Below are 144,179 nucleotides of genomic sequence, written 5' to 3'. Positions count from 1 at the left end.
GGCACTGAATTCAAACCCCAATACCCCCGAAAAACAAGGAGAGGAGGGGAGAGGAGAGGCAGGGTGGAGAGACAAGGGGAAAGGATTGCTGTGTTGTTCTTGACTTCCTGGCTAAATGTGATCTTCTGAAATATAAATCCCTTGGCTTAATCCCATTTCTTACTAGTGCAACTCAGAAGGCATGTTTTTACACAAGCGGTCCAACCCTTTCCCCTTCTGCAACCCCACTGTCTCACTGCATAAACACTCACGTGGAGAGTTACACCAAATCCAGATACTGAGCTGCTGTAAGGTGTGAACCTAATTTTTCAATTAGGCCAACATTGTTCCGCTACCAGAGAACTCATTCTCTGTCAAGTTTCCCAAGGCAAACTGAGCCGCCCTCATTGAAGCTGTGCTTATTTATTTTAAACCCAAGACCAAGTACCCAGCTCCCAAGCACAAACACATTGTCCCTACTTGCCTATATCTTTGCTCTTTCTCTTTATTAACAACCTTTGTTCCCTTCTTTCCACTGGGTATGCAGAGGCCACTGGAAGTGGGAGAAAGATAAGAGCTATTCAATAGCTCCTAATGTCAACCCCCAAGGCCTGACTCTGATACACACACACACACACACACACACACACATGCACACACGCACGCACGCACGTGCGCACACACACACACACACACACTCATACATTTTTACAATCTCTCTTTTTCCCAGAGATATGCTTAGAATGTTGATAGATGACATCACAGTTTATTCTTATTTTTAATCCGGTATGTATCTATTGTCTTGTTGACCTATTGCATTATGAACCCGATGTGGGAAGCATGGGACCAACCCTTTCTGTTGAGAAGTAATCTGATTTCCTCTACAGAAACCTGAATGAATGTAAGATAATAATACCCAAGGAAATAGAAGCCAGACCTCTCTACGCACTGACAAACAGAGCAAAAACTAAATAAACGAAAAGGTGAGCCTTCTATTTTAGCAAACAGACCCAATCTCGTAGGAAGCGTTTTAAATAGCCCTGTTTATTTTAAGATCCAAATCAGCCATTCCATTACCCCTCTCCCCATTTCACAATGCTCCGGTGTCATTAGTTTTGTTTCTTGTGTTCTATTTTTGAGGCCGTGATGAGAGCGCTTTCACATCTCTAAGAGGTGATAGTGCAGAAATAACGGGATCTCTGCACTCCAGATCATTTCAAATAGAGAGCGATGGGGAGAGGCCATCTGTGCTGGCTTACTCTCCCCAGCACCAGCAAGCTTCCCCTATCTGGAAAAGCACTGGGGGTAAAATTGCTTTCTGCTGGAACTGAGCTCTAGTTTGCTTCTACAAGGAAATCACTAGACAGGATGAATCCACTGGATGTTGATGAATCCTTAGACCTCCCAGGTGAAGGCTTTAGATGAAGTATGCTGGCTTTCTGAGAAAGGAACCTTTAGCTTATTTGAAAAATCTTCCCCGAGTGAGAGAGACGTGTAAGGGTAACTGTCCCCAGTGGCTTCCGAGGGCTTCAGGACCCTGGCATCTGTTCCAGAATTCTTGTCAGCCATCATTACCAATGTTACAGCCAACACGTCCACAGAAGAGAGGGAAAATGACCTGCCAACCTCCACGATGTTTCTGCTCTGTGGAAGAACAATTCAACACCCATTCAGGATAAAGTCGCCATCCAGGCAAGCATGGAGCCACAGACAGACAAACAGGCAACAAGTCATCTTTACCGTTTTTCTCCTTGGCAATAATCCTTCTTGGCCCTCCTTGGCTCCAGGCTGCCTTTCCAAAGCCTGATGTCTCTTGCCGGCCCAGGCATCTGAATCTCCATTCAGCCCCATTCTCCCTTCCTTGCAGATGCTCCAACCCTAACTTCTCACATTTATGTACAACTCCCACATCATATATCCTCTATTAAAATACATTTTCTTTTTAAAAAATCCATATTTGTCCCCCTAAGAATATTCTAAGCTCTCCACTTGCTAATATTCCTTAGAAGTGGGGTTCCTCTATTACCCAGTCATGGAGGAAAGTGTCTGAGAATTGCTGCTCAGGCGATCTAAGCTTAATAAATGCACAAATATTCCTAAATTAAAGAAAATCTCTAACGGCCCCGTGCCTTGGGGAGACTAGCAGATTTCTCGCATCATCCAGTGATGAGGCCTTGAAGCAACGTGGTGGGGTGTGAAATAAATGATTTAACATGTAGCATGGAATATTGATCTATGGCTCGGTATGGGAAAGGGAAAGAAAGTGCTGCCCATAGTGCTTTGAATAGCAAGGGACTGCACATCTGACCGCTGGGCTAAATAATTAAACCTGACACTCATCAGGCCCAGAGTAGGTCTTGTCACACACATCCGAATATTTGCATGAGACACGTAAATGGGCCACTTAAGCTTGCTCCAATAGGAGTGGGCTCTCTCCCTGTTGTGTGAATGCGTTCTCTTTCTGTGGCAGAAAGCATCTCTTTGCCCACTGGTTCAGCGCCTCAGTGAGAGCTGAGAGCTTATAGGCAGGTAGCACAGCGCTAGACAGCAGGATGAAAAGGGAAGAATTGGTGATGGCGGGTGCAGGAGACTTTATTCCACAGACATAGCACAGGAAAGGTAGTCCTGAGACTCGGAGAAGAAAGGTAGATGTGATAACCCTCACATGTGCTTTCCTTCTGTGAACTCAGCAAGTATTGGCTGGCGAGAACCCAAAATAATTCTTCCATGAGCACAGGGGACCCCAGTGGTAGTCAGTGACCTTCAAAGACTCGACTCCATCTCCAGCAAGCCCACACTGGTCCATGATAAACTGTATACGCTCACAGACACAGGGCAAAGCTAATCTCTCCTTGATGATGAAAGCAAGTAGGAAAGGAGAAATTCCATATCCTGCAGGCTCGGACTTTAGATCAGCACCACAGCATTCCTTCATGGCAGGGTTGGTGTTCGGAGTTCCTCTTGGATCTCCTTCCTTTGTTTGACCAGTTCCTTTTCCGCAAAGGACAGGCTAACATCCAACTTTAGTTTTCCGGTCAACCTACGCCCAGAGAAAATGGGAAGCTGAGCTAGTGCTAAATTGGCTCAAGCGTGAGCCCAAACTAAACATAGCAGTCGTCCTTCTTGAAAATTTAATTGCTAAGATAACAGATTGCCGGGCAAGAATTCTCTTGCTCGAAAGTGGATTCCCTCGTGTGGTGCTCATGTTTGGCTTCCAATTATTTGCTCAGGAAACCCTTGATTTGTAGAGAATCATAATGGAGGTCAGATCTTTCACAGAACCTCATATTTACCTGAAGATATATTACATATATGGAGTTTTTTTCCCCTATAAGGACCAAGACATATTGCTATGCATACTCTCTAGGCATAGAAATAGAGATAGAGCAAGATAATGTTCATGTAGATAAAGACGTTTTTAAAGAAAATCCCAGCACACTATAATGATTCTGGTGGATAATTTACATTGTTTTCAGATGGGCCAATACTTTTTGTCTGGCTAAGGAAAGAATGCCTGCTCTTCAAAAGAGACAGATATTTTTTATGATAGTAAATATTAGAGTAATCATTGATGGAAACACAACAATGACTGTGTTTTATTGAACATCCATTGGACGGGGTAGGAGAACAGTAGATATGGAGGGAGAAGGAATTCTGCCCGCTGGTGTTAAGGGAAGATTCATCATCTTATTACAATAAAGTTCTTTATTTATTCCTATTCCTGTTCTTCATCTAAAAATGCCCACTGCTGAGCCTAAAAAAATAGCATGTCAATGGGCAAGTTTAGAACTTATCAAAGAGATAGCATAGTCAAAAGAATTTGTGATGGCTATTCTTTTTCTTCCTGACAAGGAATCCTGGTAGGATGTCCTTTTTTAAAAATTTTTTTCTTAAGGGATCATGAATGATTAAAACCTTAGTAAGACAAAAGAAATCAATTATAAAACACGAAAAGGAATGTTAGCTGATCATTGCATTGTAATTCCTATCATAAAATACAAGCTATTTACTTGAGTCTTCTCAGCTTCTCAGGGAGATTTCTCTGAATGTATCACAGAGGGTGTTAGAGCACCTGGATAAATGCAGGCTTGTAGGAAGTTTCTTGTTACTTCTTTTTAAATGTATTATCCTTGAGTAGTTGTACAAAGGAAGTGTCATTTAGCAAAGCAGTTTATTAAACGATGCATCTTAATCAGTGTCGATTCCTTCTCCACTCTCCTCCACTTCGACCCACCCCTTCCCTTACTTTTCTTAATTTTGTGCTGCTTACCGTGAATTCTGGACTGCATTATCCCCCCCTCTTCATTTCCTGGTGCTTCAGTTTGTTGGATTTTGACTTTGTCTTTCTACAAAATTACACTAGTTGCACGCTCCATAGACTCTACTGTACCTCAGTTAATTCATTTGCAAATACAGAGGCAAAGGGAAGTTGTCCAGTGACAAAAAGCAGAACAGATCCTGGCCAGGACATAGTTGTGATGTTTTGGTCCCCACCCATGTATTATTGTCTACACATTCTTTCAGTTCAGTTCTGTCTCTAAACAGAACTTAGTGATTTACCAAGAGAATTATGTTTAATTTCCCTTGCGTTTTCTTATCAACAAAATATGATTGTAGATAACTAACTCCCTGGCCTCTGAGGCATATCTAATTATAAAATTGCAAAAAAACAAGAGGAGGGAAAACCTAGTTAAGGATTGTTCATTATGCATGTTGAACGAGAGACTTTGCAGTTTGGAAATAAACTTGACAGCAACAAAGAAATCTGAGATCTGTCATACTAGACAGTGAATATTTTTTCCCTTTTGCTTTTTCCCTTTTTGCTTTTTTCCCAGTTGCTTTTGAGAAATGTCTTATCCACATATGTGAAAGCAAAGCTTATGGCCAAGGAAGCAAATCTTTAAGTAAACTCCAGTTCAGTAATTCTCACAGTATATTCAATTTACTTTAAGGATAGTTTGTGTGTGTGTGTGTGTGTGTGTGTGTGTGTGTGTGTGTGTGTGTGTGTGTGTGTGTGTGTGTGTGTGTTTTGTTTTATGGTAGTTGTTTTTGTTTTCATTTTCCTTTACCCCTCTTGGGATAAAATTAGCTGCAGTGTTTGTGTGTGTGTGTGTGTGTGTGTGTGTGTGTGTGTGTGTGTGTGTGTGTGTGTGTGTGTGTGTGTGTGTGTGTGTGTGTGTGGCTTGAAGTTTCATCTTTATTCTTTGTACTTAATGTGGTGATGGTAGTTCTATTCTCGATATTTTTTCCCAAGAGGGGATATAAGGAACAAGTGAACCAAGTAAGCTTGGAAATAAAGTAGACATCAGAGAGGAAAGTCAGAGTTTTCGAGCATACAGAATCGTCTCTTCATTAGCAGAATATGTTTCCAGCCAAGTGTGAGGCCAAATAAGGCCCTAGATTAAAACCATTGATGGTTTCCATTGTGTAGTCTTTTAAGCAAATACAAGGTCAGCTACCTAGGGGAGGGAGGGGCAGTTATTTACAAAATTCCCAGATGCACAAGAAACTCACAGTTTTGTCATGTCTTGCTTGCAGTTTACACATGATCATGAAAATGTTAACCACCATTTGGGGACAAAAACATAAAGTGTTTGGGAGGGAAGCATTTGCAGAGACATTTACAAGGTCCACATTTTGTTGCATTTTGTCCCATGAAATAATGAATGAAGTCTCTGTAGCACAAGTGATATTTCTCTTCCAAACATTTCTTGTTCCTCTTCCATCTGGGCGATCAATCTGTGGCAACTTGCTATTTATGACGTGATAGCTCTGTCTGCTGGAACGCTGAAGGAAGACCCTTGTTATCCGTGTTTCTTTATGGAGTTTTACTGTGTTTTCAGTCTAATCTTGCTATGAGTGAGGGAAAAGTAAAAAAACCTTTAACACGCTTCTTACCTAGGAGTGCGACGCCTCCAATTGGTCTCTTTCCTTCACAAGAAGTGTGGACTTTTTGTTCTGCATGGTTCCAATTACTGTATCCAATTACCTCAAGTGATCACAAATAGAGCCCAAACATTCATGGAGATCATATGGATTGGAGTGGGTACAAGTGTGTCAACGATGATTTTCTGCTCCAAAGAGCATTTGGCCTGAATCTTGTCCAGACATATCTGTCAGAAAGACAATGTGGAAGCGATTTCATGTATCCCGTCCCAGATTCCATTAGGAAAGCAGCCTGCCATCCATCCTCTACTTCTTTGGGAGGGTTTCGCAGTGCAAAGGTTGCTTCCTGCCCACATAGAGTGGACATTCACATACGTTCTAGACACTTGTTCTGAGGACAGAGAAGGAAGAAAGAAAAGAACTAAAATTCTAGCAGTCCATATATACATATGGCACAGTTGGCTTCTGAGATTCTTCATCAAAATAGGTAGAGCTTTCTCTCCATCCAGAGCAAGTACCACCTAGGCACCTTCCAGCTCAGCTCCCATCAGTTCCTAGGGGTGGAGGATTCAGTCTCCAGGACAGACCTCATTCCAAACACCCTCTCAATGCAGATTTCTGGAGTTATTGATCGATTGGCTACAAATTAAACTTCCCATGAGCCCCTCTTAGAGTTCAATCTCTTTACTAGAATGATTATAGAACTCAGGAGAATACAGGAAGAAATGTTCTACATACATTTACTATCTTTTTAAAAAAGATTCGTGTGTGTGTGTGTGTGTGTGTGTGTGTGTGTGCGCGCGCGCGTGCGTGCGTGCGTGCGTGCGTGCTGGTCCTGGGGCTTGAACTCAGGGCCTGGTCACTGTCCCTGAAATTTTTTTTTTCTTAAGGCTAGTGCTCTACCTCCTCTTCTAGCTTTTTGCTGGTTAATGGGCGGTCAGAATCTCTCCAAGTTGTTTGTCTTCTCAAGCTGGCTTTGAACTGTGATTCTCAGATCTCAGCCTCTTGAGTAGTTAAGAGTACAGACATTGGGTCATAGGTGCCTAGCTATAAAGGATATTTTTGAAAATGTAAATAAGCAGCCAAATGAAGGCCTGGTCAGTGCGAGGTCTGAAACAATCCTGAGAGTAGAACATCCATTTCCGTGGACTTGAGTTAAGCCCTATGGTAGCACATGGATGCGTTCTTACCAATCATCTATACATATATATATATATATATATATATATATATATGTATGTATACATATATATATATGGATGCGTTCTTACCAATCATCTATATATATATATATATACATATATATGTTCATATATATATTATTGTAAAGGTGATGAACAGAGAGGTTACAGCTACATAATACTAATCTTTCTCTAAGATTCTATATGTTCTGTCATCCAGAAGCCCCCCAAACACTGTCTTTTGATCTTTTATGAAAACTCATTATGTAGACACAATCAAAACACAGCCAACCAGATAGAAATGTGACCAGACACAGAGGCAGTGATTTAATGTTGGTAGACAAAGTGGGACATGCCAAGTCCTGATTGTTCAGATTCCTGGAGGCCTTTCTGTGGAAGATTCCCTTCTCTTGAGCATGTAGCAGTACCCTCCTGAAGGGCAGGGTTCATATCAACTGAGAGGCAAGGTACGGCAGAGACACTTTCTTTACAGCAAGCTTTAACTGGTAGAAGTGTACCCCAGCTTCCTCACACCTTCAGAGAAAGCTGCCCAGGGTTTCTCATTGATGCCTGGAGTTTCCTGGTAGATGTAAGAGGTCCACTAGCTTCATGTAGACCATGCTTGACAAGACATTTCTCATGGGCTTTTGTTCCTTTTGCTTTTCTGTGTCTAGCTCTTCTGAGGTTGTGAAGAATCACGTTCCAGATAAAGTGATTTAAATGTAAATCTGGATCTTGGGAGCTGCTTCTGGGGTGACTCAAGCTACCAGCATCTCTCTTGGCAAACCAGAGTGGCTCTTAATGAGAACAAAAATGAGGTCAAGAAGGTAACCTTGTTGTCAAGCCCTGTGTGTCCTTGTGACAAAGCCTGTCATTTTATTTTGGAGCTAGATGATACCCACTGTGTGAAACAGAAAGCTGAAAGATAAGGCCATCACGTCATTTGTTCATGTGTGTGCGTGTGTGTGTGTGATTGGATAAGCCATGGTTCTCCACTATGTCATCAACGTCTATTGCTTCTTCTCTGTCTCACGGTAGCTTCTGGGACTGAGGGTTTCTAGCAATCATTCCCTGAAATGGAGTTCTGATGGATCGCATGCGAATTATGTACCGTGAACCTAGTATTTTCCGGAGTTTCATGGTAGCCTGGCTGGGAAACAGATCTCAAGCTTTCGGGAGCCAGGCCTTTTGCAAAACTCACATCTTAGCAACCAGCAGAGTTCCTTCCTCATCCCAGTGTGTGTTTGCCAAGGGTATGAACAGATCTCTCCTCTCCTCCAAGGGTGATAATTCCTTTGCTTAAGAACCCTGGTTAGCTGTCTTCGCTTTCCATTTTCATTCCAATCAGTCTTCTCTATCTCCATCAGCTCTTACTAGGAATATATTGAAAGGCTGCTTTGCCAGGCAAATGACTTATATTTTCCAAGCGATGAAGTGGTATCCTGAGACAGCTCTGCTTTGCTCACACACAAGCAGAAGAGAGATAGGAGACGCCGGAAAGCATGGGTACCTCTCTCCTCTGCACAGAAACTCTCTTCTCACTGGCTTATGTGCCCAAAGGCTATCTGGCGACACTCGGTTGAGAGATACCGGCTGACGATTTATATGCACTATTTTATTCTTTTTATGTAATCTCTCACAAGAAGCATTCATGGAGAGATGGCAGAATTGAGGAAGATCAAGAAATGAGATTATTTACTCCAGATTGTCCCCTAAAAGAGTGATAGCAGTATAATAATAACCTGTCCAATTTCCTCAGGCTCACGGCTCACAGCAAATACCACCAAAAAAAAAAAAATGCACTGAAGAATAGCGTTTCTTCTTTAAAGAAATGTTGAAGAAATGATGGTATCTACCAAGGGTATTTTTATAAGGGAAGCATAAACATACTGTAGCCTTGGAGGAAACTCGTTTCTTATCCCCATGGACCTATCTCTTCCCCTCCAATCAAATGTTAGAAATTATTTTTTAGTGTGAATTTAAAATTTTTCCTTTAATATTTTTAAAATTAGCAGCCATTAGTGGTACAAGCAGAGGCACCACGTTTTCATACAATACCCCATCAACCTTACCCCTTCCATCACTCTTCCTTATAGGCTTTCCCCCGTCTTAGAACTTTTTTTTGGTCGGTTGTGGGGCTTGAACTCAGGGCCTGCGTGCTGTCCCTGAGCCTCTTTGCGCTCAAGGCTAGCACTCTATCAATGGAGCCACAGCATCACTTCAGGTTGCTTATTGTGTTGTTGTTGTTGTTATTATTGTTGTTGTTTTGAGTGGCTAATTGGAGATAAGAGTCTCACGAGGACTTTTCTGCCCGGGCCAGCTTTGAGCCATAATCCTCAGATCTCAGCCTCCTGTGTAGCTAGGATTATAGGCATAAGCCACCAGCGCCCAGCTCTTAAAACAATTTTAACAGGTGTCATTGTTCTGTTTTCATATGTGCATCTAAAATTCTCAGGCCATCTTCATCCCCATTTCCTCTGTGTATTCCCTGATACCTTGTAAGTCATATTAAGCATACTGCCTGGCAAAAGTAAAACTCCCTATGTGTTAGCTTTAATTAATTAGGCTACCATTTTACAAGGGAGCTAATAGATCTCAACAGTGATGGACAGCCAACACGAATGTGAAGCGGGCTTCTCAGCCCCTGAGAACATGGTTGTCATGGTGTCCAGAGATCATATGCTTCGGGAGCCCAGCTGAGTGCTGGCGATCCTTGTAGCACTTTGACAGATGTGGCAGACAGCTGTCCTTACCATAGCAAAATATCACAGACAGATGTGATGGACAGCTATTGTTACCACAGCCAACTATCACAGACTGGTAGCTTAAAGAATGGGACATTATTCTCTCACAGTTCCAGGGACTTAAAAGAGCCAGATCCAACTGTTGGCATGGTCAGATTCTGCTGAGGGCCTCCTTCCTGTCTTGCATATGACTGTCCTTTAGCTGTGTCATGTTGTAGGGACAGTTTGATCTCTGGCTTCTCTAGGGGTGTGTGTGTGTGTGTGCACGTGTGTGTGCACGTGTGTGTGCGTGTGTGTGCGCGCGCTAAATCTCAGGATCTAGATTCTTTCTCCGAGCTTCTTTGCTCTACCACTTGATCCGCACCTCTACTTCTGTCATTTTGCTGGTCCATTGGAGATAAGAATCTCATGAACTTTATGCCCCAGTTCACTCTGAACAGCAGTCCTCAGCTCTGAGCCTCCTGAGTACCTGGGATTACAGGTGTGAACCACCAGTGCCCAAGTCTTACCAGGATCTCAGCCCCTTTATGAACACCTTACATTCTGGCTCCATCCAAATGACTTCCCAATGGCTTGTCTCCAAATACAATCATATTGGGTCAGGACTTCCCCATATCATTTTTTTTTTGCTGGAGGGGTAAGTAAATATTTAATCCATAGCAACAGATGAACAGATTTGCAACTTCCCATTAAAAATTGAGACTTTAGACAGAAGGTATAAAGTCTCTTTCCGTGGATTTTTCTGGCAACTGTGGGCCAGGATGTAGGAATATGGACTGGGAATGGAGAATGGATAAATACCAGGGTCCCTTAATACCTCTGGATCAGCTCACCTGGGAGCTACCTGAATCTCAGCTTCTCTGCCTGTGAATCTGAAGGAAGACCAGAGACTTCCTAAAATCCTGACTCTCCTAAAATTCTCTTTCAGTGCATATGTCATGTTATTTCTAAATTGACTTCAAAGAACCAATGTTTTATACTCAGTGCAGAATTTTAGTAATAAGAAAATTATGAAACCTAATTAACGCTCTGGAATACATATTTAGGACAAGATTAGACTATGCTATTATTTATCCTAAATTATAAAAGATCTATTCCAACGCTCCTCGCAGCTCTGCTGATCGTTTTCGTTAGAAACCCACTCATTAGAATGGTTCGGTGCTGTCTAATTTCAGAAAATAAAATAATTAGCTGCAAATGACATCAAGAGCACTCTTGCAAGTTGGATAATTTAAGCAATTTATATTATCCTTAATAATTGTGCCAATTTGCTTTATTCTGAAAATAAAACTATTAAAATATTGTATTTGCTGCCGACTATCTCAGAATGAAAGAAAGGCACAAAGAATGACAGGTAAGGAAGTGAAACTTGAGCAGGAATCTAACCCGTGCTCTTTTTCTCCTGGATTACCATGGTAAAATTGGCTTCCTGGTGAGCCAGGCGCCATGATAAATATTGGTGTAGATCTTTTGTAATTGCCATCTTGGTGGTATTCTCTGAAGATGAAAAATAACAGTTAGAAGGATAAGACTCTGAACATGACCTTGGATTTTTTTTAAAGCAGCCAAGAAACAAAAGGAATTAGTTGTGTAATTACCAGTTTCAGAGGTTTTTATTTCCTGTAACAATACTTCTCAGATATACTGGCATTACGCTGGCAAATTAACAGAAGAGGATGAGAATAGTGAATGTTTCCCTCCAGTTTTTGCTCCATGTAGTCTCTGACTACTGAAGTTGTCTAAAAGTAGCTGTTCAAGCAAGCATGGCTGTGGGAATGCAAAAGTAAAATGGTAAATAAAACACACACACGCATCAAGTCACAGAATTCATTTGAATGATTTATTTGAAAGATCTTCTTGAAGAAAAGAAGGAATAATTTTTTGGAACACAGAATTCATCCCTGAAATTCTTTGGGGAGATACGAATTTCCTTTTCTCACATATTCTGGGCAATAAAAGTATGGCATAATCACAGAAACGTTTTGTAAAATAATGCCTCAGATGCGAGTAATGAGAATCACTAGGCAATGTCTACATATCCATATTGTTTGCATATTTTGACCAGGCTACTTCTAGAAATCTTTCATGGAAACACTAGAATGTATGCACGGAGAAAACAATCATCCTGCAAGTTATTAAGTGGTGACTATGCTTTTCATTTTATATCTATGGTATGGATGAATACTCATTTCCACTCAGTTTTCTACCTATTCCTAGCGGCTCCAGTGACAGGAAAGAGGGACTGACTTTGATGACTAGAAAGTAATGATACCACTGGCACAGAAAAGAAAGATCACAGGAAAAATATAGTAAGCTAAGACTTGATAGGGCACATCAAAAATGATATCAAACATACAAAAATTCAACTCTGATTCCATTTTTAAAGATATGACAATTTCCTTCTCTCAGAGGAAAACATGACAGTAGTAGAGGATAAAATGAGATCAGGGGCAAAAAAAAATCTAGAAAAGTTCAATTGCTCTGATCTTTAAGGCAGCATGACATTTCCCTCGAGCATCTCATTTGGAATCTGAGCAAACAGCAGGAGGGGGAAATAAATAATTTTGCATTGTTTTTGGAGAGTAGAACCAGCTTTGCCAATGGCCTGTCTTAGCATAATCCACAAAGTGAGTCCTGGAGAAAATGAAGGGGAAATGTCCCCAGACAAACAGGAGAGTAAACAACATAAAACAACAACAACGACAACAACAACAAAAAAACTAGGCTATGGCTGACCTAGTCTGGAAGAAAGCCAAAGTTCCATGTAAACTGGCCAGAGAGACAAGACCAATATGAACGTATGAGTACCGACAGGAACCCAGGAACCACAAAACAGAGTTGACCTTCATTCCTAAAGGAAGATGGCCTCTGCTGGAAAGGAGGGTTTAATTTCAGCAGCTCACTGTGGACACAAGGAACCGTTTGCTTGCAAATCTCTTAATAGAATTGCTTATGGGTTCATGTTTGGAGAAAACAGACTGAATGTATTCATTCACGTTTTGGTCATTTCCAATGCACCAATCAGTAGGAACAAAGTAGAAAGAACTGTCTTCCTCAAATTACAACAAGCACTGGGGGATGAAAAGCACTTAAAGCCTGGTGGGTCACACCTGTAATCCTAGCTAATCAAGAGACTGTGAGCTGAGGATCATTGTTCAAAGCCAACCCAGGTAGACAGATTCAATCATCTTTGATCTCCAATTAACCAGCAAAAAGCCAGAAGTGGAGCTGTGCCTCAAGTGGCAGAGAGCTAGCCTTGAATAGAAAAAGCCAAGCAAGAAGGAAAATCCTTGAGTTCAAGTCCAAGTACGGGCACACAAACACATTAAAAAAATCCCTTAGCCACCTATGTAAATGGACTATTCTATCACTTTGGGTAAATCATGTTATCATAAATATACTTTTAAAATAAAAATCAAATCATTGGAGGTGTTTGTAAAAGTATTTGCCTTACAAAGGACATGGACTTTGGCTCCTTCATGCACTATATAATCAGTCTATACCACTTGTATTTTTAAAAAATTGTTACTGTTATTATAAAGGTGATGTACAGAAGGGTTATAGTTACATATGACAATATCACCCCTTCCCTCACTCTCTCTTAGTTTTTCCTTCTGATCCCATCCACAAGTTATATAACTCATTACTACTTTCTTTTCTTTTCTTTTTTGTGGTCATGGTGCTTGAACTCTGGGCCTGGACACTGTCCCTCAGCTCTTCAGCCCAAAGCAAGCGCTCTACCAGTTAAGCCACAGCACCACTTCTGGTTTTCTGGTGGTTTATTGAAGATAAGAGTCTCACGGATTTTCCTGCCTGGGCTGGCTTTGAACCGTGATCCTCAGATCTCAGCCTCCTGTGTTGCTAGGATTACAGGCCTGAGTCACTGACACCTGGCACTAGTTACATTTTTGTGTGTGTGTGGTCAGTCATGGGCCTGAACTCTGGGCCTGGACGCTGTCCCTCAGCTCTTCAGCTCAAGGCTAGCGCTCTACCACTGGAGCCACAGTGCTACTTCCACCTTTTACTGCTTATGTGGTGCTGAGGAATCGAATCCAGGGCCTCATGCATGCAAGGCAAGCACTCTACCACTGAGCCACCTTCCCAGCCCAACTACTTACATTTTTAGAAATAGATTTTCACCATGTGTAAAATGGAGATGATGTCCTCTCCCCAAATCTGGAATTTTGTGATGGCTAAGTGTTCTAGATTTTGTTTTATTTTATTGTACAGTGACATGAGTAAGGCAATGAGTACATTTCTGGTTGAACATTGTTACCCCCTCCCTTATTGTTCTTCCACTATCCTTTCCCTCCCACCTCCCTCCCTCCCTCCTCCCCACCTCGGTCCTCACCCCCCCCAAGTTGTAAAGTTCATTTCTAATGTAGTTTCTTGTGGGCATCATTGTTGCAATGGGTCATCCTGTGTCCTTGTTTCAGCATTTTGTTATTCCCCTTCCCCTCCCCAAATTAGACAAATGTATATACAAGATGGAGGGTACCAAAATCAAGTACAGTGACAATAGAGGATATACCATGGGGGGAAGAACATACAAAGGAAATAAAAAATCATATAGTACATTAAAAACAACAACAACAAAGAAAGACCTCTTGTGTCCATATCTTGGGGTTTGTTTCATTTAGCATCATCTCATATGGTCATCATAGCTTTTGAGCTTTTCTGCTCATCTGTAAAATTATCCTAGACATATACTAATTATTGTAAGTGAGGGAGAAACATGGATTTCCCTTAGTTCTATGTTTTTGAAATGTATGTTCCGTATCCTGAGCAGAGGAGCTAGCTTCCCACTGAGAGTACTTAGTACATTATTTATCTTTTATTTTCTCCCTACTATTGTTTTCTGCCATCCTTTGGTGGAAGGTAGCATGTGATGAGTTTAGAGATTGAACTCTAGAGAGGAAAAATTAATGAGGTTCAGTAGTGCTGGAAGGTGCAGGAAGATTACAATGGCACAGTTCTGGGCAGTGGACCCCAGATACATTCTAGGAAGAGTAGATTCATGCATTGCCCAGGAAGAGGGTAGACGCTGAAGTAGTTCTTCCGGGTCACATGTGAGGCCTACTGGGGCAGTGGTGGGAATGTTCCAGGTGTCCACCATGCTCTTGTTTTGTATACCTGGCCCTCTCCCCGTCATTCAACCCTGGCAGCAGTCCAGGGACTAGGAACTTTCCATTTGCTTGGATGAATAAAGCTGTAGGAAATTTGAAGAAGAGTATATGCCTAGCTAGAGTCATGTGACACATCTCTCATGGGAGAATCTATGTTCTGGTTACTTGAATTTATCCTGATGTTGAGCTGATATCACTACTTTGTATGGAAAAAGTTAAGGAATGTCATTTCTTGCTTTGCTTTTTGATTTAAAAAAAAATCAAGTTGAACCTCTATACATACACATCATTATGTGTTTGCAACCCCAGTTTAAACATAACAGTAAACTCAAAATGGTTGCAAATACAGGTGAAGACTTTAGAGGAGTGTTTAAGAAGAATACCACCAGACATTTAAAGAAAAAATAATTTCTGAGGATAAAAAGTCTGCATACAAAATGTTGTTATTGATTCCTTTCTTTCTTTTTCATGGGATAAAGCAAGTTTGGATGTCATAACTTAATGCTGTAGACACTTTATCGTGTGGGCATGATGATTTAGGGGGAATTTTAATGTTTTAATTCTTAAATTTGTGTTCAGAAATCCTCCTCAGAGTCCTTTGGGTGATCACAATGCATACTACAGAAGCAGGAGAAAAAAAAGAGCAGAGCTATTAGTGTTCAGAGTTGCCACTCATTTAATTCTGTCACACATCAGTGGAAGGATAGATTTCTTTGTACTAGAAAGCACAAGATTACTTGCATATTATAGATTTGTGATTAAATTAGAACTTCAAATTTCACGGAAAACTTGTATAATTAACAGATCTTGCCCATGTATAAACCTCATGCATTAAGTAAAACTTGGTTTGTCCCCCCCACCCCCCGCCCCGTCCACCCAGCCCCTCACCCTTTGTAATGGCCCTATTCTAGAACATTACGAGGTATTGAGTTTTCAAATGGCAGTAAAGGAACAAGTACCTCCAAAATCAATTCCATTGATTTCCATTCATGCAGATGCATTAACTTTTGCACGGGCGATGTTCCTTCCTTCCAAGTGGATTAGAGTCAGACTGAGGACCAACTTTCTAGACACTGTGTCCATTCTTCCTGCCCACCACATTTCCCAGCCTGGGAGAATATAACATAACAATAATTGGTTTGGCTCACAGTGATAGGTGTTACTGTGCCAAAATGAATTATATTAATGAGAGGTGACAAATACTCAGAAGAACATATTATAATAATAAACCACCTATGAACCAAGGGAAGATCAAACGAGATACATGCATTGAATGTAGTTACTTACATTTAAACATGTAATAGTAATTACGTGACTATAGTTACTTACATCACTGTTGTGAAGAGATATGCCAATTTCATATTCATTGAGAATAAGATATAGGAGCGATACATTTTCAATGCATGATATTATTTCTTCACGTTCCCACACAGGTAAGCTTCACTTCTTTTATCTAGAACGGTATTCTCATCAGGAGACCCAACACTTCATGTTATACATGATTTGAGACTTGTTATTAACAAGTCGATTCACATCTTACAGCTGCTGGTGTGTGTGTGTGGGGGGGCTACCATAGTCACTTTTATGTCAACAGTTATATGTAACTGTTGTTGGTCAGCTGGGCTGACCTTGATTTCTACCCTTTTTTCTTTTTAGAGAAATATGAATTCTGTTCCTTTCACTTTGGTGTTTAAAAAATACTTTCATTATCTTTCATTGTACAAAGGCGTTTCCATTCAACAGTGCTTCTACTGCTTAGTTAGTGGCATTAACACCCACCTCTTCATGGGATCTCAGCCCTGTACCTCACCTTTTCACCCCATTCCCTTCCCTGCTCACCTTCTATGTCTGATTAAAACGCAAGACCATGCATTTTGACTTTCCAGGCTTGCTCTCCCTTTTCCATTTGCAGGCAAGCTGCATGATTTGGCTTTGTATCTGCGTCACTTCTTAATCTGGGTTATGTAGGTGAATTTCCAAGCGAGCTCCCTCTTTCTCGATCCAGATTCCCCGTGATTTTTCTTCGTACAGTTGCCGCCATCATCTTGAAGAATGAAAATTTAATCAGGTCCCTTCTACCCATCCTTGGTAAGGAGACCTAGACCAGGTTCTTCTAGATTTTAGAGGGGCAAGGAGGGGGGAACTCAAGATAAAACAAATTCCCACACTATTCAAACACAAGGAAAGATTAATGTTTTCCAACCCTACAAGCTGGTAGGATTTCATGCAATTAACTCTTAAGAACTACCCACTCTCACTAAATTCTGCCCTCATTGGTGAAGTTGCTGGGCCTCTTGCTCCTGGCCCTTGCATTGTGGGCATCTCCTAGATTTTCAGCTTATCATAAAGAAAACAGCCAGTACACAGGTGTTTGAGTCCTAGGATAATATTGCGAAATTGACAGTTCCCCCAAGGATACTCTAGACCCCGGATGCCCGGTCTCAAAGCTGAGTGGGGCCAGAAGCATTCGTGAAGATTTTATAGAGGACCTTCAGCCGTGAGGGGCCCTTCACAAGGCCCTCTTACTCTGTTTTCTTGCCCCGCCATAACAACTCAAATGTGGCAATAAGTGATTAGCATTAGAAAAGAGATGCGAAGAAGGGCTGTGATGCTCGTCCTCTGAAAAATGTTTGTCTCTTGACATTTTGTAGTTTCTTGGCATTTCAGATCGTATATAATAACACCATTAAGTCAGGCAAGGTCCTGGGCCCGTTCCAATATGTGTATCCGTGTGACTCAAATGGACTGAACTCTGCTTTCACAGCACACAGAAGATAGGAATCCGCACCTCAGGCTATTATTGCAAGTTATGAGGATCCGATATGTGGGTCAGAGTTTCTCAGCACGGGCACTACTGAGTTTTAGGACAGCCTGGGTCTTTGCCATGGGGAGGAGAAATGGATACATTATGGGAGGTTTGGCTGCATTCGTTTCTTCTACCTGCTAGGTTCCAGTAGCACCTTCTCCCTAGTTAGGACGACCCAAAATGTCACCAAGTATGGCCAAGTGGGAGAGGGGCACAATTATCTCCTAGCATTACTGACGATGTGGCGTGGAAGACAAGATTGTATGTCTAAGTGTGTGTACAGGTGATTTCCATCACCAAAACTACATACCTGAGGCCATGCAATTTGTAAAGGACTTTTGGCTTGCTCAGTTCTGTTTGGGAGACAGAAAAGTTCAAAGTGCATAGTGCCAGCCCTGATGAGGGCTCACTGGACCACAGCACATCCTGGTAGGTGACATCATGGCGGAGGTGGGGGGGGTAGGGAGAAGGGTTACGTGGAAAAAGCAGAGATCACACTGGGGAGATAGGTAAAAATCCATGAGACTCATCTCCACGGAAGGCAGCCCAATGCTGACCTGCACCTGTCATCGCAGCAGTAACACGAAGCCTGAAAGAGGGGGATCGAGGTCCATGCTTACAACCAGACAGGTAGGGAAACTGTCTCACAAATCACCATTGCAAAACAGGTCTGGAGGCATGGCTTGGTGGCAGGGCACCTGCCTAGCAAATGCAAAGCCCTGAAGTTGAGCCTTGATGTTGCTAACACAAAATAGTCATGTGAGAAATAATAAAACAAGAAACGCTCCCTGAGGCAAAGAGGGCTGGGAAACCCTTGTTGACTGAGAGAACGTCAACTCGCTGGCTGTAGGCTTGGTTTACGTGGGACAAAGATGGCTGTGGTGGCTGAGCCCTGCCCTGTGTTCCTCTTACTTACTCCTTTGTTTAACAAATGGCTTGTCTTGGTTCATACAGCGGCTTAAATGTGACAGGAAAGGCAGACACAAAAACAAAAGGTCAAATTCGCTCTTTCAGAAAGTCAGTATCTGAACTTTTGTCTTAAAAGATTCTAGGGACCATGATATGATTCATGCCATGAGTACTACTAATCTACACAACCTTTCCCTTGAGTAGCCTTTCTGTGGCAAAGACTTAATACCTTACCTTGAGGCCACAACCACAAGCTCGATTCAATAAATAATTAATTGTAAAAACAAAACTTATTTTTCTGATACCCTTTAGAGCATTAATATCAAACTTTTAATACATGGTATTTGTTGAATTTTTATATAGTCATTAAACACCTAATTAACATTTAAGGGTTACCAGAAAACCCAAATCATGCTCAGTAATACTGAGTAACTAGTAATACATTTCAAATAAACCTAAGTCCATTTTTTAGAATTCTCCACTATTTTTTGCTTTTATTATAAAGAAAAAAATGACAAAAAAATTTTATGAATTCTATGTTACAGAAATGTGTTAGTGTTCTAACATTTGGGATTTTAGTCTTTATGAAGGTAAAGACTTCATTTTCTAATTTCAAAAAAAGTAAATCAAACTCGCACCATACTCAGTGGGAGAGTTAACATTAAATGGAACATGGAACAAAAATGGCTTCCGCCAGTCAAAGCGTTTCAAGAAGGGAGAGCAAAGCATTTGCGGGAAAGGACACATTGTTAAAAAGACAGGAAAGACAGATGGAGATGAAAGCTAGACTAGCTTACTGTTCTGCTTGTGAGTGGATGTTTTTAAAAGCTATGTAGAAGCCCAGATTGGAATGCCCAAGTTATTTTAGTTAGCATTTAATCCTGTCCTTTCTTTTGGAAAGTTTAACATTTGACATATATGGAGATAAGAGTGACAGCAATTCAGTCAGCATTTCTTTTGTACTTCTGATGATGGGCTTTTCTTTTCAGTGTATTCCATTAGTCTGCTAGACAGAATTCACATATATATATATACATATGTATATATATATATATATGTGTGTATATATATATATATATATGTATATATATATGAACCATGCTGGGCCTTTTAGGAAAAGTAGGTAAGACTATTGTTTGTTGCTGTTCACAATGGTTGTTGGTTTTTTTTTTTAATAGGAGAGTATATACTGGTTCCTCTGTTTACAGAGTGGAACAAGATAAACAGCTTTAGTGCATAATTGATTTCTCTGGACAATAAACATCCTGTAGGCACATGGTTGGTTTCTTGTGATTTGTTGTTGTTGTTGTTATACTTGAGATCATTAAGCAATTTACTCACAATATTCCCTGGGTGATAGACTATAGTGTGAGCATCATGGTTCAGCATATGTGGTCATGTGAAACATAGAATTACCTCATTAAAAGGGGCCAATTCAAGAGCCATGTTGAAACGCTGCTAAGTGTGGCATCATTGGAGAGAGATATGCATTGGCTTCATTGCTGCCTTCTCACTGGGAAAACATTTTTTAATTGAGAATTCCGTGATCCTTTGTGACTTGCAAGCACATATGGTTGTAGGGATTTTCGAATCCCATTTAAAAAATAACCGTTGCACTCTTCTGAGTTTCTGCTGTGTTAGGTCTTATGCTATGAGTAGAGTTCCTGATCTTAAAGGATGAGTTGTTTTAAAAAATATGTAAACTTCAATTTGTATGTCTGTCTTTCATTATAATCACTCATAGATTGAAAAAATTGCTATACTAACAATATTTTTAAAAGTGGGGCAGGTACCAGCAGTTGATGGTTATAATCCTACATAGTTGGGAGATAAAGATTAGGAGAGTTGTAGTCTTACGCCAGATAGGGCAAGAAAAAAAAGTTTGTGAGCCATCACTGTAAAAGTTGGGCATGGTTGTATACACTTGTCATCACAGCTATGGGAGGAGTTATAAATAGGAGGATCATGATGCCAGCAAAGAGCAAGACGTTATTTCAAAAAAGAACCTGAACAAAAATTGTTGAAGTCATAATTCAAGTTGTAGAGAGCTTGCCTATAGAGCAAGAAACCCCGAGTTCATACCCCAGGAAAAACACAGTAAAAGAAAGAAAGAAGTAATCTCGATAGAAGGATTTCTTTCTTCTTTTTTTTTTCCAATCTTGGGTTCATGACTTCCTAGATACAATGAAACCATGAAAGAGAAATGTGGAGTGTTTGCTTTGTACACACTAAAAAATATATTACAAAGAAACTTACATTACATGTGCAAAAACTATAACTTAGAACAACAAGTGGTTTCTTACCTTCCAACACTAAAGTCATTAAAATTTAAAAACCAGTAGAAAGCTGGGTAATGGCTATAATTTACGCTTTAAAAAGTAGAACTGAAATGCTAACGTGGTGCTTAATGTAGATCATCAACTTGATTGGACTGAGCTTTGGATAGATAATTTGGTAAAGGTGTCTGTGAGGGAATTTCCAGAGACAACTGTGCCAGGTGGGCTTTGACCTAGTACATAGATTTGTCCCTTGGTAGACTTGCATGGTATTATTATATTGTATCAATATATTATTATTACATTATTATGGAGGAGGAGGTGGGCCTAGTTAGAAGTAGGTCAGTAGGGCAGTGTCCTTGAGGACTATGTCTTGTCTTGGCCATTTCCTTTCTACCCTTTGCTTTGATTTGAAGAGTTCCATCCTACCATGCCCTTGCCACCATGATGGGTGGAAAGTTCTGGAACAGTGAGATAAATTTTTAAGTTGGTGATGCCAGGCACCCTGCCACAACAGGTTGGAAGCTAACGAAGTCAATAAAACCATGCAATGCGGGGTCCCGGAGGAGGAAGTCCGTGGGACGTGTGTTCATGCTCCGTCACCTGACACGCACACACAGTGCCATCTGTCATCACTGGTGTCACGCATCTCAGATCTGCCCTTCCCAGTTCATCAGCTGTCACTATGAAAAGCGTGTATCTACGTGGAAGAGTTCTCTCACTTGTTCATAGATCCTAAAAAACCTTGATCTTGTTTTGACCGAGCAGACTAAACTCTCAAAGGGAGAGAAAACTGGGTGTCAGGGTCCATTTTCTTCTCCAAGGATGTTCAGTGTTATGTATTCCTCTCTGGAACCTGCATCTGACAAAAGGGAGCTACACAGTGATACGGTATTTTAATAATTCAGAGGATTCTTCTCTGCCCTTTCTATCCATAACTGAATTTTTCTGGTTTTGAAGACTTCATTGTAAAGAAGACACATATCACCAATTGTTTAAAGTTATCAGTGCTGAGCTACTTTGGACACTGACTTCCATTTAGCTTTTTAAAGATACTTGTATATTTTCTATCCAGCAGCAATCTTTGCAACTACTTGTCTTTATGGGCATCGGACAACTCTTACAGTTTCAAACACTGTCACGGTATTTTGAAGTACTTCTACATTTCTTCTTCTTTTTTTTTTGCTGTGAAAAACACAGTTCTACTTATCACCGTTTGGGGTCATACAATTTGAAGACGTATTCACTATATTATGATCATTTCAGCCAGAGGGAGCAAAGCCTTCTGTCAATTTATCTGCTACCTAAATGTTCAAAGTTGTAATTAATTAGGAGGAAAGAATGTAGAGAAAATACATTTCAAAGATAAATCTAGTCATTGAGCAGTTCATCAGCCCTTATAATTTTCCCATTTCCATAGCAACTGCCAAGTTCGTGTCTGCCTACAAATTTGGAAACAGAAGAAATCATGGAAGGCGATGAAAAAATAAATCTGGAAGTAAGATAGAAAGAATCTCTGACACTTGCAGATTTGTTGTGACATATATATATATATATATATATGAGAGAGAGAGAGAGAGAGAGAGGGAGGGAGAAAGAGGGAGAGGGAGAGAAAGAAAGAGAGAATAAACTTCTACAATAGTATTTTGGCTCAGGGTTTGGAAAGGAACTGGACTTCGAAATCCTTTCCTGAGTGGTTTAGGCCAAAAAAGGGACCATCTTGCCCTTAGCTCCTTAGAGGTCATGAGTTTGAAACCAGCCTTTGCATCATGGGATTCTGTGTCTGGGAAGGCCAGGCATAAGTGACTGCACTCTTATTTTTTATTTAACATAGCCATCACATCCTCCAGTGTGAAGGAAGACCCGCCAGAGATCAGTTTCCTGAATAAGTGAAATGCTTTCTAATTACTTTCATTCCAAATTGCCTATTTCAAGGCACCCCACATCTCACTTCAATTATTAACACAATCAGTTCACTGGACTCACCATTGTCATTCTGTCTTCCCAGACAAGTCATCTGTAAAGATGTCTAAGCCAGGTACGTACCTATAACCCAGCACGCAGGAGCCTGAGGGCGGAGAATTACCATTGCAAGGCCAGCCGCATAGCAAGACCCTGTCCTGAATATAAAATAAACACAAATAAAATTTAGAATATCTTTTCTTTTTAGAAAAAAAACTAAGTGGAATCAACACACCTCCATGTTTAAAACAATCCAATGACTTTGCTTACCTCCTGGTGGTCCCTGACAGCTTAACTAGATTCCCTGTCTCTCCTTTATTCGTTATGTTCTAGTCACTGGGACTTCCTTAACAAGCCCAGTTTCCTCCCAACTTAGCGCTTTCTTTTCCTTCTTCCTAACACAAATTTGTGCGCCCAACTTACTTTTTCCATAGAAGTCTCAGCTCAGATTTGCCTCCTTCTAAATTGCCTTTTGTCCCTTTCCCAATCAAATAGTCTTTCCTCCTCCCTCACCTGTCCCCGGATCTCCCTTGCTGTTCCATGCTCTACATTGCTCTTATCTCTGGGAAAGGGCCATGTTTATTGAACTATTCTTTACTGCTTTCCTTGGTACTGTACTCCATGAGAGAACATCCCTCCTCCTCACACTGCCTTCAGCACACCTGTATCCTGAGCCTGGGGTCTACAAGGCCTTCAAGAAATAGCAATAATAGAAAATGTAACCTTAATTTCACAGATGTGAAATCATAGACCCACAGGTTTTCCATAAATTGACTGAAGCTTCATGCATAGTAAATAAACTTAGGAAGGAAATTTGGATTTCCAGAGTCGTTTTCCGATGCTCTGTGATCCATTCGACTGCTTTGCTTCTCCCTTTCCCTCCCGTTCTTCCTTTCTTCCTCTCACCCTCCCCTCCCCTCTTCTTTCCTCTCCCCCAAATGAAAGAACAAATACAGAGTCAGAGCTCAGTGATAGACAGGAAGATGAGGACACACTCACAGGGTCTGAATTTCAGGATCCCATGTTAACAACGCCAAAATCTCTGCATCTTCAACCAGCTATGCCAATAAGAAATTCCCTCACCCTTCAAACCTATGGTTTGTTTGCTATCTGTTGTTTTCCATCAAAGGAACTTGATTGCGAATGTGTTATTTGTAAATAGGATAGCATTATACATTTTAAAAAGAAGTATGATGGAGCAGCTTATAAACATTAAAATGAGTATTATCTCAGTGATAATGATTTTTTTATTGATGTGACAAATCTCTTGTCCTTCGGTTTATTTGCTGATGTTTATATTCAGTGCAATGCCTTGAGTATTTTATCTAAGATACATCTTTACTCCAGAAATTCCTAGGTCATAATCATCTCAAATAAATTAGATCACATCCTTTTGCTTTTACAGGAACATATATTCTATCAATAGGAAATATGAAAAAAAGGAATTATAGTAAATATGCAGGGTTCCTTCTATAGTCTTCAGGATTGTATTGTCATGATTATAAGATCCAGGAAAGGTTATTTTTCTTTTTAATTTTCACAGACAAAGCTCAATTTCATTAGGAAAAAAAAATTGCAAATCCCAATGATAAATCTTTCAAAGGAGTTTGCCGGTTCAATAGTTTGAGACAACTGGTGTTCTGCCCTCAATTTTGTTTTTACTGTTTTTGAATGATTAATATACAGACAGTGACTAATAATTTCTTTTGCAGAATAGGATTGCAGTGTTATTGATGGATTTAGAAATGGTACTTGAAGATATATTATAATAACTATGGAGTTTAAAGTATTAAGCCAATGATGCCGAAGAGTAGGTAGAGGGAAACATGTGAGCAAATCTGAGACTCAACCTCCAGATGAAAATTGTGCAAGACTGTTTTGACAACAGATGACAAATTATTATTGGTCGCGGTGCTCAGGTATTTATACAAGTCTCATCCAACTGGAAAAGGAGAAGAAATATACAGACTACTACCAGATCCTCTCTTCCGATCTCTCTGATTTCCAGACAAATTAGATAGGAGGCAACTGATGGTGGTCATGTTGCTTCTAATGAAAGATTTATATTTTGTGGTACAATTCCATAGGAGCTTGAAAGACTGTATTCTATTGAGATTTGAAGGAGACACGAGAATTTTGAACTCCAAAGATTAGGAATAAAGATCATATCAGATGACTTTTGATCACATTCTATTTGGGAAAGTTGATTAAGATTTTATATGGAGGGTACAGAGGCTACAGACTTCCATTAAGAGAGGTAACAGCATCAGGCAATATCATATAAAGAGGGAAAACAATGTAATTAATAACAATAGCATTAAGACTGTCACAATTGTGTCACCTGTGCCCCTTTGTCCTATAGTGTCAAGGACACACGTTATTTAAAATATGGACTAGAAAGAATTTCTTTTACCACTGCCATAAATTCAGCCCCGTGCATCTTGTTAAATCTTCAGTTGTAATAAAGTGGAAGGTTTTTAACAAGGTCATTTCCTACTGAAAATACCTGATCCAGAATTTTAGTTCTTATTCCTCCATAACTAACTTGCTAGTGTTATTTCTCATATCAACTTTTTCCTTCTGTAAAAATAAGAAGTTAATAAAATGATCTTTAATATCTTTTTATGTTCTAAAGATGGTCAAAGCTGTCTGTAGAGCTACTGTGGGATCCTGGAATACACAGAGTCAAACTAGCAAGCAAATAAGCCTAACACACTAACAAGCAAATAAAAATAATCTAGCAGAGATATGATTTAATACTTTTTACTTTAGTTGCACAAGTTTATAGAGAAGATGAAACTTTTAATTACCCAGTTTTAATTACCACATTATATGTATATATACATATGTGTGTGTGTGTATATATATATATATATGTATATATATATATATATATATATAGAGAGAGAGAGAGAGAGAGAGAGAGAGAGAGAGAGAACCATTTAAAACTAAAGGAACCTGGATATTCTTTCTTCAGATTTACATTATGGAATGGGGATGCTTTCCTCCTATTTGTGTGTATATGTGTGTGTATGTGTATATATGTGCATGTGCAGATCCTGGGACTTGAACCCTGAGCCTAGGCATTATCCTGAGCTTTTATGCTTAAGGCTAACAGTCTATCCCATTGAGTGACACCTCCATTCCTGGCTTTTTGGTAGTTAATTGAAGATAAGAGTATCACAGGTTTTCCTGCCCCTTTCGGCTTTGAACCTTGACTCAGCCTCCTGAGTAGCTAGGATTACAGGTGTGAGCCACTGGTGCCTGGCTTGTGCCTATTTTTTTTTAAAGTCTTACTTGTCTTACCTGTCTGAAGAGTGAAAATATAATCATATTATAAATTCTTGACTTGTCAAAATTGCTAAGCGAATTGGAAGATGGCTTACATTGACATGCAACACCACCCGATAGTGTCATAAATGTATTGTGCAGGTTAATATAAGCTTAGTAGTTTTGAGTGTTGTGTTAGCTTTGGCTAAACAAACTTTCCTCTTCAATGATCATATACTCCATTGATCCAGTGCGCTTACACCCTACATTCATTATCTATGTATTTACAAATAAACGTCTAGAAAATCTTCTCAAAGAAGGCTAGAAGTCTGATGAAGAATTATAATTTTTCCTCAAACTCTTATGCTTAATTATGGAAAGGAAAACAGCCATGTGGTGGAAATGCTGGACAAATACCAACTTGGTTAACCAGATGGTCAAAGTTAACTGTACCAACAAGGAAAACAAATTGACATTATTCCCTCTCACACAATCCACTGAGAAAAACATAGTCTCCCTTTTGTGATGTCCGTGTTCGCAATGCATAACAGGAATCCAGTCTGGAGGAAACATTCCAAATAACTGGCCTGCATACATCCCAGATGGAGAGGCCACGGAAACACAAAGGACGGTTGGGACAATGTACAGGGTAAAGAAGGGGAAACGGCCATGACAAGTGAATGGAAAGCCTGAGCCTGAATTAGAAACTAGCACTAGAGAAGATCTTCTTACTTTTTGGAGGTCTGGAAATTTGGTTATAGACTGAGGAGTAAATAATGACATCACATCAATATTCTTTTGCTTAATACATTCTGCTTATTGGACAGTATGCATGTGTTTAGGACATCAAAATATTTACAAATAAGATGGTACCGCATCTGCGATCTAGTGTCTCTGTCACTGGTGGCCAAATGATGTGGAGAGAACGTGTGAGAGAAAGGCAGGGAGAGAGGATACAGAGGGAGAAATAAGAGAATGATAAATAAAGCAAAGGGAACTTAGATCCTTAGATCCTTAGCGGTGGGTGAAGGTACCCACCGCTATATGGATGTTATGATCTGTGAGTTTCATAAGAGTGTCTGTTGTTACCTGTAGAATGAATGACACATTATTCAATGGAGAGGAGCTGCCTATTTCTTTTTACTTTTAAGCTTTAGCATCCCAAGGAAAGGGGGAACCATAGCTATGATAATGCTGTGCATTTTACATTATTCCAGTGCATTCATTTAACATTTATTAAACCAAGTGCAGACACTCCAGCCTGTAAGACCAGGTCTTTGATTAAATAAAAGGTGCAATACATAGTCAGTGTTTTCAATTCTTTGCAAGGCTTTTAAGCCCTCTAAGTGTATCCGACCACAGCACACTAATTTTAAATGATCAACTCATATAGAATAATTGGACTACAGTCTTAACTCATTGAATATTACTTACATCATTCAGCCTGTATGTGAAACTAAGCATACAGACTTTTATGAAGCCATTTTGTAGATACTTGAGAGTTTTCTTTTTAATACCTCAATATAATTATAATTAGTTCAGAAGGCCCAGTAACACTTTGAGATAATTGTGCATAAATTAATTGCTAAAGGGCACAATTAACTTTTTATTAACGCTTGTGATAATAAACATTCAACTTGGGTTTCTAATATTTCATAAATTATATTCCATATTTTAATTGTTCCTATATTAGGTTTTATTACTTAATGTCCTTGAATATTTGCCTCGGGGACCAAAGCAAACACTATAATATGCTTTATTCCGGAGGAAAACCTGCATTTCATTAAACAATAGGAGACAAGATTTTAGCACTGGATAGAACTTTCACCTGCTGTCTGAAACTAGGAAAAAGAAAACAAATCTTTGACAACCGTTGTATGTCCATAAAACTGTGCAGATTACCTCTTTAAGAAAACCCTGATGCTTTACCTGTCGAAAGAAAGCACAATGCAGGAGTCTCCTTTTCATTCAATTATGTTCAGTCCTGAATTAAGCAGCAAGGCATCAAAAGGCTCAGGGTCATTTGCACATGTACACAATCATGTGAACTAAAGTGTGGTATCTACAGGGGAGAATCCCAGTGGTGTAACACCTAACTTACAGGTTAACAAAATGAATACCAAGAAGCTGGAATGTGTGCTGGGGTGGAAGTCAGAGCAAGGGTTGGTTGGGGGTTGGGGGGAGGAGGTGCAGAGGTCATGGAGGTCAAGATGAGGAAGGTAGATGAATGGAGAGAAGAAGACACATGAGTAAAAAATGAAGTAAGGTAAATTGAGGGATCAGGTGGGGTTGGGAGAGAAGAGGGAGAATGAGGGAAGGAATGGCACTAACCGAGGTACATTCTACTTACAGAGTGACATGTTGAATCGAAACCACTTGGCAGAGGTACTTAAAGATAAGAAGAAAGATGAATTTTCCCCCTATAAAATTCAGTAAAGCGATTACAACTTAGAAGTAATAAAAAATAACTTTTCATTCAAGTTTTGAAGTCTATTGTTCAGGTTAAACAATCGAGAGACTGAGCCACATGTTATGTGGTACATGGGTAGAGTCACGCAGATTGGAAGATGCATTTCTCTATAGCATAAATGATTACAATGTGCATCTATTTCTAGAATGGAATATTAATACACATCTTCACTAAGCTGTTGTGTATCTGAGTGTCTGGAGTCTATTCTAAGTCTTTACACCGATACAAATGTACGTGAAGCAGATCCCTAACGTCCCAAAGTGATCTCACAAAGCTCACAGGAATAGATCTAGTTTCTTATCAAGTTCTAAGCCACCTTGATACCCCATCACTAAGAGCACTACTTTCAATCTCTCCTAACATCAGGGGTTCATGCACTACCTATGCAGAATACTCATTCAGATGAATAAATGTTGAAGAAGGAAACAAATCACAATGCCTGGTCTTTATGAATAGCATAGATAGATGAGTTGCAAAACAAACAAACAAACACTATAATTGGTGGGAGAGGTGTGAGGCCAATTGCAGGGTCATTTGTGACAGTAGTCCTGGAGCAGTGGAAAGAGAATCTGACCGTCCTGGTAAGAGATGGAATGATGGAATGAGGACGTGAGCAGAACCTGGGTCAGGAGCAATCAGGAAAGCTGATGGCACAGAATGGAGGAAGGACTTTCTCACTTCCTGGCCACACGGTCAATCCCATTGTGGAGAAAAGAGGAACTCCTAGCTGTCCCACGCCGAATGGTGAACAAGAACAAATGCTACTTTCATTTGTTTTCACCATCTGTGGATTTAGCTACTGGCAGAAAAAAGTCACTGGAACGAAGAAACATATTCCCGTGGAGACTCTTTTAGTAGATGCCCAGAGCAGTCCGGTCTGCCCATTTTCTAACCGGCAGCCACTGTCTTCTTCAAAAGAAAGTAATCCTTTCTTCTGTAACAGCAGTGCAAAACTAAAGGAGAACAAAAGCAAAGCAGAGACCCGGTCCTCATGTCAACTTGACTTTACTCCCTTTGTTCCAAACCCCAAATCCTGTGGTTATTCTGCAAGAAACTGTGAGAAAGAAGAATTCCATTTCTCCATAGACTCCTGGATTGCAAGAGGTCAGGGGCTGTGACAGTGCCTTCATATATATAGCATATACATGCACATACATGTATACACGTATACATGCATTACATATATGTATCCATATATATACATATGACATAGATAAGATATATATATATATATATATATATATATATATACTAGAGCCTAATTCTCTTTGTGTTTTCTTAACTACCTTTTAATCATATATACCATATATGACACATATAGAATATCTATAAACATGTATGCATAATGTTCATGTAAAATGTATGTTGCTATCTTATAAGTGTACACATATGTATACATAGCTGATATGTATACATACAGAGTACATATATAATGTGGATATAAGATCACAGAATGATCCTCTCATACATATACACATATACACGTGAGCACAGTCAAGAAGAGTGAAGCAAGCTTCCATCTTTGCACGCAGAGCTGAAAGCATTTCTGTTTGTTTTTCCCTTTCTCTTTTGTTTTTGGAGGCGAGGGAAAGATGCTACAGTTCTTACACATCAAAACCCCTCCTTTCAAGTGACTTTAGCAACATTAGTTCTTGTTCATAGGCAAGAAACCTTTGATCTCCCCAAAAGAGGCGACCTTATTTGAGAACCTGATAAAGGCTCACAGAAAGTACAGCACAACAACTTTGAAGATGCATCGTGTTGTTGTGGTGTGGTGCAGTTCGTCAATATTTCTCTTTGGGTTTTCACAAAAGTCTCCGCTGAGACACGTGCTCTTCATTTTCTGACAGAAACTATGAAAATGACCGTGTCACAAAATGATTTTACCTGGTAGGCTGGTACCTTGTTTCCTCCTCATTCCCTATCATTATCTATCTATCTCTCTATCTCTCTATCTCTCTATCTCTCTATCTCTCTATCTCTCTATCTCTCTATCTATCTATCTATCTATCTATCTATCTATCTAATCTATCTATATCATGTCTACCATCTATCAATCATCTGTTATCTATCTCTGTGTATTTTCTATCTTCATATCTATTTCTCTTTCTTCTGTATAGTGACCTAGCATTCTGCTAAATTAAGACAAGAAGTAATAGATAGTGAGTAATAGATTCAGGGACCTGGACCTTCTGCTCAGGATGGCTGTGTTGACAGTTTTGCAGTTGCATAAAGTTCGGTTAGGAGTTCCCTCTCTTTACCAGAAAACTGTGCTAGATTGATACTTTCTATTCACATGTGTTTTTGATAGTGTAGGTGGTATATCAGATCATGTTAAAAGAAAGTTTAGGAGACTTTAGAGAAATAACCTATTCAAAGAAAATAATTGTGTGTGTGTATGTGTGTGTGTAAGAGAGAGACTATGTACAGTGGAGGAGCTGGCTCTGTGAAATAGTTTTCAAGTAATATGTCATGAAAAATAAACTTTTCTTGAATGAAAGTAGATGTACAGGCAATAAATGAATGAAGTGACAAGATGAAGAAAGCTTACCACGTGTCATACATTCATGTCCATGCCACACACAGCTCATCTCTGAGTCTAAGGCCATTTCACCGAAGAGTCAGCATTTCCCAATCGTTTGCCATGAAATTCTCCAGGAGATAGTTACAGTGTCTGGGCATTACCTTGGCTCTTGCTTTGTGCAAACCTAGAAAAATGGATGACCTTTGTTTTGTTATGTTTTTAGAAGTCCTTCATGTAATCAATCAACCTGTGAAGGTAGGACACATGATTATCTGCAAGTCACTCAGTTAAACAGCAACACTATGGCCTGTGGTTGACCATTTCCTTCCTGAACGGGAGAGTCTGTCAGGAAAGTGGGACCGGTGTGGACCTGTGTGGATTGTGACTCTGCTTGTTCAAATCATGTTTCCTTCAGGCCTTAGATTTTTTAGGAACTACAAAAATGCCACTCAAAGATTTGGATTAACAACTTCATTAGAACTAGGAAAAAATAAGAAAACATTTTAATTACCCATCAATGTTAGCCACCCACATATGTAATTATATACAATTATTCATCATATATAATTACAGACATGAAATTATATATTTGCCAATAATAAGACATAGAATTCCTAACCAGCCTCTCAGTTGATATATGGGGATCAATTACACAGACAAGTGTCAAAGCTATGTGAGCCCATCCTCTCAGTTTTCTGCATGTGGCTGGCGTGCTGGACAGAAATCCTAACATTTTCTTCTTTCTGTGAAGTGCTTAAGGCCAGTTTCTTTGGTCTATTAACTGACTTGTAAAAAGGAAGAGTAAATTGTCCTTGACTGTACAAACATCCCTGACTTTTTTTTCCCCATGAATACAAATGGAAGATTTTTAAAGCTTGGCAGTTTGCAAAGACATGACTCCCAAGATAAATGAAAGATCACGAAAACTTTTTTTTTTTAACTTAACACTTGGGTTTGGGGGGAGGAGGTAGCCCAGGTTGTAATTATGATTCTGACACAGCGTGGCAATTGTAGACAAGCCATATAATCTCCATGGACACACTTTTTTTTATTGTTTTGTTGTTTTAAAAAAATGTGTGAATTTGAAATGAGAAAGGTAAACTGGATGACCTCAAATACTTACCAAATTTCAACGATGGATGGTTTCACAATTTAGTATGCATGGCCTTCATGTTCTTCTTTCTTCCTGGACTTTTAACAGCGTGTCTACCATCTGCTGCCTTTCTCCCCCTTCCCTGGCCCCCTGCTCCCTGAGTTCTGTACAGTCATCCATCAACACAGTTATCTGATTGTATTGGGATTTACCTTTGTATATTTGTCATCCAGGACCTTGTTAACATAGAGCCATGCTCCAAGACTGCTCTGTTTGCTTGTTTCTTTATTTTTTTATGTCCACATTCCAAGTTTCAAATGCGTAGCTTATTCAGTGATCCTTCTATATTTAGTAATCCTAAATATAAAAACCATCGGATGAACAGAAATAAAGGACAGTTGCATAATATTAAGCAATTGACGTTTAGTGCCTTATGGGTCTTCATTTGTGTTTGAGGGGGGAAAAAACAACAAATCTGTATCATGATTGGCTTTACCCAAAGACTTCTCCCTGGGTATCCTAGGAGGAGTATGTTAGGGGGGTTCTCGGACCACAGAGTGGCCCTGCCTTAGTATAGTGTCCATGGAGTCCCACCTTAGTATACAAACCCGTGGACCCTAGAATTCCCTCAGCACGTTAGTCTAGATGTTAATTAAGTGTGTTTGGTCTTCAAGGACAACTCAAAAGAATGCAAATGCCTCAGTAGGACAGCATCGATGGCATTTATTAGGAAGTGTTGAAAGTAAAGCTAAAGGTGATGACCCCTCAGAGAGAAGAGAGTTTGGGCAGGGACAAGGAAGAGAACTGTAGGCCTCCTTTCCTCCTGGCACGTCTACTACCTGCCATGCTCACACTGGAGGCTGGTCCTCAGAACCTTGGGGGGGGGGTCCATGGGGAAAGGACATTATAAAGAGATTCTACTGGAGGATGCTGGGAGCTGGGCAAGGGGAAGAAACATCTTGGGGAGGGTGGGGAAAGCTTCCAGAAACAGCGACACCTCTACCGGCATTGGAAACCCCCAGTCAAAGTTAATGACCCAGGGAGATGAGGAGAACGTGGTCCATGTAGAGCTGGAAGATGGCTGCGTCCAGGAGGCAGCGTTACTATTATGAGACCCACATTGCAAGGGGGAGGGGTTGTGGAGAAGGGAGGACCGCAGAAATGAGTGCTGGTGTCAGCCAGGGCTGATTCCTGTAGGTTCTTGTGAGCTTCACAGACTCTGTAGATCCCCTGGAAGAACTTCTCAGGCACAGAGAGGTCCCCACCGACTGTCAGGACAAGGAACCACAGACACAGATCTGGTGGGAACTAATGAGGAAGTTTGTGGATCTGATGCAAAACAAGCTCTGTTGGTTGCAAGGCAGGAGTGGGGACATAGGTACAGGAGGGAGAGAGGGAATGAAGGTGAGTATAGATGAAGACGGGACAATGAAACCCGTGAAACTGTTTTAAGAAGGGAGAGAGGGAGGAGATGAAGGAGAGCACTCCACGTGAGTGGAAATGTCATTATGAAACCCTCCTCTACCACTAACTTACGCTAGTTAAGAAACTTAAGTACTTAAAAAAGCAATATCTTGAGGGGAAAAGAAAATGATTGGAAGATACAGCGCTCTAGAAGATTTTGGTCATTTATTTTGATGTTTCTCTGTGGGTTTGTACCATGAGGCAACGGTTTCGATTGGGTTTGGCACTGTTGGCAAGATGATACAAGGAACTGTACATCTCACTAACTGAATCATAAAGATACAGATTCCTCCTGTACATACTCACTGGGATTCCTTGGTTCAGCTGAGTTTCTTCACAGTAAAAGCTACTAATTTCACGTTAGCAATTAGTAAAACATTTTCAGAAGCACAAGTCGAGATTACACCAGGAACGTACCTCTCTTTAGACTTTCACCCACTCGTTTTAGCAACTTTAAATCTCGCCTGTAACATAGAGATCATCGCTAATAATAATGACTACCACAGGGTTTACAACTTTTCTCTGAAGTTTAAAAAAAATATATATATATATATCAAAATTTCTAGGACAAATAAGGATCCTTATCTATGCAACATGGCTGCCAGAACACTAACAAAAATATCACTGTTACCTGTATGAGTGGAAAGCAGCCACTGTGGAGATCAACAATTGTTTGCAAATGCTGGAGACCCTTTGCTGAGAGCAGGGATGACAGATGCCGAGACAATGCAGGTGACACCGCCGCCTTCCAGGTGTCCTGAGAGACCCAGCAAGCTGCCAAGGCTGAGGGGACTCCGGGCTGGCTTTGGCAAAGGCCATTTAAATGTAAATGCATGCCTCTCCTCTTCACTAGTTATTACCTTGTCTGTGTAACACTGGGAATCTGTGTCTCCACTTTGCCTCCTATAAGGCAGGTGTGTGCTGAATGTGCCAAAGACAGAGGAGAGGAAAAGGAAGGGTTGAAATATTTGAAGATGTGGCGGAAAGGCTGTGCTACCCCAGCTTGAACCCAAATTCACCGAGCAAAGACTATGCCCCGACATCTCCTTTCCACAGCACTGGACACCATAATCAGGATGGTGACTTCACTTGCAGCCTAAATCATTCCGTTGCTTTTGGGGACAGACTTTTGGAGAACTTGTCAATATGGGTCCAGACCTCTTAAAAATTATCTGATGAACTGTGTTGTAAGCAAATTTTAACTTCTACAAGCCAGAGAAAAAAAGAGAGAGATGAGGAAAAGAGAGAAAAACAAGAAGATGCTTCAAAGAGAAAGGAAAGTTACCATGTTTTGAGTGAGAATAAGTGTATGATAACATAGATAAACCCCAGCTAATAAAAATGGAATTTCTCTTTGTTTTCTAATTTATTTTAATTCTACAAATTGAAACCACTCATTACAAACAAAGGGACTATAGTATCTCTTAAAGTGTTTATCAATTCCAAAACACATTTGTGGAAATCTGTATTAACTCTTTTCAGGCATTGGTGAGATCTGGTTTAAGCTCTTTTCTAAGAGATGACAATTCTCCATATCCTTAATAGTTTAACAGAAGGCTTCATATGGTAGAAATGGAGGAGGTCACAGGTCATAAATTATTCTATTTTATTTTAAGTGAAGAGAAACGGCTGGCCCTTTATGCTGAACACCATAGTATGTCACAATCCTTGCTCTTTATAAGAATCTCATTATGCTTTCCAGGCTGCAGAAATGAGATCCTTTTCTTTGGGATAGAGGCCAGAAAGAAAACTAGATCAAGTCTGTCTGTGGGATTTAGCAAATAAAACAGATTCTCTGGTTTGGGGAAGTCAGAAAGGGGTCTATGTATTTGGTAATCTTTATTTCTTCCTTCTAGACTTCTAGACCTGAAGTTCCCACACGCTCTCTCTATGAGTGTCTATAATATGTACTGTATTATAATTTCAGGGGACGAAATGGTTATAGGAATTAGCTTGGGAAAGCTGTGTAAACATAAAAGTACCAACTTAACATTTATGTAGTTGTCAGTTTTGTAGCTTTTTTAAAAAATGGAGACAATAAAAAGAATGGAGAAAAGTGAAGACTTATTACTGAGAATTTGATGGAAATTGGGAAGAGGGGCAGAGCTCATTTCATGATGAGATTTCAGCATCAAATCTACCCATTTTCTGCCCATCTTAAGCTACCCATTGCCTAAAAGTACAATGGGAAACTGATGGTTTTGGATCTTCAAGAGAAGCCAAGAAGCATGACCTCTTCTATAAAATTCACTGTGAAGAATTCGTACTAACTCTGGGGAACCCACACCTGACAAGACTGTGTTCTTTCCTGAAGCTGGTAGCGATCATCTTGTCATTTTCCACATCCTCCTCCCCTGCCCTACATCTCCTAAGTAGACACTGAGACTCAACCAATCAAAAGGAATTAGAAGATCAAAAAGAAAACCAGCCTTTTCTAAGCCTGGTTTCTAAAAAGAATCTGCTGAAACGGCGATGACTTCGAAATCTATTTCCAGAGACGCCTGCTGCTTAGCTTAACTGTTGCTTATGCATCTCCACTGATAGTGTTATTAATCATTTTAAATTGTCGTGGTGTTCAAGTCATGAATGTCGATGGATCATACCCAGTTTGGGCATACAAGATTGCTCTTCAAAGGCCTTGAAATTAGGGGGGAATAAGAGGCAAAGTAGTAGTGATTACTCTCAGAATAGCATTTTTGAATTTACAAACCATTTGCTCAGGCATTTCGTGTCAAGGGACCTTGATTAAAAGAAGATAATATAGAGCTCGTGGCATAGATGTCTAAATGGCCAAGTCGGAACTGGAGCAACAGTTTAAGATCCAAGGACCAGCCATTTTCTAGGGCACTAGAAAATCATTTTCATTGCGCGAGCACCGTAATGTTTCACAATTTCTGCAATAGTTTTTTGCTTTGTTTTCTTTTTGTTTTCCTATTGGTGTAATTTTCCAGGAACAAATAGATGAAGTACTTTATGGTTCACTCATTCTTTCTGAACTGTGCTGGGAAGGTTGAGTTTTAATCATTTGTGCAGGGGATTTGTGGGATTTGAACAACTAATAGAAAAGGAGCCTTAGAAATTGAAGTGTTATCAACTTTAATATCCTTCCACAGGTTCACTCCTGTCCCAAAGACCTGCAGCCCTGAAATACACTTAACACTGTTAGAAAACAGAGCCATGACAGGGGTAAGGCAAAGAAAGAGCAGAAACGCAATACCAATGGAGAGCTGAAGTGGGGCACCATGGTGACAAGAGGAAAGCCAGGAGAGGAGACAGAAGGCATGGTGTATTGGTGCCTGAGCTGCGCTGGGCCTAAATAGGGTCAAGGTCACGGGACAAGGTCATGGGAAACTCAGGAGTGTTGCAAATTCAAGACACAGGACTGACAGGTCCAGGAACCTGTCATCGAAGTCTCCACCCCTGCCTCTAGGAATTCAGACATGCCCATCCCCTGGGAAGTGGAACTTCTCTATCTCTACCATGAAGACAAGACAGTGCCAGTTAAACTCAATTCCCTACATGGCCACCATGTGGCCAAAACTCAGTTTCCTTATTTCATACAGAGAAGGCTTTTGATCTTGTGAATATGTGTAGATGTTCTTTATAGACCAAATATTCCTGGATACTGAACAAAAAAGGTGATGCAGTGTGGTACAGAAAAGTTATTGCCTTAAAATTGTGATTAATTTTGTAGAGATTGGATTTCCCAGTTGTATTTACCTTCAACATCTCAGATGGGTGTGATTTTCTGTGCTTGTTTTGAGTGGGAATAGGGCAGATACAATCATACGTGTTACATCATTATATTCAAGATAGAGTAATAATTAACATATACAGAAGTATCTTAAATTCTTTGATGAAATTTGCAATCCATTGGCCCTCATTGCTAAGGGTGACAATAAGTAGCTAACAGTTAGGTCCTATTTATCTCAACCAAACTAGTAGAAAGGATATTGAGTATTTTCATGAGGTGAAAATATTATGTGATAAATGATCCAGTGATCATTTATGATTGTTTAATATGGCTTGCATATTATACAGTGTACTCATTTTTTGAAATACCACACAGTGCCCAATATTGCAAACACTTGTTAATGTTTTATCTGTCAGTTAAAAAGGAAAATTTAATTAAAAAATAAATTTGAATCTGGAATAGTTAGTATTGAATAGATCATACTATCACTTGACTAATAGTGATCTTTTTAATGAACTGTCAGATTGAAAAAAATAATTAACCCTATACTCTTTGTCTTTGCTCTTCTTTTCTTTTTTGTGCCAGTAGTGGGGCTCGAACTCAGGGGCCTTAAGTTCTCACTGGAAATTTTTGTCCCCATTTGGCACTTTACCACTTATGCCATTCATCCAGTTCCAGCTTTTTGCTGCTAAAGTGATGATAAGAGTGTTGGATTTGTCTTCCCAGGCTAGGTAGCTTCAAACTAGGATCCTGAAATCTCAGCCTCCTGAGTAGCGAGGAATATAATCATGAGCCACCAGCACCCTGCTGACTCGCAACTCTTATCTCTCCATCTACCCACTTCTCTCTCTCTGTATATGTATGAATATATTTATTATGTATGTATTTTTATATATTCATCATATAAAATGAACGATAAATAATAGCTACCAAAATAGCATATAATATGAGACATGGAAATAGTTTGCACGTGTAAGTCTAAAGGTAAAGCTTTCAATGTTATTATGTAGTTAGAAAGTAGTATTTCATTATTTACACTTTTTTCTAGAACCCTTCATTAAAGAAATCTTGCATTTTGTTAAAGGATACATGTGTCCGGATGCCATAGGTTTCTCATCGACACACAAAGACCTATTGAAATCAAATTCAGAGATAATTTTCATCCATGGTTCAGCCTCTGTTGAGTATTTTTAAATATTTTAAAATTCATGGGAATAATCAACACCCAGAAGAATTACATCTTTGGCAATGAAAAATACCTTGAGAGATTTTTAAAGCCTTTGCAAACTGCTACTCCAGCTTGTTATTTATGAACTCTTTGCTCCTTAAAATTGAGAATAAAGCAATTAACGACAATTTCACACCTTCAGGAAGACTAAGAACACAGGCTGCTATCTATTGTAAATTCCAAAGTGTATTCTTTTCACTGAAATTTATGGTTCCATTGTGTGCAAATGTTTTTTCTTATTCAAAAGAAAAATCAGAAAAAAAGAATCTCATTTGGTTCGCTGAAAGTAGACAAAGTATCCTAGACTTTTTTTTCTTTGTCTTTTTATGCTGGTATTGGGGCTGGAATTTAGGGCCTGACTTTTTGTGCTCAAGGCTAGTATTCTACAACATAAGCCACAGCTCCACTTGTGTGTGTGTGTGTGTGTGTGTGTGTGTGTGTGTGTGTGTGTGTGTGTGTGTGTGTGTGTGTGTGTGTATGTGTGCGTGCACGCACACATGCATGCTTACTTACTTGGAGATTAGAGCCCTATGGACTTCCCTGCCCAAGTTGGCTTCAAACCTTGATCCTCAGATCTCAACCTCATCAGTAGCTAGGCTTACAGATTTGAGTCACTAGTGGCTGGCTACTTTTGTTCTTAAAACAACCAGTTCAATAGGTCCCATTGTAAACATAGTGCAATTCTGATGCTAAAGAACATGCTACATACAAGCAGACCACATGAAGTGGGATGATAGGCTCCTGTACAGGTTGTCACTGAATGGGAGGCGCACAGTTTAGGACAGGTGCATGTTGACCGTCACTTTCCTATGGTAGTTAGATTCACAAACAGTGCATCAGATAGCTAGCTAGCTAGATACATACATACATACATACATACATACATATCTACCTACCTACCTACATACATATATACATACACATACACACATACATACATACATAAGATATCTAAACTGAACTATTCTACTCTCCAATCCTCTGGCACTACAGAAAGGAACTAATTAACCCCAAATTTCGCAAGTGGTGAGAGCATGGGTTTGAATGTGGGTAGTCTGATCCAAACTGGAGTTCTTTTCCATCCCCTCTGTACAAATGCAAGTTAGAAACCCAACTGTGAAAAGCTAAGCAAGGTTAATGGCTTTGAGCCACGGACATTTGACACCTTTTCCACCAGAAGAAAAGGTGATGTTCCTTGCTGAGATCAACAGGAAATCACTGGCTTGCTTTTCACACTTGAGAGCCACTCAAAGACCAGGTTCAAATTTAACCTCTTTCCCTTTGTGCTTTCCGGCTCCGTCTTGTCATGCCTTTCTTCCTGTTCCCCTCCCCTTCCTCCTCAGCTATCAATGTCTCCCATTCTCCTTAACCAAACACCATCAAATGTTTCAAAGACCGCTTCCTTCATTACTAGGGAACTGTCCAGGACAACCTTAGCTAACTCACAGGAGTGCATGGAACTTCACAGATTTTGGTCTAAGTCAGTTAGGAAGTATGCAATTAGCTCAGCCATTTTTAGCTCTCCTATCAATGAGAACAGAATATCATGGTTGGGGAGAAAGTGTACGCACTCCATCCTGACTTGATTTCTGCATTTGTTTTATTCTTTTGTGGTAGTGGTTGTTGTTTTTCAAATCTCCCCCTTATGTTCTTTGTCATGTCTTGGCCACTCCATTTTTTTCCTATTCCAAAAGCTCTGAGATCTCTCTTCCTGTCCACACTTGTGTCATCATGGGACAGTTTGAGAAGCAATTGGTTTATCATCAGACCCTAAAACTGTGTTGCTCACTAAATATCCCCCCTCTAAAAATCTCCTGTTACATCATTGCTCTCTATAATTTTTCTTTTAACAAATACCTCCTGTTTCACTGCCTTTATCTTTGTATCTTGTTTTTTGTATTTTTGGTCTGTGTTTCCAACATCAAGTGCTTCCAATGCTTAATGTAGGACACTTTAGTTTGCATCTGTAGGTTAAAGAGAATACCCATTTACTTGTTATTGGAAAGATGGAATGAAGCAATATACAAAAAAATCCATACACTCATCAGTAGCAACTGAGAAATTGGCAAAGAAGAGGAAAGAGGGGCCTTAGGCAGAAAAAAAATGTATTTTTTTCCTGCCCTCAAGGGTATTATGGGAGAGGGAAATCCATTCACAGAAAATAGTAAGGAACTAGGGAAAACATAAAATAGAATAGGTGACAAATGACACTATCATGTTGTTAACATTAACACTGCATCCTGTTAACCCCGGCCATCTTCAAATACGCGTCTACTGAGACAGAACTAAGGCAGGAGGGAAGTAGAGTGGGTAACTGTCAGTACTCTCTGCGAATGCAAGTGCGTTGGCTCTACCGTTCTGAAGGTGACCCACGTTATTCACTGCAAGGGTGACTGTAACAGTCACTTTTCCTTTGTGTTGTGACCACATGCCTGACAGAAACCACTTAAGGGAGAAAAGATTGATTTAGGCTTATGGTTTCACAGGGCTCAATCCATCCAATGTGTTTGGGGAAAGCATCATGGCAGCGGAAGGGGATGGAGGAGGAGGCAGGGTCAGGATCGCTTCAGGTAGTTCCTGATGGAGTGGGGTGAGAAGCTGTGAGGGGCGAAGGCTGAACTACAGTGGAAACCCCAGGAACATGTCCTATGCAAAACATCTGCCAAGGGACACGGAGGCCAGGGGTGGAGCCACCCCCTACCCCTACCCCACAGGCTGCAACCCACAAGGTTATAGTGGCGTGGCTGCCTGCCCAGACCCTTTGCAGCTCAGATGGTGTCAGACATGGTGCCACAGGATTTAATACTCTCCCTACTGAGGTTTCGTCTTGCCTTGGTCTGCTCTGCTCTCTTGCTGTTCTGCCATCTCTCTTTGCGAATGCAAATGTGTTCTCAGTGCCATTTATAGACTAGAATGCGGAATATGTGTTCAGGGGTGCACAGCTTGTATTTATCCTTGACTATGGGATTTGCATTTGTGACCAATGTTGCAATGTTGAGACCATTCATGTTTGGGGGACTCTTGCAGATGGGCTGAAATGCATTGTGCGTTATGAAATGGACATGAGGTTTGGGGAGCTAGAGATGGACCGTCGTGGCTTGAAGATAGGATGCTCCCCACTAAGCACAGCTATTACATAAGAAGAGAGTCTCATGTCCAGGCTGGCCTTGAACTGTGGTCCTCCTGATATCAGCCTCAAAATTAGCTAAGCGGATGGTCATAAGCCACCAGTGTGCCACTTGGGTCTTAAATACCAACCTTGATCCGTGACAAAATTCTGAATAGGAGTAATCTATAATAACACTCATCATATGTCACTGTCCTATAATATAAAATTAATGTTTGTTTACTTGACCATTGATTGCCTTCAAGAATGACCTTACAGCTGACTGAGGTATGGTATCTGAAATACAGGATGCATTCAGATATATTTGAATAAATGAATGAATGAATGAATGAATGACCTGTCAGTAACCAAAACCAATCTTTTCACAGATTCTTTTTTTTTTACTCTCCTTACTTTTCTGAGCATTTCGATTCAGTGTAACCAAATCTTTATGTTACCATTTACCCCAAAGACCAACTTTCCTGCAGCAGAATTTAAAGAATAAAATCCAAGTTGATCCTAGGAATTATCATATTTGCCTACAGTGCGCATGCAGAGCAATGACATACCTTCATCAAGGCTCCCCTGTTAAATAGCTCCACACTGAAGCAAGCCCTTTCCTGGAGCTACAGTGCAAACCATCACTAAGAACCTGTCTCATTTAAAGAAATCAGAGAGTGAAAGTGCCAGCTAGCCATCTGTCTCAATAGACAACTGACTGCTGGAATGTTGGAGACATTTAATGTTTCCCTAACATCATAGTGGAAAGGCAGTAAAAGAACTCCACCTAGGAAACATAGCATAGCTAGAGATTGGATGGAGAAAAGTAGTCTCGTTTCTCCATCTTCTCTCCTTTATCATAAACCCAGAACAGAAATTGTTGTCCTTCTCTTTAGAGGATGAGATTTGTGCTGATCACCGGCCTGCACATGCTCATAAGCCACCACTGTGCATCCATAGAGGAACCTTGCAAACAATAGCAGTTTCTTTCTCTTTCCCTCAATTTACCTATGAACCCAGTTGGCTTCTCCACCAACTGATGCCAGTTAAACTCCTTAACAACAGCCATATCCGATTACTACTTCTGATTATGTATGTACTAATCAAAAAGATATATTTTGAAGCTACTATGCTGTACTTAATACTCTTCTAACTATGTAAGAAAGAACTATAGACATTCTGGCATTATTTATACTCTTTAAAAACAAGTGCCAGAAAGAAAAGTAAGTCAGTAAGTAAAGTAAGTGGTGTAATTAATTCTAGATTTGACAAAGTTTAATTTAGCCTTAGAATCCTCTCTTGGGCAAGGCACCCAGTAGCATATGCCTGTCATCCTAGCTACTTAGGAGGCTGAGATCTGAAGATCGAGGCTCAAAGACAGCCCAAGCAAGAAAGTCAGGGAGATTCTTATTGCCAAATAACCACTCAGAAAGCTCAGCGTGAAGCTATGGTTGAAGTGGGAGAGTACCAGCCTTGAGCATCAAGGCTCTGAGTTCAAACCTTCTGATCTACCCAGATGTTAATGTTACAAATAAAAGAATTAAATATGCACCTTGCATGCAGTGTTTCACACAGCCGGGTCCAGATTGACCCAGCTGCCATGCTGAGGGTTTCAGCAGCTCGGCAGCTCTTGCTGGCTGGCACACTGCATGAGATGGGTGAGATTCTGACACCCACGCTGCGGGGCGCAGTTGGGGTGTGATGTATGGGATGTGAATTGATCTCCTGAGGTGACTAATGAACGCAGCCAAAGAAATCCAAATTCTGCTCCAGGGTCTCAGCTGAGAGGCTGGCTCCCCGATTCATCTCTCACTGATCACCTGATTAATGCCCTATCGGGATGCCTATCTACTAACCTGCAGAGAAATTTCAGGACTTCTCTATTGGATGTTTTACCCTTAACTATGAAAAACATGGTTTCCCTATGGTTGGTTCTTCATAGGATTTGTAATTATGGGAACATGATAGTCTCCAAAAGCAAGACATTGATATTTATCCTAGAATTACACTTTGTAAACCATTGGATTTGTGGTCAGTAGACTAGAATTCCTATTTAGCTCCTAGCCAGGATTTCTGCCTGTATACAAATCACTTTACTTCCCTCAGATCTTTGTCCTTAAAACTGGCTTAGCTAAAATGTGTATATCCCATTGTAAAGTAGTCTTACTATATTCCTTCATGTCACTTAAAGATACGTGTCTGTTTATCAAAAATAACTGCCAAACTAATGAACCAAAAATGTTAACTAATACACAAACATGGAATAAAAAATGCACAATCAATTCAGAAAGAATAGGCAGTTAACAGATGAGACTAATAAAAATATCGAATAAAAGAGAGAGATGTAAATACTTCCACACACATAAAAAATCTGATTACATGCAAACAGTCAATATTCTCTGGAGACAAAGTGACAGGACAGACAACCAAGAACCCCACTTTAAATAGAAAGGCATAAATAATTTAAAAGTTTGGAAAAGATGTCAGCTGTGGTAAAATTTAGAGTAAAATTTTCCGGAGACAGACAATTCCATAAAACCCACACCAGAAAGAAAGAAAAACCTCTCAAGAGTCTAGATAAATGTTTCAAAATAGGTACAAGATCAGGATACAAAAATAAATTACATTTTATGTACTAGAAACTAACAGAAATAATTGATATTAAAATGAAAAGCGACATCACTTACAACAGCAAAGTATACAATTAGGAATACAATTGACACAGATGTCATTAGCCATTAGGAAATGTAAATGGATGGCCAATGGATAAAGAAATTTGTGTGTTTAAACAATGACACACAGTTCACCAAGCAAAGGAATAAGCTATTGAAGCATAAAACAATAGGGATGGAGGTGGGGGGTTTCGCTCAATGGGAAAGAACTTTGCTAGCAAGAGCAAGGCCTTGAATTTAGTCCTCAGATCTGAAAAAAAAGGAATAAATCTCAAAATAATTAGTAATTGTTCTGAGAAGAAAGCAAACTCCCTACACACACACACACACACACACACACACACACACACACACACACACACACACACACACACACACACACACACACACACACACACACACACACACACACACACACACACACACACACACACACACACACACACACTGCAAACTCTATGTTTCCATTCTAGAAAACATATAATCTAAAATTATAGAGTAGGAGGTAGGAAGGTGTAGGGAAGAATCATAAAAGACAAGGAGATAATTCTATCTTGGCCATCAGATTGTAGTCTTCAAGAATTTATTGTTTCTCAGTTTTATTCACAGAAGCTTTTAAGACCCTAAGAAGCCAGGTGCTGGTGGCTCTCCCTTGTAATCCTAGCTACTCAGGAGGCTGAGATCTGAGGATCATAGTTCAAAGCCAGCCCAGGCAGGAAAGTCTATGAGACTCTTATCTCCAAGAAACCACTCAGAAAACCAGAAGTGGCACTATGGCTCAAGTGATAGAGCACTCGCCTTGAGCTGAAGAGCTGAGGGACAGCGCCCAGGCCCAGAGTTCAAGCCCCACGAAGGACAAAACAAAAGACCTTAAGAAATAACAACAGGCATGTCTGATGGAAGTTATTTTTTATAGCCTGAACTAAATATACTTTGGGGAAAAATAAGTCTATTTCCTCTGACAAATAACTAAGAAAATACATTTCTGAAAAATGATTGAAGGCAGGCCATCCCTGTGAGCCTCCCCAAGTCTCCTCTCATTTGAAATGGGCTGGAGTGCCTCATGGCTGACCAATGACACACGAAAGCCCCTGACAAAGCTGCCTCAGCAGCAATTCACCTGGTTTTAACGTATTTTCTGTAATCAATAAGCTAGAGAGTCTAGGCTGAGGCACTCAGCACAGAGTTTGATCCTTAAATGATTCCTTAATGCCATGAATAGGAAGGGTTGAGGTGGTGACTCTGGAGAGCATTTATTTGAAGTGTATCCCCATTGGTCCATTTTCCTGGATTCCAACACCTGATTATTTGGCCCACCTAACTGGCACTGGAAATGAACTATCGGACACACGTAGACTGAAAAGTAAATGCGTGTGTTGCGTACTTGGTGAGGGGTCATGCCGGTTCACTTGAAGTCCATGTTCCTCAAATGGATATTTCAAGGTTGATGAAAAAAATGCTATTCTAGGCAAAGTCAGGTACCAGGATCTTGCATCTGTACTCCTAGCTCTCAGAAGGCTAAGATTGGGAGGATGGCAGTTTGAGGGCAGACAGGAAAACAACAACAAAAGCTGTGAGACTCAATCTCCACAGAGGAACGATGGACATGAGGGTGTGTCCTTGTCACCATAGCAACTACAGGGGGCATAAAGTAGATGGATCACAGATCAGGTGGTGGGAATCAAGACCCGATCTGAAACCAACAAAAAAACCAAGGCTAGACATGTGATTCAGTGGTAGAGTGCCAGAGCACCAAGCTAAAAATACACTGACTTCAAAACTCCAAAGTTCCATACATATATATAATATACATATCATAAATGTCTATACTGCATAATATATAATATATGATATCATACATTATAAATATTCTGGGGGGAAATCTTATAATTAAATGTTTAAAAATGTTGGATTTACCAAGTTGAATGTGATCAAAGAACTTCATAAACACATGTGAAAATAGAATCATGTGGACTGTTTCCAAGGGTTTAATCCAGTTCTTTCTACTAGGGTGTCTCAGACAGTGTCCAGTCACCTAGAGCGGTGGGCAGCACCACAGCTTGTTTGAATGCAGAACACTTCTCCATAAAGCACCCTTTAGCACAGCTGACAAGATGTGTCATATTGCGTTTGGGAATTGTCTTATGGATTCTTAGTGACAATCCTGGGAAGTTGTTACAATGAATCAGAACATTTCAGCCACTGAAGTTGATTCAATAGAAAAGTTAAAACTCTATAGTGTTAAAACAGATAAAAATAATTGTGAGCAGACAAAAAACAGACGAGAATTTGCTGCTGTCTACTGTCTAACTCACATCTAATATCTAGTCAGACGAGAGCCATGCTCCCCCAACAGTTATTACAAAATCAAACTCGATGGGGGCTTTTCATACAAAGTCAATGAGACAATTTATTTAAGGAATGAGAAGTAAATAGACTTCTCAGAGCAAGCAAAATTGGACAAAGCCTTTCCCCGGCTTGTGAACTTTGTTCACAGAGAGCCAAGTACTAGGAGAGATGAACACTATCAGCAAAATGGATGACAAATAGGCAGACCTGACTAGATTAACCAGATAAAATTCAGAAAAAGAACTATTTAAGAAAAGAAACCATTTATGAAGATTGGACAAGATACTACAATGTATTAAATAAAATGCTTTCAAATATATAGCATCCTTATAGGAGAACAATTTTGCAAATTAAGCATACAATTTAAAAGAAGAAGAAAAACAAACACACAACAATAAAAAAATAGGTCTATACAAAGTGAGGCATAGGTCTCAGTACATAAAACAGACAGAATGATAATGGGGGAAATGACAAGAGAAATAGAAAGTCATTCTAAATGGTTCATATTTCCATTAATAGGAGTTCTAGAAAGATGGTGCAGGGGTGAAGAACATTAGAAAAATTAACCTCGGGAAATTTACCAGAATGAAGAGACTTGACTATTCAGATTGAAAAGGGCTCTCTAGGGTAGGGGTAAATAGAAAAGGATCCTTGTAGTGTAACATGTCACAGTTCACAGAGAATGGAAAGGTGCTGAGAAAATTATCACAGGTAGAAAAGATACCTACAAGGAAATACAAGTCCCACTGGATTCACTATCACTACCATCAGCTACCAGAAAATTATTCTTTTAATTGTCTAAAGAAAAATGGTTTCGGGGCTGGGAAGGTGGCTCAGTGGTAGAGCGCTTGCCTTGCATGCATGAGGCCCTGGGTTTGATTCCTCAGCACCACATAAGCAAAAAGAAAAAAGCCGGAAGTGGTGCTATGGCTCAAGTGATAGAGCGCTAGCCTTGAGCTGAAGAGCTGAGGGACAGCGCCCAGGCCCAGAGTTCAGGCCCCACGACTGTACCAAAAAAAAAAAAAAAATGGTTTCAATAGGTAATTCTACTGAAATAAGTGTGATCACGTGAAGACAGATATATGTTCAAATGCAGGTAGACTCAATAAACTGTCAGTCCTTTTAGCCTAAGAAATTGTACACACACACACACACACACACATACACACACACACACACACACACACACACACACACACACACACAAACAGGGGAGAGAGGAAAGGAGGAAGAGAGAGACAGCCAAGAGGTTGGAATGGAGGAAGGAGAGAGAGTGGGGAGAAGAGAGAGGGAAGAGAGGAGAAGGAAGAGTTTAGTCATTGAACGATTACAAGCCATCCACCTAAATATAACCAAACAGTACAGCAGGGGGCAGTAGTGAGTCCGAGATCATGAAGGGTTTCCATAGTCACAGACATGAAAAGAAAGGAGGCCTTTTGCTTCTGTAAATAAACCCAGTCTTTGTTTTCCTTAAGGAAAGGTCAGTTCGAACTTCTGGAATAGAAGATAGTACAACATTGCTCAAATATCAGCCCGACAAAATAGGAGTTTTATAAAAAATGATGAAATGGAAAGACAGAATCCCTTTGATCTTGATCTGGAGTGTAGCCTACGCTAAGTGGAGCAAGGGTCGCAAATTGGATTCTTTGAGAAGAAAAGTAAATGCAAACACTTTAATTAGCTTGCCTTGAACAACATTTGCATGGTCTTAATGGTGTAAATGACGTTTATTGATTTGCAATGCTTAGGATCTGCAAACCAGGGAAGACAAATAGAGTCACAAAACATCACATAAATATTGTTAACTTTGAAATATTGTCAACCGCAGAAGTAAAGTTTGAATAATAGGAGATGCAAAAAGGAGGAGAAAGAGATGTATCAGAAAGGTTAGGAGTGCTATTTTCTCATCTTACACAGCTGACTGCCCCAAATCTGCCATAAGACATACTTAGAATAAACAGAATAACTAGGGAGAAAAAGATAAAGATTATGTCCCTCTGGGGACCTGGAAGAATGGAGGAGCTGGCCATTTTTATGGGTCCTCTGTATTTTCTGCTTTATTGTCTTCATTTCCCAGGGCTTCCATAATAAATTACCACAAGCTAGGTGATTTAAAACAACAAGAAATGCATTTTTTTCCCTTCCCAGTTCTGGAGGCTGGACTATGTAATCCAAGTCTTGGCAAGTTAGTTAGTTGGGGGAGTTGCTGGGGGAGACTCGGGCATGTTGGACTCAGAGTTTACCCTAATGAATTAAAACTCAGTAATTATAGATTCAGAGGCCTTATTTCCCAGGGACTTTGCCCTGTGACGTTCCGGATATGAATTTGAGGAGGATAATCAACAAACTCCCCTAATCGACTATTGAATAAACCACCCAAGTAGCCTTTGTATTCATTGGTTAAGAAAATTCACACTTGCAGAATGCTTAGTGTTTATTTATCTCTAAGTTGTTTCCCTCATCTCTTGTACAAACATATGTGTTTATTGGAGCCCAGCTACTGATCAAGCCTAAAGAATGTCACAAGCTAGTTAGGGAAGATGAAGAAAGCAACCATAGTGTGAGGCTGTGGTTTAAGCCTGTTATTGTACTTGCACACAAAACTCAGATCTGAGGATCTCTGTTCCAAGCCAGACTTGGGCAGGAAAGTCCAGGAGACTCTTACCTCCAGTTCATTACCAAAAAGCCAAAAATGGAGCTGTGGCGCAAGTAGTAGAGCACCAGCCTTGAGCCCAAACAGCCAAGTGAGAGCTTGAGACATTGAGTTCATTCCCCAGTACTGGCAACACAAAAAGCAAGCAACCATGTGGACACTTCTTAAGCCCTCTTGGTCAAACCTATGGTACAAAGCATGGTCTACCACTTCCATTCATAGCCCTCACGTAAAGATTTGTGTAATACATTAACTTAGCATCAGAAGTTTTCCTTATTTGTGAGATGGTACGTCTGTTTTATCGACTAATTAAGAAAGATATGATTCATTTTATCTCCCCTTCTGTCTTCGCCCACATAAAATGTTATGCTACACTTAGCAAATTGTAGAGGAAATAACTGCCTATTTATTATATAGGTACCTCCCTCCCTTGAAGCAAATGTTTTTGATGATTTATCTGGTCTTTAACTGACATTTCAACTCACAAACCCAATGTGTTCGTGTAGGTAGGAAGTTGAGTCTCAGCTGAAGAGAGTAAATGGAGAGCCACCCCGGGTAATAAAAATAGAGGCCAACTACAAACATTTGAGAAGGAGTTCCTGGCAGAACCTTCTGGCTGGTATGGATGAGCAAGGCAGGGAAATGCCCGGGCTTCCAATACTGGGAGCTTTACATGGGCCACGGGTGACAGTGTGACACCAAACCAAGAAATAGAAAGAGAAGACAATGTGAGTGAAAGAAGGGACCTCGACTTTCCTCGTCTTCCTTTGACCACTGGGTGGAAGCAGGTGAAGACCTTTACCAACAACACCACCATTTGTTACTTCATGAGCTCATCCATTTACCCCAAGCATCCATTCGGCACCTATGTAGGTTCTATTATCTTCAGTTTTCTTGATTCTTATATTCTAATGGGGGAAAGAGATGATGGATGGATGGATGGATGGATGGATGGATGGATGGATGGATGGATGGATGGATGATTAAATGTCTCGTGTGGTGCCAGGCAGTGGACAGAGACTTGAACAAAGAAAAGCAAACCAAGAAAATAGTTAATGCATGGTGTAGGCTTGGGTTCCCAGCGATTGCCCTGCTGATGGATTAGACTCTGGCAGGTGCCTGAGAAAACTTGGGGATTTCTAGAGAGAACTAGTCCAAAGTCAAGTGCAGAAGCCTTGGTCCCAGAGCATTGCCAGGCACGGGGAGTCTGGTGGGAAAAGGATGGACAGGAGCTCTCCTCCTTTACTGAGCCATCTCCAAATACAATCCAAGATAAATCTCTTTTCTTACAATGCGTCCATCCTCAGGCATTCAGTTATAGCAATAGGACACATACTAAGACTTAGCACATCCAACAGCATTTCGCTGGTCATCATTTCCTTCAGAGTCTGGGCATGAATGATCCATCTCTTCTCTGGGGATCTCTCAAGCAACAGAATCAAAAGGACTTTGGTTCTTGGCAGCGGCGCTGTAACTTGGACCATACGTGAAACAAATTCTGGTGGGAGCCCCTTCCTCCAGAGGGAAGGGAGGCAACTATTCATTGTCCCCCGCAATCATTGGTTGAGTGATTCCCAAACCTAAAAGTGTGATTAAGAAAATATTTAGGGGAGCATTGCCATCCATCTCCACTGCACCCCCTTCTTGGCAAACAAGCACGGATTTCATTTTTATGCAACTCACTAAAACAGGGTGTCAAGCCAGGGCTGCAACAAATGCCCTTGTGGTTGACCTTGAGAAGGAAGGGTGCTTAGGAGGGCCATCTACCAGTGCAAAGTCCACTGGCCATTACTGCTGGGACCTGATACAGTCTAATCACAACATGAACGTTAGGGATGTTTCCATTCATATTGCCTTTAAATTTCACCTCAGTACTCTTATCAGAATGTGCCTTACAATCCTACCCTTTTACTCTGATTTCTATCATTTGTTTACAAATAATCAAATAAGAATATAATTTTGTTCATTGATGTTTGATCTTAATTAAAAATAATTTTAAAATGTGCCTTTGCCCGGTGCTGGTGGCTCACGCCTGTCATCTTAGCTACTCAGGAGGTTGCGATCTGAGGATCACGGTTCAAAGCCAGCCCAGGCAGGAAAGTCTGTGAGACTCTTATCTCCAATTAACCACCACATGAGCTGTGGTAGAGTGCTTGCCTTAAACTGAAGAGCTGAGGGACAGTGCCCAGACCCAGAGTTCAAGCCCCATGACCAACAACTACAACAAAAAGCGTCCCTTTACTATCATATCTAAAGAACACAAATTTGTTTGCATTTTATCTGAAGTGGCTGCCTCATGGATGACAACCCCTTCAAATATGTGTCCCAATGTAACCTCCGCATCTACAACATTTTTATCACATAGTACTTTTGTTTGTTTTTTGGTCTATTTTGGGGCTTCAACTCTGGGCCTGGGTACTATCCCTGAGCTCTTTAGCTCAAAGCCAGTATTCTATCACTTGAGCCACAGCGCCACTTCCAGTTTTCTGATGGTTAGTTGGAGATAAGAGTCTCACAGACTTTCTTGCCCAGGCTGGCTTTGAACTATGTTCCTCAGATCTCAGCTTCGTAAGTAGCTAGGATTACAGACATGAGCCACCAGCGCCCGGCTTCACATAGTATTTTAGCACATAGTATTTCAAACAATTCATCTAAGTGCACTAGAATTACTTCTGATGACCCCAATGTATCTTTTAAAACTGGTTTTGAATTGTGTTGAGATTTGGGGGGGGGGCAGGAATCATTCAAATATTTAAACAAATTGTGGCTGCAGGAGATAAGAATTGGAGCCATTCCGTTCTCATTTCTAGTATAATTTTACTCAATTAGACATCCACCATTTGTTTGGAAAAGTGATGCCAGCTAACATGAGATTAACCAATTTTGCAACTGTGCTGAAAAGAATAAATTCTCTTCTTTCAAACTGGGGAGTCTCCAGCTGGGGAGTGCAGCTTAGAAAACCCCCAAGAACTCAGCCCCCAGTACTTCTGCTCTACAGAGTGCTCTGGGCACTTGAATGTGTACATCTCCCATGTTCCCAGGCAGGCTGATGCAGTTTCCTGAGGACTGTATTTAAAGAACAGTTGTACTCTAGCCTACTTCTTACGCTGGTGCATATTCTTTCTTGAGCTTAGTTTGTATATCTGGCATCTCTACAATGGTCAGGTAGGGTGTTGAAATGTGATGCAAGACTTCACAACTTAATCTTTGAAAACCTAAGGTGCACCAGTCTGGATACTTCATTAAGAACAGAAGGTGTCATTCTGACCAGCGAAATGTTCACCAGCATCTCTCCAAAGCCCTGGGCAGGTGTAGAGCACAGAAGTCCACTGCATGGCAGCAGCCATTCATCCATTGGCCAGGGTCAGGCTGTAGGAGAAAGTTGAACCACATGCTCACATCATCAACATGGCCTAGGGTTCTTGTGCCGGGACACACCTCTACATAACCCCTTGGGTTCATTGGTCTGAAGGGAATCATCTGGACCATTTGGGAATTCTCCAGCTCTTCATAAAGTAACAAGAACCACTGTTATTCTGTTATGAAAGCGAATTTTTGAAAAGGTCATCAGCAATGTTACTCCTTCTTAGATGCAGCGTGCCCTAATGGGTTTGCTCTGAAGATGGCCTTTGGGGATTGGACTTGACTCGGGCCATTTTTCCCCCTTCAGGTACATGCAAAGCAGCCAACCTTAAAGTAAATAAAACAAAAAGCCTCAGCCCCACAGTGCCGTGCGAGTCTCAGGTGGCAGAGCCGGGGGATGGATGGTGAATGTTCTTCTCCTCGCTGAGAAACACCTGTGTACTTCCAAAAACACACCGAGATGGGTTTGCTGACCTCATTTTCTCTTCTTATAGCTGTATAATTAACTATTGCTGATAGCCGTCTGGCCTTTGTGATGCATCCTTGACACCACCTCCAATTCTAGAAGTGACATTGCTCCAGCCAACACCCCCCCTCAGCCCTGAGCCAGGCAGCCTTGCACACTACGAAAGGAAACACCATTATTTCTCTGTCTCAACATCACACTAGCTTCTCAGTGTGCAAACATGCAAGTTCCGAGTCAATGTAACAGGAAAGAGAGGAAATAGAGACAAGAGGCAAGAAAAAAAAAAGCTGGGCGCAGGTAGCTCATACCTATAATCCAAGCTACTCAGGATGCTGAGATCTGGGGATTGCTATTTGAATCCAGCCTTGGCAGAAAAGTCCCCATGAGACTCTTATCTCTATTAACCATTCAAAAACCAGAAGTGGTGCTGTGGCTTAATTGATAGCACACTAGCTTTGAAAAGAGGCTCAGGGACAGAGCCTAGGCTCTGAGTTCAAGCCCCACAACTGACAAAAAAAAAAGAGGCAAAAATAGCATTTGATAAAGGTCTTAGTGCTGAACAGTATTAATATACTATTTTGAAATATTATGCTCGCGTCCTCATTTCTATTCTAGTGAGAGGAGTTTGGAGACATGGTTGCTGAATATTATTTACTATTCATCTTCATATATAAGGTATATAAAACACTATCATATGGATGCTTCCTAAGTAGGATGGATCAATGAATGGATGGGTAGGTGGATGGATGGATGTGCGGGTGAGTGGGTGGATGGGTGGGTGGATGGATGGGTAGGTGGATGGATGTGTGGATAGATGGATGGGTGGATGGTTGGATGGATGAGTGGATGGATGGATGGATGGATGGATGGATGGATGGATGGTTGGATGGATGGATGGATGGATGGATGGATGGATGGCTGTGTGGATGAATGGACGGGTGGATGGGTGGATGGGTGGATGGATGGGTGGATGGATGTGTGGATAGATGGATGGGTGGATACTTGGATGGTGTGGCATACTACAATAGGTGATTAAGCATGACTAAAGATGTAAGGATGTGAACTAGCAGCTGGAAGAGCATCCAGGGGCTGTTGTGAGAAAGGATGGGCAGGGATTCCGAGGGCCAGGAAGGCTTGCAAAAGCCACACAGGCAGGTATAGAAAGGGAAGGTCAAGAAACATGACAGTTGAGGGCTCAAGACTCACCTGAAATACAAGCAAAAGCTCACTGGAATGTGACCATAGGTCAGGGAGTGAGGGTTAAAGAACCAGAGGCTCTGTAGTGAAATGCATTCCTCAGAAAAGATGTAAACAAAGGCGGCTTCTGAGTGTGGAAGCCAGTAGGGGAAAAGCTAAGGAAACTCAGGTCTCCACAGGAATGTTAAGGAGTTGGTAAGCAAGGAGAATTCATGAGCCTTGCCAGGCAAACATTGAGCCCAGGTTATCAATGGAAGCTGAAGATGCTTTGAGAAAGAACAAAGCCACAATAAAGACAGTAGAGGCATCCAGTTAAATGTATTGGATATTACAAAGTCAGGTTAAAGCGGGGTGCTGGTGGCTCATGCCTGTAATCCTAGCTCCTCGGGAGGCTGAGATCTTAGAATCACGGTTCAAAGCCAGCCTCGGTAGGAACGTCTGTGAGTCTCATCTCCAGTTAGCCAACAGAAAATCCAAAGTGGTGTTGTGACTCTAAGTAGTAGAACACTAGCCTTGACAGCAGCTGGCCCTGAGTTCAAGCCCCACAGCCAACAAAAATAAATAAATAGATAGATAAATAAGGAAACTCACTAATATTTTTCAGGCTTCTATTTCTATCCATTCCACCATGGCCATCTTGACTATGGGAAGCCAAAGAAGGCTAGAAGAAGTGAGGGTGAGCGAGAAAGGACAGTACTAGGAAGGACTTTGCTGGCTAATTGAAGCCACTCAGACAGGCAATCTATATCTAATTTTTCATGAATTACAGAAACCTAAGAAATCCTGAGAGGTTTGTAATTCACTGCATTTCACTACCTAGGAAAAAAAAACAAAAACAACCCTTCTATATTTGTTCCTGTCATTTTCTATAATTATATGTATTGTCATTTTCTCAATTATCACACTGCACACATTTCGCTAAGTTGGTACTCTTCTTAAATATGTGGCATTTTAAGCTTGCATAATATTCTGACTTGCTGTTGTGCTGTATTAATTCAAACATTTTCACTGTACGGAGACTTTCCGATCGCCCAGATCGCTTCCTGTGGAGTGCTCATTTAGCTGGAAACAAGTGGATCAATCATTCACAAAGGTTCTCAGTGTCTGTTACCAAAATGTTTCCTCACAATATCTGTTCTGCTCTTCATTATCAGTTGCCAAGGCACTGTGCCCTCTCCAGCCATGTGCTATTCCCTTGTTTTATTAAAGTTTGGTAATGAGAATAGCGGCAATTATTGCAAAGGTCCTTGGGCAGGGCTCAGTCTATAGGAAGGCACAGCCCTGTGTTAGGTATTAATGAGTTCTCTATCAATGCTAGCAAAATTCTTAATGCCAATGCATTCATTTGAATGCGTGTGATTATTCACGATTAAATTTAAATATTCATTTTTACATCTTTGAGGCCTTATCCCCTCCCCTTCTCCTTATTTTCCTTCATCTGGGTTATTTTTTTTCCTTTTGCTACCCACACCAAGTTTCGATTTCCACATTCTATTTTATATCAGAAATAATTACTGCATTGTAGATTCTTTCATATAATTCTTCAGAGAATTTCCCTACAGGAGGAAAACTGAGTTATTAAGTTGCCAGGCACTGATGTTCCTACAATAATACTCATTAAAGCAGGCTAAGAAGAAAACCAGGATCCTGGAACCAAGACAAGATAGAAATATACTTTTAAATATGTTCATTGTCTTAAGCGTATAGTTCCCATACATAAATGAGATTTCTCTCTTTCCCTCAATTTCCAATGGTAAAGTTTACCCTGACTGATCAGACAGTGACACACATAGCCATGGTTTGTGGTCTTCATTGGCGTGGTGGTGGTTCAGTGATGGGGGGAATATAGGAAGGTCTCTCGCATTGCTAAGAAGCTGTGATTGTTTGTTTCATCAAGAGGGACACAAAACCCAGGAATTACTGTATGTGGAAGACAAATGTCTTCTCCCCTCACTTTGTTTTATTGGTAACAATTAACTTGATTTAAAAATAAATCTATGCTGCCTCCCCGTCCATTTCCCACTCCAACATTCATAATCGCTCCCCGAGTATAATGACCTAGATGTTAATTTTAGATAGTTGCAGTGACAAGTCATATATTTTTAAACCACCAAGTCATTTTTAATTAATATCTTATTTGTTTTCATTTCAAAACTCTGCTGAAATAATCAATAATGGAAGTTGACAGCAATGGGGCCGAAGTGACAGCGAATGTGAATTCTTCTTTTGGACCATCAATTATTTGCAGACTTGTTGTAAATTAAAAGAATTGTGAATAAGCGAGGTCAAAGAAGAACTAGTCTCTTAAATTGGCCTCTGGAATCCTTCCACGGGTAGCCAAAGTTCCAGTTTTCTGTGAAAACAGTGGATAAGATAATATAAAATGTCAAATCATCAGGACTTATAGTTGTATTACTGAAGAACACTGAAGTTCCACTATGGGTCAGTGGTCTTCCGTAGAACATGACTTCCCTTCCATCATGATGAACTATGAGGTTACACCTCATAATTTGATTTAACTACAGAGGGGTCGGTCTGGCAACAACAGTGGAGTTAGAAAGGGGGTAAGGGGGATTGAAGAGCACACCGGAACATAGTTGTAATGATGGAGTGAGAACAGGAGGAAGTCTGGATCAGCAAAGTATGTTGAGGTCCTGCATAGAGGATGCTGGAGTCTCATTTGGGATAGGATGACTCAGATAACATTGACAACAAGAATTTTGTAAGCAGGAAGTTAGGGCATTTGATAAAATATCAACAAAAAAGGCAAGATCACCATGAGAAAGAGTCACATTTAGCTGGTCGTGGAGGTTCACACCTGTAATCTGAGTGACTCAGGAGGCAGAGATTGTGAAGAACAAAATTTGAGGCTGGGTAGGAAGAAAAAGGTTGCAAGACCTTCATCTCAACCCAAGAAAAGCTGGCTACAGAGGTTTCCCTCCATCATACCCGCTATAACAATGGGAGGCTTATAATCCAGGGGTGGACGTGCATGAATGGGAGACCATATTTGAAAAAGCAACAAAAGCAAAACGATACTGCTCCAGTGCTAGGATATCTGCCTAGCAAGTATAAGGCCCTAAAGCCCCAATGCCACCAGAACAGGAAGAGGAGGAAGGGGAAGAGCATGAGGATGAGGAGAAGGAGGAGGAGGAGGAGGAAGAAGAGGAGGAGGAAGAGGAGGAGGGAGAAGGAGGAGGGAGGAGGGAGGAGGGAGGAGGAGGAAAATGTCACATTTAGTGATGGGAAGTCATTAAGCATAGTACTACATACCCAGTAATTAAGAAAGTAGGAAAAAAAACATAACAAATACAGGGTGATTTAAGTCAGTAGATGAATATTTAAAAGAAGATAGCAGGGGAGAGATTTGAAAAGTTCCAGCAAAGGAAAAAAATATGATCCACTATACTCAAAAGAAATCATAATTTCCAAATACTTGAGGTTCCTTTGTCCTGTAAAAGTTAAGTACATTAAGTAGAAGTAGAAGGCATCTTTTCTGAGGTGCAAACAGAAACTCTCATTACTTTTACTCAACAAAACTAGAAACACAATAGGATTTCAATGTTATAAGCTTCCCAGTAGTATTTGTTGGCTGATTAGAACTTGGCAGGAAAGGTGGGGGAGGGGGAGACAAACAAGCTAAACAGAGTGCTGTTGTCTATAGTACAGTACTGGGAACAAAGGATCATGGTACAGAATCCCATGAATATCGCCAATGCTGGTTGAAGCACATTGATTAAAGCTGAGTAGACTAAAGCTTCTATCCAGAAATTCTACTCTTGTGTGGATGTGTACCTTCATAAGAACTCATCAGGGCTGGGAAGGTGGCCCAGTGGTAGAGTGCTTGCCTTGCATGCATGAGGCCCTGGGTTCGATTCCTCAGCACCACATAAGCAAAAAGCCGGAAGTGGCGCTGTGGCTCAAGTGGTAGAGCGCTAGCCTTGAGCTGAAGAGCTGAGGGACAGTGCCCAGGCCCAGAGTTCAGGTCCCACAACCGGACCCAAAAAAAAAAAAAAAAAAAAAAAAAAAAAAAAAAAAAAAGAACTCATCACACTAATGGGGGGAAACCAGACAGCAAGGAAACAAAGGTACATAGTTGTAGATTACATATGAGCTGGTACCAGCTAGTGTTTTCTTAGCAAGTAGATCATTCTAGACTTACTTGTTAACATTCACTGAGTTATACCTTAGTTCTTCCATACTTTCCACGAATTCCCATAATAGTGCTATCATATTTCCCCCAGCCCCCTCAAAAAAGAAGAGAAATCATTAATTTAGTTAATGACATGAATAAAATGATGGAGAAAACAATAAAATCATTACCACTGATGCAGAAAAGACAACGGATACATTCAGTCTCAGTGAATGAAAACACTGTGCTTCAAAGCTGGAAGAAAAGGGAACTTATCAATCTGATGGAGAATCCCTCTACAAAATATTGGAGGAAAAATCACACTTGTTGTGAAAGGTTGAAATCCACATATTCATGGGAAGCATACGCTCATCCAACACATGTCTACCATGTATTGCAACAAGGTAAAGTGCAGTGCTGCAGAAGAGTTTGCTACTAAGAAGGACCAAGTGTGCAAACGCACTGGACAGGCAGTCTGCCCGGGTTTCATTACTACTGCTCTCCCTGCCCCCTGTCCATCAGCCTTAGGCTTCACACACAGAATCACAGTTTACACCCTTAGCCCTATAGGATCTATAGTGCACCTGGGCTGTAGGCGGGACAAAAGGCACATAGATGGTTTGAAGGTCTGGGAAATAGTGCTTTTCCTTAATGAAACTTTTTCCTTTGAAAGGAAAGATTTTTAATTAATTAATTTATTTATTTATTTATTTTTGCTGGTCCTGGGCCTGGATTCTGGGCCTGGGTGCTGTCCCTCAGCTCTTCAGCTCAAGGCTAGCGCTCTACCACTTGAGCCACAGCTCCACTTCTGGCTTTTTCTGCTTATGTGGTCTTGAGGAATCAAACCCAGGGCCTCATGCATGCAAGGCAAGCACTCTACCACTGAGCCACCTTCCCAGCCTTGGGATCATTCCTTTCAGGTTAGGTGTGGGGGTGGAGTGGGGTCTGGGTCTTGAACTCAGAGCCTAGGCCTTGGCCCTGAGCTTGATAGGCTAGCACTCTACCACTTTGAGCCACAGCTCTGCTTCTGGTTTTTGGTGGCTAACTGGAGAAAAGACTCCCACAGACTTTCTTACCTGGGCTGGCTTCAGTCTTCAGATCTCATCTTCCTGAGTAGAAGCTAAAAGAACAAGTGTGAACCACCAGTGCCCAGCCTTAGGTTCCAAGTTTGCAACCAGGTTTCTCTCTTCAAGAGGAAAAAAAGTCTTTTATGTTGTTACCGTTTCCCACAATTCCTCCTCATTACCGTTTCCCACAATTCCTCCTCATCTTTTTCTTTTACTTTAACTATTCTTCAGACTGTGTTAGCATTAAATGAATTTGTCATTACGTTGTGCTGGGAAATGGTGAACCTGATTTCAAATTCTTTATGAAATGCATAATAAACAGGCATAATCATCCCACGGTGCTAGGAAGTACTAGGCCTTGTTCTTTATGCCGTTTGCTAGCTGCTGGCTTTCTGCGCTCCTTCCCTCAATTCTTCCAGCCTCCCCGTGACCACTCTGCTCCTCTCTGCCTTCTCCTGCCATTAGTTAGCTTCCACACACAAGTGATAGCAAGTGTTTGTCTTTCTGGGCCTGGATTCTTCCATTTAATAGAAGGTCCTCCCAGATCTAACTGCGGGGCCCCAAGTGATAGCATTTTGTTCTATTGTGTTTGCATACCACATTTTCTCTGTCCGTTCATTCATCTGTGCTTACATGAGTGAATGCTCTACTTCAGCTTTTTTTTAAATTTGGAACTACCAATACCACTTAAATATACTTACCTCGTTCCCTTTGGCTCTGTACCCAGAATGGGTAAGATGAATCACGTGAGAGGTCTAGTTTTAACTCAGTTGAGGAACTTCCTGTTCTAGCTTCCATAATACTGTACTAATTGACATGAATGTATTTTACCAATTGTCCCTAACAGGCCAGAACTAGTAATTGATAGGTTTCCTAACTTTTAACCGAACTTCCAGTTTATGACCAATGGGAAAACTTCACCCAGTGCAATGAAGCAAAAGTTTACCTAACCAATCACAGAGAAGACACACCTCCCCGAGCCCTTCCCCCCACTTCCCAACCTTCAATCAGAGAAGAGCAGAAGACCAGTTCCCACCCTGCCCCCCAGTATAGGGTTTGGTTTTCCTTCTCTTCTGCCTGCTGTGAACTGGTTGACATGTGCTGTGTGACAGTGGCTGACTCCCTTGCTGTAGAAGCTCTAAATTGCCAGTCTTTCCTTGTTCTCATTTGGGGAATCTTCATTTATTTCCACAGGGTAGCGAGAAACCATGTTTTCTATTTGACAGGCATGTGGAAAGGATGTTTCAATAAGCAGAAACAGATTCTGCTGGTGCTATTTTTCAGCAGCTGATATGATAGTTCTCTATAACCTGGGTCTGACAAAATTTTATCATGTGTTTGTTTTTCAGCATGTGACTTCCATATTCACAATGCAGCTTTATAAATATCTAGTTGGGACAACCAGATTCTCTTCATTTGTTATTTGAAACAACGGTTTCTTTCTTTTCTTTTCTTTTCTTTTTGTCCTTCATGGGGCTTGAACTCTGGGCCTGGGCACTGCCCCTCAGCTCTTCAGCTCAAGGCTAGCGCTCTACCACTTGAGCCACAGCACCACTTCTGGCTTTTTCTGTTGATGTGGTGCTAAGGAATGGAACCCAGGGCCTCATGCATAAGAGGCAAGCACTCTACCACTGATCCACCTTCCCAGCCCTGAAACAAGGGTTTCATGTTACAGACTCAGTCTCGCTAAAAAATCCAAACTCTTAGGTGCTCAAGACTTGGAAACTTTTTGAGTGCTAACCTATCACACATGGACAATTTCACACTGGCTATATCACAGAAAAAAACGCATGTACACTATAAATATTAAATTATCTTCAGGCTGTGTTTATATGGTATAGGTGAGAAAGGAATTTCATGCTTAGATTTCACTCTCATTCCTTAGAAAACTCATTTATAATGAATATATGTGTATTAGATAGTCTCATGTATACAAATACATATATGTATACACACATGGGAAATGGACAAATATTCCCAAGTCAGAAATCCAGAACACTTCTAGTACCATTCGGAACAAGGGATATTTGACCTTTATGTTACAACACTGTCACATCTTACTTCACTTGTTTATATTTTGAATTTCTACTGCTGTGTATGGATCCCAACTCATAAATGTCAGAATGCCAGTAAGTGAAATGGAGCCTCCTAAAGTTCGCTTTGTTTTCTGTTTGTGTCACATTCACCAAGAAAACTCAGACGTTATTTCTGCAGGATTCTCTATTGTCCCTTTTTTTCAGATGACTTAATATATAAATTGTAGCTTAGACATTATCAAAATACAAATAAGTGGTATCATGTTTTAAGGGAAGATACCATCCCACAGCAAAGAGTATGGAGAAAGAAAAGAGAGGTGAAAAGCAATGAGAACTTAAGACGCTATCATGCGTTCTGGGACTGTCTATTGCATCCCAAAGCCATGTGGCTTTTTACTCAGCTGCCTAGGAAATCTCTGGGCCATCTGTAAAGCATTCCCCTACCTCACACCAAAATGACACAGGTCTAAGACTAATGAATCTACCATCTGCCTCTCATCTCCTATCTCATCCTGGGCAAAGCTTGCCCTAGTAGGAGTGAAGGCCTCCTCATTTTTAGTTTGTGATACCTCAGCCTTGGGAAGGCCACATGCTGTATGCTATGACCAGGGAACTTTGTTCTTGCTGAGGAGAGCTAGGAGCCATACCTTCATGTATCTGTCCGATTGGGACTTTCTGCGGAAGCCTATGTGGTGTCTGCTGGCCAGTGGTTGCTCAGAAGCCATCTGCAGATACCAGCTATCTCCCCCCACCCCACCCCACCCTTGGACAAGGGCAAGGCGGCCTGCCCCACTGTAGCTGTCACAAGTAACTACAGCCAGTGTCTGCAGGGGAGATTTCAGTAAACGCGAGCAACAAATTAAGGACAGCTCGGTAGAGCGTGCTTAACAAATAAATAAATTCTGCAAAAATAAAAATAAAAAAGAAAGTAGAAAGAGAAAGCTATCTATCCTCGAATTTATGTTCCTAGAATAAATAGCCACCTGCAAGCCTAACAGAGTGAAACGCATGAAGTCATAATATTTAATAATGCTAACCCCTCCCCCCTCCAAATCATTTGTCATCAGCTGGCGTGAGTATAGAGAAGCAACAGTGAAATTAAATTAATCTATCTCCTGGGATTGAGGATTTGAGTAAGGCTGACCGGACTAGGAAAAATAAAACAAATATAAAGAAAACAGAAACACATAGTTCTATGCCTGCAAGCAGTTATTTTGCACAAAAAGATCAATATTGCTTTTGATGTAAAAACATACTCTTAGAACACATAACAAACAGCATTAATTCAGCAAAAAAAAATCATACTTGATGAGACACCATATTTTCAGCAGTGACTATTTGGGAAAAGAAATGCTAGCTGTCACAAGAAATACTAATTTGTATAATGAAACATGAATATCATTCATTTAATTAATAGGTAGTCACATTATAAGAACCAAGAACACTTTGATTCTGAAATATTATAAAGCATGTCTATGTGTCAGTCTCTGGGTTAAGAATGAAACAAGTCCTAGGGGCATACATAGCCTTCTAAGACACTAATCATCAGCAATGGCCCCGAAGCATATTAATCTGAGAAAATTAAAGCTAATGCGTAAGGGATATGCAGACATCTGGATATTAGCTTACTTTCCCCCTCTGTACTGCGGTGAGCCCCATAGCACAGCGATGAGTTTACTGTGTGGTTGAGTAAACTTTCAGGTACAAAATGGTTCTTGGTAACCTCTCTCTATCTTTTCCCTGAACTACCCAGGTAAGACCCCTTTTCCTCTAAACCCACAAAGATTGTTTTCTTCTAAGATCATTTCTTTAGTTGTCAATCATTTCCAAGACAGGACCACTTGTTGGTCAGGAGCAGCCTTGCCCCTAAGTTCCTAACATGGCTACAGGGCTACCATGGTGGACAAGCGAATGAAGGTATGCGTGCATGGACCAATGGTTAAAAGGGACATGTCCCATGCTATAATGGACTTAGGAGTTAAAAGACAGGGGTTTTAAATAACTTTCAGCCACATAATGTTGGAAAAGGAATTTTACCTCTCCAGGAATAGTTTGCCTTGCTGACATAAAATGGCCTCTAGCAACCTCCAATACTCATGCCAACTGCACGTAATTAGGATACAGGAACAACTGCAAACCAAAATCCCAATACAAAAACAAAGTAGAAATTTACTCCCTTCTGCATAATGACACAGCATAAGAATGTCAGTCTACCTGATATGGTGGCTGTACTGTTGGGAACTTAGTCTCTCTCTCTGTCTGTCTCTCTTACTCTTTGTGCTGGTACTGGGGCTTGAACTCAGGGCCTGGGCACTGTTCCTTTGCTTTTCTGCTCAAAGTTCTACTTCTTGAGCTACAACTCTGCTTCCTTCCAGCTTTTTGATGGTTAACTGGAGATAAGAATCTTCTGAACTTTCCTGTCCAGACTGGCTTTGAAGCATGATCTTCAGATCTCAGTCTCCTGAGTAGCAGATGTAAGCCACCAGAACCCAGCATCTCATTCTGCATCCTCAGTGGGGTAGCCCTACTTCTCCCTGATGAAGAGAACATGATCACCACTGCACTATATCTACAGTTTTCACATTTCAGCTGATAGGAAGGAAACATATGGGGAGAAACACATACCTCTCTCTTCTTTAAGGACATAATCAGCCTTATATTCGAAATACCTGATACTGGCTTAGCAGAACCAGCTTTTACATTTTCAGGAAATGTATGAATTGCTTGTTAAACATATCCCTTATTAACAATTAAATGACACAAATTCAGAGCTAAGCAAATTATATTAAAAGCAAGGGCCTCTGAAACTCGAAACACAAGCCTTCCAAATTATATACCCATCTTTCATTATTATCCTTGTAGGATTGTGCATTCCTGTGCATAAGACAATGGTATGTATCTCTGTGCTCTGTGTCTTTTTGCAGTGGAGAAGAAATTTTATGTTGGTAGTCATGGAAATCAGTTGTGCTGCTCATATTTACACCATAGAAATTAGCACACATTGTAGTGTGGGGATTCATTAATTGTTTGTCTGGTTATCAAGCAGGAGTTGACAAGCCAGGCCCGAAGTTTGTTTGGGTTCCATCCTTAAACTAACAACAACTTTCCCTCCCTCCCTCCCTCCCTCCCTCCCTCCCTTCCCTTCCCTCCCTCCCTTCCCTTCCCTCCCTCCCTTCCTCTCTCCCTTCCTTCCTTCCTTCCTTCCTTCCTTCCTTCCTTCCTTCCTTCCTTCCTTCCTTCCTTCCTTCCTTCCTTCCTTCCTTCCTTCCAGCATTATTGAAAGGGGCAAAGAAAAAGAAGAAAGGGAGAGAGCACACTCCACAAAGCCAGCTGGCATGTAGTTGAAAAGCCTGAAATATTTACTAGCAGGCCTTTTATGAGGGATGTTTACTGATGGATAAAATATTAATAATGCAAATTAAACTGAAAGGCTTCCTTGCTGGCTACCTGGAGGCGGTTTCCCTCCGCTTCTAGAGGGAGCCTCATTTCACGTCATGTGACCCCTTCCAGCTTCAAAGCCAGCACGGAAGATTCTCCCTCATGGAGAGGCTTCTAATGCTTTGAAACTCTTGCTGAGAATGAGCTCGGTCCCTTTTAAGGGCTCATCTGAATAGGTCAAGCCCCAGAGGACAGTCTGCATTTCTTAAAGCTGAATCTATGATATCCCCTCATTCTTATACTCAGAGGGATGGATTCTGAAACGGCTCTGCCCACAGAAGGTCACCTCAAACATTCTCCTTTCTGCCAAGGGTAATCTCACCATCTCTGCTACACCTACCTCTTCTGTTGTGTTATTTTGAAGGATAATAAAATTATGAATGTAAGGAAGGCAGTGAATTCATACTAAATGCTATAAATTCTAAAGACTTGTGACTGAACTCTACTCTTCCTAAATTTCGCACGTCAGGATTTTTGATAGATGTGTTCTTTTCTAATTCCTAGATTGGAATCCAGGATGATGGTCCATATTTGAGGTTGGTTCCATTTTACCACTCCTGCTGAGCCATCCTAGAGAGTTATTGAATCTAGTCATATAGCATGGGACCCAGGAACGGGGAATATAGAACCACATTATCTTGTGTCTGCTTAATGAATAACCCATCCTTCCTTCCTTTCTTCCCTCCCTTCCTCCCTCCTTCCCTCTTTCCTTCCTTCCTTCCTTCTTCTTTCCCTTCTCCCTCTTCTTATTGCTTTTCCTCCCTACTTACCTTCCCTACCCTCTCTTCCTCCTCCCCCTTTCTTTTCTGTCCCTCTTTCTCTTCTCTTCTCTTTTTCATTTGCTAACACTGAAAAAAGTACATCAAAAGCAAAGTCATTTAGAATCTAGCAATAGAAAATGAGCGTGTACCTTTAAGCATAGTCCAGACCCTGGCTTTGGCTAGAAATCAATAGATAATAATTAACATGTTTGAAAGTTACCTGTGTACTGTGCATCCCTTGCCCATGGAATCCACTCACAACACAAGCTATCAGCCATTCCTTGGGGAGGAAAGGTCACAAATTCTTGCTCCTGGTAGAGCTAAGTCTTTCAATAAGATGCTCTCATGAGCCCCCAAACAGCCGAATCTCTGATAACTTCTTTCAACAGAAAAAGTTACAACTTTGATTCAAGCTTCTTTTTAAATGAAAGCAGTATTTTTCAAGTATTGATGGCTAACAAAGACTCACTTCAGGTATAGAAGTAAAGTAACAACCAACCAGCTGTGGGGTTTTTGTGTCTCAAGATTTGCAGAAAATATAAATAGCATATAAAGAAAACCTTGCATCTACCATTTCAAATACCCAAGATATTACCTCCACCTTATTTTTTTTTGGCTAGGCTGATGCCCCTGGCTGTTAAGTTAAAAAGATTCCAGTGAAAATCTCAGCAATAGATAGAGAACATAGATGTCTTGTACCCATAAAAGCTGTTTATGCCTACTTCTTTGTCCCATGGGCTCTCATAGAAAGCAATAATAACAAAAGAACATAATGGAATTCCCAGAATTCCTGACTGCCTGAAATCCAACCAATATCTGACTTTGCTGCTTCCTGTCTACTGCCAATAACAGAGAATCGTTGTATAAGTAAGGACCTCTAGGATAGCAGTAAATATGGAACTGGTATAAACAACAGCAAAAACAATTTTTTAGGAAAAGAATCAAGGTGTTCAGGGTTTCTGTACTTCCTTCCTTTTACTCTAGGGGGTCTTCCACCTCTAAAACTCCTTTTCTTGTGGTGGTTTCTTGGTAAGGAAATAGGGTCATATCTCTGAGCCACTGTTGAAAATGCAGGAACTGGAGGGGGTGGGGAGAGAAGGCAATAAAGGAGACAGGGCAAGAGAATGCATAGGTAATAGAATAGTAATAATGATAGGAAGTCAACACTGATTGCAGTCTACCTGCTGATATACTTAATAAATATCTCTACCATAATGATTGCCTTCTCACAAAGAACTTATATTTGCTTACATACTACTTGCGGGCAGCTGGGGGTTTTAGTTTTGTTTTTAGTAATATCCTAAGAAAATACATGAACCCACGTGATCTGGAAAGGAGAACTGATCCACGTTAACGGCAGACCTGATTTCTAGGATGCCTGGCAGCTAACGCAGCCAGATGCCCCATAAGACAGTGGGTCCAGTGAGGAGGACCAGATGCATTTTTATCTGTGTCTGATGCTCACCACTTACAGCAGATCTTATTATATCAGTAGGAAAAACTCTTGAACCTGGAAGTTTCAGGAGTTGCTTCTGTACTCTATATGTCACAATGAAAAGCAAGCGATTCCTTTGACTACCAGAGATGACAAGTAGAATTTTTTGAATACACTGACTAACACAACCAACTCTATAACCTTTGGGGTAATGGTTAGCTGGGATAATCAGAAAATGGTCTGATGCCCATGGCTCAATTTCTATAGAGACTACGCCACACTACACAGAGCATCCTATAACTTCAATCCTGTGGACGTGTACAGTCTTTGCTCTCTTCACATTGAATGTTGTCCTGATCACCAGTTTTATTTGACTATGGTTTTGTTCTTCCCAGAGTTACCTGAGAATTAAGGTTCTCAGAATACCTTGATTTAGGGTTTGTTCTATCCATGAGGTTGATGCCCATGAGCTGCTGAAGATGGGAATGGGCACCATGTTCCTCTATGCTCACCCTGGCAGACACAAGGTATTGAACTCCTCAGGGAGTTTTTCTGCTCACCAGCTTCAGTGACTATTAGCAAGAGCTTCCTGAAGCCTCCTGTCTGGATATCACCAATACTTTCTTGCCTTATTGAACCACCAGTGTCATGATCATCTGAAAGTAAGCTTTAGCTTCTGATGGCTTCTAAGCCTTTCCAATCATTTTAATACCCAATTCCCTATATCAATCCCTTTCTGACCTCATAGCTAAAGAGAGTGTAATTATATCACTGAATGACATACTCCTAATCTTGTAACTCAAATAATAAGCAAAGAAGTATCAATGCTTTAATTCTAATACTGCATTTTAGTTGGGGAAAATGCAACCACCCAAATAAGCCAGATTATCTGTATTGAGTAGACTAGTCCATACTCTGTGTGTTTGTGTATATGTTTCTGTGTGTGTGTGTGTGTGTGTGTGTGTGTGTGTGTGTGTGTGTGTCTTGTGCCTTTCTCTCTTTCTTAAAGACAACACACCTACGGAAACCTACTGCACTCAGGATTTTAGCTCTATTACAGCATACTGCTCACCAAATAAGTTTGTCTCCACAAAACATTAAAAGCACATAAAATTCAACTGCGTCCCATATAAATTAGTGGTCATTTTTGTTATGTAGTGTGAATCTATTCCAATTCTGCAGGTGATCATCAGGCCTTGGAGCCATACAGAAAAAGATCAGGTTTTGTCCTAAAATAATACAAACACTGTCACAAGAAAACACTATTGGTTACCAGGTACTGATCATTCATTATAGACTGTAAAAATAATTATTCATGATGTTACCCAATTTTTTCTCTCTCAGTAAGTGAGATAAAGCAGTTTAGTCCGTCAGAAAGGGACCCCTGCTTCTAAAGATCCATTTGGAAGAAAACAAGCATATACAAATGCTGGCTCCTGGTTCAGCAGGCGTGAGAGGAATGAAGATCACGACAGGATGGCAGGAGGAGGAGGAGGGTGAGGGCCACTGTGCTGAGTCACACACCAGAGCAGCTGTGAATCGCACCGTTTGTTAATGAGATACTTTGGATGCAGTTTAATTCTCCACTGTGTTCTCCAATCCACCAAGTAACCCAATCAGGTTCATTACCAAGAAAGCAAAGGGGCCATAATATAAGAGAATCACCATGCCCTGGGCTGTCCTCTTAGGACATTCAGACAATACATAGATGATGGGTGTGAGCAGGAGCTCCACGCTGAGAAGAAAGGTAGTATTTAATGGTTGGGGACTTTCCTTTATGATTTTTTTTATACCGGAACACAGTTAGTCTCTCACACGAGACCTATTGAGTCAGAATCTTTTAACAAGATCCCAGGTGATTCAACCACAAATTAATTTTTTGAGACGTAAGGGTCCATGATTCATTGGCAATTACTAGTTACAGTCTCAGAAGAAGAAGAAGAAAAGAATACTCTTGGCTTTGTAATAGAGAAATGCATTTCTGGCGGCTAGAGAGAGTACCCTGAGACATAAATACAAATATATGCTAAGAATATTGGACGTCAACTCTATATGTATAGTAAGATATCAAATCCTGGGCCGAAGATCTTGCCTTAAGGAAAACAGAGATCAAGATGATCAATCTCATATCTTCTAGTTAAGTAGCCTTGAAATGTGCCCTGCGAGAAAAGAATGGCATTATTATGCGATGTGCCAATTCAGATATAGTTTAATTAAGTAATACACAAGGTCGTGGAGCATGACTGGCGGTGTGATTGAGAACAGAATTAACTACATCTTTTCCTATGGCCAGCCCTGGTTGTCATCTAACGCCGAAGCCTATAAACTCGAAGCACAGTTCCAGCACTGCGCATTTATCCCTAGAGCCTGGGGAATTGAATGCTTTCTCCAGCGCTGCCGAAACCCATCCCATCTTTCTATTTTTAATCCTTTGCTGATTCTAGGGGCTTTCTACCAAGTCATTTGTTGCCAAACAGTTGTTCTCCTCGAGGCTGCCAAACAGACAAGCATTTGCAGGCTCAGGTTGAGTCTCAGGTTGGCGCTCTCCCAAATGTCATCCTCAACCCAGGCTTTTTTTTTTTTCCAGTGGATGCATGAAGGTCTCTGAATGAGAACACAAAATTAAAAGGAAAATGGCATTCATGAGAAAAGATGTTCCTTTCCAATAAAGGGAACTCTCTACCCATCTGTCATGCCTTTCTTCTCTGTCTCGTGGTATTGCACGAAGTTCCAGGCAAATACAATCAGTGAAGGATTTTCATACATGAATGCAAACTACGTACCAGAAGCATGCAAGACATTCTGTCCAGCCCAGTGGAGGGCATCCTGTGGGTGGGTCAAGAGAACAGAACACCAAGTTGCTGTCTTTTGAATCAGCTTGTCACTAACATTATCCTAAAATGTTTCCTGTAAATTATTCTCAAAAGGCATAATCTCATTAATGCCAGAAAGACCCTTATAATTTTAACATTAATTCAAAACTGACAGAAACAACTATCACTTGTAAGTTAATAGGAAGAGAGAAGGAGAAGAAAGGATGCATGGATAATAGATGACTAATGAAAAGATGGATGGATGAATGGGTGGTAGAATGTGGATGAATGTGGTTGAATGTGGATGGATGGATGGATAGATGGATGGATGGATAGATGGATGGATGGATGGATAACTATGCCATGTATGGTTGAATGAATGTGTGGATCAATGGATGGGTGGATGAGTGGATGAATTGGATGAATAGGTGGATAGATAGGTAGACAGATGGATGGGGTGGCTGTGTGGTTGGCTAGGTGAATGGATGGGTGGGTCAATGGATGGGTGGATGCATAGATGGATGGGATAAATGAATATATAGATGCACTATATTGTTCCTAATAGAACAATGAATGTTAACAGTGCTAGTGATAATGCAAGATGCAGGGAACCACAAAATATAGTTTGCAGCAAACTTAAATTTTGATTTGTAAATAAATATCAGAATCCCACCAAATTAAAATTCTACACTTGGAAAAATATTGAGAGAAGGATCCCTATTATAAATGGAGAAGACACAGTGAAAGACTGAGGGTAAATATTCCCTTTGGAGAGAGGAAGAGAGAGTTGAATATTTAAAGCAAACACACACAAGAAATCAAGGTGATGAAGCAGAAAAACCACCTGAGTATTTTTAGCCATTCATTAATTCAGTCAGCAAACAATCATTAATCCGCCTCTCCTAGAAGAAAGACAAAGACATATCCAGGTCATTGCATCTCTCTCTGCTCTTAACGTGCTTGTGTTATTTCTGCTGGGAAAATGAACTCCTGTGCTGATGAATGAAAGGAAGTGCAAGTCCACCGGCTACCCTTTCAGGCTATTTTAAGTAGGAAACTGTACAGAGAAAGTTGCCAGGTGGGGTTCAAGTTAGATCCAACAAAGACTTTGAAAGTTTCTCATTTTGTCCTTGGATGTTTTTCCTTACACAAAAACTTAATAGGCTAAGTTACTATATATCCTTGATTGACATCAGTTTTTTGGTTCCTGCAGTAGACCGAAGTAAACTAAACATTTTATAAATAATATATAAATTATGTGCAGCTATATCTATATATACATATCTATATATACATATATATGTAGATATATACATTATGTGTATATATTTAGATAGATGTATATATTATAAATTATGTACATATTCATACATATAGATATATGTATATATGTACACACATATGGGTATATGTGTACATATATACATATTTATAAAATATATTTTAGAAATTATTTTCATTCATTTAACTGAACAAAGACACTTTTTTATTTAAAGAAAGGACACAAAGTAGGCAAAAACCACAACCCAGTCTTGTAGTAATCTGCATAATTCCTCTCTTCAACCCAACTGGCAACCTTCCAATCTCCTCCCCTGTGCTTTTGGTACCTTACATCCAATATGTGATTTGCAGATGGGATCGTGAAGGCTGGTAAGCTGGGAAGGTTACCTTCAGTTATCTGGTTGGTTTTGGTTATCAGTATAATCACCAGGGTTGTCCCAAGATAGACGAAGAACAGACAGTAGCAGAGACCGAGATATGATGTTGGAAGCAGAGATCAGAAAGACAAAGGTGCGAGATGCTCTGGTGCTGGTCTTGAATCTGTGGAGGAAGGAGCCAAGAGCCAGGGAAAGCAGGCTGTCACTCCAAGCAGGGAAAGACACGGAAAACAAAGTCTTCCTCAAAACCTGCAGGAAGGATGCGGCCCTGGTGACATTTTGACTTTAGACTCCCAGAAAGATTTCCATCCTGTGTTATCAGTAAACAGGCCAGATGAAGTAAGCAACATACTGGGGAGGGGGGGAACATACATACATACATACATACATACATACATATATATATATATATATGTATATATGTAGGAATAATGCTGTGTATGGTCTCAAGATGTGCGCTAAACTTCCCAGTGAACATACTTAATTCAATTGATAACTACTGTTCTGATAGTAATAAAATCTTGTGCCCTACATGAGCAATGATCATCAAACAGAATGTTCTATACTCCAAAATAAATTACTTATAGTGGCTATTAAATAAGCTGAATTCACACTAGTCAGAAGAAATATTCCAATGAGTCTCTTTCATGAGAAAGAGACATTTATTGAACAGTAGTTAGCAACCTACCCACACCAGTTCTTGAAGTTCCCTACATTTTTCTCCTCCTTAAGAAGTAGCCAATGATGTGGTAGATATTTATCAGACCACATGGCTTCATGCTTTTTCTTTACCAAATTAAATAGATTAAAAACATATATTACTTGTACAACTTCTTAAGCATAACAAAAATATAATTTAAAGAACTTACATTTCCTTTGAACATTGCAGGCATAAGTTGGATGCAGAGTTCAGCTATATTTAATAATTAATAATTATTTAATTAATAATTTAAATAAGTAACTACATTAGAGCATCCTTGAGACAACAGTCCTATCTTATTTCTTCTTGTACTATTCAGAATTCCCAATGCAGTTCACTGTAAGCAGAAAGTTCCCACTGTATTTACTGAATATGGAACAGAACAGGGGAATAAATTTTTTAATTCGATACAATACACTTGGAGATGCATAATAATCTGCATTACTCTGTTAGGAGTTTAAGTATAATGAATTTATTTAGCATTCTATTTTGTAGACAGATTTAAAAATGCTTCTACTCTGCTCGATTTGGTATGCAACCAAGTTGTATGATCACAACAATATCTACATGCTTATAAAGCCATAAGTTCCTGCAAGATTTGGAAGAAAAAACTATACAATCTGCTAAAATCTTCCAAGTCTATCACAAACAAAATGGCAATATATACAATATTCTCTCTCTTCCCTCTCCCCTCATCTACCCTCCCTCTCTTCTCTCCCCACCTCACAATGTTGTCTCAAAAAAAGAGAAAGGAAGAAAGAGAGAAAGAGAAAGAAAGAAACAAAGAAAGAAAGAAAGAAGAAAGAGAGAGAGAAAGAAAGAAAGAAAGAAAGAAAGAAAGAAAGAAAGAAAGAAAGAAAGAAGGAAAGAAAGAAAGAAAGAAAGAAAGAAAGAAAGAAAGAAAGAAAGAAAGAAAGAAAGAAAGAAAGAAAGAAAGAAAGAAAGAAAGAAAGGAGGGAGGGAGGGAGGGAGGGAGGAATGAAGGAAGGAAGGAAGGAAGGAAGGAAGGAAGGAAGGAAGGAAGGAAGGAAGGAAGGAATGCTACCACTATAGTCCTTTGTAATCTGACATCAAAATTTTATGTTCTCATTCACTTTGTAACAACTTAAACTGTAACTGCTACAAGGGAATATTCCATATTTGTCTGGTGAGAAATTGACCATGTCTCCTCTATAATACATGCTGAGGCTGCCACCCAAAATTTCTTTCTGAGTCTCTGGTTGCCAGTCACACTGAAGGAATGGGAAATGCTAAGGGAATACAGTCTCTTGTCCGAATATCGGTCCCTGAAGTTTTTGTGGCAGTTTAGAAAAATGGGAATCCAAGAGGATGAAAAAGCTAGAGGGAGAACAAATACTGTGGGGTCAGCTATAGTGGTGCTAAGGTAGACACTTTATCATGTGTTTACCTTGGTTCACACTGTGTGACAGTAAGGGGATTCTGCTTTCATTGACATTTTATAGACTGCTTAGGGCCTACGGCCACATGACATGTCCTGTTGCTATGGCAGGACCATCACAGCAGGGCAAAACCACTCACCTGTAGGCTGGAAAGTGAAAGGAAGGACATTTAGGGCCCCATATTGCCCTTCAACCGCATGCCCCCAATGACTTAAATGCCTCCCTCCAAGCCTTCTTAAAAGTTTCTGTCACCTCTCAATCATACCACACTCATGGAGACCTTTGGGACCTTTGGAAGACGCTTAATGACCCAACTAGCACTGTAGCAATTGAGACTCTCAGATCACTGGCCCCGTACATTTCTACTTCCTATCCCACCACACTGCTTCAGTAAAACTCCCTTGTTTACCTTCCTTTGTTTCCTACCTACCAGAGAATCAGTTAAGAACCTAAAGCTCTTCTTTTGGAATTGATCATTTGGAATATCTGTTACAGAAGTTGGATGAAAAGTCATTAGACATGACTCATTTCTAACAGTGATTTCAAAGCTCAGTGTTTCAGAACCTCAAACATCCCTATGATGCATAAAAAAAAGAGAAAGGAAGGAAGGAAGGAAGGAAGGAAGGAAGGAAGGAAGGAAGGAAGGAAGGAAGGAAGGAAGGGAGGGAGGGAGGAAGGAAGGGAGAGAGGGAGGGAGGGAGGGAGGGAGGGAGGAAGGAAGGAGAAAGAAAAAAGAAAACTTCCTAAATGTTCTAGAAAAATCAAAACACACTGATTGTAAATTGGTTGATTTCAATTTCCTGTAGCTAGCTTTTGGGAAAACGGTGACATAAATAATTACAAAGTCAAAATCCAAGGCTGTTTCACTTATTTTATAGTCCTCTGGGAAACAGATAAAATAATCATGCTATCCATGCCTATTCATCATGCCCTGCGTTCGAGGAACAGTATACATGGTGTTCTGAATGTACTCTACTTCTCTTCTCCCTCCTTTCTGCTCTACAATACTATGGCTAAGGCTGACATCTTCAGACTACAATTCCAACGTGTTCTGATCCTCTCCCCCACCCATTAGGCGTAGGATAGGAAAGGGACCCAGGATGATGAACAACAGGAAAATATGAAAGCACCCTTACTCCTGTTGCTCCCCCGCCAGAGGATGATAACTCTGGCAGTAGCTGCATTCTGTTCTTTTCATCTGGAGCTCCCATCTCAATACTGCTACAGCCTCCACTTCATTCCAGCCCCAGCTTCCTCCCACAGCCCTTCAGGCTCGACGCAGGGAACAGCACTCAGCAGTTACCAGTCCCTTGGTGATTCAACAGCAGATCATTAAACTCTCTTCAATTGACTCTGATTGTGACAACTGTCTCCGGCAACATCCCCTTGACTGTTGGAGTAATGAGTACCAGAAGCATTCCCAAAGCTCACCCTCCAAGCAGGATGACAGCGAAGGCTTGCTAAAAGATTTCATAGGTGCAGAGAACTGCTCCTTGAAATGGGGGAAAATGGGCCTTGGAAATCTAAGACTGACAATGATATCACCATCCCTTAAGCCAACAGTGTCAGAACGAAAGTTGAAGGTTAGTTGAAGGTCAATTTGGCTTTAGTTATCAAAACAGCAGGTAATGTTCACTATTCACAACTTGGTTTTCCTGGGGAATAGAAACAGGAGAAAGCTCCATGTGAGTATTTAATTTTTAATTGAAAACACTCATTGTCACTCTGTGTATGTACAGTCTGATATTCAATTGTGTCTGCAGTGTCACAGTGCAGTTTGCTGAAGGAAAGCCTTGGTTAGGGAGAACAGAGTCTTGACACTGGAAATAAGGAATTAGGTGAAGCATACTTGAGGATGAGTGCTCAGACTCTCCAGATTTCTCTGCCACCACCAGAAGCATATAAATGAAGGAGTCTCATATTAAATTTATTTATAGGCATGTACTGTCTTGGGACTTGGTGTTTACTAAATTATCTTTAGCACCTTGGAAAGGAATTAACAGTCTCAGTGACTGATTTAATTCTTTCAACAACTGTGTCCACGGTTTGCTTTTTACAGTTAAAATGAGGAATTCCTATGGTCAGTTGTGAGTGAATGAATGAGCCCAATGGCTTTACACCATCTAGTATATTCAAAACTCCCAGCTTGCCCCTGCCCTCAACGAAAGTCCTAGAAAGAACAAGACCTAACTTTTCATAACACAATAACCATTTCATGATGAAGTTGATGTCACCATCTCTCAATAAAGTTCTCCCCGCCCCGCCCCCACCACTAAGGATATTCTCAGTGGAAAGGTAACCAACCACCTCCCCAGCTCCACAGATTGGGGGGCCCCCACACCCCCTTTTTTGCAACTACCCCAGAACTCTCTCACTGACTCCGCCTATAAAATTGGGCACAGGCACAAGAGTGGAAGTTGCACATGCGCTCATGAGAATGAACTTCCCCTTCCCTCATGCGAACCCCTGGTGTCCACTTCCCAAGCGGAGAGGGACACCAGCATTAAAGCCAGCAGGACCAGGCCTATTGGCCTCGTGCATAGTGAAGGTTGATTACTTAGAGCTCATTCCCTAACGGAAGGAAGAGACTATCCGGTCTGCTAGGGACTTTCCTTCTCCGTCCACAGAGCTCCTGTGAAAACCATATGTGGCTTATCTCTATCTATGGTGTCCCAGACAGCATAGTCTCTGCCAAGGAAACTTACCTCACGGTCAAGGAAGGCCCAGCCTGGTCTTACCCCAAGGCAGCCTATTGGTTTGGTATCTTCTCAGCTAGAGGCAGCGGTACTAATAGAATTATGCAATGGTTATTAAAGGCACGGCCACAGTGAGATTTATTAATAGCAAGAATCGGAAAGGCTGAGTGATTATCCTGTAGGACACAGAGTGTCTTAAACCAGTGTGGCTCTTAAATGGGAGGTGCCCTAGGTCAGGGAATGAAGGGTTAAGCTAGGTATACAAAATATCATTCTTCTGATGGAATTTTTGTTTCTTGACCCTGAAAACTTGAATGTCTGGCAAGGGCAGTGTCAGAAGGAAACAAACCCTCGAGTAAACACAACAATTCCATGGAATCCGAAATTGAGACTGCCTCCTAGGCATTTTAAGCTCCTCAAATCTCTGAGCAAATAGATATAAAAGGGGCTCTCCACTGGTTGGGGGTGATTGATCCAGGCCTCCAAGAGGAAATTGCAGTGTTGCTAAAAATAGGCAAGTCAGACCCAGGAATTCACTGGTGTGCATCTTAGAGCTCACACATCAAAAATAATGGTCATGGAAAACCTCAGTAAACCTATTGAGGTAGAAGGAGCCACTTAGCAGCCTGGATTCCACGCGAATGAAGTCTTGCATGCTGTTAGAAGCTAAGGCAAGAACTCTGGATTGCTGGTGAAAAAGAAAGAGAATTAACAATTATCCCTGTAAGTCAGATGCTAGGAGCAGGAGCCCTCACAGCTGTTTTATGTGATTCCTTTCCCCGTATGTCCCTGCAAAGAAAAGAAGTCGGGATTACAGTTACAACTTCCCTTGCAGGTTGACTATCACTAATTAACCTCCTTTGAAATAGTGCAATGATAAATGGAAAATGTTGCACCTCCCCCTGCCCCCCCGCAACCAGGTTGGGATGTGAGTGTCTTAGTTGGGGCCTGTGCATATATATGTATATATTAGAAATTTGAAGAGAAAGTATAGGCCTTGGGCTCCCTTGCCTGTTGACATCCAGTCCATTCTGACAATTGAAGATGAGAAGAGAGAGGAGTTGGGATTTCATTTTCCTGGCACTGTCCCCGCCTAGGCTGTGTTTTGGCGGTGGTTGTCTACCTGAGGCCATATCTCCTGTCAAATGGCACTCTTGTTGCTGCTAAAGCTCTAGCTAGGTTCCAAACCAGCCCTTTTCTCCTGCTGTTCAAGTCTTGGAGTCAGTAAAAGACTCCCGCCATAAATAGACACTAGCTAATCCGTTACCCTTGCTTGCTTTACTTTTTCTTTTTCTTCTTTTGCTTATCTATACACCTGTTCTCTCCATTAAACTCTTTTCAGTTCCTTTAGAGTTTGCCATCTATTTCCTGCCAGAAGCCTGACTGGTACACAGTTGTTCTGTCTGTGAATTGCTGATCAGCCATGGGCATTGTGGTTAAGACTTTGGAAATGATATCTCCCCCTGCCACCACACACACACACACACACACACACACACACACACACACACACACACACACACACACACACACACACACACACACACACACACACACACACACACACACACACACACACACACACACACACACACACACACACACACACACACACACACACACACACACACACACACACACACACACACACACACACACACAGTATTATTACAAAGCATTTCATGTATGAGCTAAAACAATTAGGTCATTGTATAAGAGGTAGCTTTCATGTATATAAGAGATAGCTGTTATTTCTTCCAAAAGGTTAAAGATTGATAGTGTCAGGAATGTTAGAATTCCTTTAGTGGAGTTCATCTGTTCAAGTAACACAATTTACTGGTCATCTCCATAGCACTTCATAGAGAGACCCAACGGTGAACAGTATTTTGAAAAATATGGAGGTTCATCTTTGTGGAGGGGAAAAAAAATACAAATGATCTTGTGTCAGGGGATGTGAATCAGTAGAGGGCGCTATGCTAGTTCGGAGGGACAGGAATGGAGTGGGAGGAGCTGGCGTGGTCACCTTTGTCTGTTGTAGCTCAGGGGTCCCCTGATGCTCCGGGAAATAGCTCATCTCAAGCCTGGAGAGATCAATGCTGAAGGGTCTAAGCCGATCATGGCTCCGTCACCCCCTTGACATTGAGTCGCTCAGGGATGGCTACGAGACACATCAGTCAACGAGACATTATTGGGAACCTGCAGAAGGCCTTCCTGGAACTGTTTTTTGCCTCCTTAATGACAATAGTAATAATATAAATATGAAGAAAAATAAATATGAAGAAATACATCTCCTGCTTGCCGTGTCGCCATACACATGCATGCTTCAAGTTACAGCAAACAACTGCTGTGCATGAGGTGGTAATATTATTTCCAGCCATTTGCTGAAGATGGCAGAACACAGAGAGAGAGAGAGATTGTGAGAGAGAGAGAGAGAGAGAGAGAGAGAGAGAGAGAGAATGAATATAAGCTCAGGTCCTGTATGGTACTGCTGAACTGCAGACCCGAGCCTTACTTGCTCTTTTATTTCTTCAGTCACTCATAGTTAACTTAAAAGCACTCATAGAGGCAACACTTCAATAAGGCCACCACCCTGAAGCTGACTTCTAAAAAACGAGAAGAAGGTGGTAATTGCAAAGGTGGAGGGAGAAGTGAGCCAGGTTAAAGGCAAACAAAGAGACAGGATCGCCAACCTGCTACCAGCACCAACCTAAACGTACGTGTGCATGAGAACCATGCCAGGTGGCCCTCGAGACCTTCACATACCATTTTCTGAGGTTCCTCCTCCGATATGTATCCAGTCTGTACTTTAGCAAGCTGTCTTGGATAATATTTGGAAGTCAAATATGAAAGAGTAGAGAAAGAACACTCCCAAATTCCACACCTGCCCCGAGTTCAAATAGCTTGTCCTATTATTTCCACGATATTTCACAAGACTGGAATCCCAATTTTTGTTAGGGACGTATAATCGCTAAAATCATTATTCATCTTAGACATCAAACCCAATATTTGAGATCAGTCTGACCCGCTGAGACGTAGTCCAATAGATAGGCCATATTTTTATCCTGATAATTTAATTTAGGCTGTGGTAAAAGATAAATGAAATCAGAGACCGCTGTGATGACTCCACTTTTCACTGTCTTGTGTACTATTATATCATTTTCTGTTATTTATTTTTACAGTGCCCATGGGGTTGGCTAAGTTTGTGGAGATAGCCTTCCAGGCAGTCATTAAACATGTTTACATAATCCCCTGATGAACTGCCAACATAATCTTTTTAATGACCATTACGCTTCAAAACTGACTTTCTATTTATGTTTTGTAACATGAAAGCATGTAGGGTCTTCCATAGCCAAATAAAAGCAGAAACAAGCAGGAAGTTCTTTCAAACTCTGACCTGCCAAGGTTAAATCATGAGACCAAGGTCCAAAAATAGTCTATTGTGAAGTATCAGAAAAAAAATACACCACGTAGAAGGACAGGCCACTTTATGAACCCAGAAGCAAGCTGGAGGGTTTGAAGTGGTTGCTTCCTGCCCATCACGTTCTTTCCTTTCTCCTCCTCTACTTTGCTCCTTCTTTTGTCATTCAGCGACTCCAAGAAGATGCGTTGTCTTATAGAACCTTCTCCGAGAAGAAATTCTTTGGTTGCATTGTGGGTAACTTCTTTATGCCTCTCAGCTACATAAATACTTTGTACCCTGGAGGAGCAGTAAAAGCCTGATAAGGCACCATTTAAATCAGGCTTGATATAAAAAGGGCCATAAACACATTAGAACAGTTTTAAGCAAACTGTTCCAAAATGCACGGAAGTCGTGTTAAGTGTTCAGTTATAGATCTGAACACTCAGTATACAAGCCTCTGAGCCTCCCCATTAAAAACCCTATTTCCAGTGACTTCGGCTCTTACATAAAAGTCCCATCAGAACCAAGATTAAAGGTATGAGGAGCTGGAAGGTGTTTGGTTTGCATAAGGCTTTCATGTTTTTGTTTTTATAGCTGATGAGTTAATATAAGCCAAATCAGAAGATTATATTCATTTTGCTTTTCTTTGTAAAAGGATAAAGACATCTTTTGCTGAGACTAATTGACAAGATCCTAAATAATAACAAAAATATCTTTGGTTTCTGTTATTATTTCTTACTTCATATCACTAGTGTTGAATTAGCTCTCGGTGATTAAAAGTAAGCATTGCTTTCCCAAATAACTTGTTCAGCAGTTCGGGATATTTATTGCATACCCATTTTAGTAAATGGAAAATGAGTAATGCATGCATTAGAAACCTTTTCCTACTTTCTACTAGTCCAATAAAAAAAAGTCTCTCATCACTCTGGCTGGACTGGTGCCAAGTGACAGAGCTCTTAAAAGCCTGCTTGCAAAGATCATACTTAGATTTTTTTAAAAAAAGAATTTATCTGCCTAATCCAAAACATTATTCCTTTGCTCAAAAAGGTATCATAAATAGAAAGATTTAGGATAACACACACTTGGATGATTACACTGGCAGCTCTCTTATGGCCTGCAGTTTCATGTGAATAGCTACTTCACATTCCAGGGGGTTCCAGTGTATCATGTCCTATAACACTTGGTGTCCATTGGCTGTTCTTTGTATTTTATTTTCTTGTGATAAAATGTTTAACATGAAATCAACCCCTCATCACAGTGGGGGAAAGTCGTGAGCACTTATCTTCCTTAGCTGAAATTTTTTACAGATGACAATTAACTCCCAAACTGTATGCCACCCTCACCCCTGCTCCAGCCAGAAACCAAGTTCAAGATTATAGAATGAAGTCTACATCAAAGCAAGGATCTGCACCGATCCCATGGGGTGGGTGTGGGGAAGGGAATGGAAGAGCCAGAAAATTTAGTCTGAGGAAGAGATAGTCAGACTGACTAGAAGGTTGGCTGTCTAGTGTGGGTCCTTCCCACCAAAAATAATGAGTTTTCATGTTCAGATTAACCCCATCATAAATTTTCTCCCTGGTTACTATGAAAAGTCAACTGTAATTAATTAGTCTTAAACTATTCTCAACTTGTTTTCTGGGACACACACACACACACACACACACACACACACACACACACACACACACACACACACACACACACACACACACACACACACACACACACACACACACACACACACACACACACACACACACACACACACACACACACACACACACACACACACACACACACACACACACACACACACACACACACACACACACACACACACCCCACCTCATTCTCTCAATGATTAATTGGTATCTGTGAAGACATTCCTAGTTTTGGTCATTTTTTTTTACACACCCCCAATATGGAGCCATGCTTAAAATCATCATTTTAATTAATAAACTCTCCTTATGTAAAGGATTGAATCACAGGTGTTTAAAAAAATAATGTTGGCTAATATTTTGTAAATGTCGCCTGACCTACTCTGTCATCCTAAGACAAGAGAATCTCTTGAAAGAGGTGTAACTGGCTTGCTGCTTTTAAGGACCATTTATCACTTTTATGTTTTCTTTAAAAGCATTCGTATTAGACACATAACTCTAGGTCTTCACTCTCTTCTACCAGAAGCATTTGTTTGCCTAGTGGAGATTTGCAAAGAAAGGGCTTTTCCACATGACTATCGTTATATACTCACAGTGTCATGATCGATATTAAAATGGTATATCACACAAACCTCACCCCACCCCTCCCACAGAGCTGGCTTCTGAGGTCTTGTACAAACTACCACTGAACACCATTTGCACTTTGCTTTCAACTCCCTTTAGTTTTCCCAACTAGCAAATATTTTTCAATCAACAGCAAGATTCAGGCAAGTTTATGCCAAAAATGGTTGCATCCATATAAACAAAATTTATCTAGTAGCAGAAGATTGCTTCTGTGCAATTATCTCCTGCATTGTTTTAGCTAAAAGGGGAGAGTTGGCCATTACAAACACCTGTTGGGAGATTTCTAACGCTTGTCAGTGTTTGCAGATGCTGCCCAGTGACTAGTCAGTCTGTATGTTTGCTAGCAGTTTTTTTTCCCTTTGTTATAGTTTTTACTTGTTTCTACTTGAATTTATTTTTTATATATTGATATATATTTATGTATATCAATATATATTTATATATATTTATATAAATAATAAATATATTTTATATATAATAAATATATTTATATAGAATATTTATTATTTATATATATTTATAGTGTGGGGGGTTCTGTATATACATACAGTCAACTTAGAACAAATCCATGTCATATTCACATTGTTCACCCCTTCCTGTTTTCAAGCAGCAGTTAGGAATTCATTACATTATTTTCACGTATATATAACATATACTAAATGTATAATACATCATTTATGTGACACACGATGTCCTTCAATTCATATCACCCTTCAGACTGCCCTCTTTGCTGTACTCAGGAGGTTTTCTCTCAAGATGGCACCTTCCTGCGACCCTTTGAGCTGTGGGAAGTCAAAGCAGTCTGGACTGATCCTGGCCTGTCATACTGGGAAGTCACTGCCTCACCAAACTCCTTTACTGTAGTTCAGGACTTAGAGAGGTGTAGATCTGTCCCACCGCTCAGTCTGTCAGTCTGCATGGAGGCAACCACATTTACCTTGTAGTAGAGGCCTTGGCTTCTCCCCCTCCATCCCATCTTTCCTTCCCCAGGACACCCAAGCTGGAGCTGCCAACTGTTTCCTAGCTTTCTCTGCCACCTTTTCGCCGCCCACTTTTTATTCTTTCTATTCTTTGGAGTTCTGGGTGCTCTTCTCAGTTTTCAGTTTCTGAAGTTAGCATTTCTTTATTACTCACGATCTTCTCATTCATGGAAATCCAAAGGAGAAAGCTTCCCCTCAGCCATCTTGTTGCCCTCTTGGTAGATTTTCTACAGTGACTTAATTATGACTGATTAAATACATAGTTCTGAAATAATAATCAGACCTAGGGCTAAGGCATAGTGTCTGTAAAGAACATAAATTAAATTATGAAATCATTGTAATTGGTTGGTAAGCAGAATCATCCTTTCTTCCTAGAAAGTTATTTTTGTAACTTAATGTGGAAAATCAAGTCTTTTACATATTTTAATGAGGGGAAAAATATTTTCTTTATAGCTTTATAAAGATGCCTGGAAACCCTGTCTATGTTTTGTTTGAATATTTGCACTCCATATACTATTTAAAATACAAAATTCATAATATATATTTTCCATCACGGCCAAGGCATTGTTATATGGCTCACAGGTAAATAGCATTGTTTTGGGCTATTATCCTCCTTATCAGATATCTGTGTGAACATGGAAAGTATTCATATGTTATTTTCCTCTCTCTGCCTTAATACCTTATCTAGAAGGGAAGAATGATCAGGCTGAGGCTGATTGGATTGGGACTATGAACCACAGTTCCTCCGAAGTTTTCCCTGTTCCATGTTTGCCAATATCAGGTGTGTGAGGTAGGCCTCAAGGCTGCAGGAGGAAGGAGAGATCTACAACTTCCTGTCTACTTCCTGTTATTTCCCCTTAGCATCCGGTTGCCTCCCTGTTCCTGTTGCCAGGACCCCTAGTTTCACTTCCTGATCCTTGTAGTAGCAGTGCATACTTACAACAGCAACTGAATCAGTATGGAGCTTTTCCAGAGTTTACAGAACCTCTTTGTCCTCCATCCCATATGCCACATAGTCACACCAGGCCCGAGTTCAAGAGTGCCCTGGATGATTGATATCATTATCGCTAGGGACAATATCATCTGAGCAGTCATTTCTCCTCACAGGCCAGAGTGTTAGCTCCACACATCCGTTCTTCATACTTATTTTAATAAGTCTGCACTCAGTCCCAACAGCAACCAGGGCTTCCTGAAATTACTATCTGCCACGGTTAAGTTTCCTCTGTTGGATTATTTTTCATGTTACTAAGTGAGCAATTGATTCTACCTTGTTAAGGATTCTCTAACTCAAAGTTTATTAAAACAATCAGTGGGACTCACATCTCCTCACTGGACTCTGCCTGACAAAACTCTCATCTCTGCCTCACATCTGTGCAATGAAGGCATCTCTGTCCATTTCTATCCACCACTGGGTGTGGCAAGGCATCCTGTGTGTGGGGCAGGACACAGAATGGTGACCCACACAGACAAGACTCTACTGTGGCAGTAACATTAGATCTACCAACACTAGCCACCAAACAAAAGCCAGAAATCTTAAGACCCTTCTTCTTCTGGTTCTGATTAGCCCACTTAGAGTCAGGCCTACTGAAAATGAAGTGGGTTAGACATGGTGACATGGCCATGAAATTAAAGAACCAGCCTAGGCTTTGGAGAAAGAGACGAGAGAGAGAGAGAGAGAGAGAGAGAGAGAGAGAGAGAGAGAGAGAGAGAGAGAGAGAGAGAGAGAGAGAGAGAGAGAGAGAGAGAGAGAGAGAGAGAGAGAGAGAGAGAGAGAGAGAGAGAGAGAGAGAGAGAGAGAGAGAGAGAGAGAGGAGAGAGGAGAGAGAGAAAAGGGTTTTCTAACAAGTGTCTGCTACCACAAAATGCTGCTGTTCCATAGGTCTTGCCTTGATGTGCAGAAGCTACTTTGGCTTTTAGTTTAGCTCATTGAAGTGACACTAAGAAGGAGACAAATTGGAAGGAGTTCCAAGAAGTTTTATATATATATCAGACTGTAAGTGGTAGCAAGGCAGAGAAATGGGGGTAGATTGCAATGCCTAAAATGTATTTTTATCTGGTTTTCAACTAACTGCAATTGTGACATCTAGAAGTAAGTGATGCAGAAAGGGAAAAAAATAATTATAGGGAAGATAATATATAATAATTAACTACTGAAAAGAGTCTGTTTTAAATAATGGGATACAAGTAAAGCAGGAATAACTTGAGCTGATTATAGAGACTCAATTTCTCACACTGAGGTGAGAGGACCGTTATCATTTAAAATTCACAGCCTTTTTTTTAGAGAAAAAAGAACAGACAAACATGTAATTATTATCTGTCAACAGGACAGAGTAAAATGATGCAGTGCTATTTGTCCATATTTAATTTACAAAGTTCTAGTCATTTCTCAAGTTCTCCCAACTCGTTCACGTCCACCTAAAGTACTCAGAAAATTCTTCTACAACCTGGAAATTTTGGTCATGCTTTCAATTATTTTATGTGGTGTTTTGGAAGTATGGGGTTTGAACTCAGAGCCTTGTGCTTATCAGGCAGGTGCTCTACCATTTGGGCCATGTCTTCAACCTCCAGTGATGTTCTTTTTAACAAGCACAGATAGGTGTCACACAAACACAGATAGAGGGTAGGGAAGGAGAGGGAGAGCGAGGAAAACGAAGAATATCAAAAAAACATCAAACTATTAAAAGTAGAGACCTGAATTGTACAGTTTTTGCTCCTTAATTATCATGTAACAAATACAAACATGATATTCATGCTGAAACTCAGTACAGCACTGAGAATCATGTATAAAATCATGTAAGCATAGAGTTATAGAAGTATAAGTCAGGAATAGTATGCATTAGGTGTTGATAATATGCCATTATACAGGGTTGATTGATTTATTACACTTGATTATGTTATAAAAGTTCATGTACATCCAAAACTAAGTGTCAAAGCCAAATTGTTACTGTGATTACTGTTTTATAAATAATCAGTACTCGAAGTGATCAGGAAGGGCATTTTACCCATTATACTCTCAATAGTGCCAATAAATCTACTCCAAAATATTACCATGTTCTTATGCCTTCAACCCTTCCCTGGTTTTTGAAGTCTACACTTAAGTTAATCCGCCTTGTTGAACCTCACTGTACATATTGATTGTGTTTAGATGTGGACTAACCTTGTAGAAATACGTCTTTAGGGCTTTTTGTCTGTTCACGACCGTAAGGTCCTTTTGTTACCAAGAGAATGAAGTCTGGATCTGGGTTGAGTTAAATATCAAGTCACTGTATTTGATTGACAACACAATTTCTTGGAGGTGTTGGAACATGTTTGCCTTTTTATGTTCCTTGTACCTCAGCTAGATTTTAACCCTTCTTTGAAAGGCCCTGAATCGGCAGTTATAGATCTTCCCTGATAACTGAATGCTCAAAAAGAGTCATTGCAATCACATAGTAAAATAGAATTGTCATGCCACTTTTTGACGTCTGAATTTTACAACTTTCATTTCTAAATAAAAACTTCTCTGGCTAAGTCACAAAGTAGTTGAGAAAAAAAAAATTTTTCCAACGGAATTAGGTAGAACCAAATGAAACAAATCTTATTCTGGAGTTACAATCATGTCAGAATGAGTCGTCTTCTCCAAGACTTCTTGACAACTAACTCAAGAGCACTTTGGGTCTGGTGAAATGCCTTCCAGAGGTGTCCATAGTGCTCAGCTCCTGCCTTGGCTCCTTTAGAAACATAAAACCTCTTAAGTTCCCGAGTATGAAAGCCTGTTTTACAATCCTGTTATCTGAGAATAATTCAGGCTCCATGCCTGAGCCAGCTACTCTTTTTAACCAAAGCAATGTGAAGTTTGACCCTCACAGCTCTGAGAACCATGCGTGAAATCATACTCTCACAGAGGTATAGAAGGGTTAAGTTGATATACTACTACATTTTCCATTTAGAGAAGTAAAATGAGATCCAAGCCTTTACATTAACCATGAACACTCTAGGGCATGTTATCTTTACATTAACCATGAACACTCCAGGGCATGTCTTAGCGATAATGATCAGAATGATATGGATAGGTTGTAGGGCGTCCTGTCAGTCCCTAAGGGCCACCTGTGTGAGATGCAATGCTCACATTCGCCCTGTGAGATCAACGTTATCATCCTCACTTCACAGAAAAAAAAGGACAGATGTGTGTGAGGTGTGTTGACATTCATTTAGGTCTCACATCTAGAACGTTGGAAAGATTGGACCACAGATGGTTGGGCCTTTGACATTATATCTAAAGCACCGTAATCTATTTATTCGTAGCTGGTTAAGAAAATAAGAGCTGGGGACTGCACAGAGGAAAGGATTAGAAACCTAGAAGTGCATAAATCTGGCTTCTTTTTCTGAAACTCACAGTCTAGAAAAGGGGACAAACCAACTCCTATCACTAGACTCAGGTAGTTAATATTTCAGGCTTTAGGGGCCACTGTTAAGCATTATGTCGCCTTCAGTCCTCAGCTCCACCCAGACCTGAGCTCCTCCCAGCCCTGGAGTTCCACCCTACAGCTGGCCCCTCCCTCTCTCCTCCCAGACCCACCTGAGCTCCCATCTACCTCACTTCCTACTCCCAGACCCTGCTGCTACCCAGATAGTGGAGGCTGCCACATGCTCTCTCTCCAGAGGAAATATGGCTCCTCTAATAATCCTTGTAATAATCTTTCTCCTGTGCCTGCCTGCTTCTGCGTGGTCCCCTGGGATGGATGCAACAGACCCTTTCAGCCACTACCATCCAACTACCCAATGTAGCCTTCATGGGATCTAAACTATATGTCTAGAGACAATGTATATGTAAATGGGCGCTAGTGTGCTTTAACAAAACTTCCTCTACAAAAACAGGCTAAAGCCTGGTCTCGTTTGCCAACCCATGATCAACTCCTGGGTATATTAATAAAATACACACACACACACACACACACACACACACACACACACACACACACACACACATCCTTGAAGATGATAGATAGATAGATAGATAGATAGATAGATAGATAGATAGATAGATAGATAGATAGATAGATAGATAGATAGATGATAGATAAATAGATAGATAGATATCCAGGAATTGGGTAAATAAGTAGACAAGAATCCATGGGATAAAACAAAATCTTAGAGGTATAAAAATTAGTGGTGGAGCAAATCTGAAAGGTGTGTGCTGAGGACCACTGGGAAGGAAAGATGGGGGTGGGGAGGCCATGCCCGAATTGCCTTGTCTCTCACAGGCTCCCAGCAGAGCCAGGGAACTTGATATCAGGTGGTAAAAATGGAGCAGCATTAAAAATCCCTTACAAAAGGAGGCATCCTTAACCTTAAGTTCCAAAAGTTAATGATTTAGCTAGAGTTGTGTTCAAAGGGAATAATATGACCAAGCACATTTTAAGAGTGTTTTCTTTGTACAGAAGACTTTCAAGTTTGAGAAAAGAGTCTGACTCCAAGAAATATACTATGAAAGAAACAATGAAAATTTAAAAGCTCAATTTTGGCTTTTTCTTTTATGAGGAAACTACTTTCTTCTTTTTTTAAAATTCTTTTATCGTACTTATGCTATGTGGTTAATTAATCTAAGTTTTCCTGGATGCATATGTAATTTTCATGTCATTCATGAATAGGAAATGTGTAGAATAATTTTCTTCTGTACAATAAAAATGTTTTTTATAAGAAGTCTATCATCCTATGGCACCACCTAAAATATTCACTTTCCTAAGTATATTTTTAATTGTTCTAAGTTCTGCTTACAGCTTAATGCCATATTAATTAGATTCAGCTATTTTCACAATAAGATTCTCAATCAGGACCATAAAGAAGTAATTCATTGCTCTGAAAAGAGTTCTTATCTCTACCAGGACAGATAGGGTGCTTTCAAGAAAACTTCACCTTAAATCATTTAAAATGGTAAATTGCAGGTGGATTTGGTGTGTGGGTGCCTGTAATTTAAGCTGCTCAGAGGTTGAGACATAATTATGACTCTGAGGCAAGTCCAAAAAAAGTTAGCAAATACCCTATCTCTAACACAATAAAAACCAGTGGTCTGCACTCATGGTTTAAGTGGTAAATATGAGGCCCTGGGGTCAAAAACTCCAGAACCAGTAAAAAAAAATAAAGATTTATTTGTTTAATATTAAATCAAATTCCTTTGATGTATGCAGTGATTTAAGTTGCTAATATTGCAGCTATATTTATAAGAGGTAGCAGTCTGTAATTTCCTTGTAATGCCTTGGATGTCTATGGGTTGCCAGCCTTATAAATCAGATTGAGGAATCCTTCCTCTTCCTCTTAACTCTAAAAGAAATATAGGGTTATTTTCCTCTTACACGTTGCATAGTACTTAGTCGGTAAGGCTCTCTGGGTTTACCTTGTATACATAGGTGTGTCTGCAGGTGTGGATTTGAAGATCCTTTGGTAACAAATCCAATTTATTTACTGGGTGTTCAAAGTTTCTATTTTATTTTGTATCCGTTGGATACATCCTGGGATTTATGAATATGTCTGTTGAAACTAGGCTTGCAGATTTATGATCACCTTGCCTTGTGTCATTTTGATGAGAATTCAGTCATCATTTGTGTTTTTTTGTTCTCCTGGTGTAATGTGTCATTTTCTTTCAGCACTTTCCCTATTTCCTCTTAACATGCCCTTATTATCTTTGTATTAGCCTGAGCAACGTCTCTTCTCTTATCGCTGATATTGATAGCTGTATTCTTCCTTTTGTGTGCAACTTTCCAAATGGGTTTCCATGAGAACATTACGACCCAAGGCATCCATTGAGTGTAATGAGCTAAGTCATCATCGATGCACGAGAATGACACTGATGAGACACGGGCTGAAGAGACTGAGAAAGAAGCTGGTCTCGGTATTCATTTTTCTTTCGTGCTCTCTCCTCCTCTGGAACTATGGGTAGCAGAGGCTCCCAGGGAAGTTACTATAGTTTCCCCTTGTTTCCTACAGTCTTCATGGAAAACTCAAAAGTTTCTGTAACCAGAGTTCTATCCATCCCCTGCCAGGTGTGATAGCACACCTAGAGTTCGAAGTGTGTGGTCTTCCTTAAGGCGGCAGACATGACTTTGCTTCTGCATTTGTATTTCTTTTGAGAAATTAAGAGACTAGTTTGGGTGCTTTGCATTGTTTTCCAGAGTCTTTAGTTTCCATCTGTTCTCATCTTCTATTATCCAGAAGAGCTGTGGTTATCTCTTAGCTTGAGCATCTAACCACAACTTAATGTTTTCTTTGTCCAAAATTATCTTTATCTCAACTTGATTTTTGAAGGATTTATCTGAATCAGGTAACATTTAGATGGACCATGATATGCTTAAGAGAATTTTGAAATGTCCCATTTTGTTCTCTCTCTCTCTTTCTCTCTCTACACATATATGTATATGTATCCTGAATTCCAGCTATATTATTCCACTTCACTCATATATATATATATGAACATATACATATATAAATACATATACAAGAAATCAGCCACCATTTCTGTTTCTATTTTCCCTATGTAATTGGAGATGTGGCTCAAGGAATAGAATATCAGCCTTTAGCAAAAGAAGTTAAGTAAGACTGAAGCCTTCAGTTAAGTCTCAGTGTTGGCACGTACACACACACACATGTACACACACACACACACACACACACACACGTACACACACACACAAATTTACTTCTCTGAAAACCACCATGATAATGCTCTCCAATATCACCCTCAATGATAAAGCCTTTGATCCTGACCACTTCCAGAGTTTGTAAAACCCTGATATTTTAGTGTCTGGCAAGTTTTACCTTCCAGAATCGGATTCCCAATTAACTTCTCATTCTTTGATGCCTCACACGCCCTGAATTCCAGCTACATCAGCCCACTTCATTCCCCTACCCCACTCATCATCTCCCCTCATTATTTCCTACTGGCCGAGCATGCTAATCTTTTCCAGTTAAAAATAACATTTCCCCTGTAAAAGCCAGCGAATTAATCACACTGGGGACTGCATAAGCGCTTTGGCGCTATGACTGCATTGCGTGAACACATTCATCTTCTGCCCGGTAGTACAGCAAAATGATGCTTCCAGCTCAGTAAATATTATGCGGGATAGATGTGGTGTTTCATGTATGGCGCCAGCCAGTCACCAATGCACCTTCAAAGCAGCACCTTGCATCCCCCTATCCCAGACAGTGTGGTCCATGGGCTGAAAGCACAAAATGTGAGTATCTGCCCCCACCGAGTAGAGGCCAAAGCAAGCCCCTCACGTTCAGCAGGTGCCTGGAGAATAGACTTACACCTACTTATGCCATATTTTAACAGAATTGAGAGGGACATGATGTCCTCCCTCCATGTACCCCATCCATCATCGACTCTGCCCCTACGTAGCTAACAGATATCCTGTGAGTTATGGCTGCGCTCTTTACCAGCCTGTGGTTTATCAAGTTCACACTTGGAAAGATGAAAGTTCAAGTAGCAAAGTTTCTCCCATGCCAGGCCAGAGGAGGATTGATGTCTCCTTTCTGGATCTTTCTCCCTGCCTACACATGCAGTTAGAAGATTTCTTCAGCTTAAAGCTTAAGAGATATGGCTAGAGTGTCTGGGAAGATTTTTTTTTCCAACTCTATTGAAAAATTAAGGTGGTGTCCAACAATGGGGTTGGTTGTATGCTCGGGTATACAAAGGGATTAACCCAAGGATGGTATCTGCTAGGGGGAATTCAAACAGTGTAATTCCTTAGAAAAATGTTCACAAACAAACAACAGTCCAGGAAACTGGTACTTGAAAAGTGGGGGAGGGGAGCCCAAGGGAAGGAGGTGAATGAAGGGAGGAAGGGAGGAGGGAATGCAGTCATAATAGTCAATGCACATCCTACAAAATTAGGAAAATGGAGGGGAGGGGGGGAAAATGATGAAAGGGATGACATCAACCTAGATGCATTGTATTTATAAACTGACTTGTTGGATAGTAACTCCTTCATACAACTACTTAAAGACAACAAAAATTCTCTCTCTCTCTCTCTCTCTTTCTCTCTCTCTCTCTCTCTCTCTCTCTCTCTCTCTCTCTCTCTCTCTCTCTCTCTCTCTCTCTCTCTCTCTCCCGCCCCCCTATCTCTCTATCTCTCTATCTATCTATATTAGAGCTATATCCAAAGTCTGCAATGTGCTGTCTCATACCTCACAGTAACTGCCATAACTGAGCTCATTCACCTCCCCATCCTCGCACAGAGTCCTTTCTGGGTATATGGTAAGAAAACTTAAAAATCTAGTCTGTTTGCAAATATCAAATATAGAATCTGCCAGTTATAGTCTCCACAAAACACATGAAATCTCCAGAACTGACTGCTCTCGTAACTGAAAGTTTGACCAGCATTGTCCCTACCCATTCTAATCTCTATTTCTTTGCATTCATGTTGAGGGTGGGGGTGGAGAGGAGGAGGCGGTGCCTGAGTTTGAACTCTAGGCCTCTACTCACCTGGCTTGCTTGGTCAGCTGGCCTCTACCACTTGAGCCACACCACCAATCTAGCTTTTTGCTTGTTATTTTGGAGATGGAGTTACTGCCGGCTTCTAATCACAATCCTCCAGATCTCCTGAGTAGCTAAGATTACAAGTAGGAGACATTTGTGCCTAGCTTGACCTTATTTTTTTAAAGATTACAGGTGTATAAAATATGCAGTATTACATTTTCTTTGTGTCTGGCTTTTGCACTTAGCATAATGTCCTCAACACTTATCCATGTTATTCCAATGTCAAGATCCCTTTTTGTTTTTAAGTCAGGATATACTTTTTTGTATGAACATACCTTTCCTACATCGAGGAAGACTGAAGTTACCTGTGTCTTTGTTGTTGTGGGTGATGTTGCATTAAATATGGTAGTGCTGTTCGGTCTTCAAGTTAATAATCTATATCCTTTGTATTTTTGGGGGGGGGGTCTGGTCGTGGGGCCTGAACTCTGGGCCTGGGCGCTGTCCCTCAGCTCTTCAGCTCAAGGCTAGCGCTCTACCACTTGAGCCAGAGCACCACTTCCGGCTTTTTTTTCTTTTTGCTTATGTGGTGCTGAGGAATCGAACCCAGGGCCTCATGCATGCAAGGCAAGCATTCTACCACTGAGCCACCTGCCCAGCCCCTATCCTTTGTATTTCTGACCACATGCTAAATCTGTGGTGATTCTATCATTGGGTATTTGTGGAATAGTCTTGTTGTTTTCCACTCATGGCCATTCTAATTTACAGTGTGAGGAATCTGAAAAGCACAAAAGATAGGGATGTGTACAGAATCTGTTTTCTTGAAAACAAACTGGCATCCCTAATACCCTTTGTCTTTCTCCATCTAACACCAGAAACTAGAAAACTAGAAAACATCAACATGCAGGTGCTCATCTTCTTGTTAGTGGAGTCCATGAACTTAGGTCTTTCCTATTAGATATGGGCTGGTGACTTAAAGAGGGAGCAAGGATACCTGTGTACTTCTCTCTTCCTCCCTCTCCAAGGCAAAGGTGGCAGCATCTGCGGGTGCAGCAGCTACTTTTCAAAGAGAAGATATCGCCACACAAATCATAAAAATGTCAGCTTTTGCATGATTGAATGGTTGAACTAACTCCAGTGACTGATTAACTCTACAACTTTTTTGTTGTGGTGAGAAAATCACATCTCTATTTGCTTAATCAATCAAATGCAGCTGTATTGTCACTGGGAGCAATGTCCATTTTTATTGGAAATGTGACCTAGCTGTGCATGAATTGTTTTATGTTTCAAGCTCTGTCCTTTGTGATTCAGTGATCGGGTATTCTAAATTTGAATCATATGATAACACGTTATGGTTTTATCTCATGGTACAGTGAGGCACAAAATGCAATAAACCAAGTGCCAATGGCTCACAGCTGTAGTTCTAGATACTCAGGAGGAAGAGATCTGGAAGATTGTGGCTTGAAGCCAACCCAGAAAGAAAAGTCCTTAAGACTCCAAATAACCAGCAGAATTGGAGGCATGATTTGAAGGATAGAGCACCAAGCACGCAAGCCTGGGAACTGTGAAGACTTGGGTTCAAACATCAGTACTGCCAAAAGATGAAGGAAGAAAGGAAGAAAAAAGAAAAGGAGAAAGGGAGAAAATTAGGGAGGGAAGATGGAAGGAAGGAAGGAAGGAAGGAAGGAAGGAAGGAAGGAAGGAAGGAAGGAAGGAAGGAAGGAAGGAAGGAAGGAAGGCTAATCAAATAGGCTTCTGTAATTCTCTAATACTTGTTCCTTCAGGTCTTTCATATGATGATAAGAATATTTAGATAACTATAATTCCTCCAAGAAGTCATAGGAGGTAACAATATAAAATGTCATTTTATTATGACATTTTAATTTCTAAAACCATGATTTGGGAGAAAGTGGTATGATGACACCTTAAATATAAGTGTGTGTTTTGAGGGGGTATTTTATGATTTTTATCTCACCTAAGGAGGTGTTGGTTTAAAAAAAACCAAGGCAAATCTTAAACTGACAATTATTCTTGCATGCTTCAGTGCGTTGGTAATATACACACATGCCTGTACACACAGACTAACTAGTGAACATCCATCAAAGACCCAGACCAACTGCTGGGTAGGTGGTGATAATTGCTGTGGTTGCTAGAGTGATGGATACACCATGCTCTCTGGGACTCTGATTAATCTGGCACCTGAATCTACAATGATTCAGGCCCCAGATCGGGTGACAGCGATGGTGCATCTTACTTTTCTTGTTTGCGAAGGGAAATATTATACAAATGAGCCTGCCTGCCTCCCAGCTTGCTAGTAAACGTTGGAGGGACATTTCCTTACAAGATTTTATTTCACCCAGCATGGAAGTTACATGCAAACTAGAATTAACTAGAACTTCAAATAATACTAGGCTGTCAGTAATACCACAGCCAGCGGATCTTAACAAGTACTGTTAGTGAGAAGATTCTCGGGTGTGGTGCTCATTAAGTCAACTAGAGCTGGGAGAGAGCAAAGCTTCCTGACTCGAAGATTCTAGACTTCTTTTTTTTTTCCAATTTAGACTATTTTGGCATCTCTCTCCCCTTACATTTCTACAAAGATGATTCATAGAGGAATAAATTCTAGCAATAAATAGCGATGTGTCTCGGACCAATTAGAGGCGCCATCTGCTTAGTTTCTTCTGAGAATTCCCTCCAAAGAAGTCACCTTAGACTTGATTTATGGCATCCTGGGAGTTTTCTACCAAGCAGAAGCCACAAGTTCCATTCTCCAAGTTTAAAATGTATTTTCCACGTGAGAGGCAGACATCGTAAAGGCATAGAACTGATGATATGGCATTTAAAAAAGGAAAAGAAATGTTCACTTCTGAAAGATCTCTCCCATGTAGTCCCTGGAGAAAAAGGTTTCTGCTTTGTTTTATATCTATTTGAAAGAAATGGGATGGAAATCTAAATAAAATCATGGCAGACAAGGTATGTGGAGAGTAAAGACAGTGTAGCCAAGCGTATGGATTGAGTTAAAGGAACATGGTAGCCACTGATTGTGGATCTAAGTGTTGGATTGTGTCTTATGACAGGTTCATTTTCTTTTTATTGGAGACAGTCTTACCAGGATACCCAGGCCAGACCTTGAACTCTTTAATCTTCCTGTCTCAGCCTCCAGAGTACTGGGATTACAGATGTGTAACACCATGTTTGGGTTTGGTGTTTACCTTCTAGATGCCACGTAACCCCTAGCTTAGATTGTTATAAATAACAAAAATGGACTGGGAAAGGTGGCTCAGTGGTAGAGTGCTTGATTCGCATGCATGAGGCTCTGAATTCGATTCCTCAGCACCATATAAGGAGAAAAAGCCAGCAGTGGTGCTGTGGCTCAAGTGGTAGAGCACTAGCCTTGAGCTGAAGAGCTGAGGGACAGCGCCCAGGCCCAGAGTTCAGGCCCCATGATCGACAAAAAAAAAAAAAAAGCATCTACTGTATGATGTCATGGAAGACTGCATGGCGGTGCCTGGCCCGTAGTCTCAGATCAAAACTGATGTTTGCTGGGTACTAGTGGCTCATGCCTCTAATCCTAGTACCCAGAAAAGGTTGAGATCTAAGGATCTCAGTCTGGGGCAGGGAAAGTCCATGAGACTGTCATCTTATTAACCAGCAACGTAAGTAAAGAAATAAAGCTGAAAGTGGAGCTTCAGTGGTTCAAGTGGTAGAGAGCCATCTTTGAAAAAGCCAAAGGAGAGCCCTGAGTACTGAGCCTTGGTACTTACATGCACGTACACATACACAAGAAAGAGGATCATATTATTAATGCCATTTAATAAAAACCATACAAACCCTTCAGTAAATGTAGATTGCGCATGCATATGCCACAGAAAGAACTTTATAATTCTGTGTAGATTGCCCAGCCCGTCTGTGTCAGTGGACTTAGTCCTACAGGTGACTGTAGCCTTACTCCAAAGTGGGGAATGGACTGAAGTTAATTATGTCCATTGCTGACAGTTCTAGTACAATTCTGCTCTCTCTAGAAATAGAAACAAATATTGGAGAAGAATTTCTCAAGAGAAGCCTTGCTCATCTTTTTCTTAATTACCATGTCATAGAATGAAAGATGGACAGACAAACCCTGATCACAATAGCTCACGTTTATTGCATTTATTGTTTACTGAGCAAACAGTTTCTCATTTAATACTCAAAGGCTTATTAAAACGTGCTTATTAAAAAATGAGCTCTTTGCAGATGGAAAATATGACTGCCATGGTTTCCTGGAGACAAAGGACTGTTTAGTAGAAGAGCCAGAACTCCAGCATGAGAAGTTTCTCTCAAAAAATGTCACCCTGAAAAAACGCGTGTGTTGAAACAGACTACAATGGGAGATTCAACGTTTGTCAGCATTCTCCTGGGGAACAGAAAAACTAAGTGTGTGTGGGGGAGATAAAGACAAGAAAGGAGGGAAAAAGGGAGAAAGAAAGAGACAGAGACAGTGCAGTGTGGCATGCTGGGAATTAGCACTTTGGTTCCATGAAGGAGCTCCCAGATTAAAGGAGGAAGCATATGGCTTGTTTTCAGCATCCATGGGTGAGACCATACATTACATCCATGCTGCGTGTATCTTAAGATGTCTGAATTAACTTTAAAAATACACCTTATCAGCCAGGCACCCAGGTCTCACATCTGTAATCCTAGCTACTCTCAGGTGGTTGAGTTCTGAGGATCGTGGTTCTAAGCCAGCCCAGGCAGGAAAGTCTGTGAGATTCTTATCTCTAATTATTACTAAAAAAAAAAAAAAACGCTGGAAGTGAAGCTGTGGCTCAAGTGGTAGAGCACTAGCCTTGAGTTCACGAAGCTCAGGGACAGTGAACACCCAGATCCTCAGCTCAAACTTTAGGACTGGCACCAAAACAAATAAATAAAATAATCATATATAGGATCATTTTTTGCCCATTGACCTAAAGAAGCATGGTAAAAAAAAAACTGAAGAATGATATGTAGCCCTCTCTGTTAAACAAAATATTATAGGGGCCAAGAGAGACTTCGCTTTTCTATCGATAAAAGCAGTGGAAAACATAAAAAAGATACAAAGTGCAAGGCACTTGGTAATGTATTAAAGCTTCATGTTGATGATTTTGCCAGTTCAGAAAAAAAAAAAAAACATAAGACTTCAAGCATAGAACAAAAGAAAACAAAGCTGACTTATGCCGACATTATTGCTACATTTCCTTTGGTAAATAGGTCCTCTCCTCCCAATGAACCCCACAAATCCAAAAGCCATTAAATGTTGTTCTGCAAATATACAGGCTATCTGTATATTTTGATTTTGCTTTACCTATTGGATTTGTTTCTCCCATATATGTAAAGATAATATTCAGTATTGATTTCATTCTGCCACAGATTTCCATTATGCTTTTAAAAATATGGTCTCTAGTAAGCAATTCCAATCTGAATGAGAATAGGAATCCATCTTTCAAACGTTGGGTATGAATAGTAGATCTGTTCGTTATCGTCACAGGAAAACACTTGGCTAAAAAAAATTAACAAGGCACACACTAATTACATGTGCGTGACAGATCCCATGGTTTCACTCCAGCTTCAAATCACTTGTGCTTGACACAGAACTAAGGGCTTCCTGGAAAATGCCCAGCAGGGAGGGCTCACCCATACCCACATACACTTGTATGTATGTTGTAATGTATGTGTTAGCTATTTTTAATGTGTGTTGATTGGCCAAACAAAAACTATCAGACAATCAGAACTTGATCCCTAATTACACAGCTATTTGCCTCAACAATTTATTGTGAGCAGCAAAGAAGGTTATTATGAATTTATTTACTTATTTATGGCTATTTAAGCAATACGTGGAGAGATCATCATACAGCATGTCAGGCTGAAGTTAGTTAAGACTAAGTTCTGAATTTCCTTTTCGCAAGTCTTATGGTCTGATCACAGACAAGCTGTAACCCATCTGAAGTGTTAATTTTGAAACTTGGAACCCTCAAAAAGTGTTGTGATTGTTAAAACCAAGAGTCACTATCAAGATGACTTTTTTAAAGTTGAGGACATTTGAGATACATCATGTGCAGAAAGAAACCTTCATGGAAATTCTCTTATCTGACTAAAAGCAGAAAGTCCCAAGAAATGAACCCTTTGCTCAGAGGAAAGAAGAGGAAGTCATGCATCAAGTGCTCTTTCTGGAGAAGTTCTATGGCCTTAGAAACCACCCAAAGCCCACTCCTACCCATGTAGAAAAACATAAACACGATTTATTTTAATGAAACTTACTTTGTTAATTTAATTTTGTTTTGTTTTATTTTTGTGCTGGGCCTGGGACTTGGACTGAGGGACTGTCAGCATCACCCTGACTTGTTTTACTCAGTGCTACCACTTGAGCCACGCCCTCACTTCTGGCTTTTTAGTAGTTAGTTGGAGATAAGAGTCTCATGGACTTTCCTGCCCAGGTTGGCTTCCAACTGTGATCTTCAGATCTCAGCCTTCTGAGTAGCTAGAATGACAGGCAGGAGCCACTGTTACTGAGCTAATAAAGTTTATTTTTAACCAATAAGAAACAAAATGGACTCTGGGGGAACAAAGAAAACAAAATGGTACATACTATGGGATGGCACAAGCACCTTCACTGTACTTTCTTCTAGCTTTTTGAAATACACAGTCCACTATAGTCATCTGTACTAGCAGTACTGTATAACAGCATTCCAGGCCTTTGCTCCCATCCCTGATTAACCTTTCCCTACCCCTTCCCGCTCCCTCTCCTCACCCCCATCTAACTATCACTCAACTCCCAATGTCTACCAGATCAGCTTTTAGCGTCCAGAAAGTAATAGGATCCTCTGGTATTTGTCTTTCTAAGTCTGTTTTTTTTTTTTTTCATTTACTAGAACAAACTCTAATTCCATCTGTGTTATCTCAGATAACAGCATTTCATTCTTTTTTATGACTGAATAGTTTTCTTTCATATATATATATGTGTGTGTGTGTATATATATATATATATATATATATATATATATATATATATATATATATATAACACTTAAACACTTTATCCATTCATTGGTTAATGGGACAATTTGGTTATGCCCATTTCTTGACTATTGTTAAAAGTGGTATTAAAGGATAAAACATGGAAAGCAGATGTCTCTTTGACAGATAAATCTCATTTGGATATATGTCCAGAATTAGGATTACCTGTGATAGTTCTAGTCTTTGTTTGGGTTTTGTTTTTGCTAGTCATGGGGCTTGAACTCAGGGCCTGGATACTATTCCCAAGCTCCTTTTGCTCAAGGCTAGTGCTCTACCACTCTAGTTTTATTTTTTTGAAGAACCTCTATAATAGTTATGTTAATTGGTAATCTCTCCAGTAGTATGCAAGGATTCTCTTTTCTCTGCATCCTTGATCAGCTCTTGTTGTATTTTTATTCTTTTTCATTGGAGCCATTCTTAACTGGGTTGAAACAAGACTGCACTGTGTCACCAACTTCAATATGCATTTGTTCTAATTTTTAAAAAACCCCACCTGTCTATTCTGAAGAAATCCATTTATTCTTCCCATAAAAGTCAATTCACCCTCATCTCTTTCTCCTACTAATTTGAGCATATAAGCCTTTAATTTTAACTATTAAATGTTCCACCTACTTCTTTTGTTACCTCCTAGGTGAGAATGCAGTTGATGTGTCTTTTGTCAATTTAATTTTCCACTCACTGGGAGAGGGTAGAGGATCTGGTTTCTCTTGATAGACAAATGCCTCATGATAGGAGGAGAGAGGGCTGTGAAATTAGAAGGACATCAGAGATGCGATGTAATTGATCTCAACTCATCCACAAAAGGATGGAAGCATCGTTTCTCTACAAACAAGCTTGGGATGAGCTCAGGAAGTTGTTTTTGTGTTTGTGCCGTTTTTCATATTTTGTTTTTAATTCCATTGTCATTTTCCCAAGATGATCTTGATCCAAAAGATTGACACTAAAAAAATATGTTGCATATTTGAACTATGAAATCATCTCCCCCCTTCAGTCCCAAGTCACCAGATGTGTATTCTGCAGCACGAACACCCTGGTATTCAATTTTAAAAGGAAACTTAATTTCACCCTCTTCCTTTCACCATCCTACACAGAGATTTCCTGGTATTTAAAGTGCAGCTAACAACTTTTCTCCCTCTTAGAATTTTCAGTAGCATCTGCATGGAAATTAAGAAATACTTAGGGAAAGTAATTTAATTTTGCAAATGCAAAGCTAATCTCTGCTCATCATCGAGGCAGTAAAACATAAGAGATTTCTAGAAGGGAACTCTTCATTTAAAAAAAAAACCTTACAGAAATGAATTATAATGAAGTCAGCAGTCTTGGAAGAGTACCTCAGAGGTGGAGTTTTGTAATGACACATTTATCCAGCTAGGAATTTAAAGTCATATCTGCTTCAGAGGTTTCTTGTCCCTTTCTCTGTTTTGCTGACCAGTCCACTTAGGATGACATTACAGCTTCTTAGCTTATTTCTCCTTACAAGGTTTCTGACTCCTGGCAGATGACACCAAAAACTTCAAGCTGAGAAAAAGAATCAACTCAGAAAGAGAAATAGCAGGTAGCCTTTGAAGAAATATGTGGGCTGTTTTATACTTCCCAGTCTTCTGAAGATGGCTATATTCCCAGTTTTCAAAAAAATAAAAAAAGCAGCCTCATCCAGCTTTTACAAACAATAGTTGTTGAACGTGGTGTTTTTCTGTGGAGAAGGGTTATGTCTTTCCCAGGCCATGGCTGACCAGTGGATGTCAGTAGCAGGTTTGCTGCCCTGTTTGATGATTTCTCCTCCATGAAGTTAAACTTTGCAGGTGCATACCCCGCTCCCCTATTTTAGAATTCTGTTTCTCTTTTCTCTACTACTATTAAAAATCTAAATGGTGTCTTAATATCAATAAGATTCAAATTACACAGCAAACCAAAAAAAAATACTGACATTATTACTGGAGCTTATCTGTCATGTGTGTGTTGATGTTAATCTATCACAATCATTTTTTGGAATAAGATTGCTATTATAATTATTTTCTTACTATTTATTTCCTGCAATAAATACATGATAGGAGAAAGAGAGAAAGAGAGATGGGGGGTGCAGGTAATAGGGCTTGAACTCAAGATCTCCCACACTTGGTTAGCTTTTTCACTCAAGGCTGGTGTTCTACCACTTGAGCTACACCTCCATTTTTGGCTTTTTATACTCGTTAACTGGAGCTAAGACTCTTGAATTTATCTTCTTGGGAAGGCTTTGAACTGTAGTCCTTAGATTTCGGACTCCTGAGTAGTTAGGATTACAAGCATGAGCCAATGGTGCCTGTCTACAAAAGCTAATTTTTATGTAAGGAGTTGTTTGGGGTACATCAAAGTAATAACATAGATTCTTATACAGTAAGACTTCATTGTCATTCAGACATATGAAGATAGTTGCTCATGTCTCTTCCTCTCTATGGTATCTATCATGACTCAGAACCATACATAATGTGTCAACCTTTTCCCTAACCCAAGTCTGAAATGTTGGAGTGTTTTTCACTCTCTAAACAACATAGTTGTGGTTCTTTTCTAAAGTTGAACTAAGTGGTCAAGGCTTACATCTTATTTTTTTAAGTTAAATTAGTTTCCTATAACTATGTATTTTTGATACCTGGGCCACAAACCGTTCTGCTACTGGAATTAACAAGAATTAAGCTAACCCTTCCTTCTGCCTCTGCATCTTCTCTTGGCCACTGTTTGGACTGTTCCTATCAGATCTGTCCTCTTCATGATACCAATATCTTGATTCTCTCTCTGGCCTCATTTACTAACCTGCATTTCTCTCAAAGTCTAGGCATCAAATCCAAATGTTAATTGCCTTTCACCTAAAATCCAGAATTAATTCTTCATGCGAAACAATAAAGCATTTTAGTCATATATCTTTACACTATTATTTTGTGTGTAAGAGAGAGAGAGAGACAGTCTTGGGGTTTGATCTCAGGGCTTAGGCACTGTCCCTGAGCTTTTTTGCTCAAGGCTAGCATAATACCACTTGAGCCACAGCTCCACTTCCATCTTTGAGGTAGTTAATTGGAGATAAGAGTCGCATGGACCTTTCTACCCAGGCTAGCTTCAAACGTTGATCTTCAGATCTCAGCCTTCTGAGTAGCTAGGATTACAGGAATGAGGCACCAGCCACCCAATGTGTTTACATTATTTTGAAAGTGTTTGCAGCATTCATGCTTTCTGCAAAGCCTAGAGTGTTCACTCTCAGAAAACAAGCTCCTTCCATGTCACCTGTTAAAATGTGTCTAATTCATGTTAGCACACTTGCAGAGTGACGCTGAAGGACAGTGCCCTCTTTTCTTGCCACCTCTCAACCATTTCCAATCTTGTTTTGAGCTTTTCTTCCTCTTCTATGCTATGAAACAAAAGAGCTCCTGTTTGATGTGGTAGTTCATGCCTGTAATCCCAGCTACTGTATGCAGGAAGCAGAGAGAGAGGGATGGCAAGTTAGAGACTGTGGAAAGATAGGGAAAACCTCTCCGAAAGCAAACTATACACCAAAAGGCTAGGGATGTGGCTCAAGGGGTAAAATCCTTGCCTACTAGTAGTTCTGAGGCCCTGGATTTGATCCCTAGAACCCAGAAGAAAGAGAAAGAAAGAGGAATTTCCATGTACTCCAGAACAATTCTTTCAGAATCTTTTAGACATACAGAATAAAAAATTAAGTAGTAATACCACTTAAATCATATGATAAAAAACTAGAAATTCATACCTCATTAGCAGGAAATGCACATTTTTCAAGCATACTTTGTAAAGTGGCTGTATACTCGATCATGGCAATATTTTCAACATTTTGAAAGAACTGACTATTGCAATAAAATTTGCAATCAATAACAAAACTTAAAAAAATCCCATGGGTTCAGAGAAATAAAAAAAATGCTTCTTTTTATCTGTCAATATGCTTGAAAATTTAGATTAAAAGGCCATATTCTTTATTTAAAACATGAATGCTCCAAATTGACTTGAGAAGTGGAAATCTTGGCTAGGATGGACACACACACACACACACACACACACACACACACACACACACACACACACACACACACACACACACACACACACACACACACACACACACACACACACACACACACACACACACACACACACACACACACACACACACACACACACACACACACACACACACACACACACACACACACACACACACACACACACACACACACACACACACAGAGTAATGAATCTTCTTTCCTAGAAGTCACCTTGCTGAAATCGTCCTGCAGGTGAATTTAATAGACCTTCAAAATCCAACAGATGACACAAAAATGTCTCCTGATAATATTCCAATGATAACAACTCCAACCTGAGTTAGCAGGTTGTCAGTTTTCATCTGGGTGTGCCGGTAAAAGAGATGGGACATTTTGTTGCTCTATTTCTTTAAGAAAGCAAACTTGCTGTATTTAGGCTTTCAGGAATGAGTGGTCTACACCGAGTTGCATTTGGCTGCATTGGGCAGCCATGCAACATAATCTTTGCTTTCTTTTTACATATTCCATTTTTATTTTTGCACTCTGAACCTCATTTGAAGTTCAGGCGCCTTTTAATAACCTTAGAAGAGAAGGAGGGCAAATGCTTGTTCCTCACTCAAGAAAGAATTCAGGGGTAGGACACACAGAGGCGTTGAAAGAACAGCAGATTTATTTCAGCAAAAGCTACATTTTTCTTAAAGCAGGAATGATGATAAGGTGATAGGACACAAAGGAATCAGGTTGACCAAGCAGTCTGGTGCCTAGAGCCCTTGGGCAAAGCTCAAGGATTAGGCAAAAGATACATTCAAAACTGTTGAGTTTTCTAAGAAAGGAGAGTGTATTTCCAAGAACAGGAAGATTGGGAAGTGATGTCCTATTAAGGTGATCTTAGAACCAACCATACAATTTGAAGGCAGGTCGAGGCAGGAAACGGTAACTTCAGTGCGATATAAATGGGGCCCAGAGTGACCTTCAGAGCTGGGAAAGCCTCTGCCGGGGACATTGCCTGGGACCACTGGGCACTGAACTAAGAAGTAACGTCAGCTATGGTCAGGCCACACACCAGGGTAATGGCTGAACAGAATGGATCTGGCAGAATGGAGTGTGTTAGGCTCTTCCTCTCTCCTTTATTACTGCCAGAGAATCAAGACATTGCAACCCACAGAAGAGTTTATCTTGGACACTACCCTACACTTCACCCACCCCACACATACACATACATACACGTGCACGCACACACACACACACACACACACACACACACACACACACACACACACTCAAATCAGAAAATAGTATGAAAAGTCACAGTAGCAAAAATGAACTTTAAAATATTGAGATGAGGGCTGGGAAGGTGGCTCAGTGGTAGAGCGCTTGCCTTGCATGCATGAGGCCCTGGGTTCGACTCCTCAGCACCACATAAGCAGAAAAAGCCGAAAATGGCACTGTGGCTCAAGTGGTAGAGCACTAGCCTTGAACTGAAGAGCTGAGGGACAGTGCCCAGGCCCAGAGTTCAGGACCCACGACTGACCAAAAACAAAAAACAAAAAGCAAAAAAAAATTATTAAGATGACAATAAACATTGCATAAGACATTTACAAAGTACATTCTAAAACATTAAAAGATACCTCGATGAATGCACACATTCCATGTTTATGTAGAAAGATTCCATACCAAGTAGCAGTAAAAGTTTGTTCATTGTGGTTGTTGTTAATTAGTGCTACTGGCATTGAACTCAGGACCTTGCTGTTGCTACGGGTACCTGGGCAGGTGATCTACTACTCAATCCATGCTCCAGTTACTTTTGAATAGGGTCTCTTGTGTTTGCCCAAGGCCAGTCTTGGACTGTGACCCTCCTACTTAGTCTTGTGGTGTATCTGGATTTATAGGCATGTGCTATCATACCCTGCACTTATTTTTTCTTTGGCTAAAGCTGGTATCCGTTCCCAGGTGCTAGGGATTAAAGGCTGACATCTTTGGGAGAGCTATTATTCTGCCTACTGTAATTTCTCTGAGAGAGGAAAAAAATCAATAGATTTGATATGAACTTGATAAATCAAGAAATAGCTTGGAAAACATATTCTTTAATTACCTGAAGGCAACCACTAGAACTAAAACAAAACAGGGCAGAGGGGAAAAAATAAAGTTTGAAGTTATTTTCCTCTGAGAAGCCAGACTGTGAATAGAACAAGATAGGACATGGGACCCTTGCTCTTAATTAACACTGCCCTTCTCCTTAGCCAGGGAGTGTTGCTAGTATTTCAACCACACAGGGTTTGTTTTTTTTTAATACAACTTTTTTCCGATCTCCTTACCAGTTACTCGTTCCTTTTTTCTTTGCTCTTTGTTTATTTCACTTCTTCAGACTCATTAAGGCCCCAGCCTCCCATTTTTGTACTTGCTCTAACTCCAAGTTTATATTAAATCAATGGACAGAATTTAGAGAAAGCTGGAATATTCCTCCTTTCTACCAGTTGGACAAATCAGTGCTAAAACAGGATCCAGGGCCGTTACCCACTCACAGCAGGTTAGAGATGATCACAATGCCAGACGCCAGGACTTGTTTTACTCATCTTTCAACCAGGAGTCTTGGTTTCTAATGACTGCTGACACATAGAAGGCAATGAAAGGTGGGGATTTCGCCTGTAGAACATGAAGTACCTTCATCACTTCCCAAGCCTGTGTTGGTTAATTTGCTGAAGGCTTTCTCAAATAGCTTGTCTTTCTTTCCAGGAAGAGAAAGTATGTTTGAACACTTTTTCTTTTGAGATGCTGGTGCCAAGCAGGACTGGTAGGGGTTTGTTTTGTTGTTCTTGTTGTCATTTTTGTTTTTGCCGAATGTCAACGGCTTCTGTATTTCTCTTTGGCGCTTAAAATGTTGATTTTCCACTCAAGCAAAATCTTCAGAGGGTCGTCTATCTGTTATGTGGCTGTTAAAACATTGCAATCAGTTCCGCGTTTCTGATTGGAGTTAAAGCCCTTCCCCGGATGCCATTGATTGTGGACGATATCAAAAGAAGCCAATTTTAATAAAAGTCTCCCTCCAAAAAGACATGAGAAGCTTCCTCCTTCTGCTGTGACAAATACTTCCAGGTGGTATGTGATGGACAATAAGGATTCTGTACAGCTGGCATTCAGAGCCAGAGTCTGGAATTAGAATTACAGATCATGCTGACAAGCTTGAGTGATTCTTTAATTCTTCAAATGGAACACAAGTTGCTCAGCCTTACACCACATTCTGATTCTAATTAAAATACACTACACGCTACGGAAATATTACATCGACTTGCGAATCCCAGCCTGATGGAAGTTGGGATGGGGGGGGGGGGGGCGCGGGGGAGATCAAAAACCACTTTTTAATTATTTGTATTGTATTTTGTCAAAAGCATCAGACATGACCAGAGGGACCCTGGCAGTTCACACAGAGTCTTTGGGAGCTAATCATTCTTCAGGGACTGTCGCCGTGAAGCAGATGTGAGCCAGCTTTATCTTCACAGAATAGCTTTAAAAATAAATACACCGATATGTTTCCTGAGTGACTGGGTTTTCCCCCAAATGATATAAATGGCACCAGGGAAGAAGAGTAGGTTTAAGTCCAGATGGTCCTCAATGTTTTGGGTTTTTTGTTGTTTTGGTTTGGTTTGTGCTAATCCGGGGGCTTGAACTTAGGACCTAGAGGTGTTTTCTATTCAATGTATGACTGCAGGGTCAGAACTGTGGGTAGCAAGGAAAGTTCCACCCAGCAGGACAGGCTGCCTGGGAGAAGAAAATGATTCAGGGTTTGTCCTTAGCACCTAGGTGGAAGAATTCTAAAAGAATATGATAAATAGATGCTTGGGCTGCAAGACCACATCAGCGATTGGCCTATGGGCTTTTTACGGGGCTCAGGTGAATATTTTTGAGCTCTCGGACAGGTATAAGGTATTCTTCTTGTTTAACTATAAATATGTATTAAAGACACATCTCTGTTTAGAGGATTTTTACAAAGTGACAGGAACACCCCCAACTGGAGCTTTGGTAGACTTTGTACCTTTCTGAATTTATGAATGAATTACAGCCTGTAGAACCAACCAGGCTGTATAAATCTTCAAGACAACTGCCTCTGGAATTGGACTCGGTGCCAGGACAACAAATTTCTTTTGGATTTATCACTGAATTGCACAAAATCTTTGAGTTCCACTGCTAAGCTTATACTTCTGCAAATCTACCTCAGTCTGGCCTATAGCATCTATCCTTTAGATTCTCTCTCTCTCTCTCTCTCTCTCTCTCTCTCTCTCTCTCTCTCTCTCTCTCTCTCTCTCTCTCTCTCTCTCTCTCTCTCTCTCTCTCTCTGCCAGAAACCAAAGCTAAATAATAATGGCAGTAGATTGGAAAAAATTATATTAAATGAAGTAAGCCAGCCCCAAAGAAACTAGTATATGTCTGGGACAAGCAGAAAAGGTCAAAAGCTATGTACTTATGACCAATAAGATGATGTTAAGCAAAATGAACCCCAAGATAGGGACACAAGTGTTTCTTTCTTTCTTACAATTGTTTCTAATGTTAATTTATAAGGTACCATGTGATTTTTTTGTTGTTGCTTTGTATGTTCCTCCCCCACAGTATAATCCCTGTTTTCACTGTATTTGATGTCAGTCTAATTTGGGGAGGGGAAGGGAAAAAAACAAAATGTTAACTAGGGATACAGATTGATCCATTGTAACAAGGAGATGTTGAACAATGAACTTTACAATTTGGGGGGGGTGGAGGGATGTAGTTGAGGAGGTGGGAGGGAAGGGATGGTAGGGGAAAAACAAAGGAGGAGGCAACAATGCTTGATAAGAATTGTACTCATTACCTTGTAACCCCTCTGTACAGTATTTCCACAATAAAAAAAAAAAACTTATTTAAAAAAATTGTTGCCACATAGTGACTCACCTTTATCCCTTTTCCCCCCATGATTCTCATGCGACTCACAATGTCCCTGTCTGGTAGAACATACTCCTTTGCTCAATAAATGACCAGACTTCATTATGTGATTTGCAGCAGCCAATGGAAGTCCTGTACACTATATTCATCTAGAAACTATACCATTTGTTGTTTCTTTGTCCACTGCTACTGTCCCATCCCTGCTGCACCATGAGTACAGCGTGTTCCAAACAGTAGTAGCTCCTCCAGCTTGACGCCTGGCAAGATAAACACCTATAAGCTACAGCCACTGGATTGATAATGTGACATGCACAAGAAGTGTCCATCTTTGCAATCGAAAGGTGATTTTCTTATTCAGCAGTTTGCTCTCCTTCAAAGGAAAAAGAAATCACCGCATGTTTTATTCCATTTGTATTTTGTTTACGATGCGGAATCCCTCAGCAGTGGTGGCAACTTGGCAGAATTAGCTTTTGCATTTAACAATTTGAAATTACGTGCACTAGGCAAATGCACTCATGCCTATGTGGGAGAGTATGCAGTCTTTAACATAGAAAACATGCGTTTGTTTGGAAACGCCACCCCTGGGTTCTGAGGGTAATTGTCATTGTGTGCTTCTATCCCTGGTGGCAGCCGAGACGCATGGTCTCTATGAGTTTCCTATTGCAGCTGTAATGATAACCACAAACTTAGGCCTTTCAAACAACATGAGCAAATGTACCATCTTAAAGTTCACAGGGCCGGCGAACTTCTAGTCACCATCATCAATATGTCGACAAGACTGACTGCATTTCTTCTCTGGAAGCCATAGGTTTTTCTAAGCTCCTGACAAACTCCTGCATTGTTTTCAGAGGAAGGAATGATGTCTATCTCTGTGCCTGTCTTCTGTATTTCCATATCCCTCTGATCAGGGCTGGGAAAGGTTTAAAAGTCCCCCTTGTGATTACACTGAAAAATCTAGGATAATCTTCCCATCACAAGATCTTCAATTTATTCATAGCTGCTAAATCCTCTTTCCTGGTAAGGAAGAGCATTCTTCAGTCCCAGGAATTAGTGTGTGGTCTTCTGCGGAAGCAGGGCGGGGAGGGGGGGGTGCATTATTATGCCCATCACAAGGCCAAATGAAGTAAACAAACTGTTTCTCCATAAATCTTCTCCCCACATGAACAGATTATGTCACAGTGTCCTGTGGAATGGGAGCTAGTGGCTTGTCGCAAATGCCATTGTCTCTGTTGTACTCGGTCTCCTGAGGTTTACATAAAAACCATTTACAAAGCTCTGTCACTGTGAAAACTAGCTCCGAGTTAGGGAGGCGCCAAGTCAGTTGGTTCTTGAAATAACCAATTGGCCATAAGTGGTGATTTTATCTCATGACCCCACATTCCCAATAGTCCGTTCTGCTGCACTTTGGAACCTCTATCGGCACTAAGAATCCATTTCTCATTCATGTGTAGGCATCCTCTATTCTGAGTCTAAACAGTCCTCCAAAGATAAAGTGACAGAAAACAAACAATAAAATCAAGCACATAATTAAACACAGATGCCTCTTGCTCCCTCCCTTCCCCACACATTTGTTTTCAGGTCCCTTGAATCTTTCTTTTTTTTTTAAATAAAACAGTCCAATATTTTTCATGGCAACTAAAATTACATTTGAGATTTATTTGGTGATGTTTTCTTCCCTCGTGTATGTTGGCATCCGTTGGTTGTACAGGGAGGTTTCATTTATTCTTGTCCATAAATGGATCCAATGTACCTTGATCAGACTCCCCTCCCCCACACCCCTTGTCACTCTCTCCCATCCCCCCTCCCTTCTTAAGAAACTTACAGCGATGTTAAGACGGTCAAGAAATTTCACTGTCCAAGAACTGAGTAGGCATTTTACTAAAGATATAAGAATGGTTGACAAAGACATGCAAAAGATGATCGACATTGTTATTAATTAAAGAAGTATACACTAAAATAAAACCGTGAGCTGTCACTACATGCTTCAAAGAATAGCTGGAGCAAAACAGGATGCCAGAGCTCCTGGTTCTTGAGACTTGGGACTCAACTGGGTGAAGCCACCAGCTTGACCCGACTCTGATGTATTGAGGATAGACTGTAAGAGTCCATGGCCAGGATGATCTATATTAGTCCCACAGATTTCTTTGGAGAACCCCAGATTAGATACTTCTATATTCATGAGTTTAAGGACCCTTTTAATTTGTTTGAGATCTCTTATTAGCACACACACACACACACACACACAGAACACACAGTGGTGGTTTAATCTGAAATATATCAAACCCCATGTATCATTCTGCACACTCTGCTAGGTTGAGCAATTATAATACTCCAAATAGTCACATAAGTAAATTTTGTTCCTTTGGGCATCTACCATCACGTGTCTATATTGTCTTTGAATTATGTTCATTCTACAAGATTATAACATTTTGTGTTTCATGGAGAGAAAAAAAACAATATATACCTAATCTCAGTAAAGTCAAGAGAATAAAAACAACAGGCAATTTTTCACCTTTAGAGAAAACAAATGTTACACATTAATTTATAGGTGTCTCTAGGTCACTAATGAGTCAGAAATAAAGTTAGGAATTTAATTTCCATTCTATGGATTTTCAAACCATTATGTCTCATTCCCAAGGACATAATAATAACACATCATCAACAAAGCCACTTGTGGACAATACCATTTCTCCAGTGCTTCTGAGTAGTTCCCTCTAGGGGTAAACAAGTTTGCCGATATCTATTTCATAATAATTCAAAATTGTGCAAAGGAAACAGCCTTGACATCGCTATTTTTTAAGCTTTAAAATATGCTGACATTAATTTCACATTTGACATTTGTATGCAGATCAATCCTATCAATATAAATATTGGTTTCAAACCAGGGATTTACATTAATATTTTGCCTTGTATTCATCTTAATAGCTAGACAACCATGAAGCTTCAATAACCTCTTTGGAGGCACATTGTGATAATTTTATTATAAACATAAGCAATTTGACTAAAACATAGCCCACAAAACACTGAAATTCTGAATTGATTTTTTTCCACCGTATTGGCTTAAAATAGGCCCCTATAAGAAAGCACCACAAATGAAGTGACTAAAACCACAGAAGCTTGCTTTCTGTGATGTGGTCCTGCGGGGTAGAAATACATGATAAGCTGTCCACAGGACTGGTTCCTTGAGAAGGCTGTGAGGAGAATCCTATTCTGGGACTCTACCTTCGTGTTTTCAGAATTGCTATCCGTCTTTAACACACCCACTGGCTTCAAGATGCAACACTCTTGTCTCTACCATCTTCACACGGTATTATGAGTGTGTGTGTGTGTCTGTGTGTGTACACAAACCTTTTTGTGGAAGAACCACAGAATCAAAGGCTACTCTACTCCAAAAATCTCCACCTTCAGTAACTAAATCTACAGTGACTCTAATCCCCTCCATCCCCACACCCCTCCCCCACACACTGTCATCACAATCAGAGGTGCCAGAAGTTAAGACTTGGGCATGTTGATGGAGGAAGGGGTGGGCGACTCGACTGCAAGCCATCCTGTACATCTTCGTTCCATGGATACCATTCATGCGTCTGCAGCCAGTACGGTTCTAACAGGGGATAGAACCAACCTGGGGATCCCCCCACCCCAGCAGGGCTCCTGCTGAAAGACAGAGAAGGGACACAGTGCAGCTGAAAAGCTCCAAACCCTCCAGGGAAGGAAGGATGAGTCAGAGAAGAAGCTAAGTATGTCTAAGTGTGTCCCTTGATCAGACTCGGCCGCCCCCCCCCACCTCAAACACACAGCTTTCTCAGTATCTAGGATTACAAAAATGAGCCGCCGTGTCCAGCTCTTCCCTAGCTCTTGTTCACCAGCCAAGGGACAAACAACTAGGCCTCATGGGATCTTCCCATGTTGGCCTTTCTATTGTCTACAGTCATCACCTGTCACCCTGTCACCACTTCCAACAGAGCTGAAGTTCCTTGGTGCCTGGTCCCCCTCGCCAGCCATCTCTTTGATCAACCTAGTCACCATTCTAGCCCTTTCCACTTCCACTTGGGTAATTCTTATTCTCAGCTTAAATGTCCTGGCCTAACTCAAATGACACCTTGAACTTAACTTTCCAGAACAATCTTGCATGGTAGAGTAATGGAATGAACACCTGTGCACCTGCTCTGTGAGGACAGACAGAAAAGAAGCCATCTTTATTCCAGTAGCTCCAGTACCCAGCTTAGATCAGGGTCATGCTCCTGGCCCAACGAAATGTCTATTGGTGAATGAATGAATGAATGAATGAACGAATGAATGAACACACAAGTGCTTACATAGCCTTGACCGTGGCATTTTGTCACTTGTTTTTTTTTTGTAACTGGTGTCTTCACACAATTTTGTTTAAACACCTAGACTGGCAAAAACTTTCTCACTGGTAAATAGCCCACAGTTAAGTCTCTGGGTGACAGAAATGGAGGCTTCCTTAGGCACCATTATTTTGAACCCAAGAATAAAATAAGGTTTAGATTGGTAAAAGCATCTGCCCAAGTCTAACCACTAGTTTGAAAAGTTGGAGCTAGGATCTCAATCCCTCAACTCGGACCTGGGTTCATCCAAGTTAATTACACTGTAATCTGTTTTGGTTTTGTTTTTTTTTTTTTGAAAATACAGAAACCTAGGAAAATACAGAAATCCTTGAAACCTAGCATATAGCCATGCCCATCTAGGTGTGCTGATTCGAGCTACCTCGAAATAAACTCTCCAGATGGCATTGCAGACACATGCACTTCTAATAACATTCAAATAATGCAACTCATGCTATTTCCCCAGTTCTCAATTCTCTTGCTTCCAGTGCCTCAGGCCCTCTTTAAATGCATTTATTTTTCTGTGATTCCAGCAGGAATTTTTCCATCTCTGGGCTGTAGAGCTATCCCCATGTGCATCTTTATACCAATGTGCAATCAATCAGAGTTTGTTCTTTTCAAAATAGTTTTCTTTCTAAAGACCCAAAGTCATTTTGGACATTTTTTTCCCTCAAGCTCTTAAGTTTTGAATTGCTGGTTTGAATGCATTGGTCACTTAGAAAGGAAATTAACAATCTTTCTAAGGGTAGCAAGATTTTCTTTTTGTGCTGTAATTGCTATTATTTTATCCTGAATGCAAACGTATTCTAGTGCTGTCAAATTATAAAACAACAGTTTGGTAATGAATTTTATATGAATTGCTGATACACGGCATGGGGAAGGAACTTCTGAGAGAACAACTCTTCTAAAGAGAGCAAGAGTTGAATAAGAAACAATAATAAGATGCAGATGTGACTGGAATACATTATGCATGTGAAATATTGTGATCAAAATATTATGCATCCATGTGCATTATGAATGAAGGCTCAATAATTACCCACATTAACCATCAATAAAAATATTACTATGTTGCTTGACATTGAGAGCCCTGTGAAATTGTATTTTTAACACCTCTGAATTTCTAGAATTGTTTGGATGTTTGCATTTGCATTTCTGCAGCTTTTCATCTTTATTTCAATCTTAAAAAATGTACATGTATTTGTCTAAGCTATAAAAGCAGAGGAGAGGAGTAGTATCTAATGAAGTAGGGAATCCGCTTGGATGAAATTTTCACAAGGGAAAAACAAGGTGGGCCCCAAAAAAGGATGTGTTCCCGTGTGAAGCTGTCACCCAGGCTCCGTTTACAGTGAGCCTGCTGGGGTCAGTGAGGGATCATTAAATGCTCAGATCCACAACAAGAGCTTCTTTTCTGGGGTTAGAGTGTCTGCTTGTAATTTTACACTTATTTGACTATTAGTAAATCTGGATTACTTTTGAAATACTGGACATGTACTCAAGGACAATAAGCTATCATAGAGCCTCCCTCATTTCTTAGACCTTAAAAGGAATGCATATTTAACTTACCTTCTAATACCTTCATGCCCTTTTTCATGTATACATGCATGTGTACATATAGCCTATATAAGTGTATGTAGGACACATACACGTCTATGTATACATATACTGACACACCTATGCATACAAGGCAAATCTTCATATATACACATGTATGCATATATGTATGAGAATGTGAATGTTTATATGTAGATATACATACATGTGTACATATGTATATTTGAATGCTTGCAATATGCATATTTATGTATATGTATTTGCATGTATATACATATACTTGTGTATATACAGATATATAGTTATATGTATGTACGTTGTAGATAGAAAGATACATCCTATGACAAGCCACAAGGCGTATATTCTTTCTCTTGGATCTCTTTATGCAAAAATAAGAGGGGAAAATAGCCTGAGAAAGAGAATGGAATGCTTTGCCTTGACTGTCTTCCCCTGGTGCAGATCTGGAATCTTGCAGAATGTGCACACATCTTTCCCGTGGGGAGTCTTGTAGCTCTCCATGCATTCCTCCTGAGGAGCTTCTGACTTCCTCCCAGGGATGCTGAAGCATGCATCCGGGAAGCTTCTGATCAATCGCCACAGGTATAACAGAAAGGAGACTGAGAAGGGTGTGGACAACAAGGTCTTGCTGGAAAGCAATAATCCTGTCTAACCAACTGAAGGGAGATGTCCTAGAGACTGCTGGGATCTTGAAAAAACACCATAAAGACTAAAAACATGAACCAGTTACCATACAATCAGAGCCTCCTAGGGCCCCTGTTTAGTTTTGGCCACACACATATTTTAAGCAAAGACAGATCTCATATGTGACTTGATGAAAAACAGTCCCTGAAATGTACTATGGAGAATTGAAGCACCAACAACAGAGATGAGTTTCTGGCATGGAGAAGAATCCTTACAGAACTCTGCTCGCTGATCTACTGGGTTTTATTTTCCCTAGAAACAATTCTGCAGTTGGTTCTTTTCAGATAAGGGTGCTTCTTAGAATTTTCTTTGTTGCAATTACAATTGTGGTTTTTTTTTAAATGTTTATTTCCATGCTCGGAAAACTGGTAATGTGGCCAAACTCGTCATCTCTTTGTGTCTGCAAGAAATGGAGTGAGACCATTATGAAGTGTGGAAGGGCAATTATTTGCCAACAAGAACTTGAATACATTTAGTTAGCTTTTGATTGATGGCCAGGTCTTGCCTGGGAAGCAGGAAAGCGGGGAAATGCACGGAGCTGGACCCTGGCAGGCATCATCCAGGATTCAGGACTACAAAACGGAGGCTAACCGGAGGTGTGCTTGGGAAACAGAACCATCCTCACTCTGTCAACAACAACAATAGTAAAGACACTACGTCAAAGCGATTTCAGCATATTGGCGGTGATGATGAAATAGAAATTATCTCCTGAATATGAGGCACGTGATTAGTTATATAATAAGGGTAAAACTAGGCCTGATAAGCCATCTGACGTAAGAAGCTCTAAATCCTTCAACCTTAGTGGGAGAGGGGGAAGGGAAACAAAAGAGGCTGAGTAAATCACCAAAACATACACGGACATGCAATTTTATGGTCCTCTGGGCTGCATACCTTCCACTACTCTGTTATACATTTTATTCCATTGGAAAAAGAACTCAGTAGTGAGACCCGCCTGGTTCTGACTCATTACCTGGGGGTGATGTTATTTCAAAAATATTCGGTCACCAACGTTTGGGAGGCTGGTCAGCTCTGTGGGCCAGACCTGATAACGGTCATCAAAGGAGCAGTCCTGCCATGCCAGGAGCAGGGACAAATGCTACTTGCTTGTTTTGTACACGGTGGGGCCTTTGTTCAATAATGCTTACACGGCAGGTAGTCGTGAGGCCTGCTCCAAGAATTGTCATCTGAGTGCCAGGCAGGCTTTCTGCATTCTGAACTTGGAATGTCTTGAATAAGAAATGCTGTCGACCTCCTCATTTGTGGTAGTATCTTAAAGCAGAAATTCAAACCCAGAAACAAAGGCCAGCCTGACCGGATGGTTTCAAACTGGTATTCCTGTGGCCATTTTAATTATGTTTGGGAGTCAGGCTTTCATTTTGACTAGGCCCTGCTCCTGCTGATATTGGGACAAAGATCAAAATGATCTCCCTGGCTTCCACACAGAGACTGACACACTCTGCAGCTATCTACCTCCTATCCTGACCTCTAGCTCCTTCTGTCTCGGGCTTGTGTGATCTGTTTGTGGGTGCAGACAAGCCTTTGGCCACCTGGTCCAAGTCATCTAGTCACAAAACCACGGCTCCTTTTCCCCAGCTACCACAAATATCCCTTCTTTCCATCCTTCTTCCTTTGCCAGTGCACCTGTGTATCTGACTGTAAATAGGTAGAATCAGTCATTAAGTCATTTGGAGATGGCATTTCTCCCTCCTCTTACAAGGAAAGCTCCATCAGGAAAAGGATGCGTTTTGAGGATCAGGATAAAGGCATGGCTCTGCTAGCAGCAGGGTTGTAAGTGGCTCTCCCTCTGGGGCAGACCACGCCCACTCTCACATCACATCCCAAGATGACCAATCATGTCTGTGGATAAACTTTGTGCACTCCTGTCTGTCTACTTAGAGGTCAACATAGACCTACTCTGTTTTTTTCCCAAGTAACCAAATCCAGTGTTTCCCCATAACTATCCCATAATGTCCTTGAAACACTTCACCTCCAGTATTATTCTATAATTTTTTTAGCATTCTTGGTCTACATGTTGTTTTTTTATTCCCCCTTATTCTTCAGCATTCATTCCTAATAAATTGAAAGATTTAAAATGAAAAAAATAGCCAGACTGACTTCAGTGTTCTCTTGTCACAAGAGGACAGGATATTGCCTTAGAAAATACAGATACCTGTATAAGCAGCACAGGTAGGAAGGCAGCCCGTGGCCAGTCAGCACCGCCTCCAGCTATCCTGAGATGACTGTTATGATGCCAGATGGAGCAGGCCTGTGTGTTGGTCCCCAAAGAGCCATGTGTGGAGTTAGTAGAGAAGAATTCATTACTGATTTGTGTGTGTGTGTGTGTGTGTGTGTGTGTGTGTGTGTGTGTGTGTGTGTGTGTGTGTGTGTGTGTGTGTGTGTGTGTGTGGTTGTTATCGGTGCATAGTTAGAACAATTGTTTTCATAGGTTTCCTGGAACTAGGGCAGCACCACATCCTCCTTGGCAAGTCTAGGGCCATTTATCAATGCGAAGAAAGTGTGTTTTCTCCCAAGCTCCAGGTCCTGGACAGGCCCTTGGGTGACTCTACTACTTGGGCCATCCATCTTGCTCACCATAGAAGAATAGGACCTACCAGCTCGGTTTGCATTTATCACTAAAGTTCTAGCTCATTGTCTTCACTCATATTCTTGCTCACTACCTTTAAAAAAAAGGCTTCCTATTGCTTTCATTCTGTGCCTTGCCCTGCACAAATAACATGTCTTGAGCCATTTTTTTCTGTCTTCTTTGATACTTTTCTCACCTTGGATACTGAAGCTGATCCTACACAAAATGAATGGGATGGGATGGGATGGGTAACCTAAGGACTCTAATACCCACCCCAACTTCAGGAGAGCAAGGACCAACCAAGGATAGTTATCTATTGTTTGGTCTTCCTTTATGTACGTCAGTCCTGTGCAATGTGGTTTTATATGCACGTGCATGAATATAAATGTGCATGCATCTGAAATGCAGACTTGATTTTAAATGGCCATAGTTTTACAGGATAACATTTGTCATCACAAGAATACATTGTTTATTGTTATTAGTGTTGTTGTTGTTGTTTACAAACTCAAACTGAGGAGTCAAGCCAAAAAGGAGCATCCTTCATATTACAGAATGGTCAATCATTTCCAAGGTCGCATGACACAGTATCCCCGAGAGCAGCTATTCTTACCATCAGTGTCTGGGCTGATGCTTTTCTTTTCCTTTGCTCTCAACTTGGCAATGAGCTTCTCTGATACAATAAAGGGTAAAGAGACAGCCAACTCTACTGAGAGGTTCCTTGATGGATTTTCACCTTTAGTAACATTCTGAGAAAGGTTTTTCCTCACCCCTCAACTGCACAGCCAACTCTATTAATTTCAGAGTGTTTTCTAGGTCTGTGTTCTGTCTGTATTTCATGGTGAATTCCACAAGGGCTCCCTGGTGTTCCCATGCAGTGCTCATTCAGAACACATCTGCTTTGGAGCATATGCCATGACCACGTCTCCCTCTGGTTTCAGCAGGGCTTGGAAGTGTCAATGTGTCTCACGGCCAGTACACAGTCACACTGTCAATCAGTAGGTCTTTATGGAACATCTGATTTCTAGAAAACACTGAAGCAGAGGCCAGGGGACCAACTGATTTCACTCCCTATTCTGTGAATGCAAACGTTGAGTAGGAGGGTGAAAGATGTTTGAAAGATATTTTGCTAATGAGTCTGTTGTCAGATGAGTTGCGTCCCTTGGACCAAACTCAAAGATATTTTGGAGTTTTTACCCCTGACCCCTGGGATTGTAGCCTTCTTTGGAAATCAGATCTTTAAAGATGTAAAGAAAGGAAGACAAGGTCATTCAGAAGAAAACTAGCCAAATGAAACAAAAGAAATGACACCAAGTATACCATGCAACCCTTCCCTGAGAAGTTAGCCAGCAATGCACCAAATGCTGACTGAGAGTTGTAAGTGAAGAGACAAAAATCCCAAAGCTTAAAACAGAGCATTCTGAACACCATCCCCAACCACATATGACTAAAGAGACTTGATCCTTTAGAAGTTTAATTTTTTTCTAGACAGTTGGTTTTTGCCACCGTTCCTTCTGAGAACTCAGTAAACAAATTATCCTGATGAGATTGTTTTTTCTTGCTGGAGTCTGCAGCCTCATGAAACAGCAGCACCCACCGTGCGAGCCAGTGCACCCCACAGAACATCTTGGCCACACTCCAATAAATTCCCTAATTCTGTCACCAGGATATTTGGCTTCTTTGAATTAATGATTCCATATCTAAAAATGGTGGGCTTGGGATACATATTCTTTCTCTCATCTTACCTCTTGTAGCTTTCTATTCTTTCTGTTCTGGCTCGCAGAAATAGAAAGTGCTCTTCATGTCAAAGTCTTTCTATGGATGATGTATACAAGTCTGGCCACGCCCTGGTGGCTCACACTTGCAATCCAAAAGATTACTATTTGAAACCAGCCAGAGAAGAAAAAATTCTTGAGAACCCCATCTGTAACAAGCCAGCCAAAAGCTGGGCTGGAAACATGGCTCAAGAGGTAGAGCATGCACATTGTGAGCAAGAAAACCAAGCAAGAACATAAGACTTTGAGCTCAAGCCCCAATACTACCAATACATACATATATATATATAATTATATATATAACTATATATCTTGATAAATACACATAAATAATATATAAGTATAAACAAGATAAATATATATCAAGATATATATATATCTTGATAAATAAGGATATAGATGAATTCTCAAACTGCAACTAGAATAAAAGATTGCTAATGTTCTCACTGTACTACAGTACAGATGTGGTGTAGACAGGGGAAATATAGATTTTTCAGTTGTCACTAATGATTGCCTACTACATGCCTGTACAACATTTCCAAAACTATCTACAAACTGTGTCTTCTAAACTGCATCGAGGAATAGAAAAGCAAGTTCGAGTTTGGGCTAAGTTTTAAATATGGCTCCATTGTTTCTCCTTAATCAATATAAATTGAAAATAGATTAATCTAGTTCATTTCAAGAACCTGGTAATGGATTTAGAAAGCCAATTGCAGGTCTTTCAGGCATTGAGCAAAAAATAAAGCATGAATGGTCTTCTGTCAATGAAGTGGAGCTGTGAAACAACACTGTGACACACGACAGAAAACTGAGACAATGGCCACCAAAGAGCACATGGACTCCAGCGACTACATGTTGTCACTAAGCCTAGGGAACATAGAAGGAGCACCAGGAAAAGTCCTCCATGGTTTCCAGAAAACAGGAAGTAAAGACTAAGAGATCACTAAGAGCAAAACTAGCTAGTACTGGGCAGTCAGCTCTCCAACATGGTATAATGGCTGACTGAATGCTGGCCGTATGGGTTTTTCTTACACCTAATGCTAAAATCACTCAGTTTGGCCTAAATTTGTGTTGCATCCAAAACCAAAAAAAAAAAGTATTTTCCAATGACTTCTTGTTGCCTAACAATTGTCACACAAAAGATGTAGTTTACAGCCATACTTTCTGTTACTTGTGAGTCTGGCTATTGACTAGAATAATCTAGAATGTTCTTGCTCAGGTTCTTTTCCTGGCTATGCACAAAGGGTAGTTAGAACTAGGGTCATCTTGAAAGTTTTGTCTCTCTCTCTCTCTCTCTCTCTCTCTCTCTCTCTCTCTCTCTCTCTCTCTCTCTCTCACACACACACACACACACACACACACACACACACACATGATCTAGAACCTCATGAGGGCTGGAGTCAGCCTGGGTATCTGTTAAGACCTCTCTATCCTTACATGGAAGTTCCACATGGTTGTCTCTCTTCTGAATAGCCAGGCATCTTCCATGATGGCTGACAGCTCCCCAAGCAAACGTTGGAAGAGAGCCTGTCTGAAGCCTTTCTTGACTTAGTCCTGGAAATTATGCATTACCATTTCTGCCAAATTCCTTTCCTGGTGATGATCCAAAAAGTTCACCCCTAGCCAATCTTTCTCCCAATTCTCCATCTGAAGAAGGCAAGCTCTGTCAACTACATGGGGCTTGAGCTTCTCTAAGAGCCCTAAGGCTGCAGGCTATAGGTGGAATGTGTTTGATTAAATCCAGACCATGGTGATGGAATTAAAGAAATTGGTGCTAAAAATTCAATGATCCCAGAGATTCCATTAGGCAACTCCACATCCATTAAGCAGGTCTATTTCCCTTCTCACATGTGGTCAGAAGCGTACAGCTTTCAAGAGCCATCCCCCTAGGGTCATGAGACTTCCTCAGCCGAATGACCTTCTCACTAAAATTTAATTAGCTTAAATTATTTTATATGCAATTGTAATAAAGTTTCCTTGGGTTCACAGCTCACCCTAGCCCAGCAGTAACAAATTAGAAGTGGTAAATACCAACCACACTGACATTTGACATCTGGCAAAAAAACATAGACGAAACCAAGAAATGATCATGGTGGGGGGGTGGGTCGGCGGAGGGAAAGAAAATCTACAATCTCTACCAATCACTCACCACCCCCAAATAGCATTTGAAAACCATTTGCTTGTGGGGCTCCACCAGTGTGTGTGACTGAGCTAGGCGTCATGAAGAAATGGATGAGGTGTTGTCAGAATATTCTTTTTTTTCTTGATGCATTTATAGCATCAACATGTTTACATCATCAGGAAACACTAATTTAGAACAAATTCAGACAAGGTGACACGCAGCGAGGCTGACACAGCCCCATGCTGAGCTATTTCCAACATGCTGGGAAGGAAATGGACCATAAGACCACCCACCCCGGCCATGTGTGTTGCTCCAGAGGAAGAGTGACCTGGGCTGGGAAGGTCAGTATCTCTCTTCCTCAGAGGCCGTGGACCAGGAGAGAGGACTTCACAGCAACTCAGACAGGTGACACCTGCCTGACTCCTACTTCCTGCAGGCTCTTTCTCGCCTGCTCTCTGAAGAAAACCCAGGAACTCGGTGAGTCCTCCCAATCATTTTTTTTAATTTTTCTTTTATTTTGACCTAACCCAGTTGCAGTGAATTTCTCTTCCTGGTGACCAAACAATTCATCACTAAGACAAATGGACAAGATCTCCGTCCTCTGAAAAACAATCCAGCTGTCATGTTACACGGTTCGTGTGCTTTACCAAAGTGCTTTTTTCTTCCATAGGAATGTGTTTCCATACTCTCTCCAAGCTTTCATTAGAACAATTGGGTTTGTTACCTCAATAACTAGCTTTGCATAAAACAGACGTCTATAATTTGATTTTGAGATGACCCAATAAGGAAATTTGATCACAATTAGTTGAAATATAGTGAGGATTTTTTTTCTTTATTCAAATAGTATGCTTATACTTGGTCTTCATGTGTCTCAACACCTGCCTTCTTGAAGAGGAAATAATTAAATCACTGAAGGAATTATAGGCTTCAAAGAAAGCCTGATAATTTTCTTGTATCAGATCATCTATATTTTTAGAAAAATAATATTATATTAGCCCGATAACACTAGATTTTGCTCCTGGAGTGGGAGAATAGGGAGGAGTTACTAAGGTTACTAAGGTTACAATTTTTATGATTTTGAAGTTCCATGATTTATAACCACTAGGGTCAAAGTGAGAATAAAACCCCCCACCCTCCCACCCACCTAACATACTGCAATAAGGGGAAATTAATATGGAAGACTATTGACAATCATGTCACCATCCATATGAGTGTGAAGGTTGATTTCCTTATTTACGTGACCAATTTCATTGGATTGGGGTTTTTTTTGGGGGGGGTGAGATTGCATTGAGTAGATAGCTCATTTCCAGTAGTATAATTATTTTTCACACTATGGATTCTGCCAATACGTGAGCCTGAGAGTTCTTTCCACCTTCTAGTGCCTTCTTCAGTGGCTTTCGTCAGTATTTTAAATTTTCATTGTGATGGGCTTTCACCTCCTTAGTCTATTTCTAAGCAATTTTTTATTTTGGTCAGCCATAGGGCTTGAACTCTGGGCCTAGGTGCTGTCCCTCAGCTCTTCAGCTCAAGGCAAGCACTCTACCACTTGAGCCACAGCACCACTTGCGGTTTTCTGGTGGTTCACTGGAGATGAGAGTGTCATGGACTTTCCTGCCTGGGCTGGCTTTGAACCGTGATCCTCAGATCTCAGCCTCCTGAGTAGCTAGGATTACAGACATGAGCCACTGGTGCCCAGCTCTAGGCAATTTTTTTACGATATTGTGGATGTTGATTTGTATATTATTACTTCTCTGAAGGCTTTTGTTTGTTTGTTTTTTGTCAGTTGTGGGGCCATGAACTCTGGGCCTGGGTGCTGTCCCTCAGCTTTCAGCTCAAGGTTGGAGCTCTATCACTGCGCCACAGCGCCACTTTCAGCTTTTTTCTGCTTATGTGGTGCTGAGGAATCGAACCCAGGGCCTCATGCATGGGAGACAAGCACTCTACAACTAACCTACCTTCCCAGCCCCAACTTCTCTGAAAGTTTTTTTTATCAAACTGAATGGTTTCCTTTTCCTTCCTTCCTCCCTTCCTTCCCTCCTTCCCTCCTTCCTTCCTTCCTTCCTTCCTTCCTTCCTTCCTTCCTTCCTTCCTGTGAAATTTTTAGGATCTTTTAATGGGAGCATGCCACCTACTAATGGATAAACTGGCTTCTTACTTTCTGCTATGTGTCCATTTTATTTCTTTCTCTTGCCTGATCACTCTGGCCTAGAATTCAAGGATTTTCAGGAGTTGTTTTTAATTTTTCTCTGTGTAATATGATGTTGGCTTTTCGTTAGTCATGCATAGCCTTTACAATGTGGAGGCCTGTTTTCCTTCCTAGTTTCCTCAGGGCTTTTATCATGAAAGGAAGTTGGATTTTTACTAAAGGCATCTGTTGAGACAATCCTGTGGTTTTCGCATAGCATGAGGACTGTTGCTGCTGTGAATTGGCAAAGGCATTACAAAATACCAGCTCTTTGCCTCCTTGCTGTAGAAACGTGTTTTTCCCTTTGGAAAAAGTCCTGCCTGAGGAACCAGGTAGGAACTATTCCTGGCAAGATTTAAGTTTTTTCTCTCGACATATTATGGCCATTGTGACACCACTGTGCATTTGCTAACACAAGGTCGGCCTTGAATCTTTCAAAAAGAGAGAAAAAGATATAGAAGCTTCCAACCTGGTCTTGATAAGTCCAGCTATAAAAACAAAAAGCTAGGAAAGAATGTTTCCTGGGTGATATGTTTCCTACTTGAAGAAGTAACAATTTAAGTCTAATTCCACTAAATCCTACATCAGCAGCAATTAGTTAAATGAGGCCATTTCTGCCCACCTGGTTGGGTGTGTGGGTGTGCCCAAAGTTTCATTTCCCACTGCCAGCCAATCTCCATGCAGAAATAGACCCTGAGACCCACTCAGGTCTTGATAAAGAAAGATCCTGAAGGCCATTTCCCATGGCCTACACTGTGGGTAAACTTGGTTCTTAGCAAATATGCCATTTAGACAAAAGTTGAACCTCAAAGTAATCTGACAATTAATTTAGACATGTTTTGGTAAGATTTCCTGAAGAGTCGAGAAAAACCTAGAATAGGAAATTATCCAAAAATAAGCAGAAGGATCTGGTCCTGGGGGTCCAGTAGACTTAATCTGAGCCCTGGGTTTGCTACCTGTGTTTAGCCATGCCACATCACACAATCTTCTAACTGTCTTCACTACGCTATGCTGTCTTCAGTTTCGGAATGGGACAGATGCCTACCTCTAAGTGGAAAGTCAAAAGAACAAAAGAAAATCTGTTAGAATCTCACTGCTGAAATATCTGAAAATTCCCCTGGTAGTGTAGAAAGCCCACATTTGAGAGATGACCAGACTGTGTGCAACTACACAGAGACCATCTTACACACCAGCTTGTTGAGTTTACAATGCCAGCTCAAATACTGGTATAGGCGCCTGGGAGCTGGTGGTTCACACCTATAGTCCTAACTACTCAGGAGGCTGAGATCTCAGGATCATGATTTGAAGCCAGCCTAGTCAGGAAAGTCCCTGAGGCCCTTGTCTCCAATTAACCAGCAAAAGGCCAGCAGTGGAACTGTGGCTCAAGTGGTTGGATATCAGCATAGAATGAAAAACCCAAACAAGACTCTAAGACCCTGAGTTTAAGACCCAGGAAGTTTTTATAGAGAAAAGAGTTAATTCAGCTTATGAAAGTGTAGGATCATCTACCATCAGGCAAACTCTATTTGTTCAGCCTTTGGAGTAACCAAGACCTAAGTCTCCTTTCAAAAGCAGGATCCATCCTTTCTAAAAGCAACACCCCCTACTGAACTCCCATTGGACCCTACATCTTTAGGATCACAGGAAACTTTGGGGGTGGAGAACATTCAAACCTTTGAAACAGAGCCATGCAAGTAGTCATTTCCTCCACCTGACCAAGTGCTTCTAAATAAAGGAAACCCAACATGGCTTACCTGCTCTTGATGACGTTGTATTTATCAGGAAATACATGTGACAAAGACTAGAATGCAAATGTTGCCGGAGTTAATGCTGTAACTTTTCTTCCCTTTTCTTCATTTTCTCTGCCACTTTTTGCGCAGGACTGCATTTTTCACTAGGCTTCCTAGATTAGCTTTCCTCCCTACACCTTCTGTCAATACTAGCCTAAGATATTTTGACATTGATTATCAACATCAATTTCAGTTTGACGCCATCTGTTAGGCACCGTGGGACTCACATGTGTCTCTGTGCTCCTCCCTTCTTTCGCCCTAAGCTCATTTGAATTCCTGCAACTCCTGACATGACCGAACATTGTGCCACTACAAAGCATTTTCAAACAGAAGGAAATCAGACTTTATTGGAGCTCCTCCACTCTTCTGCCCCCAGGAATCCATCTCCCTTGCTTTTAATAACTTGCTAGTGAACCAAAGGTCTAAAACCAGGGACTCCGAGGACAGCCGTGGGCTGTCTTTAGCACTGCAATAGAAAGTACACAAGCTACTCCCAGGCTGAATTCTCAGGAGAGAGCTTTCCAGTATTTGCCAATGATCAGGGTTCCTTCCAGGTGTATTGGTGAGTATACATCTAGTCATTTCTCATCATCCTTCTCTTGGACTTCGATGTCTTTATAGGTAAAAATGATTCCCTTCTCCAAATGGCCTATCTTCAAATAGATGCAACCCTACTCCCCCCTAGTCTCCACTCCTATCAAAAAAATGATCCAAAGGCTTGCCAGTTGTGAGCAACTCACATCTGGTCATCCTCCTCCTGACATTATGGGATGTGTGTGTGTGTGTGTGTGTGTGTGTGTGTGTGTGTGTGTGTGTGTGTGTGTGTGTGTGTGTGTGTGTGTGTGTAGCGGTATAGTTGTTGTTGTTCTGTTGTTCTTGTTGTTACTGGAGAAGCAGCAGCCCATTATCATCCAGTACTGTAAAATTCCTGCAAGAAAGAAACTCCATCATTTAGTCCATCCTGTGGCACGGCTTCCAGCCCTCTGTCTTTGCACACAAATGCAGGCTTTGCTATTTATATAATGCTCCAGGGAGATGGTGTTTGTGGAGTTTGGAAGGTGGCGTCATGTTTCTCCTGAAGTGTTATTCTGTCACCCATCAATATTCAGATGCTACAGATAGCAGAGAGGATTTCAAATTTGAAGTTAACAGAAATGACTGAGACCCTGTAATTACTCATTGGACTGCTGCCACGTGTCGTCAGATATCCACGCACCTGGGGCTGCATCTCGGCGAGGACACACGCGGTCTGTCACTCAAGTGTCAGTCAGCAAAGTCCGTGTGCCTAGGAATGCACGCGCAGAGTTATTTCCACTTGTTCTCTGACAGAATCTAAATTATCAAGGTTATATTAGTTCTCAAGAGTGTAGGTATTGAAGCCAAGTGCCTGTGGCTCATGCTATTCAGGAAACTGAGATCAAGGTTAAAAAAAAAGTTCCCTAGACTCCATCACTAAAATAACCAGCAAAAAGCAGAGCTAGGATATGGGTCAAGTGGTAGAACACCAGCCAAGTGAGCAAGCAAGCTGAACAAGCACAAGGTTCTCATTTCAAACTCCAATAGCAAACATACAAACATACGTATACATGTGCATATATGTACATACACACAGATGTTTACAAACAAATAGTAACTGTTATAAAGTCAAGATATAGCCACCTTCTGGACCATCTGAAATATTGCTGTCTTACTCACTTCTGAGAAAGCTGCACTCTCTTATTACAGCCGGTAGGCCCCAAGGTCTTCTACGATTTCAAGTCTCAAGATGGCCCAACACGCTGATAATGTTTTGAGACCAAACACCCTGACATGAAGCTAATCAATAATAACATTTACAAGGAATGATGGCTGATGCCTCCCGATAGCCACACAGCTTTCCAGTGAGAATGGAAAGCTGAGATTCTCTTTGTGTATTAGCACTTATTAATCATATAAAGCGTTGCCATTGTCATCATATCCCATAGCTAGCTAATATATGTTGATTGTATTTATGCTCTTCTTATTCTTTCTTACACATTCTTCCCCCATCCTTCTTTTCAACAATTTTTGATGGGTTTTATTATTCTATCCCCACACAGGCATTTATTGTTCTTTGATCAGATTTATTCCATCTGCGACTCAGAAAAGCTTATTTTTTTGCATGCTAAACAACCAGTCTTGTGGTTCTCCACTTCTATAAAACTTATTTAAACACATTCCACATGTTTCATTTAGAAGAACATAAAAACAGTAGAATGTTAATGCTTAATCCTTTCCTTAATGGAACTTGATTAGGCAAGAAAAAAATATTACATCCTTCTAAAAGCCATCTTTAAGTTTTAGTCATCTGATGGTGAAGCACTATAATTCTAGTCACCTGGGTAGACAGATGCAGCCTTGGAAGTTGTAACTTCATCTACGGTGAGTTGCATTCACATTTGAGGGAAATGGTCAGTTTGTTTTCAATGTCCTTGCTCTTCCCCATGTTTTAAATATGAATGTCCATATACTTTGCAAAGTAACACCTGGGATTGTCCTGGATTCTCTATACTTTAAGTCATAATAAAATAGAGAAAGAGAAAAGTGCATGTGTGTACCAAAATGCAAATATGACTGACCCCTTAAAATATTAAGATCACCGTTTCAGCCTGGTGTGCTCATCACCGCCACTGATTTTCAGAGAATACTGCTTTCTCCCTAACGTCTCCATGTAGTTATGACCAGATGTTCTTCTCGTTTAAGTGTCTGACAGGAAAATACCTGGGAATAAATGACTTCTATGGGGAAACATGTTTCACAGTTTCCAAAACAACAACAATGAAAAGGAAGAAAAGGAAAAAGGAGGAACACGAATGGCTACAAGTGAATACTCTTTGCCTAAACAGTATTTTACAGATCTCTTACTTATAGAACATTTCACTTCTTAAGAGTTATATGCTTTTCATAAGAATACTATCCGTAGTTACTTGTGAGGTTTTATTTTTGGTTGTTTTTGCAGTGCTAGAGTTTGGACTCAGAACCTCACTTTTCTTTCTTTCTTTTTTTTTTTTAAAGGTGAAATGCACTCACATTTTTTTCTTTCTTTCTTTTTTAAGGTGAAATGCATTCTTTCATTCTTTTAACTAGGGGCTAACCATAGACCACAGTCCACGCAGACTTCCTCCCACGCAGCTGAGATTACAGATGTGCACCACAAAGCCCTAGGGGTTGGAATTGCATAGAGTAAAGTAGAACAGAAGCTGCATTTTTCTCTTCCTTGGCTTTTCTGCTGTGTTTCACATTTAAAATAACCATCCAAGAAAACCACGAAGGAAAATGACTCATTTTGCAGCAGATAGACACACAATGCAAGATTGTGCTTGTGACAAATGACCGTGCCTTCCTCCCTGGGCCTGAGATGCTGAGTCCCCGGCTGACAGGTGCCTTCTCACATCTCATTGCCAGAATTCCTGTGACGGCTCTGCAGTCGGTGCATGTATATTCTCATTTCCCCCTTTCCTGACTGACAGCGGGCCTCAGACTAACTCCAGTAAAGGCGAACACCGTTTCATACAGAGACACGATAAAAAGGAGTGGAACCCAAGCACGTGACATGGCTGCTTCTAAAGCCTGCTGCTAAAAGAAAGCAATGCATCTTGCTGGACACAGTCCACCTTACAAAAGCAGGGTAGGGGGCTGGGAAGGTGGCTCAGTGGTAGAGTGCTTGCCCAGCATGCTTGATGCCCAGGGTTCCATTCCTCAGCACCACATAAGCAGAAAAAGCCGGAAGTGGCGCTGTGGCTCCAGTGGGTGGAGTGCTAGCCTTGAGCAAAAAGAAGCTGGGTAATCAAATCAATGGCCATTTCAAAGTCTTTTGGGAGAAGCACCATACACTAAGATAGATTGAACCTAGATCATTATTTCTAGAGCCCAGTATGGAGGAATCTAGTTTCACAATCTCAGTGTATCTTTCTAGAGCTTTAGACCGCAGGCCCAAACTCCTGGGCTTTCATATAACAATCTGGCCTCTTTCTTGTACGTCAGAAGAAAAAGGGATACAGTGAAGGGCAAAGAAAGGAGGCTTGCAAGCAGCCTCAAGGAGACAGCACCTGAGTTCTCCATTGGCAGGAGGCAATAGACAAACATAATTACCAGTCCATGTAATAGATGTGTGAGATGGCCTCAGGCTGGCATCTTCCCGTCTCAGGACGGGTCAGTTAGGGACTAGTTGGTCATTACCTAAATCCTTGCTCTTGGAGTGTTACTATTCCAGAGAAAAAAATTGTTGTCACTGTCATCACTTGAGGGGACAATGCAGTGCACAGGAGATAATTTCTTCTGCTCCAAGGAGTAGCCTCTTCTTTGTGGGTATTTGTCCTCATTTGGGGCCAGGGGAAAGAGGGTCTGCTCTGCAAAGTTTTGCTGTTCCTTAGGGGTAGTTTTAGTCCTTTGTCATGAAGGCGTTATCAATCTATACGATCCTGCCCACAATCCAAGGTGATTGCAAAGTGACTGCAGAAAGAATGGCTGAAAGATGCGTGAAAAGTTAAGGCGGGGATGCCAAGCTTTTCTCCTGCCTTTAATTAATTCATAGCCTAAGTAAGAAGTCAATGCTTCCCAGCAAAAGCAACTTGGAAGCACCTGTTCATACTATTGCCAATTCCAGTATTCACATCCGCTTCCCTGAATTTATTATTGTTGTTGTTGTTGTTATTGTTATTTATTGTGTGCTTCCTACCTTCTTATTTCAGGTTAAGAATATCTTTAAATTGTTTCGCTTAGTTGTTATTTTTTTGGTAATTTATCCCTTTTATCCCAGCCATCCCTTGCTTTGCCCTTTGATTTTTCTATCAGGTTTTCAATCACACAAAGATTCATTGTCTCTTCACTGTGTAATTAGTCACCATGCAATTTCTGTTGTCTGCGAGTAGTCTGAAATATTCATAGCGTGTTAATTGCTTTATCTGGGTAAGAGCTCACAGCAATAGTACATTCTGATGAGGGTGATCGCTCAAGTTTATTACATACCCTATATGTTTTAAACACTAACTAAAACCGGGCATGGCAGAATGGGTATGAAATGGTCTACGGCTCTCTTTGTTTCACAGAAACAAACCAAGTCATAGAAATTAAGTATTGATCACAGAGCAGGTGCCAAAACACATATCAAAATAATGAGATGATTATATACCAGTGGTATGTTTTTTTGACATGAGGTCACATGTCAAAAAAATAGCCAGTAAAAGATAAGTCATTGTGTACCTCTTCTACCGGGCCCTGAGTGGCGCGTGGACACACAAAGGTACACATGTTGATGCACAATAGCTCTAAGAGCCCAGACTTCAAAAAAATTGGGATCCAAAGCACACAAAGAAGCGTTTCTGTAAAGCCAAGATCCTTGATAAACAAGGATGCTTTGATTGAGAATTCGGTGTGGTCAGAAAACCACCGGGCAAGGTGACCGTCTAGGAGAAAGGAAACCTGAGCCAAGGCGGTCAGGATGAGGAGGGACTGGACAAACGACCTTAGAACTAGAGGTCAAAGTGTCTATAACTTTCCTTCCTTACGGTTTCCTGGATATTGTGGGGGGGGGGGGGCGGAGGAAGGCCTATTTCTGTAGACTTGATAATAAGGAATTACTGAGTACCTTTTAAAAATTTTAAGTTGATACAGGAAAATCGTATCTTACTTTGCATTTGTTTTCTTTTGCTTTGTTGTTGTTGTTGTTGTTATTGTGAAGGTGCTGTATGGAGGGCTCACTTTGAGTGTTAGTATGTAAATGTCAGACTCTTTTCTATTATCTTTATGTAGTTGTATAAAGGACTTGCCATTTAACAAAGCAATTTATAGCTATAATGCATCTTGATCAATATTCTCTTTCAACATTCTTATCCATCCTGCCCCACCCATCCCTTCCTTCACTTTTCTTAAATTTTGTAGGCTATACACTAAATTATTGACTACATTCTTCCCCCTTCTCCTCTTCACCCACCTCCCCCTGTCCTCTTAATCCCACACTCATTTTGAGGATGACATGTATCTGAAGAAAAGCTAAGGCTGCACTCGAAAGGAAACAGTTCACTACCCTGCTAGGGAAAGAGGCTGGCAGCCAAGGAGCCAGATGAGGTCAGAGTGCTGCCCCTAAATCCAACAGCTTCCAGCAGCTTACACAAGTCTCATCCTAGAAGTGATCTAGTAAAGACTGGCAAAATGAAACCAAGACAAACTTTCCATTAAACCTAGATTGTACTCATAAGCTAATTTTTAACGCATATCTCTTTTTATCCTTTTTTTTTTTTTTTTTTTTTTTTTTGCTTGGCCTGGAGCTTGAACTCTGGGCCTAGGCACTGCCCCTGAGCTATTTGGTTCAAGGCCAGCACTCTGCCACTTGAGCCACAGCTCCACTTTTAGCTTTTTTGGTGCTTAACTGGAGATAAGAGTTTCACAGACTTTATTGTCCAGGTTGGCTTTGAACCATGATCCTTAGAGCTCAGCCTCCTGGGTAGCTAGGAATATAGGCATAAGCCACCAACACCCAGCTAAAGCATATCTTATATAACAGAATCTTTAAAATGATTCATGCTAAAGACTAAAATTCATATTACTGAAGAATTACATTCTATATATGTTATAATATATAATATAGTCAATAATATATGATGTATAATATATACCATATAATATGCATTACATATAATTATTTTTGTCAGTTGTGGGGCTTGAACTCAGGCCCTGGGTGCTGTCCCTGAGCTCGTTTGCTCAAGACTAGCACTTTACCACTTTGAGTCACTGCTCCACTTCTGGCTTTCTAGTGGTTACTTGGAGATAAGAGTCTTGCAGACTTTCCTGCTCGAGCTGGCTTTAAACAATGGTCCTCAGATCTCAACCTCCTGAGTAGCTAGGATGACAGGAGCAAGCCATTGGTGCCCGACTATCATAATATATTATTTTAATAAAGTATATAATTATAGTATATTGCGTATTATATATTACATGTATATGTTATCTAGTATCTAGTATATAGTCTCTCGTATACAGTAAAATATAATATATAAATTATATATAATATATGATAACATATGAATAACACATATAAATTATAATATACAATATAATAGTACACAATAATATATATTATATACTAAATTATATATGAAAGTATATATAATATATGATACAATATATTTATGTTATATATTAATATATTATACTACATTTTGTATCATTAATGTGATATATAATCATCTACTATAATATATCATATAATTCCATATTTTATATAGAATTCTATATTCTATATTTTATATATTATATAACATGATATTATATATAGATGAGCATGTATGTGTGAAAATAGTCACTAGAGTGGTTCTAAATAATGAAGAAAATATCTTTTTTCTGCTGACTATAATGGACAACCTGGCTTGGTAACCATTACAATCATTACCATTGAGCAATCTTGGACAATGCAACTTTCAAATGCTAACACCGGAGGTACCAGGCTAAGAAAGAGATCTCTAAGTCAAGGCTCTCCAAGGCCCACCCAGCTGTCACCAGTCACTGCTTCCTGCTTGTGGCCAGGTCCATTCTGGGTAGGGCCAAAATCAATACCTACCTGGAGAGCTGTAAGAACGAGGTCCATCCCACTGGGCTGAGAAAGAGCAGGCCTTGGACAGATTGTAGAGATAGAACTCTTGAAGATTAACACAGCCCCTGTGCAGAAGAGCTCACACAATTAGTCATGTTAAATTGCCAAGGTGCATTCCCAGCGTGAGCCCACAGCTGTCCGTCCCAGTGCCAGGGAGTGTTATTTTTACTCTTACAGTTGCAGCAAGACTCTAATTACTGAAAATGCCGATGTCACCTTAATTACAGTTTTATTTAATGATCACATTGGGCACTGCTCTATGATGTCGATTTTATTTTTCCCAAAGTAAAATATGGCAGGAAAGTAGAGGAGAAGCATTCAAGCTCATTGGGGTGCATAAACTTAGGGGAAGTTGGCAAAGAGCTCCAATTCATGAGTAATGCTTTAGAATATCAGTTTGGCACTTAAAAGAGAGAGGAAATAGCACTTTGTAAAATAAAAACGCAAGTTCATGCTTTTCTAGCCAGTCATTATTGCAAATAATAATCATTCATATTTGGGTATCTCAGTACACAGAACTCTATTAGAAACATCACCGATATGCTCACAACTGGCACAATTTCTGAATGCTCACTGCAGGACTGAAGAGCTAGGTGACCTCCAGGAGCTTGCAATTTAATAGTGGCAAGTGATAAAGGCATACATCAATTGCACATAAACATCTGGGCGTTAAGCAGTCACTGGAATAGTGTGCAGAGAGAGAGAGAGAGAGAGAGAGCAGCCGGTGTAATTAGTCCAATCAAGATTTCTTATTGCAATGCAAGTCTTCAAAGGTTCTGTGTGGAATCCGCCTTAGGCGTTATCTCTTTCCTCCCTTTCCTTCTACAGGCAAGGACAGAGGGGCACCTGGAGGTCAAGGCCCTTCCAAATGACACAGTAAATTAGTGACAGAGCTGGCATTATAATCTGGTGGCTCTGAGACTCACTGCTGTTCAGGGTCAGCTCTTTAGCAGCCTGGAGAGGAAGAAATGGAGAGAGCTTGTATGAACTCCTGAACACCCATGTGATAAGAGTCCTAAATACAGAAATTTCCAATATGCTCAAAGACAGATGCAAGTGTACACATAAATGGTTCATTGCGCAAGTAGAAGACAGCCACACAGAGAAGAGAGACAACTTAGCAAATGAGGATCAGAGAAAGGTACCATAAACAATGGGTGGAGAACTCCATTCCTGACCCTCAAGAACTGGAAACCATTTCAAACTGACCAAAAGCAAGAAAGCAAAGCCCTTTCTCTGATCCAAAGTCCTGTGGTTGATTAATCACCCTACTGAAAGTAGGACAGATTACAGTTGGGAAAATGTATAACAACCCAATCCTAGAATCAAGGTTTTCCCTGCCAGCTAGGTGCATGACTGGGAAACAAGAATCATACAGGGATTTGGGTGGCAGAATAAATTAGTATGTTCTGGCGATTTTACTCCATATTCAAGGACAAATAAATATACACCTAAATAAAAACAAACTCTCTAATACATCTTGCATAGTAAAATGCATCCCAAGTGGGGACATCATGTCAAGAAAAGCAAAAATTAAATGTCAAATTCAGTGGTCAGCAAACACCAGGAGATGCGAGAGAGAATTTCTTATATAGGATCTATTTAAAAAGAAAGAAAGAAAGAAGAAAAAAAAGAAATAGTTTTCAAAAGCCCCAATTACTCTACCCAATAAAAATACTGAATATCAAAGCTGAATTTGGCTAAATAACGAACACATTATCTTGGCCAAAGTGTGATTTATTGTATTCCAGTAGCTCTTAAAAATTGGAAAATAATAAAGGTCTTTCTCACCCTGATTAGGATACTGAAGAATCATCCTTAAGATGATCAGAAATCGCCTGTTTCTCTGTGAGGCTAATGTTGCTTTTTATGGAGCATAAAGCTGCCCTAGCATCAGGCTTATTGCAGCAGGCAGCTTGAAGAGACATATTTGCCCTGCTTAAGCCTTTAAAATCTTATAAAAATAGCAAGTGCAGCTCATCTGGCTCCACTGAAATAACACCCCTAAGAAGGAAAAGCATTTCAACGAGTTTGAAAAACAAATGCCTCCCCGGAGATCAGCCCTCGCTTTGCAAAAGAGACTTCTTGTCAAAGCTCTTGGGACGTTTTATGTGGAACCAGATGGGGTAAATTCTTCCTTTCATTGCCTTCACCTCTAATTGATGGGTGCCCAGAGACGCCTGACTCATAAAGTACTGGAAGCCATCTTCACCAGTTGGTTGTTTTTTTGTTTTTTTAATCCAAGAGGTTTATTTTCAGGAAATCTACTCTATTGACAAGAATGGGATCAATGCAATTAAAATGAACAAATCCATCTTCAAATCACCACCTCTAATTTTGACTAGGAGCCTCCTTTGTAAACTCACCAAGGCTTTTAAGTCTGGCCATTTTCCTCATTCTTCTCAAATTACTGTTTATCTATGGAAGTGTAGGTTAAGTTGGAGATAAACTGAACCTTTGGGATCCACGTATGCAACTACTCTTAAAGTCCAGCCACCAACAGAATATAAAGGCAGGAGTCCTTTCATCTCTCCACATCCTCCCCGACCTTGGTTGTGTTTTCTTTGTGATGAGAGGGAATGAGAGGGGATGAGAGGGAATCTTAATCATAATGATTTGCATTCCTCTGATGGCTCAAGATTAGACCCATTTTTGTGTGTTCATTGGCCATTTATATGTCACTTGAAAAGTGTTTGAGTCATTGTCGTTTTGCTGATTGGATTATTTGATCTTTTGTTGTTTAATTTTTTGAGCTCTCGGGTAGTAATCCCCTATCAGATGAGTGGCTGAAAGGTTTCCTCCCATTCTGAAAGCTGTCTTCACTCTGCTAAGATGTTTTTCCTGTGTGGTGCAGAAGCTTAGTGCTTTGCGTGCAAAGACGTTTGCCAATTCTTATTCTTCCCTGAGCGATTGGAGTCCATTCAGAAAGCCATTGCCTGGGCTAGATCCTTTCCTCATGCTGCCACTATGGCTATCAGTATGGTGGTTCCTCAAAGAATAAAAATAGAACAACCATTTAGTCTAGCTATATCCCTCCTGGGCATATATCCAAAAGACTGTAAATGAGAATACAATAGAATCAGATTTATGCATCACTGTTGATAATAGCCAAGTCATGGAATCCACCTCAGGCCCACCAAGGTGTGAATGGGTATAGAAGAGGCGGCATATATACACAACACAGTTATTTAGAAATAAAGAAAGCTGAACTCATGTCATTTGAAGGGAAATGGATGGAACTCGAGGTCCTATTACGTGAATAAAACCAGACCCTGAAAAAAAGCATATTATATGTTGTTTTTCTCATTTTTAAAATCAGATATGAAAAAGACAGACAGACAGGCTGTTTGTATGGCTAATCAGAAGCAAATGATAATTGTATTTGCAAGGAAATTGTTTTGTATGTTAGGAAATAATTTCTTGAAGACAAAAAGTCTACACCTCAGATCAACCTCTCATAGCAGCTTGTGTAAGAGAACTTCACATTTGGAGACTGGCATTTGTCACCATTTTGCATCTGCCTAAAGCAACTGAAATTGACTTACTTCAAGTGTGAGCTGATATGCTTGTTGAAGCAAATATTTTCAGGGTGTATATAAATGTCATCCAAAGTTAACACCAAAACAACAACAATCTTTCTTTGTCAGGGAAGGGTGGGTTTTGTTTTATTGAACATTGTTTGATGCTCAAAAGATTTCCAGAATCATCCAAAGACTTTTCCACTTATCAAGAACAGTCGACTGCCTTGTATCTGTTTGTTGATGGATTTCACACCCAGTGCCTAATTATGAGTTGATTATGTCTTCAGCAGCCTCCTCCCAGCCATATCATCTCCTTCCAACTCTTTCTCCTCTGGCTGAACTTTGTAATCAAAGTGAAATTTATCTGCTTAATTTAATACCTCCTTTGCTCAATTCATTTATCAAAGTGTGGTTGATTTCTTTCCACATGGCAGATATTCAGGCGTAAATATTTTGTCTTCCACATGTAATATGTAGCCCTGGTAACGTTCATCAGGGATGGCAGTAGGCGATGGGGAATGATGGACTGTTTGCCTTCACCTTCACTTCCTCCAGGTAAACTCCTCTGTAGATTAGGAACTGGTTTGCCTTGATTTATTTTTGAAGGTTACTTCATATTCCTTTACCCAGTACTTTTGAATGAATTATGCATTCTGCTAAGGTCCAACAGCCAGCAAAGGCAGTAGACTATAATTTCTTCTCTGATAATTTACATTACACCACCATAAATGACTTAAGCTTCTAAATTTTTTTTACCCAGCAGATACAGCTTGATACTCCAATGGAAGGCTTTGAAACTGCCTCGATAATACTGCATTTGAGTACTAGTGGTTTGATTTGGAGTGGAATACTTATGTATGCTTCAAAAATAAGCTGTCTATACAGACAGAAACATTCACATGACATTGAGTCCCCCAAATCTAAGACATCTAAAAGATGACTGCCTATGTCTTTTCTCTCTGAAGCAATAGGGTTCATTGAGAATCAAAAAGTAGGAGGGATATGAATTGTGAAAAGAGATAAATGGGAACGTGAATGTGAGAGACATTCAACTTCATCCTAAGTTGCTATGGCTTGTAACTCAACCCGACCTAAATGTAGTCTTGTCTTTTATACCTTTGTTATTTGTTTCAATGAGCTCTGTTTTTACCCACGTGTACCATTCTCCATGTTAACTCCTCCATGTCATTTTCTCCTTTCATTCTTGAAATCATAGCTTAAAGGACAGTTAAGATTTGGGGTGTCACCTCAAGCCAGGAGTTCCCCAAAGTGTATAAAAGAGGATGAATGTGATTGAAGTTGATTGTTTGAATGTAAGCAAAAAAGTCAGTGCAACCTGTTGGAATTATTTCAGGAAGTGGGAAGGAGGGAAGAGGGAAAGGAGAGTGGGGGAGGGTGTTAGATTGACGGGAGTGTTTGTAAACATATGTGGAAATGTCATAAAGTGCCCCCACAACTGATGTGGGCCAAGGAAACAACTTTTAAGAATTTTTATCACCCGCACTCCATCCCTGCATTCAGAACCAATGCTTTCATATGTGTGTGTGTGAGAGAGAGAGTGTATGTGCATACGTTATGTTTTATTAAGCTGCCTTAGTTCTGTAAGATGGGAGATGCGCCTTGGAATGGTATAATTTGACCCTGGACCCTTCTTATCTACCATTGTTTCTGTGCTCCATCACACTCGAGCCACTATGAGATCCTTCCTCATCTTCAGCCCAAAGCAATGGAGCCAACTAGCCATGGATATTTATTCTTTCCTGGCTACTCCCGTCGTCTGGAGAGGAAGAAGGAAATACCATGTTTCTGTTTAAAATTGCTGGGGTTTGGGGCTGGGGAGCTGGCTCATTGGTAGAGTGCTTGTCATGCATGCATGAGGCCCTGGGTTTGCTTCCTCAGCACCACATAAGCAGAAAAAGAAGGAAATGGAGCTGCGGCTCAAGTGGTAAAACGCTAGCCCTGAGCTGAAGAGCTGAGGGACAGCGTCCAGGCCCAGAGTTCAGGCCCATGACTGACAAAAAAATAAATGAATAAAATTGCTGGGGTTTGAGTTGGGTGTCTCTTGTCTTTCTTTTCTTCCAACAGTGAGGCTTAAAATGAGCACTGCATTCTTCAACAAAGCAAGGAGATAAAGCCAACTTAGTCCCCCAGACACACTCAAGCTTTAGCAATTTTTTTTTAAAACACATTTGCCTCTAACTTTCCAGAGAACTGAGTCTTTCTATGATTTAACTGGGAGAAGGGTTAGAAGAACCACGTGGTGTAAGCTTTGATTCATTAGCTCCCAGAAGCATTAACTTCTATGCAAATGGTGTTTGAAATTTGGGTATGTAGGGGTGTGGGTGGTAGGAAACATTTCCTGCCACCGTTCTACCCACCCCCCCACCCTTTCCCAAAAAGAAAAAAATGGGACTAAGTAGGAAGAGAAGAAAAACAGATGTGAGTCTTGCTATTAACTTAATGCATCATGAAAATGACTTCACCTAAGCGTGTATTCTGCCTTATTTTCTAACATCTGAAGCACAATTATAATAATAAGCTTCTTACAGAAGGAAATATTTTTCCTTCCTGAAAATTATTTTGCCCTTAATCATGAATATTGTCTCAAGATTCATGTTTACACTCTGTCTGTGAAGGTATTTTTCTAAATACTTTTTCAACCCATACATCACACAAATGCTTTCAAATCACCAGGGAAAAGCATTTATGTCCAAATCAGTAAGATAGTTCCACAGAGTATGTGCCTTTGTGATTTTTTTTCTCCTTTTTCATTCATATCTACAGTATTTTAAAAACATGATTATCTCTGAAATGATCATTCTTAAATGGCATATTTGATTTAGCAATGTATTTGAATAAAAATAAAGGGAGGGGAAGAAAGTGCATTATTCTTACTTATTTATACAATGAGAAGTAGTTAACTCAAAGGGAGAAATTATTTTATCTAAATAAACTAGACATAAATTATGCATTTCCAATCAGTCCACACTTTCTTCTTTGTTTTCAGTGTTTTTCACAGACAACATTCTACTTTTTTAATAGCATCATGCTCAAATTATTAGAATTAAGTGATTCAAATTGCAATAATCAGGTTGTAAGTAAACATAATCAGTTGAGGGTTTAATTATTTTATGTTTTTAATACTTTTGTCTTGGAAAACGTCAGAATTAATTTTTAATTCAAGCAATATTCTGTGGATGGAGCATGAACTATTCTCTCTCAGCTTTCTAGCCTGTTCAGGAAATATTTGAAATTTTGACTCAGTCCCTACAAATGAATACGTTGTGAATTACGATTGACCCTTAGGAAGTGAATGAGGCTGGTTGGAGAATGCTTTATGCATATGGGATTTTAAAATCACTTAAAAAAAATTCAGATTATAGAAATTCCCTTCAAGTCCATCTGGAGATGGAGATGTCAGTAGGAATCATGAATATTTTATAGAAGTCAATGTGATAGAGAGGCCAAATTGACAGTGAAGTCAATAATACACCCAAACAAGTGTGTGTGTGTGTGTGTGTGTGTGTGTCTGTGTGTGTGTCTGTGTGTGTGTGTGTGTGTGTGTGTGTGTGTGTGTGTGTGTACCTTAGTACTTACAGAAAGCCATTTATGATGGTTTAGTTCCTTAACAGCAGCATGTCTAGTCCCTTTTTCACTACAAATACTGGTATAAGGTGATCCTGCCATTTGGGGAAACCTTAAAATGGTGTCATATTATTGTAGTTAAAGATGTGGTTTCTAGGGCTGAGGACAAGGCCCGGAGGGCCATTTTACCAAACACAAGGTCTGGAATACAAATCTCCAGTTCCACCCAAAGGAACCGAAAAGAGAGAGATGTTAGCTGTGACATTATTGCCTGTAGGCAATAATGACCCTGGCTATCAAAGTCAAGGACTTTTCATTCAAGTAACAATGATTCTTTTATGGTACTGGGGTTTGAACTCAGAGCTTACGCGTGCTAGGCAGGTGTTCTATCACTTGAGTTACACATACAACCATCCCTCTTTTGGCTCTGGTGACTTTTTTGACTAGGGTCTCACATTTTCCCCAGGCCACAGCATGGATCACAGATCACCCCGCCCATTTATCCTTCCCACCACTGCTGACATAACAGGAGAATGCCACCATGCCCCGCTTTTCTGTTTGAGATGTGAGACAGGGGCTCATAAACTTCTTTCCCCATGACTCCAGGTCTTGCCTGGAACTATGACCATCCCAATCTTAACCTCCTGTATAGCTGGGATGAGCAGCATGTACCACCATGCCCAGTCATTAACTGAGAACTGGTATCTTACAACAACCTAGATGAGTTTGGAGACAGATTCCACCCCAGATCCTTGAGACAGACCTGGGATCCATCAACACCTTAGTGACTGCCTTGTGAGGCCATTTGCAAAGGACAAATTTAAAGCCCACCTGGACGTCTGGACCATTGGACTATATAGGTGATGTTTTCAGCCACCAGATCACAGTAGATTAACACCGCCATAGAAAACAAGTACAGCGATTGCAAGCGAGTGAGAGGCTTGTCCTCCCTGGCATGAGAAACTCTGACAGAATTCTGAAGACTGAGCGCAAAGCAAGCATTGTGCTCTAATTATTATTTTGTTTTACTCAGGGGTCAACGCTAGGAACTGGGAAACTATTTTCACGCGTACTGGAATTAAACAAGTAAACAAATAGTTTGTATATAACAGGAACCAGGTTTCTTACAATTCCAGAAATCGATCCCAAAATAACAAGAAAAGTCTGCGCTAGATTAGCACAGATATGGATATTAACTTGGGCTCACAGGAAACTGTGGACATGTAGATGCGTGAGTTGATGCGTATTCATTCCCAACTCGGTTCACTGAGGAGGCCTACAGTCAGCTAGTGGTACCTCAATGGCCAGGAGCATACCTGGTACCCAAACTTTGGTTTCTAAATACCATTCACCCATCAAAGGAAGCAATGGTCTCCAGAGAGATCGCTGGGACAGGAAAGAGAGGGGGGGGGGGGACAAATCTTCCAGGAGAATCTCAGATAAACATAGAAGCAATGAGAGATGGACAATTATTACTTTTTTTTAAAATCAGAGTAATAATTACTATAGGTATAAAACCATGGAAGAATGCTCAAGTTAGTGGGTCAAACTTTCAGGAGAAATGAGGTATGCACGTAGCCCTACCTATCCCTTCCAGAATATCTACTGATTATGTAAATCCACAAATTTTATCGATACTCCTTCACATTTCATTCTGTCTCAAGCTACACATCAGACTCTTCAAAACAGTAAAAATAATATCTTGACCTTTTTTTTTTTTGCTTTGCTTATTTCTGTAGACAACCTCTTTCTTGTATTTTGAATGAATGGTACCAAAAAATTTAATTACTTGGTATCTTACTGGAAATAATGGTGGTATCTTGATTTGAGAAATAAATTATTCTTTTTTTTGGGGGGGGTGTCTGGTCCTAGGCCTGAACTCTGGGCCTGGGCGCTGTCCCTCAGCTCTTCAGCTCAAGGCTAGCACTCTACCACTTGAGCCACAGCGCCACTTCCGGCTTTTTTTTCCTGCTTATGTGGTGCTGAGGAATCGAACCCAGGGCCTCATGCATGCAAGGCAAGCGCTCTACCACTGAGCCACCTTCCCAGCCCAGAAATAAATTATTCTTCAAAACTGAGCCTTCAGGTAAGCTGAGCCACCATTATTTATAGGCAATTACTCCCTAGTTCAGCACAGAATGTTCTTACCATAGTTTTCCCCTCTTAAGTCTGTGGTTTATCCCTGCAATCTTGCATGCTATTTGATCTTATCTAGTTTGACATTTGTCTAGATTTTTCATAATTTCATAGAGCACGATTTTAATACGTGCGCTCATGTGAATTATACCAGGTTTGGAAGCACAGCATCGTCCTTCTGGCTTCTTCCAGAACCTGCAAAGGACGTGTCTGAGCTCCCAAGTGTGAGAGCACAGAGCTTTCCTGAAATATGCAATCAAAGCCACAAGACAGCTAGCTGAGAACTCACTCCCTTTTCCAAGCAGGAGAGAGACATGGTGTAATTAACACCTCCCGTTCAAGGCCAGCACACAGGGCCCTTGCTGATAAAATAGAGCGCTCTGTGACTGGAACAGCTAAGGACAGTGACCTCAGCAGGTCCTGGGCATGAGGGGGAGGGCACCATGCTCCATGTATGCGGGGCACTTGGTACCCTGTTTGCTGTCTGTGCTTTGCCTTGGGAAGAGCTATGAAACAGCCCAGCTTCCAGACACACAAGCAGAGAGGATCCTGGGAAATGGCAGGCCAAACCATTCCTAGCTAGTGATGCAAAGTTAAGTATGAGGAGACAGAGGAGCTGGAATACATTTGCTACAGAGGCTTTGTCATTTATTGTGTGTGTAAATCTCCTTTTATTTCACTCCCGTATTTAATGTCTTCTGGTTTTATTATAAAATAAACCTTTGACATCAGTGGGCTTAAAAAAATGCACATTTAATTTTGAAACATCAAGAAAGTGGATGTTACATGTTGTACAATATTTAGATTTCAGCAGGCTAGGGGAAAACCACAGGTCACAAATGTGCTGAAAAACAACAATAACAACAAAATGTACATCCATTCCAAGACAGTTGTTATTTTGAGACAGCAGTGTCCCAAAGTCATGAATCCTTGTTGAGTTGCAGAAAACATTAGACTTTCTGACTCACTGTCTCCATTAACTTTGTTCTCTTGATTGCAATATTTTGTGCATACAGAGGAGTCAGAACAGCTAAGACTACTATGTCAGCTCCATTTGCAAAATAATAGTAATATCGTGGTGGTAGCAACATTGTCTCAGAAGTTAAATGATGCCATTTTATATCAGAGCCATTGCCTATTTTAATGCAAAATTATTTGTTAAGCCATTGTAGTAAATAGTCCATTTCTTCTAAGAATTGCAATCAAATTTAAACATTGGGAAGCTTATTGGAGTGGAAGGTAAAATATTTATCATCATTGCAGATGGCATTGTAAATTCAGTAAAAATCCATTTTGAAGAAAATGTTATTTAATTTCATAGCAATAATACAAATAGAAATTTTGAAGAAGTTCAGCATCCTGGTTAAAAAAAATGTCCTTAATACAGTGGGACATACAGTTTCAATGTGACTACAAAGCACATACTATTCCTAATGAACAGCCTATGATAATGCAGTCTTGAAAGATTTCAATCTTTCAGGACCTTGACACTTACTGATATACAAATTACTCAAAGTGGAGGTTCCTCATAAAACTAAAAATAGAAATACCATGCAATCCAGCCAGACCACTTTTGGACAGATATCTGAAGGAATGTAAGTCAGGATACAAAAAGACAATTGCACAGCCATAATCACTGTAGCACTGTTCACAATA

The sequence above is a fragment of the Dipodomys merriami genome, unplaced genomic scaffold, assembly GCF_024711535.1.
Source record: "Dipodomys merriami isolate MVZ:Mamm:240054 unplaced genomic scaffold, mDipMer1.0.p SCAF_134, whole genome shotgun sequence".
Taxonomy (NCBI): Eukaryota; Metazoa; Chordata; class Mammalia; order Rodentia; family Heteromyidae; genus Dipodomys; species Dipodomys merriami.
The sequence above is the reverse complement of the archived record's forward strand: the minus strand, read 5'-3'. Positions refer to the sequence as shown.